This window comes from Leptopilina boulardi, unplaced genomic scaffold (assembly GCF_019393585.1).
Source record: "Leptopilina boulardi isolate dan_hultmark-lab unplaced genomic scaffold, ZJU_Lbou_2.1 LbouV2_144, whole genome shotgun sequence".
NCBI classification, from domain to species: domain Eukaryota; kingdom Metazoa; phylum Arthropoda; class Insecta; order Hymenoptera; family Figitidae; genus Leptopilina; species Leptopilina boulardi.
In genome coordinates this window covers 1,063,829-1,208,007 of record NW_026137690.1, presented here as the reverse complement: position 1 = coordinate 1,208,007, position 144,179 = coordinate 1,063,829, and the positions used below count along the sequence as shown (strand labels likewise).

At 28.5% G+C, this 144,179-nt stretch overlaps 1 protein-coding gene and 1 long non-coding RNA gene across 2 annotated transcripts in view; both read right to left on the bottom strand.

Annotated features, from left to right (window-relative positions):
• The window catches only part of LOC127291593 (pickpocket protein 19-like), a gene marked incomplete at its 5' end in the record, with an annotated part of 4,840 nt that extends 1,615 nt beyond the window's left edge, over nt 1-3,225 (bottom strand). Inside the window, 5 exons of the mRNA XM_051320792.1 lie at nt 89-145; nt 272-574; nt 712-978; nt 2,540-2,789; nt 3,076-3,225. Coding sequence (XP_051176749.1) covers nt 89-145; nt 272-574; nt 712-978; nt 2,540-2,789; nt 3,076-3,225 — 1,027 coding nt within the window. The remainder of the gene's footprint in view (nt 1-88; nt 146-271; nt 575-711; nt 979-2,539; nt 2,790-3,075) is intronic.
• Nucleotides 3,226-24,157: 20,932 nt separating this feature from the next.
• Nucleotides 24,158-123,605, bottom strand: LOC127291579 (uncharacterized). Its single transcript, XR_007844615.1, has 3 exons — nt 123,508-123,605; nt 80,246-80,340; nt 24,158-24,575 (listed from the first exon to the last, which is right to left on the bottom strand). It is a non-coding gene; the product is annotated as an uncharacterized LOC127291579 (long non-coding RNA).
• Between the last annotated feature and the right edge of the window lie 20,574 nt (nt 123,606-144,179).

The following is a 144,179-nucleotide window of genomic DNA, read 5'->3' as shown; positions in this document are numbered from 1 at the left end:
ATTATATCAAATAATTATTAAACTAATATATTCTTTAATTTTATGAATAATATTATTAAACTATTATTTTTTTATTTATTATTATTACCTCGCTTCTCGTAAAGACACTTTAAGTCTTTTACCCTACAAGATGAGATATTTTTCACTGGAACAAAAAAAAAGAATTTTTTTTATTATTTTTCCACAAGTCGTAGCGTCCCCTTATTCTGCTGCTTTTTGTATAGTAATAAAGGGACTACAAAAAAAAAAATTTTTTTTTTTTTATTTTTACCTGATGCAAAATAAAAAGATGGATTACACTGACAATGTTTAATAACATGTTCACGTCTACATTCGGATATACAAGTCTCTTGACTGTATCTCACATTTCTCTTGTGATCCATTAAACGACATGGTATTTTACTTGGTGATAAATTTAATACATCATCCGATGCATAACCCGATGTGCATTTTACATTAATATTTGCTATTGATCCGGCCTTAATTCTATTTATCACTTTTGGCCACACTAGAGGATCATTTATTGATATAAATATTCCCGATTCAATTTGCTGTTTTTTTTCACGATATTTATCTGTAAAATTTTTTTTTAAAATAAAATAGTTAAAAATTTAAGAAAAAAAATATTAAAAAATTTTTTTTTTTTAAATTCAAAATGAATAAAAAAATATAATTTATGGATTTTTTTAAACTTTATATATGTATAATTACTTGGTGGAACAGTGATATTGTTTAATTCAACAAAAACTTGTAGTCCTGATCGACTACCATAGCCGGTAACTTTTTTCATATTCAATTCATTGACGGCTGATGAATTTTCCGAAATTAATGAATTGAATGAATAACAAAATCCGTGTTCAGATTTTTGAACTTGAAAAATATTGCAACAATTTTGTGGAAAATTCCGCCATTGACATTTGACGAGTAAATCCTCACAATTGGGCATAATTTTAAACATTATGTCAGTTACGTTGAGATCTGGTAATAAAATTTATTTTTTTGGTTATTCTAATATTTAGAATTAAATAAACAAGTTAATTTATTTTTCGATCTTAATTTAATGTGGGAAAAAAATTTTATGTAAAATCTGAAAAAAATAATATTTTCCAAACTGTTCTATTTTGTTTCTTTTCAGAAATTTTCAAAGATTCTCATATTGAGACTGTTGAGACTTGAGACTATTGAGACTGTTGAGACTGCTGAGACTATTCAGACTATTCAACTGTTAAAACAGTTGAAACTGTTGAGACTTAAGACCGTTGAGAATATTGAGATTGTTGAGGCTTGAGACTGTTGAGACTATTCAGACTGGGGACTGTTAAAACAATTGAAACTGTTGAGACTTAAGACCCTTGATACTATTGAGATTGTTGAGGCTTGAGACTGTTGATATTTGAGACCTTTGAGATACAGGACGTTAAGATTATTGAGACTCGGGGCTGTTAAAATTTGATATGGTTGAGACTTAAGACCGTTGAGACTATTGAGATCGTTGAGGCTTGAGACTGTTTAGACTATTGATATTAGAGACATTTGAGAAACGGAACTTTAAGATTATTGAGACTGTTGGTATTGTTGAAACTTGGAACTGTTGTGACTATTCAAATTTGTGACCTTTGAGACATGAGACGTTAAGATTATTGAGACTTAAGATCATTAAGACTGGAGACTCTTGGGATTGTTAAGACTTAAATTCTCTGCGACTGTTGAGATTGTTGAGACTATTGAGAATTGAGACCTTAGAGACACGGGACCGTTAAGACTGTTGAGACTATTGAGATCGTTGAGACTTAGAACTGTTGAGACTATATTGAGATTTGAAACCTTTGAGACATCGGACGTTCAGATTATTGAGACTTGAGACTGTTTAGATTATTGAGACTTAAAGCCGATGAGACGGTTGATACTTGAGGTCATTGAGACAATTGAAACTTAAGACCATTAAAACTATTGAGACCATTGAAATTTAAAACCGTTAAAGATCATTGAGATTGTTGAGACTCATGACCATTCAGACTCGGGACTTTTGAGACCGTTGAGACTTGGAACTGTTAAAACTGTTGAGACTGTTGATACTTGAGACTGTTAAAATTATTGAGACTCAAAACTGTTGATATTTAAAGAAGTTGAGACTTGAAGTCCCTGCGCGACTGTTGAGACAGTTGAATTTGTTGAAACTATTGAGACTTAAGGCGTTTGAGACTCGGGTCTATTGAGACTGTTAAAATAGTTGAGACTTGGAACTGTTGAGACCTTTGCGACTGTTGAGACCATTGAGACTTAAATTCATTGAGACAGAGTAATCCGGTAGAAAAAATATTTATTTTCTTATAGATTTAATATAAAATTTCCCAAAAGAAACGTTTTTTATTTCTATTTATAATATTTTTTTTGCAAAATTTTAAGGGCATTAAAACACGGTTCAATATATTTTAATAAAAAAAAAAAGAAAGTATATTTTTTATCGCCTTTTTTTCAATAAAATATATTTTTAAATCACTCTAATTTATATAATATATATAGATAATATTATACTCACCTGACAATTCTTTATAGTATGATTGATTTAAAAAATTTAATTTATATAATCCTTCAAATGACATTTCAGATAAAGTGGCAACTAATTTTCTATAATTTTCAATGACATCAGAATTATTAGAAATCTTATCCTCCAATTTCATTGCTTTTTTCCAATCAACACGATTAATTGGACAAATAGTCACACTTGGAAATGGCAAAAACGATACTCGATAATTTGTCGATTCAATAATAACTTCCGTTGGCGCTGCCTAATATTTAAAAAAAAAAGTAATAAAAATGTTATTTAATTTAAAAAATTTTACACTATTTTATAAAAATTATTATGTTATTAAATTTATTATTTTATAATTTAAATAATAATAATAATAATAATAATAATAATAATAATAATAATAATAATAATAATAATAATAATAATAATAATAATAATAATAATAATAATAATAATAATAATAATAATAATAATAATAATAATAATAATAATAATAATAATGATAATAATTTATAAATTAACAATAATAATTATTTATTTACCTGGAAATCAGTTACCATTATAACAAAAACATTAGCAGTAAGACAAATGGAAATAATGACAAAAATAAGCCAAATAATTTTTTCAATTAAATGAAGTTCAGGATCTAAAATATATTTAACACCATGAATTGTACTTCGTGAAATGTAAAATTTTAATAAATTAAATGAACAATTTAATTGTTTGTTTTTTGTTAATTTTTTTCTTCCATTTTCCAATTCGGACAATTTTATTTTATCATTAGTTGTTATTATTATTGAATCAGATGAGGGACTCTGTGCTTGTTTTTTTCCACGAGTTTCTGTGATAATGAAAAATATAATTTTTTTTAATTGTTTAAAATTTCAAAAATATAAAAAAAAATAAATAATTATCTAATAAATAATTAATAATTAATAAATAATTTACAATATATTTCATGTAAAATGAAATTAATTTTTTTTTTTTTGCTTTAGTCACAAGTACGAAAGTAATTCATATACAAATATACGTATATTAATTAAAAAATATAAAACTTACTTTCTGTCAAATGGAAAATCCGCTTATTTCTTTGATACATTTTTCAAAAAAGAAAAAGAAATTTTATAATACATTTATTACTTAGTTTTTTTATAATAATAATTATTATTATTTACAATAATTATTATTTTAATTTATAAATTTAAATTTATAAATAATAATAATAATAATAATAATAATAATAATAATAATAATAATAATAATAATAATAATAATAATAGTAATAATAATAATAAATAATAAATATTATAATAATATTAAAATTAATCCAAAATATTTATAATAATTATTATTATTATTATTTGTAATATAATTTTATTCTTAAGTAAGGATCACACTTTATTAATAGAATGACAAAATTCTATTATTTCCCTAAATAGACTATGGAGAAATGACTAGATAAAAAGTAATCAAATGTTAACATAAAAATTTGATTGATTACATGAAACACATATTTAATTAGATTGAATAATGAAATATACTAATTTTATCTTGCAATAAATAAATATATTACATTTTATATTTATCATAATAAAAAAAAAATTTTATTTAACATTTTCCTTGAAAAAAAAAAATTTTTTTTATGAAAAATCGTTAAAAGTTGAAATAAAAAAAATTGTTAAATAAAATAAAATTTACTATCAATTAATTGATAAATTGAAAAAAAAAATTTATATTATTTTATATTTTAAAAATTTATATTTTTTTAATTTGTAATTTTTATAATATTTTATATTATTTCTTAATTAAAAAAAAGAAATTTAAATTTAAAAATTAATTATAAAACAAAAAAAGTTTAATAGAAATTTGTGGAAGTGTAATTAATTTAATTTAACAATAAAATTAATTAAATAACAATATTTTTTTTTAATGAAAAAATAAAAAAAGGGATTTTTAAAAAAATATTTAATCTGCGGTTGGTAAATGATTTAAGTGACACGCTCGGTTTTATCAATTTTTGTTTCCTACCGTCGGTAACCAATTCTGTTTTATCCGTAACGAACGCATGATAACTTGAAACTTATGGTAATTGATTCTCGTGAAGGTAGTTTCTTTACCATCGACAGTGCTTAAAATTTAAAAAACCATTTTCATCATGTGACACATAGATGGCACCACATACACGAAATTTGCTACAATTTTCTTAAATATTTAATATTAAAAATATATATTATTTTCATTATATTGACGAATTAATATCAAAAATCAATGCGAATTATTCATTTTTTTCAAAAAAAAAAACAAAAAAAATTTCTAAAATATAAAAGTAATTTAAAGTAGTAAAAAAATTTATTATTTTTAATAAAGTAAAATAATAAAATAATATATAAAATATTACGAAAAATCGTTAAAATTTCAATTTTTTCAAAAAATAAAAAAATTTAAGTGCAAAATATTTTTTTTTTACTTTTAATAAAACATAAATAATAATTTTAAATTTTCACACCGTTCAGAATAATTTATATTTAGAAAGTAAGAAACGTAAATAAAAAAATTAAACTAAAATTAATTCAAGTATTTATCGTAACAATTATTTTTAATTTTTTTAAAATTGTATTATACTAAAAGTTTGCAAAACATTTTTTGAAAAAGAAATATTTAGGTATACGCATTTAAAAAATAATAAATAAAAATTTAAATAATTGATTTCTAATTATAAATCTCTTTTTTTAATTTTACTAAACCTTTTTTTCAAAATATTTACAAATATTATTGTTGTTTACATAATTCTTAAATTGCACTGCAATAATTTTTTATTTCTCAAATAATAAAATAAAATTGTTATTATTATTATTATTTATTATTATTATTATTATTATTATTATTATTATTATTATTATTTTTATTGTTATTAAATTGTTATAAGCATTGTTTATATTGTTTTTTCAGAACTGCAAAAAAATTTTTTTTTTTGATTAGCAAATAATAAATTAAAATTCATATGAAATTAATTTAAAACAAAAAATTCTAATTTTGAATCCAAATTTTCATAAATTTTTCTTAACATTTACATTTGTTTATATTTTGTTTCCAAAACTGCAAAAAAAATTTTTTCCCAAATTACTTCCATAACAATTATTTTTTGGTAACTATATATATATATATATACACTATACAGGACAAATGTCCCACAATTAATTTTGTTTAATATACGCTACTGACAAAATTTATTAAATTTTAATTTACCGTCGTTTCGTACCTTAGGTAATTTTATTTTCTGGGTAAATTTTTTAAAATTACTGATTGGCCCGGGACAAAATAACGCCTGCTTTTTTGAAATAATAAAAATTATGCCAAAGGTATAAAAATTATTGATTCAAAAGCATATATTTTCTCAGTGTAATATAGTTATAACAATCAATACTAACAATAATAATAACAATAATAATAACAATAATAATAACAATAATAATATTAATAATAATAATAATAATAATAATAATAATAATAATAATAATAATAATAATAATAATAATAATAACAATAATAATAACAATAATAATAACAATAATAATATTAATAATAATAATAATAATAATAATAATAATAATAATAATATTAATAATAATGCTTTTTATATCATTTCTTATAATCAGTGCTGTGTATTTTTTACAAAAAGTGCCGTGTTTAATTTTAAGGTTATGTCAAATGTCAAAGACAACCCCAAGTAGCACGTAATATTAAAATGTCCGCCTCAAGGTAATATTACCGGTTAATTATTGTTAATTATGTTAATATTACACGTTTATTTAAAATACATAAAAATTTCAAAAGTTTTTTTTTAAAATAAAACACAAAAAGATTAGAATTCCCAGATAGCACGTCGTAAGCTTGCAGCAACCGTGCGGCAAGCTTGCCGCGCATTATTGCCAACCTTGCATGGCAAGTTTTTGCAGCAAAGCTTCAAATGTCCCACTTCACCCAAGCTTGCCGAAAGATTGCAATGTAAGGTTACTGCAAGATTGCACAGTAAGGTTATCGCAAGATTGCTTAGTAAGCTTGCCGCATGGTTGGTGCAAGGTTGCCAAATAACCTTGCCAATCAGCACAGAAGGTTGCAGCAAATTTGCATTATTTACTATAAGCAATCTTGCGATAACCTTACTGTGCAATCTTGCAGTAACCTTACACTGCAATTTTTCGTTAACCTTGCAATATGCAATCTTGTGTTAATCTTACTTTGCAATTTTGCAGTAATTTTACACTGCAATGTTTTGGCAAGCTTACTATACAAGCTTGTGTTAGATGGGACATTTAAAGCTTGCCGTGCAAGTTTGATAATATTGCGTGGCAAGTTTGCCGCAAGGTTGCTGCAAGCTTACGTGCTGTCTGGGAATATTAAAAAATTAAATATTTTTAAGTGTTTTTTAAAATTTTTGGTAATATTACTGTAATATATTACTATGGATAATATTACCATGAGGCGAAAATTTTAATATTATTTGTAATATTATGAGTACTACATGGGACGTTATTAATGCCATTAGTAACCTAAAAATTAAAACTAAATAAAAAAAAATTCATGTTTAGATTATAAACGTATAACCTAAAAACCGTGTGTTTTCTGTATATATATATATATATATATAAAAAATACATCACATACTTGCGCGACGTTATTTTGGAAGCAATGTAGCATTTGTTTTGAATAGACTCTCTCTCTCTCTCTCTCTCTCTCTCTCTCTCTGTGTTGAAAACTTATAATATTGGCCTCTGCACCTCCAGGGTAAATTGAAGTTTACGCTACGATCGCCTATCACAGCATGACGATATCTATGTTGATAAATATATATTCGTGAACATGTGTAGAGGCACGTCGACTACAATTTAGTGTGGACAAGGTGTGTGCAAGTGAACTGCATTTCGTAATGTATCTATACGCATTTGTGTGTGTGTGAAAATACACACATATATATATATAGGTGCGCAATACGTTAGGCAAGTTGGTTGGGCACTTGGAGCGTGTATGTGGGAAATGCCGCCTGTTGCGCCCATCCGCGTGGAATTGCAAAAATACTGAGTATCGGAGCTCCGGGCTTGACGTGAAGTAGTAGTAGCTTATTCGAAATTAACGAGGTATAAAGAAAACACCGACGCACACACATACAAAACTAAAACCGTTTTCTGTATATATATATATATATATATATATATATATATATACGTTCAATGTGCTACCAATAAAACTCACTTTACTCTCCATTTTGTGATATATTTACATTTTAATAAATTCAATAAAAATTCGTTAACACACAAGAGATGCCATTTTTTTTTTTTTGTTATTGTTATATTCGTCTCTAGTATTCGGGTCAAATTCGATTCTTCAATGATATTTTTAATTTTTATTTTTAATTGTAAATATTTTGTTGTTTGAAAAAAAAAGTTTCAATATTTTTTAAAAGTGTGTGATACAGAATTTTAAAAAAAAGTTTCAAAATGAAAATTTAGTGAATCTTGAAAAAAATTTGGCATTAATATTAAAAAAAAAAAAAAAAAGTTTTTTGCAGTTCTAAAAAGAAAAAAATAAAGAAAATTTTTTCAACATCTTATAATATATATATATAGAATGACAAAATTTAAATGAAAATTTGAAGAAGCTAACGAAACTTTGACTTTAAAAAAAAAAATTATTTGCAGTTCCAAAAAAAAGTAAAAATAAACGTATAAACTTTTTAATATTTTTTAATAATATGAGAGAATTCAAAAAAGGTTTCAAAAATAAAAATTTCAAGTTATACTAACAAAAATTTGGCACTAACACTACAAAAAAGGTTTTTTTGCAGTTCTAAAAATGACAATATAAACAATGGTAAAACACAATGGTGTTTTTGAAACAATTTAAAAAAGGTTTCAAAAAGAAAATTTATGAAGAAGCTAACAAAAAATTTGGCATTAACATTGTTTTTTGCAGTTCTAAAAAGACAATATATAAACAAATGGTAAACATTAGAAAGAATTCATAAAAATTGGGATTTAAAATTATAATTCTTTGATTTAAATTAGTTTAATACGAATTTTAGTTTATATTATTTGCTAAATAGAAAAAAATTTTTTTGTTACAGTTCTAAAAAGACAAAATAAACAAAAACTTTTCAATACTTTTTAATAGTATGACAGAATTTAAAGAACGTTTCAAAAAGAAATGTTCAAGAAGCTAACAAAAATTTAGCATTAACACTGTTTTTTGCAGTTCTAAAAAGACAATATAAACAAAATTTAATTACTTTTTTTTAAAAAAAAATTTCCATTTTTTTATAATAGTATATGACACAATTTAATAATATATATATAAACAATAATAGTTTAAAAATATATTATGGAAAGAACACTGAAAAAAAAAATTCTGGTTAGGCTATATTTAACATTACTTTCTAGTTATGTTAACCAGAATTCTCGTTAAAATAACGAGAATTCTGGTTAACCTAACCAGAATCAAAATGTTAAATATACCCTAACCAGAATTCTGGTTATTCTAACTAGAATTTTTTTTTAGTGAAGGTTAAGAAAAATTAAAGGGATTTATAATCAGAAATTCTTTATTTAAATTTTTGTTCATTATTCACTAAATGTACCAATTTATTTTGTATTCAAAAATTCAAATTTTTTCTAAACTTTTAGTGTAAAAATTTAAAAAATGAAAAATATTTGTTAGGATTATTTTGAATAATAAAAAATATTTGTTAGGATTATTTAGAATAATAATAAAAAAAAATAATAACCTTTCGATAAGAATAAGCAGTAACACTTGCTCGTCAAAATGTATATTTATTCTGAAATGAAACCGCACATCTTGTCTTCGATGTCACTTGGCGTGCACAATCTGCTTCTGACAAGCCCTCAAAACCAAATGTTTCATATATATATATATAGTTTCAATAACGAAATTGAACAGCAAGGGTAAATATATATATCACTTGACTAGTATATATATATATATATATATATATATATATATATATATATATATATATATATATATATATATATTAATATACAATGCAATAATATCGAATTTAAACAATTTCAAAATAAAAAAAGAAATTCCAAATACAATAACTAAAATTCTTTTGCGATTATTTGACAGTCAGTGAATGTTATTCGCCATATTCTTATGTCGTTCCTTTATTTGATATTTTTCTCCCCCACTGAGACTTAAATTTTTTTTTTTTTTTTGTACTGTTTCTTAAGCCCCGAAGACCGTACGGTGCGAGACTGAAAAAGGGTTTCTACTACGGATCTTATACTTTCGGGTAAGCCGATATGCATTTATTATAATAAGAAATAGAAGTGTCGAGTGAAAAGTTTTTGAGAGGAGTCTCCGGCTTATCAACTTTCTCCGACTTTTATATTATTTAAGAGACTAAAAGAGAGAAAGAGAGAGAGAGAAAATTCTCAGCCTGTGACTTTTGCTTTTTTCCATGGCACACTTCATTCCCAACCCCTCTTTTTCGTGTTTTCTTATCTTATTCTTTTTCTTGTGTCTTCCTTGATATTGTCCTCGGTTATTTGCCTTATTTCCTACCTTGAGTTTTGCGAACGCATATAAGAGAGGAAATGAGTCTCTCTGTCTTTTTTTTTCTCTTTTGGCTGAAAAAAGTTGAACAAAGTTTACTCACTTGCCAAGAGTGTATATATATATAAAGGCGACGAAGGTGCAAAGCATTTCAAGTTTTCGAAATGCCATTACCATATTTATTTGTCCCTCAAAGTAGTTTATTCACGCACTAAGGAACATTATATATAGTTGAAAATCGATTTTTGTGTTTGGAAGAGGGATTCATCCCCTGATCATCGTCATCATTAGCATCAACAGAAATAAAAAGAATTGATGATTTCCATTTCATTTGTTTTACAGATATTGCATTTATTCCCGGAATAAAATGAATAGTATTCGAATAAGTATACACAGTAATTGGAATATTCGAAATAGTATTCCGAACGGTATTAAAAGTATATATGAGTATACCAAATAGTATTCTAACTTGTATACATAATCTCCAATGTATACCTAAACGTCTTCCGTAATATTCGAAACGCATATTACAGTACACTGCGAGTAAACTAAGCTCGAATCTTTAAATGGATAATCTTAGTTTCCTAATTATACCAAAGTATTGATAGTATAATCTCGAAGGTCTTCAGAAGTCTGTTAAAAGTATGAACATCTTCCGGACACAGAAAATTAAAAGGCATTAAAATAAGCTGCAACGCTTCTTATTTTAATCCAATTTTGCTTATTTTAATCCATTTTGGTATTAAAATAAGCAAAATTGGATTAAAATAATAAGCGTTGCAGCTTATTTTAATGCCTTTTAATTTTCTGTCGAGTAAATAAAATGAATACTGCAGTCTTTGAATTTTTGGATACTTAATTGCTGATACAACACATAGATGGGAGAAGTAAAAAATTAGAATGGCACTAATAAATAAAATAATACATATAATAAACTGAGATTTACAGTATTTTATTTAAATTTTAGTATTATATTTTGAGTAAGGACTACTGAAAATAACTGATAACAAGAAGAAAAATTTTTTATTAATATTGCAAAATATTTTTACTCTAAAGCAAAGATTGCAGTATTTTTTCGTTTTTAAAGGTTTGCCACATCTGGTTTCATTAGGATGACAATTCAAGGGTTTCTCGATGCAAGATGTCCTATTTTATGAGTTTTTAGGTACCTGTTTTTTTCTTATAGATTTATTTAGATAGAAAATATGTGAATTTTAAAGATGCAAAGAGACGAAGGAAATGTTTTTAAATGTTTAGTATATTTATTCAAAAATTTTCCTAAGGTAGACCTTCAAGTTTTCAGTTGCTTTCTAGCATTTGCCAGGAACGAAGGGGAAACCTACAGTCTGTAGTTAATGCGTTAAAGTGAAGAATTTATTCAGAATTTATTTATTAATTATTATTTTAATGTAATATTTAATGTTTTTTATTAAACGAAATAATTTGAAGTGTATAAGATAATTCTTTAACTAAAAAAATCCTGCACTAAGTGACACAATTCATTAATGACAAATTACCCATCGAATGGTACGAAATCATATGCTTAAAAAATTATAAGCAAATCAAGTAAGTTTTTCATATATTTTTTATTTACTTAACCAGAAATTTATATTTTATTAAGTATTATAATATAATATTAATATTATAAATGTTAACCTTATATTCACTGCCAATTGTAATAGTTTATTTAATAAATTATTGTATAAAAAATTATGATAAAAAAATTTTTTTTAAAAATAAATTAATAACATTAAACTATTTAAATATATCATTGATTAGAATGCAACTTAAAGTTGACATTTTTTTCAGGTACGGAATTATGAGTTTTATAAAGGATATACCATATTACTTAACGCTTCAAATATTTAATTCAGATAGTTATTTTTCTTTATGTTTATCTATTTATTTATTTAGCTTGTATATTAATTAATTAAGTATTACAAATTATAGATAATTATGTTATTTAAGAAAAAAATTTTGTGTATATTTGATGTTTACATGTATCAAAAAATATTCAATGAATAAATTAATTATCATTTAATATTATTTATTTTTATTTACATTTATTATTAAGAAGAATTTTTGTCTTTATGACAATGCGACATCTATTAGACACCATTAGAACTCTATAGTTGGAGTTCATTACAAGATAATTTGGAAAAATTCATATAATATCCCAATGTATATGAACGGTATACTCTCATCTCTATGTGGTAGATCTTAGTATACCATCAGTTTACTTTAGTAACTTTTCTCAAAGTATTCCACAGTCTACCTTTTGGCACGAAGGAATACTTATTCGAATACTATGTGATTCAAGTTTAATTTTGGAATACCTACATTTTTCATTCCGGGTTTCAAATTTTTAATTCACGGAAACTGTTTTTAAATTCTTGTAATAATTTTCCTATAATAATTTCGTGATAGAGATTCTGATATAATTTTTTAATATTATAATACTTTTTTAATATTCATAGTCTAGGGATAATTCTGTATCAATAAATGAAGAACTATGATATGAACTCCTAGAGATAGAAGGAAAAATTATGCATATATATTCAGCAACAAAGTCGATTTAATGAGGAAACATATTGATTGACAAATTATTTGATGATTTTAGAAAGGTTCCCTGCATCTCTAGGAAGGAAAATATTCTGCAACATACAAGGAACATCAAAAACAAATGTCACCCAGAATTATTGAAAATATCAAAAATTGCATTGTTAGAGGAATTACAAGGAAATCTTCATACGAAGTCCTTTTGTTTGCGGTGAAAAAGAAAATAAAAATTCTGACGAAAATTGTTATTGGAAATCTTTAGAGAAATTGTTATACAGCGGATCCAAAGTTATCTTTAGAGGAATCTTCAATTTTCGATGGAAAAAGAAACAAAATTCCAACGGTATAATTATTATCAGAATCTTTAAGAAAGTTTTTCGTTTCAAACAAAAATTCCATAATAATTATAACGCTTTATTTTCACTGCAAAGGGAAACAGAATTTCGACTAATTCGAATGTTTTTGCGTTTTTGGAGTATATAATAAGGAATTTCGGGAGTAATTATATTATAGGAACGTTGACGGAATCTTTAAGGTAATTATTAGAGCAATGTCCGCGAAATCTCTAAATGATATTCATTAGTTTTTTCGGCGAAAAAGTATGCATTTCTTTGGAAATTTAATATCCATAAATCTTTAGGAAACTTTTTCGTTGCTGACACAATTTCCATAATGATAATTCCGTTACATTTCCATAAATTATATTGTGACAGAAAAAATAAATCCGATATGTTCTAGTGTCAAGAATACCTAATTTATCTAATCAAAAACAGTAATGCGCTTCTATTCAGTAGTTGCTAATAAAACTATTAAAATTCCGATATGTTCTAGTGGCAAGTGTAACAAAAATTAGATATTTAAAATATTTACTAAATTGTTTAGTATCCCAGTGGGCACAGAAAGTTCAATGTTCCAATAATGTTTTTAGAAATATAATATCTGCTCAAAAAACGTTATGAAAATTTTTCATGTTCTCCAAAAATTTTCTGAGAACCTGCAAAGTTTTTAGAATGCTGTTAGACATAATGTACGTTCTGAAAACGATTTGGAAAGGTCATTAGAATAGAAGATGATTTTTTGACCAATGGAATTTCTATGCCTTCCTTTTTATAGTTTCAATCCTGTAAAAACAAGTTTTAAAATTATAATAATAATTCCCTGGGGAAGTTTGGAGTGAAGCAAATGAGGAAATTTAGACATAGGATCAGTGCTAAATGGAGCTCCCGGGATAAAATGAATAGTACTCGAATAAGTATACGCAGTAATCGGAATATTCGAAATAGTATTCCAAACGGTATTGAAAGTATATAGAGTATAATAGTATAATCTTATATTTCGAGTAAGAACTACTAAACATAACTGATAACAAGAAGAAAGATTTTTTATTAATACTGCAAAATATTTTTACTCTAAAGCAGAGATTGGAGTATTTTTTCGTTTTTAAAGGTTTGACACATCTGGTTTGCATTAGAATGACAAGTCAAGGGTTTTTCGATGCAAGATGTCCTATTTTATGAGTTTTTCGATACCTGTTTTTTTCTTATAGATTTATTTAGATAGAAAATATGTGAATTTTAAAGATGCAAAGAGACGAAGGAAATGTTTTTAAATGTTTAGTATTTTTTCAAAAATTTTCCTAAGGCAGACCTTCAAGTTTTCAGTTGCTTTCTAGCATTTGCCAGGAACGAAGGGGAACATACAGTCGGTATAGTTATAGTGAGTTAAAGTGAAGAATTTATTGAGAATTTATTTATTATTATTTTAATGTAATATTTAAAGTTTTTTATTAAACGAAATAATTTGAAGTGTATAAGATAATTCTTTAACTAAAAAAATCCTGCACTAAGTGACACAATTCATTAATGACAAATTACCATTCCGGATGCTGCAGAAAAACGGAAGGCGAGTGATCAAATCTCATCGACGATACAATTATTCATGGATAATAATGGTTCATATTAACAACACCAAAAGTTCACGAATATGTCTGTAAAGCTCTCGAAGGTTATCATCAAAAATCATCGGAAGCAAGTGTTGTTCACATTTACACAAATTTATCCCAATTGCGTTTGAGTGAAGACGGTGATATGGAAAATAAGTTTAATAAAGTACAAAAAACAGTAAATAGATTAAATCCTCACTTTGAAGAGATAAGGGAAAAATTTATCCAAATATTTACAAAAATGCTTCTTATTGGTTATATTAATTTAATAGGTTGTGCGCGTTTACGCTACGATTAGCAAAATCAAATATAGATTTCTAATTCGACCATTTTGTACAACGTTACAATAAATTACATCAATACATTTTAGTCACTTATTCCTTGATTTAAATTAGTTTAATTCGAATTTAAGTTTATTATTTGCTAATTAAAAGAATAAAAAAAAATTTTTGCAGCTCTAAAAAGACAATTAAAAGTTTTTCAATACTTTTTAATAATATGATAAAATTTAAAAAAGGTTTCAAGAACAAAATTTAGAGAACAAAAATTTGGCATTAACACTAAAAAAAAATTGTTTTTGCAGTTCTAAAAAGACAATATAAACTAAATTTTTTCAACACCTTAATAGTATGACAGTATTTTATTGAGTACAAATTTTTGATTGACTTTGAAAAAAGTAGCGTATGCATTTAAACGGTATTAATAATATTACATATATATATAACTCTGAAAAAAAGAGGGAACTGCGGAGTGTATAGAATCGCGAAAAAAGAACGGTTGGAAAACGGCTCTATAAATGCATTTACTTTGAGCCATAAAAGCGTTGGCACCGTGACGTATAGCTAAACTTTTAGCTATATACCTATATATAAACACACCCATACAGGCAAATATATAGTGAAAAGGAGAGAAGGGGGGGGGCAACGTCGAAGCACCGCTTTATACCCGTAAAAGCCCTCTTTGAGGGATCCGTTTATTGGTTGCTAAACATCGATATATTGCTTTCAGAATCGCGCAAAGAGCCTGCTCTGGCACGTATCTATAACGACGCGCGCGAGCTTTTCCCAAAGCTTTTCACAAGTGCCCTTGTCACCCCCCATCCATGGCCTCGAAAAAAAACGACTTCTATTTTTTTTTTTGATCCAATAAAATAACCTTTTGTAAAATATAAAAAAATGTTTTTCCATTCCAAAATAATGGAAAATCATAATGAAAAAACTATTTTTATATTTAAATACATATATATATATATATATATATATATATATATATATATATATATATATATATATATATAAAATGGGGGCAATTATTGTCGAAGGAGAACATTTATGATATAACACGTCGGATGACAACGTGTCGTTGGCAAAAAGGATATGATGAGAGAAGGATGCCACATATGATGGATCGATCGACGATCCCTTGGGATAAGACGTCGTCACCATCATCCAAGGATCATGTCCTCTCCCCTTTCTTTCTCAAAAAGCCTCTCTCATCTTTCTTCGACATTTTTCCTCCTCTCCTTATATATATACCCCATCAACATTACTTAACTATCCTATCTTCTTTTTTTCGGTACATAAATCCAACAGACACACACACTGTATAGAATATTTTCCATCATAGAGACGCGCGTCAATCTTTTGCGGACCTTTGACTGTTCAATGACCTGATCTTTGCTCCCTCTCATATATATATGTCTAGAAATTACATCGTGTCTTATCGAAAACGTGATCTGTGTTTATTTGGCAAAATTCAAATTATCCAAAAGCATTTTTAGGTTGACAAATCGAATTAGATTTTTATGCATCAGAAATAGTAATGGGGGTATTTGTTTTTTGTCACCAGGTATGATGAAGACAAATTTTTTTTGGGATTTCTTTCGTTTTTATGTTATTTATTAGGAGACAATAAGAAAGTCATTGTGAATAGAGAGAGAGAGAGAGAGAGAGAGAAGTAGGGATGCGAAATATAGGGAAAAGCAATAAAATATGTCAAGTTCACCGAGATGCAAGCTTACTCGCTCTTCTTCCGGAAGAGTGAATCCCACCCTTCCGAGGCGTGGTTTACTTTGAGAAAAGCGCGTCTTCTCTCTCGATATATAAAACCCGCGCGCACTATATATACTTCTACTGTATATATATATATATATATATATATATATATATATATATATATATATATATATATATATATATATATATATATATATATATGCTTTCCTCTACACTCCGAAGCACCGTTTCTAATCTGCGAAGGCATGCATTATGCATTGAACCAACCAGTATGTTGTCCGTTGTGTGCACAACGGCAAGGGAGGCAAAACTGCAAAAAAAAAAATGAAAATTTTTCTTTTTACGCGAAAACTATATAATATATGAAGAAGGGTTTGTGTCAACTTAAAAAAAGTTGAAATATTAACTTCCTCTCTGCTTGAAAAAAAGAGAATAACAAGCTTCGTGAAAGTAGGGAAATTTTGTCGGTTTGGAACTGATAGAAATTTATAGTTAGTAAAACGCTTGTAAGAGAAATAGAAATTAATTCATTTAAAACAGTATTATTTTTCTAATCATTAAAGGGTTCAAAAGAGTTGGGGGTAATAATCAAATTCTCATGTACTTTCTAAAGATATTTCTCTTTTTCTTATATGTTGTTCCTTATTATTGTCTTTTTAGAACTGCAAAAAACTTTTTTTCTTTCCTGTTAATGCCAAATTTTTGTTAAGTTCTCCAAAATTTTCTTTTTAATATCTTTTTTAAATTCTGTCATATTATCAAAAATATCGATAAGTTTTTGTTTATTTTGTCTTTTAAGAACTGTAAATAATATTTTTTGTTAATGTCGAATTTTTGTTAGCATCTTCAAATTTACTTTTTTTTTTTTAACCATTTTTCAAATTCTGTCATACTATTAAGGTGTTGAAAAAATGTTGTTTATATTGTCTTTTTAGAACTGCAAAAACAATTTTTTTTTAGTGTTAATGCCAAATTTTTGTTTTTTAAATTTTGTTTTTGAAACCTTTTTTAAATTTTATCATATACTATTTAAAGTATAGTGAAAAAATTTTGTTTGTCTTTTTAGAACTGCAAAAATTTTTTTTATTCTTTTAATTAGCAAATAATAATCTTAAATTCGAATTAAACTAATTTAAATCAAGAAATAAGTGACTAAAATGTATTGATGTAATTTATTGTAACGTTGTACAAAATGGTCGAATTAGAAATCTATATTTGATTTTGCTAATCGTAGCGTAAACGCGCACAACCTATAAAATTAATATAACCAATAAGAAGCATTTTTATAAATATTTGGATAAATTTTTCCCTTATCTCTTCAAAATGGGGATTTAATCTATTTACTGTTTTTTGTACTTTATTAAACTTATATTTCATATCACCGTCTTCACTCAAACGCATTCGGGATAAATTTGGGTAAAGATGAACAACACTTGTTTCCGATGATTTTTGATGATAACCTTCAAGAGCTTTACAGCCATTTTCGTGAACTTTTGGTGTTGTTAATATGAACCATTATTATCCATGAATAATTGTATCGTCGATGAGATTTGATCACTCGCCTTCCGTTTTTCTGCAGCATCCGGAATGGTAATTTGTCATTAATGAATTGTGTCACTTAGTGCAGGATTTTTTTAGTTAAAGAATTATCTTATACACTTCAAATTATTTCGTTTAATAAAAAACTTTAAATATTACATTAAAATATAATAATTAATAAATAAATTCTCAATAAATTCTTCACTTTAACTCACTATAACTACCGACTGTAGGTTCCCCTTCGTTCCTGGCAAATGCTAGAAAGAAACTGAAAACTTGAAGGTCTACCTTAGGAAAATTTTTGAATAAATACTAAACATTTAAAAACATTTCCTTCGTCTCTTTGCATCTTTAAAATTCACATATTTTCTATCTAAATAAATCTATAAGAAAAAAACAGGTACAGAAAAACTCATAAAATAGGACATCTTGCATCGAGAAACCCTTGAATTGTCATCCTAATGAAACCAGATGTGGCAAACCTTTAAAAACGAAAAAATACTGCAATCTTTGCTTTAGAGTAAAAATATTTTGCAGCATTAATAAAAAATCTTTCTTCTTGTTATCAGTTATGTTTAGTAGTTCTTACTCGAAATATAAGATTATACTATTATACTCTATATACTTTCAATACCGTTTGGAATACTATTTCGAATATTCCGATTACTGCGTACATACTTATTCGAGTAATATTCATTTTATCCCGGGAGCTCCATTTAGCACTGATCCTATTTCTAAATTTCATCATTTGCTTTACTCCAAACTTCCCCAGGGAATTATTATTATAATTTTAAAACTTGTTTTTACAGGATTGAAACTATAAAAAGGAAGGCATAGAAATTCCATTAGTCAAAAAATCACCTTCTGTTCTAATGACCTTTTTAAATTGTTTTCAGAACGTACATATGTCTGACAGCATTCTAAAAACGTTCCAGGTTTTCAAAAAATTTTTGGAGAACATGAAACATTTTCAGAACGTTTTTTGAGCAGCTATTATATTTCTAAAAACCTTATTGGAACATAGAACTTTTTGTGCCCACTGGGATACTAAACAATTTAGTAAATATTTTGACGTGACAAATTAGATATTCTTGCCACTAGAACATATCGGATTAATGTATTTTTTCTGCTATACAAGAGCAATTTTTATTATTGTTAGTTTTAGATTAATTTTTTCAAAATGTGTATTCTCTTCTTTGTTTGTTCAAAAAATTTCTTTCACATGGAAATTTGATAATAATAATTATTAATAATAATAATTACCGAAAATTTTTTTGTTATCAATTTATGGTTTATAATAATTTTAAAGTTACAAAATTTTTTTAAATAAATAATTAAAAAAATCGAGTTCGAAAAATTTTGGTATTACAATACTTTCTCCATGAGAATAAGCAAAATTAATAGAGAATTTAGAAACATTGATATAAAAATCGACGAATTCGGAAATATTTGATTCTTTGAAAGAATATTAAACATTCAATTGTTTCTATTGTTTCCTTAAAGAAGGAAAATTCGATTTTCAATGTGTATTGCGATAAACTCACTTTATTCTCCATTTTGTATTTACAATTCAATAGATTCGATATAAAGTGTGCGCACAAGTTGCAGCTTACATGTTTATGCGTCTCCACGCGTATTCAGATCAAATTCATTCAGATACATTGTTTTTTTTTTTATTGAATTTCAATGTACATTTGGTAGTGGCAATTTCGATGGAATTTCGCTGATAAAGAAGAAGAGGAACGGGTGATATGTATAAGAATTTTGCTGTTTTTGAAAAGATACTTAACATATAAGAGTTTTTCTGATCGGAATAAGAAATTCCCTTTTCAAATATTGTTTAATTGTTAAAATAATTTTTTTTTTTGCATAAAATTTCGTAAATTCACTTAACAATATTTAATTTTACATTCACAAAGCAATGTTAAAAAAAATCCGAATGTTTCCAATTAAATATACATTTAGTAATTTTTAAATTTATGATACATAACCTTAAAATATATTTTATTTACATTTTTTCTTTAAATAAATTTTGAAATTAATGAAATAAACATTTCGTTTAATAAATTTAAACAAAAATATTGAATTTTCAACAATTACACTAAGTTTACCACATTTTTTTAGGTTACATTTTTATTGAATATTCAATCGTTGTACCGCTGATGCAATTTCGTTGTTCAATTGAAAATTCAATAAATACAGTAAAGTTACAAGTATTAACTAATTAAATTTCCTTAAATTTAGTAATATTCATGTTAGAATTTTAACTTAATACAGAGAATTTACGCACAAAGACTGGATTGAGAAATAAATAGTATAGGCTTTATTTGACAACGGGTAAACGAGGACTGACTTCAAATTATCTGAGTACAGACCATCACTATTTTTATATAGAAAATAAATATGTCGTAAATATATAGTTGTAGTTCCAACAATTCATATGTAGGTGATTTTCTATTAAAGTTTTTTACTTTGTTTGCAAATTTCAATAAAAACTTTTTAAAGAGAAAAAAGTCATGTCAGCAAGGTTGTGATACTTAAGGTAATTTGATAATAAAGGCGCTACCACCAGGGATGGGTAGAAAGCGCGCTCAGCTTTGAGGACCGTCTACAATGCACGATTTGTATCATTAGACTAACGTTACAATTCTGAGTTTCTATCATTGTTAACTACATTTTTTTATCACTACTAAAAATATTTAACGCCCGTTTTATCATTTATAGAGTTTAAATTTTTGTACTTTTCAATTTTATACTTGAAACTAAAAAACCTACATATAAAAATAAACCAAATTTTTTTTTTTTGAGGTTACGTTTTAAAAACCCACTATTAATGTTTATCTTTAAAAATTTTACTTCCTAAAGTTGATTTAATGAAAGAAATTTATTTCCACAGTAAAAAAAAATTATTTTTCTTGACAATTTCTTCGATATTTTGAAATCGTCTATATATATAAACGACAAGCGAGAGGAGAATGGAAGAGGAAAGTAAAGGTATATACGATTTAAAACGAATAGTGAATGATGTCGCTGGATAAAATTCCCACGATCGTGCAAGAAACTATAAAAGGTGCCTACTACTTCACTGTGGTTGCAACGTCACTTGCAGCCCTCCCATATTTTTCCTGATGCTTGAGCAAGGAAAAAGTTATGGCGCCTGAAGGAAAGAGTCTTCTAGGCCCGAGAAGGAGTTCTTTCTCTCTCTCTCTGTCTCGTTCAAGAGTCACTTGAAGTCAACCGTCAGAAGCTGATCCCCGATCTTTTCAAGATCGTTAATCGGTACAAGGAGGTCGTTTCGCGAGCATCTTATTCAACGAAATGTCTGCCACAGATTTTCCAAACTGTCCCTCAAAAAAAAAAAAAAAAATACTTTTTTTTTATTATCCCACCATTTTTTATCGCTTCATAAAAGTCCATAAAAATGTGTCCTTCCACATTTGCTTCATACATACAATTTTTCTTCAATTGAGTATTTTCTAAATGTCCCCACGATAAAATCTTTTGTGAATTTTAGAAGAAATAACAAAAATTCTAGTTAAATGAAAATTGACTATTTAATTATTTTTCAAAAATTTTATCAGAAAACATATTTTACCATCAAAATGGATTTATATATATATGTGTGGGTGGTCGTTCATCTTATCGATTTTGACATAAAAAGGGAGGAATAAAAAGAAAAAAAAACGAGAAAAAAATGAAATAAAAGTATATATAGTGAACCGACCGGAAATGGTTCCGTGGTCATTGAGCAGTGGGCAGTTTGGGTATATAAATGTTAGTGGAGGACACACAAATATATATATGTGAGGGTTGTAGTAACCAAGATTGTTCCCTGGCGCTCTTCAGTCTGCCTCATCGTTTTCTGGGAGAGATTCCAGAAAACTGGAGACCAGATTCTCATTGGTTGGCGCAGCACTCAACCTCGACCAATCCACTTTCGTTCTGATAACCGCGCCATTCGCCTCGTTCCGCCTCCTCAAGACGCGCTCTTATAACACACATATATATAGCACACTAGTTCGGGGTGGCTATCCCTGTAACCACCCACCCCTTGATGCTTTGGCCGTCCTCTATTACACCCCTATATTGGAACTTTCAGACTTGCTGGTCATCCCTTTTTCAATTCTAGACTCATCCCCAAACACCCCCTTTTCACCCCCCCCCTCTATCCGCCTTTTACCATTCAACCTATACCAATTTCTCGATAAATAAACCGATCGGGACAAAGAAACCTCTTTATTAAAGATTATCATATTTTTATTTTTAGCATTTTATCTTTCTTTATTTAGTAAATTTAGTTTTTTGTCATTTTTTGTTCTATTTTGACTGAAGGAATATTTTGGAATTTTTTTTTTAGGTGAAAAGATAAAATAGCTATGGTTATTTGTTTCTTAAGTTTGTAAAAATATTTTAGATCGATTAGGAGGTTAAAAATTGTTTAAGTGGTTAATTTTTGTGTAACTAATGGAAATTTTTTTGTAAACTAACAAAATAGATATGTATTATTAAAGAAAGTAGGAGCATAACCTCAAAAAGTCCCATTTTGATCCCAATTTGTCGAAAATATTCTAAAAGTAAGGAAATGGGAAAGCATTTGGATTGTTTTGATAAAATTACCTCAAAAACAAGTTGATTTTAGATTCTATAACACAATGTAAATATTAAAGTAAAAGAGGTGAAAAGCATAAGGAGGAATTTGATAAAATAACATAAAAGAAATTCATGGAAAATAGTTTTTAAAAAAATGTTTGATTGAAAGTTAAAAAAAATAGATTTTTAAAAACCAGAAAAGACATTTGCATTGAAAAATATCAGATGCACTTTCTGATGATAATGTTACCAAAATTTATTTTCAATTGAAAAAAAATTGTTTTTTGAAAACCAGAAAAGACATAATTTAAGTTTTAAAAATATCCTAATCACTTGCTAATGAATGCCAAACAAAATGTTCCGTTGTTCGTAAAGTGTGAGAGTGTAAATATTTTTTTGTTTTTCTAACAAGTAAGTTTTATTAATTATTATTTATATGTTATTATTACTATTAAATAAAATTATTTAAATTTTGAAAACTTAATGTAAATTTGAATTTAAGTAAAATTTGATAAAAAATAAAAAGTGGTTTTTTGAAAACCAGAAAAGACATTTTCATTTTAACTACTTGCTGATGATGCCAAACAAAATGTTCAGTTGTTCGTGAAGTATGACAGTGTAAATATTTCAGTTATTCTACCAAGTAAGTTTCATTTATTATTATTATTTAATTATTTAAATTTAAAAACTTAATGTAAATTTTAATTAAAATTAAAAAAAAGATTTTTTTGAAAACCAGAAAAGACATTTTTATTTAAGTTTCAAAAATATCATAATCACTTGCTGATGATGCCAAACAAAATGTTCAGTTGTTCGTGATGTGTGACAGTATAAATATTTTAGGGAGTCTAGAAGTAAGTTTTATTAATTACTTATATTTTATTATTATTATTACATTAAATTATTTAAATTTTCATTATTACATTATTTTCCATCCAAAAAAAAAATAAAAAAAAGGGTTTTTTGAAAACCAGAAAAGACATTTGTGATAGCATTCAGGAAATATCAGAAGTTCTTGCCAATGAAACCAAACTTTATGTTTGATTGAAAGTATAAAAATTATTTTAGAAAATCAGAAAAGACATCTCGTTAAAACAAATTTATATTTCTCGTATTCAAAGTAACAGTAGTAGTAGTAATAGTAGTAGAAGTAGTACTAGTAGTAATAGTAGTATAGTAGTAGTACTATAGTGGTAGTAGTAGTAATATTACTAGCAGTAACAGTAGTTGTCATTTTATAAAATGACCTCAAAAAAATATTGTTTTTTAATTCTAAATACAACTTAAAAATTAAAGTAAAACATCGAAAAAAAATAAAACGAATTTTATAAAATAACCTAACAAAATTTTCAAGAAAAACAGTTTTATAAAAAACGTAATGTAAAAAACTTAAAAAAAAGATCTCTTTTTTACACATTGTTAACTATTTTTATTTATGTATACAATCTTTTATTTTGAAGCTTTTTAAAATTTTTACAATAAGTATTTTATGATGGTACTACACTTTGGTTATATAACGATCGTTGGCATGTAGAAATGCAAGTAGTGTATAATTGATCGGAGAGGTTGACAAGATAAAGGACGCTGATAAGGTTCGCCTTCCTCTCTCTCTCTCTCTCTCTCTCTCTCACTCTTTTGAAGAAAATACAACGGTGATGTGTGCGTGACTCTTAAGTCACGTGACGCGTGTAATAACCGTAGCAAGGTTCTCGCACGCACCCCTCCAGGAAATACCACAGGGTTGGGCAAGTTAAAACTAGTGGCGTACGACAGGTGTCTCAAATTTCCCCTCCCTCTGTGATTGGTCCTTTCATAAAGCGTCAATCTGAAACATAAACTTCATTAAATTATTTTTTCATTTTGGTTGCAATTTTTTTTTCACTTTGATTTAAAAGCCCGCATCTTATATATATATATATATATATATAGGCGGTGGCCTACTTATGTCTGATTAAGAAATTAATTCAAATCTCGATTAAATCTGGAATATATTTCCGTCTTTCTTCAACAGTCCAACGTGCATCTAATATATGGACCCCTCGTGTCCCAGATTAACAAATTATTCCTTGCGAACAATTTGCAAACCCCTATCGCACGCACGCCTCACTTTTATAAATCAATCATATTTTCTTTTTAACCCTGCTGATATATATATTATTATCAAGTTACAATGTTTGATTGCTAATTATTATTTTTAATTTGTTTTATTAAATGTTTTTACTTTTTTTGTTGCAGGAATTATTCTTCGAGTAAAATCAGGTCGAACGGGTAATCATTTAATGGAGTTGGAGGATGATAATTGAAAAAATCTGGAGCGTCAGTGAGTCTAGCAAGTAAGTTTTAATAAATATTATTTAAATTTATATTTTATTAAAACTATTATTATTTTTATTTTTATGATTACATTAAATTATTTAAATTTAAAAACTTAATGTAAATTTCAAATTAAATAAAATTTGATAGAAAATAAAAAGAAAGGTTTTCTTTGAAAACCAGAAAAGACAATTTTCAATTAAATTTCAAAAATATCAATCACAAGCTGATGATACCAAAAATTTATGTTTGAATGAAAAGAAAAAAAGGGTTTCTTTGAAAACCAGAAAAGACATTTTCATTCAAAAATATCAGAAGCATTCGAAAAATATCAGAATCGCTATCTGATGATGCCAAACAAATTTATGTCTGATAGAAAATAAAAAAAAATGTTAAAATAATAATTCAGATAATACAAAAACATTACTTTCTTATCTATTAAGACTACTTTCATTTGAGAATAATTAGAAAATTTGGTGACAGCGGTGGGATCACCATATATGGACTTTATATTCAAATTGTTACTAGATATATAGAGGAATTATTTGGATGATTGAGTGGGAAATTTATAGCGCGGGATTGTCAGTAATCATACGTCGAATGGAGACGTTTTGTCGCACGGCAGCTTGTATAGATTACAGGTTTAATTAGCTGGGGATTACATAATTAATTACTTAGGGGATTATAATGCACCCGAGGCGGAACGTCTGCTCGATGAACCATTCGTCCCAAGCCTGTCCAAGCTGTTCAGTTATAATTACAATCGCGATAGTTTCGTTTATACTGTTGTTGGGAACATTCTGAGATAATTTCGTATTCCAACCGGAAAAGGGAAGTTTGTCCCTCTTGATTTGGTTGATGATTATTATCATTGGTCTGTTGAATTTCGATTAATAATTTACTAAGCTTGTCTATAACTTACATAATCAAGTTTGTCGATGTGACAAAATATAAATTAAATAACAAAAAGAAAAAAAAAGAAGTGAATTAAAAGAATGTGTTAATATTGTATGAAAGCTTGAGAGAAAGAAACTGATTTTCGTGGACATGGAGGCAATTGAATTATGTTGATTTTATTCTGCTTTATTCCACCCCACTTAGTTTTATTTCTGCTTTCCCTGAGTCTCGCTCGCTGGATTACCGTCATTGCGGTTTTTAAGCAGGCAATTTCCTAATTCGGTACCTCGTATTTCCTGATTTATTACCTCATGCTACTTCACTCTATCGTGATTTAAGGAAACGGATCTGTCACTATACAGGTTTTGCTCTTCTTTTCCTTTTTGTTTTCGAAGATTCAATCCAATTTTCTATTCTTAATGTTTTAGTATGTGTATCCAAAGGAAACGATTTATCTAATTTAAATTGTGAATAAAAATTTTGTTTTTCATGAATGATCAATTTAAAATCAAAAATAGCATAATGCCACCAAACATGGTCTTTATAACAATATCTCCTCGGTATGACAATATATACCTTAAACGCACCAAACATGAGGGGTCAGGCACCCTTCTCAAATGTGTTCCTTTCTTTTTCGTTTCCATCGATCATTGATATAAACTGCCTTTCATCTCTTGTCAGTGATTTTGTTCGTTTCATAAAAAAAAACCTCATTATGATAGATATTTTCCTTAAATACATTTTTATTATTAATTTTTTTCTAAATATCTTTATTTGTATATCCCTTTTTAACTGAGACTTTTTTTTTTGGTTCTCAAGAGCGCTTTTAATTTTAGAGGCAATTGCAATTTGAATTTTTAATATCGTGGTAAGTGAGATGATGGTGTGTTGGCCCTATGCAAATGAGAAAAGGGTACTTCCATTGGTCAACGTTGAGGGTAACTCAAGAATTTCAAGTACAACCTTTTGGAAATCCCTGAGGATTCTTGTTTTTTTTTTCTTTTTTTTTTGGGTCGTACCACAAACCCTAGGAACACTCATTATTGCGCTTTCCAGCTTTCATGGAAAACACTTATGGGATACTCCTGTTAGAGATAGAGGATACACACAGGATCCCTTCATTGATCCCGCATAAATCGACCTTCTCCGGGCGTTAATTGACCCTTTATAGTTGACACTACATCAATTTATTTGCGGGGCAATATATATCCCTTAGCACAAAAGGAATTACTTCATCATTAGGTGTTTGTGTGACTTCCGTGAAGAAAAAAAAATTTATTATTATTTTGTCGTGATTGTGGTGAAATATTAATTAAATTCAAATGGAATTATGATGAATACGAGAATATTTTTGGAATATTAGAAACACTTGCTGATGATGCCAAATAAATTTATCTTGTATAGAAAATTAAAAAAAAGGTTTTTTTGAAAACTAGAAAAGACACTTTTCTTTGAATTTAAAAAATATCCGAATTTGATGATGATGATGCCAAACAAAATGTTCAGTTTTTGGCGATTTGTGACAGTGTGAACATCTTAGTCAATTAAGTAGGTAAGTTATTAATTATAAATATTACTTTATTACTATTATTGTACAAATAATAATTATTGACAAACAAAATATTCGAAGTATGTCAGTGTAGATATTTTCGTGATTCTAGCAAGTACATTTTATTAGTTATTATTTATTTTTTTTATTATTTTTATAATTGCAGTAAATTATTTAAATGTAAAAACTTAATGTGAATTTCAATTTAAATAAAATTTGATAGAAAATAAGAAGAAAGGTTTTCTTTGAAAACCAGAAAAGACATTTTCATAGTAGTACTAGTAGTAGCCAATCTAAAAAAGAAATCATGAAAAATATCCTCAATCCAGAGAAAAGCTAACATCGTTATTATAATAACGTTCTTAATTTTCCAACAACGTCAACTCCACTATTATAATAATTGTTGTTATTAAATCCCCTAAACGTTCCAACGTTTTATCAGTGGGCTATCGTTATATGTTATACTGGCTTTATTATGCCATAGGCGTCAGCGCAAAAAGAGAAAAAAAAATCCTATGGGTTTATTCTTTAAAAGTGTGTACATTACACACATATGTGGATATAACATACTGCACGCGTGATGCATTTGCGTGTCGGAAGACGATTGCCGTCACAAAGTGACTATTATATCGAAATCAAGATCCCGATAACAATATACCGAACACACCTATACATATATAGTATTCTTATTTTCTTGAAAATTTTTTTTACCTTTTTTCATATATAGTACTAAAAAAGTTCCCGAAAAAAATAGTTTCACATTCATTTTTCAGTAGTAGAATAATTTTTATTTCTACTTCCTATAGTACGTAGAAAAGCAATTAGAGCCTCATTTGAAACACACATCAAAAACGATGTTAAAATCCAAAGATAAGGGTCTTTAAAGTCATTCCGGAACATTGGAGGTCGTGGTCGATGTTAGTCACTTTACATTTTCACCGTCAAACATTGAAGTTGGCCTTTTATTCCTTTGGCGTGAGGGCTGCTCTTTCCTTGACTTGCACATGTGCCCCTAACCCTAAATGATTAATTACCGACCTCCATATATACACTGCAATGCTACTATATACCATATCATGGTATCGTGGCCTTAAGACCGTGTGGTAGGCTCATTTCTAAAACGGATATTCCGTGTTGAATTTGATTCGTCGTCGTCGTCGACGTTCTTGTAATACAACCACTATTTGCCATTTTCAAATCTACTTTCGTCGCCGGTTTAAATCTCTTGTCTTTTTTGATAATAAATTACTCTAAAAAAAAAATTTTTTTTCAATTTTCAACACACCTCAAAAAATGGGATCGATGCCTCGTTAGCGATTCTGTGGAATCATATTTGAGCAAATAATTCGTTAGGACCTTCGTTTCAGTGCGGGTTGTTCGTTAGTATAATTAAAATAAATTCAAATGACTCCCTTGTCCTTCGCCTTTGCTCTCCGGTAGTAGTCGTCCGTTGTCGCTCACGATTTTCTTTTCCCTTTCGCTGTATCTTCTTCTTCTTCTTCTTATATATCTTGTCGCAAACCTTCTTAAATCCGTTGATTAGTGCAAAAATCCGCTTACAAATTAAATAAAGCTTTCTTAAACACCGTAACGCGAAGTCTGGGTTGAAGAAAATGCAGAGTAGCTCTACACTACGGCAGCGTTGTTCCAAAAAGAGAGGGGTGAGGAAAGAAAAGCGTAGACGGAAGAAAGAGGAGCTTTAATATCTTAAGTAAACCTCGTTGGAGTTGAAAAAAAGAGAGAAAGAAAAAAAAACCGCGAAGTAAAAAGAAATCGCGCCCAGTATAGAAGAGAGGATACACAAATGCCGAATTAAAATACTTTGGAAAACGAAAAACTCGGTAATTCTATATATAGAAGGGTCTCTTTGTATTTATTTAAAGAATTGTCTTTTTTTTTAAGCGAAGGAAAATATAATTCAAGATTTATATCTTATCAGAAGAAGTGGTTGTAGAGATAAGATTCTTTTTTTTTGGTTTAAAATTGCAAGAACAAAATTTTGTTTATATTTCAACGTTAATTGACGACAGGTGTTAATTTGTAGTTGTGGCTCGATCGGTATTTACCCTGGTCAGTAAATCTTGATGATATAAATACAAGAGATGGTTGGAGAGAGACGATACGATTTTGTTTGGTGGGAAAGAGTGAGATGGAAAAAGAATTTCTGGTTTCCTTAATGAGAGTACAGAGTAAAGCTTTTTCTTTGGCCGCGAGTTCAAAATCGGATTGCAGCCTCTTCTCTTGGTATTATATATATATATAGTATATAGGGTTGCGGTGCGTCGTGTATACTTTTTTCCGGTAGGGCGGTCTCGCTGAAATGCTTCCTGTGTAAGTAAAAATCTAAAGTGACTACCGAGATCTAAGTTTTAATTAGTTTATCTTGGCCGCGTGGCTATTGAATATTTATAAGCCATTGCCACAAGAGAGAAAGAGAGAGAGAGAAAGGGCTCTATGGACGACGGAGGGACACTCTTTCTTCGTTCGTGTATTTTGAGATGGTGTGGGTATTTGCGCGCACACGAGAAAGAGAAAGACAGTGAGAGGGTGCCCTACAAGAGAAAGGGGGAAAAGGGAACTCATTGAATATCGTGGTGGCAATCAAGGCACCGGCTGTTCTCGCTGCTTCTGTCATCTTGTCAAAAACCTTTGTCAAAAAAGATGCAATTGTCATATTTTTAACTTTAAATTGAAGACCTTAAAACAATTCCTTGGAGAATATTTTTTATTTCTTGCAATTTATTTTTCGGGGATGATACCAAAAAAAAAAAATTATCTTAAAGAGAAATTTAAAAAAGGGTTTTTTTGAAAACCAGAAAAGACATTTTTATTTATACTTAAAAAATATCAGAATCACTTGCTGATGATATCAAACAAAATGTTCAGTCAGTGAAGTGTAAATATTTTAGTGAGTCTAGCAAGTAAGTTTTAATAAATATTATTTAAATTTATCTTTTATTAAAACTATTATTATTTTTATTTTTATGATTACATTAAATTATTCAAATTTAAAAACATAATGTCAATTTAAATAAAATTTGATAGAAAATAAGAAGAAAGGTTTTCTTTGAAAACCAGAAAAGACAATTTTCAATTAAATTTCAAAAATATCAATCACAAGCAGATGATACCAAAAATTTATGTTTGAATGAAAAGAAAAAAAGGGTTTCTTTGAAAACCAGAAAAGACATTTTCATTCAAAAATATCAGAAGCATTCGAAAAATATCAGAATCGCTATCTGATGATGCCAAACAAATTTATGTCTGATAGAAAATAAAAAAAAATGTTAAAATAATAATTCAGATAATACAAAAACATTACTTTCTTATCTATTAAGACTACTTTCATTTGAGAATAATTAGAAAATTTGGTGACAGTGTAAATATTTTCAGGAGTCTAGAAAGCAAGTGTTATTAATCATTATTTATATTTTATTATTTTTACTAATTAAATTATTAAAATGTGGAAACTCAATTTAAATTTTAATTTAAATAAAAATTTGTTAGAAAATATAAAATGATTTCTGAAAACCAGAAAACACATTTTAAATGTAAGTTTAGTGTTCTTGTTAAAGAAAAAGAGGTTTTTAGAAACTGAGAAGACGAAAATGACTTTCTTCTATCAAAAACTTCCGTCCATTTTAATTTTCTTCTACTAATCATAAAACTGCTCTTTACTTTGATCTGTCATGATAAAAGAATGATAAATTTTTTGTCAAAAATTATTCAAATTCAAGTTCTTTGAAAACCAGAAAAGACATTTTAATTCAAAACAATCAGACGCTTTCGAAAAAAAACATAATCGCTTACTATAAATATCATACAAATTAATTTTTGAATGAAAATAAAGAAAGGCTTTTTTGAAAACCAGAAAAGACATTTTTATTTAAATTTCAAAAACATTACACTCACTTGCTGATAATACCAATCAAAACAATTGCCCTTTTTTTATTTTTTATCAAATTTTTAAATTTAAATAATTTAATAATAAAAATAAAATATAAATAATAATTTATAAAACTTACTTTCTAAAGTCGCTAAAATATTTATACTGGTATAATTCATGAACATCTGAAAATTAATTTTGTTTGACATCATCAGCAAGCGATTCTGATATTTTTGGAAATTGAATAAAAATGTCTTTTCTGGTTTTCTAAAAACCCTTTTTTACTTTCTATCAAACATACATTTGTTTTACATCATCAACAAGCGATTCTGATATTTTTCGAATGCTTCTGATATTTTTAAACGAAAATGTCTTTTCTAGTTTTCAAAAAACCATTTTTTAATATTCTATTAAATTCTATTTTATCAGTAGAAGGAAATTGAGGTTGCTAATAATTTTTCTTTTAAATGGTAAATTATTTCGTTAAATATTAATGTCATTATGAAAAGCCAAAACAACAGTTTTATAATCAATAGAAGAAAATTAATGTTTATAATTTCTAATAAATTATTTACTAGATTTTATTTTCTTGTTCATCTTACAATTCAAAGGTAATATAAATTAAAAAATATAATTTTCCGTTGATTTGCAAATTATTTATTTCAATAACAAAATGACAGATGAAAAAAAATGATATATATATATACAACATTTTCGCCATCATCTATGAAATAGTTTCAGGGTGTGCCATTTGTCACTCTTTTAGACGTAAAAGATCGACCGTGGAGATAAGTGCCTAAATACTAGCCATTATTTCACCGGTCCATTTACCTACAACGTGTACGTAGAAATGGTTGTACTTAGTGGCACGCTACCGACTACCGATATTATACCTCTTTTCTCTCTCTCTCTCTCTCTCTTTCACCAACCCGAACACGAAGGGCGAAAGTGCGAAGGAATTCTCACATCAGATTTCCAACAATCGATAACTTCAAATACAATGTAAAGTATGGAAGTTATTTCTTTTTTCCTTCTACGAAGAATGAAAAACAATTTGCACACTGTTAATTCACATCTATATAATAATTTGTAGAGAAATTGTTTTCCTGAAATTCGAGAATATGAATTTTACTTGCACACGCTTTTGATCTTTTGATAACATGGGGGTGATTTTTTTTTTATTTTTTTTTTTGCAACGTGACCTCGCGGAAAAAAGGAAAATAATTTCGCGCACAGTTTTGACGGTTTGCGTTTTCAAATGGCGGAAAACCAGTCGGCGCGTGAGAGCCACCTCACCTGAAACAACACAACGTTTTCAGATCGCTGATCCCATAAGCGTTCGCTCGTTTGATCCCTCTGTTGTTTTGCGCGCCTACATTTTGCGAAACCCAGTAATTCCTACGCTTCACGGGTCACAAAAAATCAACTCTCTCTCAAAAACCAATACATGAAAACAATATTTGCAGTGAAAATTGTAATTAAAGAAAAAAAAAAAATTTTTTTTTTGTCATTGAAGACGTGATTGGAATTAACGAAATTTTTCTCACTTTTTGCCAATTTACTACCAATTTGGGTTGTAGTTCTATCAAGTTTTTTTTTGTTCTGCTAATCACCCCACGAACTTGACTCTTTCCTCTTCAATTTTTTTTTCTTTCTCTCTCTCTCTCTATCCTCGCCCTATCGAATCCGTCCCCACAAAATTTGCATATTACCCACTGATAGATCTGCGCGTTCATTGTGGGTTCTCGTTTCTTTCTGGCGTAAAAATATTTTCAGTTCTCGAGTTCCAAGAAAGCCAAACAAATTGGAAAATAACGAGAAGGAAAAATATATCAGTAAAAAGTACTTGATAAAAAATTCTTTTTTCTTTCTTTGTTGGCAGAATCATTTGAAGACTAATGGAAGATATTTACAAATAATTGCTCTAGAATATAAAATAGGAAGAAAAAAAAATGAGGAGGCGAAAGTCAAAACAATTTTTCTCTTCGGACAAGAGTCGTTTTCTGCTTTTTATTATTATTATTATGATACGTTCTGTAAATTTATGCGAGTGGCCCTCCTTCCATTTTCCTTGCGTCACACACTCCCTTACCCATCTCTCAGATTTATGAGCTTATAGATACTTCTTCTGCTTCCCACACACACATATATAGAAACTACTTTCCCATTCCCTAACATTTGTCTTTCTAGTTTTTGGGTGTGCCTATCTCTCTTCTTCTTTCTCCTCTCTCGTTTTCTTTTTCATTTTCCAGTGCTTTACTTTTTTTCTCTACTCTTCGCAGGAGTACTCGTTTAATTTTGGTATAAAATTTTTCTATCCCTTTTGGTACTCCGCTGTTTTTCCGCGCGCGTCCATTTTATCTGTTTTGTTTCATATGATATCCAAGTGGAACGTCATCCAACGGAGTCTGCAGGTCTCGGGGTCCATGAGTTATATGAAGAGAAAGAGGTCCCAGGTTCTCATAAATTTGTCACCAGTGCGTCCTCTGCGACGGAACTGCGCTCGAGAAATTCACGAGAATCACTCGGAAGTAGGAGAGAGATAGAGAGAGAGATAATTTTTCCACGTTACTCTAGGTACACACGAAAAAAATCTTGAAATGAATTTACAAAAAAAAACATTAGTGCATACTGGGTATTTGTTAAGAAAGATTTTAATCAACAACTTAAATTGTTATTATTTTTGTCAAGATTTATGATTTTCTTATCGTTACAGATAAAAATAGAGAGCACTTTTATTATCAGTAGAAGAAAATTGATGATGATGCCAAATAAAATGTTCAGTTGGTTCGTGAAGTGTGATAATGTAAATATTTTAGCGATTCTAACAAGTTTTTTAAAATTATTATTTATATTCTATTATTATTTTTACTAATTAAATTATTTAAATTCAAAAACTCAATTTAAATTTAATTTTATATAAAATTTGATAGAAAATAAAAAAAAAGGTTTTATTGAAAACCAGAAAAGACATTTTCATTTAAATTTTAAAAATATAAGAATCACTTACTGATTATGCAAAACTTTATGTTTGATAGAAAAGAAAAAAAAGGGTTTTTAGAAAACCAGAAAAGACATTTTTATTTAATTTCCAAAAATATCAGAAATGCAAAACATAAAAATTTGCAAAAACAATTTAATAATTTGAACAGTAATTAAAAATTTTCGTTTAGTAAAAGCGGTGGGTTTAATAATGACAATCTAAAACGTTTAAAAAATTTCTTCTATTGATGATAAAACTGCTGTTTCAATTACAAATTACCATTAGAAAAATAAAAGGGTTTCTTGAAAACCAGAAAAGACATTTTCATTTCTTTTAAAATACCAGAATCACTTGCTGATGATGCCAAACAAAATATGTTCAGTTGTTCGTGAAGTGTGACAATGTAAATATTTTTGTGATTCTAGAAAGTAACTTTTATTTTTGTTATTAATTTATTTACACATAAGAACTTAATTTTCATTTCAGTTTAAATAAAATTTAATAAAAAAAAATTGTTTTTTCAAAACGTGAAAAGAGATTTTTGTTCAAAAATAGCAGAAGCATTTGAAAAATATCAGAAACGTTTGCTGATGTTGCCAAACAAATTTATGTTTAATACAGAGTAAAAAAAAGGATTTTTGAAAACTAGAAAAGACATTTTTATTTAATTTCCAAAAATATCAGAATCGCTTGTTGATGAAAACAAACTAATTTTTGTTTGATGGAGAATAAAAAAGGGTTTTTTTTTGAAAATCAGAAAAGACATAATGTAAATTTCAATTTAAATAAAATTTGATAGGAAATAAAAAAAGGGTTTTTTTGAAAACTAGGAAAGACATTTTCATTTCTTCACAAATATCAGAATCATTTGCTGATGATGCCAAACAAATTTATGTTTGATAAAAAAATAAATAAAAGAATTTTTAAAAACCAGAAAAGACATTTTGATTTAAATTCCAAAAATATCATTGCTATTTTTTAAAATAATTTACTATTCTAGACAAAAAATACTGGGAACATAAATTTTCTTCTACTAATCATAAAACTACTTTAATGGTTTGGGATAAAATAATTAAGCTTTATAAAAGTAATTTATCATTCAAAATGTAAATAGTGTTTTTTCAATCACAAAAGGGGTTTTTGATACTGAAAAAAGATAACTATAATATACATCAATTTTCTTCTACTGATCATAAAACTGCTCTTTTGGCTTTTCATGATAAAATCATAAATTTTTTCCAAAATAATTTCCCAGTTAAATAAAAAAAATACGAGCAACGTTAATTTTTCTTCTACTAATTACAAAACTGCGCTCCTTTAGATTCTATTAATAGAATCATAAAAATTTGCAAAGAATAATTTATCAATTAAGACACAAATTGCCAACAACATAAATTTTCTTCTATTCATCATAAATCAGCTTTTTTTGTCTTTTTATGATAAAATCATAGTTTTTTTTTGCAAAAAAAATTACCAGCAACGTCGATTTTCTTCTACTGTTCATAAAACTGCGTTTTAGTTTGTCAGAATAAAATAATTAAATCTTTAAAATAATAATTTACCATTCGTGTGTTTCTGTAAACAAAAAACAGGTGTTTGAACACTAAAAATAATAAACACCAATTTTATTTTAAATTTCAGTTCTTTTACACATAATATCTCTAATAAAACTTAATTCCAACAGATTTATCATCTTTCAAAAAGAAGAAAATTATTTTCCATTGAATTTGTTTGGGATTGTGAGATAAAAGCGTTAAGATGATGTATTTTAAAGAGGTGAAGAAAGAGGGTGCAACAGAACTTAAAAGAAAGGGAATACGACTTTTGTGTGGTGTGATCAAAAATTCTGCCGAGCTGTTGGCAATAAACAGTGTATCACTGTTTTCTCGGCACATTAAATGGGCGTCGGTCGAGAGTTCTTTCGACTCTATTCAACACAAGTATAACGTGCGTAAAGAGCAACAAAATCCGCGAATGGCTTCCAAGTCTAACGGGCAAGAAAAAAAAATAGTGACTCAAATTAATAACCATTAACCAAGACGCCGCGACGCCTCGGATTTATGTCCGCCTCGTAAAATCTTAACTTCCCCAAGAGATTATTATTTTTCTCCCATTCCATAACTTTTAACAACCATTTTTTTAAATCCTAATCCTTTTTTTTTCAATCGTTGACTGGTTATAATTGTTTAATTTTTGTGATTTATTTTGAAAAAAATAATTCTTTTTTTTAAATACAGCGATCATGTAACTAAAACACACAATGGTCTCTGCCAGTGTATATATATATATATATATATATATATATATAGTAGAATGTAGCAGCAGTAGTGGAGAGACAGAAACAGCGATGGACGGGAGAGACCGCCCGTAATGGGAAAGCCATGCACGCCTGGTCGTTTGCCACCCGCATAAAATTAACCCGTTCGTTCGTTTTAATTAACGAAACACCGAGAGACGAAACACCATCGAGCACTGTCGGCTGATCTGTCGCGACAGAGTGATTGCGAAACTCAACAACCAAGTTCTATTTGCCTTTCAAGTCCCGCCAATTGCTCTCAGCGATTCTGAAAGCAAGCGTCAATCACAGTATTACACCACTCGTTATTTCTTTCCAAACGCACCCGAGGGATTTTGAAAAATATTTCTGCTTGGTTTTTTAAGGTATCCATTAATGATTGATTTGTTGAGAAACATTATTTTTTCAAAAGAAACATCATTTAGGATGTGAAATGGTGTTGTTGAAAAAAATAGTTTTAGGTACAGAAAAGACAAAAATTACCATCAAGAAATTTTCTTCTACTGATCGTAAAACTGCTCTTTGGATGTTAACGGGAATATTTTTGGCAACTTCCGCTGGAAGATTTCGTTAAAGTTGCATTGTTTTTTTACTGATCATAAAACTGCTGTTTTAATTATACCATTGAGATTTTACCATTGATGATACAAATAGTATTGTTGAAAAAGGGGTTTTAGATATTGGAAAGAGAAAAGTTTGCTAGCAACATACATTTTTTTTCTACTGATTACAAAACTGCTCTTGTACTTTGCCATCTATAGAGCAAAGTATTGAAAATCTAAAGAGATTTCTAAAAATTCTGTCTTTTTAATACTGTAATAAAAAACGTATTTACGGTGACAGCGGTGGGATTAATAATGACATTAAAACATTGAAACTTTTTCTTCTACTAATCAAAAAATTGCTTTTTTAATTTGGTATGATAAAACACGAACATTTGCTGGAAATAATTTGAATATTAATCCCAAAAGTAATTTTTTTCATTGTTGAATAAAATTTTGTATTTTTAGAACTGCAATAAAAAACTTGTCAATAGAAAGAGCGGTGGGATTAATAATAATTTAAAACATTAAGTTTGAATTTTTTCTACTAATTGTAAAACTGCTTTTTGCTTTGTCATAATAAAAAACATAAAAATTTGCAAAAACAATTTAATAATTTGAACAGCAGTTAAAAATTTTCGTTTAGTGACAGCGGTGGGATAATAATGACAATCTAAAACGTTAAAAAATTTTCTTCTACTGATCATAAAACTGCTTTTTCAATTACAATTTACCATTAAAAACATAAAAGGGTTTCTTGAAAACCAGAAAAGACATTTTCATTTCTTTTAAAATACCAGAATCACTTGCTGATGATGCTAACAAAATATTCAGTAGTTCGTGAAGTGTGACAGTGTAAATATTTTTGTGATTCTAGTAAGTTTTATTAATATTTTATTATTATTATTATTATTATTCATTTATGTAAATAGAAGAACTTAATATTAATTTCAGTTTAAATGAAATTTTATAGAAAAATGGTTTTTGAAAACCAGAAAAGACATTTTCATTCAAAAATATCACAATCGCTTGCTGACGACGCCAAACAAATTTATCTTGAATCGAAAATATAAAAAGGAATTTTTGAAAACCAGAAAAGACATATTTATTTAAACTTTAAGCATATCAGAATCACTTGTTGATGAGGCAAAACAAATTTATGTTTGATAGAAAATAAAAAAAAGGATTTTTGAAAACTAGAAAAGACATTTTCATTAAAATTTTGAGAATATCAAAATCGTTTGCTGATGAAAACAAACAAATTTATGTTCGATGAAGAATAAAAAAGGGTTATTTGAAAATCAGAAAAGTCATAATGTAAATTTCAATTCAAATAAAATTTTATAGAAAAAAAAGGCATTTTAAAAACTAGAAAAGACATTTTTATTTCTTTAGAATCACTTGCTAATTATGCCAGAACAAATTAATTTAAAAATATTTCTACTTTACGAACGAAACTTCGAATATTTAAAGATGAAGGTGTAAGACGTAAATGGTGTTCTTAAAAATAGAAAATATGTTTTGGATACTAAAAAGTCAAAAATTACGATCAGCGTTAATTTTCTTCTACTGATCATAAAACTGCTCTTTAGGCTTTTCATGATAAATTTACTTTAAAATAATTTACGATTCAAGACAAAAAATTACCGGCAACATAAATTTTCTTCTACAGATCATAAAACTGCTATAATAATAATTTGCCATGATAAAATAATTTAGCTGTAAAAAAATAATCTATCATTAAAAATATAAATAGTGTTGTAGTAATCCAAAAAAGGGTTTTTAGATACTGAAAAGACGAAAACTATATAATAAGCATCAATTTTCTTCAACTGATCATAAAACTGCTCTTCTTTCTATGACCTGTCACACTAAAAAAAAATAATTTCTTTGTCGAGTGTTGAAAATTTTTTTTCATGAATTTTAATGTCAGGTCTAGAATGCAAGTCCAAGAACGATGTTTCGTCTTGCGATCCAGCGCGAGGAGAGTATTACTCACAGCAAAGAAGAGAGAAAGAGATTGATATCTGAGTCTCGTGCCACGTGAGCTTTCAGAGCACTCTAATTAACTCCGTGACTGGTTGACCTGGCTGAACCTCACCGTCGTTGCTCTCGGTCACATGGCGCCTGTATTCGCACACTTTCGAGACCACGATTGTTCATCTGTATGTGTTCCTTCACACGGTTATCTTTCTTTGTCCATACAAGAGAGTATCCAGCTACCTAACCTGTCTTTGATAAAGACATCATCATGTCTCCTATGTGTGTGTGTGTGTGTGTTGATCTTGCCTGCCTTTTTAGATGCAAGCTAAGAGATCGAACCAATCTTCCCAGGACTTCCGGTTTATCTTTCTCTCTCGACTCATTATCATTCTTTTTCTTCTTGTCACGTTTTCTCAACTGGTATTTATTTTTTCTACCATCACCATATACGGTAAGTTTTTTATTTTATCTTAAGAGAGTAAAAATACTCTTAAAAATGTTAAGTAATATAGAAAAGATAAAAAAAATAGTTGATTTTGATGATTTAAATTTGATGATTTAAATTCGTTTTTTGGTAGGATGGAAGTGTGAATTAGAAGATTGTTGAATCTGTGCTTGACGATATATGTGTACGAATTAGATGCTGAAAGGAGGAAATGAGAGAAGCAAGGGATGAGAAAGAGGAAAGAGAAGTGTGATAGAGAGGTTAGGCTCGGGGTCTGTCGTCCCTCGGATTGTTGGGAGATGGAAGCAATAGGGATCAACTAGTATGCAAATCGCATGTAAATATCGCTCACTCTCCATGGTTTTCTCTCCCTTCCCAATTTCTCTCTTTCCAGTTCACTCTTCGAGCTCGATCTCGAGAGAAGAAATCAAAGCCGAGGGCAAAGCACTACCCAAACGAGATCAGGACTTCCTTTTTTTAAAATCAAAAACAAAAAAACGTTGTTAGGAAAAATTGTTTTTTTTTTGCAAAATCTAAAAATTTATTAATGAAAATATTTTTTTCAAATGAGTTTTTGCTAACAGAATGTTTGCTTTTAAAAATGTATCAAAAATTATCACACGATAGGGATTAAAATGGGAATTTACAAATTCTTCGAAATCCTTGTTAATGAAAGCTTCTCCGCGTGGCTTGTGAGACGAGTATTACTTGTGGTATTATAATAAAGACTCCTTGTCTTATTTGCAGCCTCAGTTTCGAAGAAGGTGGAACGAGCTGTGGGATTTTCGAGTACGAACAAGAAAAGGGGGATGAGATTCGTTGAGAGGTCTCTAAGACCTCTCTCCTAACTCTGCAGGTATTTTCATCTCATTCCCGGTCTTTCGTGCCAGGATTACTTCGAAGAGAGAAACCCCTTTCTTGGAAGTTGGTATTTTCTTTACCCCCATTTCTTCATTTGTCTCTCTCTCTCTTTCTCTTGTCAATATAGCTCTTTCTCTTACTCTCATTTTCGAAATTCTTGATAACAAATAATTGCATCACTAATGAGTTTTCTTAACTTTTTATTTTTTCAACAATTCAATATATTATTATACGGAGAAAAATGATTTAGCTGTAGCAGCAAATATGCATTAGCTCAAATCAGTTAGCTGGTTGTGCTAACTATTTAGTAGATACAGCAAGTTATTTGCTATTGCAGCTAATAGATATTTGCTAAACTATCTATTATAATATTTATCTATATAAAAAGGGATTTTTGAAAACCAGAAAAGACATTTTTATTAAACTTCAAGAATATCAGAATCACTTGTTGATGATGCCAAACAAATTTATGTTTAATAGAAAACAAAAAAAAGGATTTTTCAAAACTAGAAAAGACATTTTCATTTGAATTTTAAAAATATCAGAATCACTTGCTGATGAAAACAAATTATTAATCATTAGATTAATATTAATTATATAATACATTAAGTATAAATTTCTTCTACTAATTATAAAACTGCATTTTTGCTTTGTCATAATAAAAAAAATATTAGAATTTGCAAAAACAATTTAATAATTGAAGATCAATTAAAAATTTTTCGTATAGTGACAGCGGTGGGATTAATAATGACAATCTAAAACATTAAAAATTTTTCTTCTACTGATCATAAAACTGCTATTTTGATTTACCATGTTAAGACAAAAAAAATTGTTTATGGTGACAGCGGCGGGATTTTGTTACATAAGCTAACTTTTTTTCTCCATGTAGAAAAAGTAAAGTCAGAACGAAAAAAATTTAATTATATGAAATTTTTAATTATCTTTTTGGTTAGAAAAAACTTTTGGAAGGACACAATTTCTTATACCAAAGTTGTAATTCGACGTGGTTCACATTTTCTATGCAAAAGAGTTGAAAACGTTGAGTTACCAATGGAGGAATGGGGTAGTTTCGACTCTTTTCGGTGGGGGGTGTAGTGGTTTGCAGCCGACGGCGCGTTTTAATAATGCCTTCTCTCAAACTAAAGAGAAGCCAAGAAGCAAGTAGAAGAAGAAGAAGTTTAAGGAAGATTGTGCCAGATACTTTTAATTGCTATTCCTTCCCTCCCTCTCTCATTCCAATTTCAACCCTAGTAGCAATAGAGGGCGCGCAGTCAGACAAAATTCACCGTCACATCCTTAAATATATATATATATATATATATATATATATAAACCCTCGTTTTTCTCTCATTCCAACAAAAAACCCACCCACTCGACCAAACCATCCCACCCGTGCCTAAAGTAACGTCCCTCGTGATTTTATCGTTCTTGTATCTTTCCAACGACTCTCACGTAGAGGAGAGGTTTGTTATTTTGGCAAAAGAAGAGAGAAAAGAAATAAAGAGAAAGAGTGAGAGAGAGAGAGAGTAGTCGGTTCATGGCTAAAGGAATTAATGGCGCACGGGGAGGACTTCGACGACGTACCTAACCGTTGATTAAATCGCAGGGAAGTAGGTGCTTTACGCGAGCGACACTCGCTAATTGCGACTCGAAGGACCCAACTGAAGTATAAACCGAAGGTTTTATATGGTCCTTGCTGTAAAAACCCTTTCTTTCTTTCTGTTTTTTTTATTTTTTTAAAAAGTGACTTCTTTCCAGTGTGCTGCTAATTTGCTTCTTCTTTTCTCATTCCAATAACAAGCATATATATATAGCTCATAGAGACGAAAATTCTTTGATGTTATGTTAATTCTGATATTTGACTTTTTAAAATTAAAAATTAAATTTTTTTTTGTAAACTTGAAAAACATCAGGAAAGATGTTATTTTTATCATGACAAAACGCAGTTTTATGATCAGTAGAAGATATTTTTTCTAAGTGTTTTAGTGGCATTATTAATCCCACCGCTGTCACCATATGAAAAATTGCAGTTCAATTATTAAATTGTCTTTACAAATCCTGTTTTTTTTATCAAAGAAGATAATTAATCAAATTATGTGCTTCAAAATTTTTGTGTTTTATCATTTCAAAATCGAAAAAGCAGTTTTATGATTAGTAGAAGAAAAATATTGAATGTTTTAATTATTAATTCCACCGATGTCACTGTACGGAAATTTTGAATTGCAGATCAATTATTAAATGATGTAAATGTTAAGTTGTTCTTTTGGTATCATCAGCAAGTAATTATGATATTTTTAAAAATGAAAATGTCTTTTCTGGTTTTCAAAAAAAAGTTTTTTATTTTCTATCAAATTTTGATTTGAATTTAAATAATTTAATATTAATAAATATAAATAATAATTTATAAAACTTACTTTTTATACTCCCTAAAATATTTACACTGTTCACGAACAACTGAACATCTTTTTAGCATCATAAGCTGTTGTTTATGAAATTTAAATAAAAATGTCTTTTCTGGTTTTTCTAAAAACCCTTTCTTTATTGTTTATCAAACATAATTTTATTTGCCATCATCATCAAAATGATTCTGATATTTTCAAATGTAATTACAAAAATGGCTTCTAATTGTAAAATACACCTTTTTATATTTTTAATTTACTTGGAGGATGAATCAACATTTTTTTGGGGGAATTTTCATGTTTTTATTATCTTAAATCAAAAAAGCAGTTTTATGACCAGTAGAAGAAAATTGTTCCTAATATTTTAAATTGTCATTATTAATCCCACCGCTGTCACTATATGTTGGAATTTTTTTTATAGCAGTTCTAAAAAGGCAAAATTTTATAAAATACATGCAAACAGATTTTTAATATCTTATGCTGTAATATGAATTACAGTTTAGAAAAGCAGTTTTATAATCAGTAGAAGAAAATTGTCGCACTAAACTCTTAAATTAGAATAAATATTTTTACTTTTATTAAAAACTGACGCTATTAAGTGAGATTAAAAATTACAATATACTTCCTGATGGACATTCCCACGTGCTCTTTTTTTTGGGCGAATTTGTTTTAATAACAGTAAACGAAGGACTAAGTGAGCGTCCTCGCTCTTATCTCACTGATCCGGGTTGTCTCGGGTGTATATTTTCTCTGCTGAATGGCTACTCGAGTAGGGGATTGCCAAATATAGGTACACACAATGTACGGAAGGCTTATGGGGCGCGGGTATAATGTGAAGTCTAAAAATCAAAACACATTAATCTTTGGCACGTGTCAGGGATCGCACGCTGGTTACACTATACACTCCCCATACCATACGTTTTCATCCCAAAAAGAAAAAAAAAACCTTCTGGAAATAAACCTATACACACACAAGTGTGATCCAAATGCTATTCCTTCGAGTTAGATATTATTTTTTAGTTTTATCCTTCACTGCTGTTAAAGCCCTTTATCGGTGGTGGTGGTGGTGGTTTTGCTCCTCTGTTTGTTTTATAGTCATAAAACCGCACGAGGATATAATATATGAAATTGAAAAGATAAATCCCCTGGGTCCAAGATGTTATTGGTTAATAAATTAATTCTCAAAACTGAAGAGAATCTAAAAAAAAAATTTGAAAATTGTAATTTAAATGACATGATGGAAAAAATGTGGGTGGGCAGCTGTGATTTGTCAATGTAATTAGAAAGTCATTCGTCAGGAAGGAAAATATGAAACTGTCAGAATTTGATGTTGAAGGTCTCATTTCATATATTATTATAAACGGTGAAAATATATCAGAGACAAAAAATCATGACAGGCTGTCGGTACACCTCTTTACCCCAAATCGAGGCGTCAAAGGGAGGTATTTAGTAACAGAGGGTCAATTTACCGGGGTGTGATTTTCAGACAACCGACCACGCTCGTCGATCTATTCATTCGTTCCCCATCCTCGGAATGGGGAATGATGACAAGGACAATTTTTCCTGTCTCACTGGTCATTGTATTCTCTCCTCATGACTCTTCAGTCAACTGCATATACGATTTATATACAAATCTATCCGTCAGATCATTTACAATGGAAAAATAATTTTACCCTTGCAGTATTTAAATGAAAATGTTTTTTCTAGTTTTCAAAAAATCTTTCATTCTTAATTTCTAACAAAAAGTAAATTTGTTTAACATCATTAACAAGTGATTCTGATATTCTTAAAGTTTAAATAAAAATGTTTTTTCTGGTTTTCAAAAAACCCTTTTATGTTTTCAATGGTAAATGGTAAGTGAAACAGCAGTTTTATGATCAGTAGAAGAATAATTTTGAATGTTTTGAAAAATTAGAAAAATTTTTAATTATCAATATAAATCCCGCCACTGTCACCATGAACAAGTTTTTTTTGTTTTAACATGATAAATAAAAGAAGCAGTTTTATGATTAATAGAAGAAAAATTATTTAATGTTTTAGAGTGTTATTATTCATCCCACCGCTGTCACTATAAACGAGGTCTTGTATTGCAGTTCTAAAAATAATAAATTTTATTTAAGAAATAAAAGGATTTGGTGATTAATAATAAAATTAGTTCCGGCAAATTCCAATGTTTTTATCATCACAATTCAAGAACGCAGTTTTTTTATCAGTAGAAGAAAAATTTGTATTATTTAACTATTAATTCCATTGTTGTGTCATTATTAATCTCAGTGCTCTGAAATTTTTTCATTCCAATTCTAAAATGACAAAATTTTATGCAACACAAGAAAGGAATTATTTTGGAGATAAATTATTTTTGAAAATTGTGATTTTATCATAAGATAACAAAACGCAGTTTTATGACAAGTAGAAGAAAATTTTTCCAATTTTAAAGCGTCATAATTCTCACCGCTGTCACAAAAAAATAATTTTTTTTATCGCACTTCAAAAAAAGCGAAATTTTATCCATAAAAAAATAATTATTTACAAAATTATAAAGATATTTTAAAAGTAAATGACTAAATTTTGAGATAATTTTTTAATTATGTAGAGATGATAAGTTGATTAATAACCAGTGTTTTTTTAGGTAACGGGTGAGTCCTCTCTGGAGAGTTTGACGATCCCTTCACGGTTGGATGGTCGCTCGCGTCACGACGTTATCGTGAATCTTCGATAACTGCCATAACGATATCGCCATTAAGTTTTGGGAGATAATTAATAATTAAGTGCCGGGACGAGGGCGTGACTGTGAAACCCCTCTTGCATCCCACCATCATGGGGGCCGCGTGGATGGCGTAATAGCAATTTACGCGTCCCGCGAGGCCAGATAACTTCGTATCTAGAAAGGTAATCATTTATTCTCACAATAGGGCGATGGATATTGCTAAATTGAATTAGATAACCATGAGTATTTACCGTACATGTATATTTCCAAATATTCATTGCTAAATTAAATTTTTGTTTTAAGAAAAAAAAAATAAACTACAAGTCTTTTTTTTAAATTTGTTAATACATTAAAGAAACTTTTTATTGCTATTTTTAGATCTGTAATTATTTTTCCGGAAATAGTTGCAAAGAAATTTTAATTTTTCAAAAAATAATAATATTCGTCAGCAAAAATTTTTTTTGTACGACGAAATGAAAAAACGCTGTTTTATAATTAGTAGAAGAAAAATATTATTTTAATTAATCCCACCGCTGTCACCTGACTTAATTTTTTTAAAATTCCATTAGGTGACAGCGGAGAGAATATTCAAATTGGGAGAAAATAATTAACGTGATAAAATTTTTTTCGCAAGGTGAAACACAAAAAAACGCAGTTTTATAATCAGTAGAAGAAAATTAATATTTTATTTTAATCCCTCCACTGTCATCTAAATCTTTTTTGAGAATTTTATTTAGTGACAGCGGTGAGAATATTCGAATTGAAAGGAAATTTTTAACATTCATAACGAAGTTTTTTTCGTGAATTGAAACTAAAAGAACGCAGTTTTATGATCAATAGAAGAAAATTATTACTTTAATTAATCCTACCGCTGTCACCTGTATATTTTATTGAGAATTTTATTTGGTGACAGTGGTGGGAATATTCGAATTGCAATGAAAAGTTCAACTGTTGTAATGAAATTTTAATCGCAAAATGAAACTAATCGAACGCAGTTATATGATCAATAAAAGAAAAATAATATTTTACTTAATCCCACCGCTTTAACCTTTTTTCGCAAATTTTATTAGATAACAGCGTTGGGAATATTTGTATTGCAAGAAATTTTTTAACGAAATTTAGTTTCGCAAGACGAAACGAAGAAAACGCAGTTTTGTGATCAGTAGAAGAAAATTATTATTTTTACTAATCCCACCGCTGTCACCTGCATTTTAAAAAAATTTCATTATATGATAGCGGAGGAAATATTCGAATTGCAAGGCAACTTTTAACATTTCTAATGGAATTTTTTTCCTATAGCGAAACGAAAAAACGCAGTTTTATGATAAGTAGAAGAAAATTATTATTTTTATCAATCCCACCGCTGACACCTACATTTTTCAAAAATTTCATTAGGTGACAGCGGTGGGAATATTTAAATAATTCCTATATCTTTTTGCATCTATAAAAGAGAAAATAATTTTTTATTTTAAAATAAATTCGCTAATTCAGAACCATTAATATTAAAAATCTCCTAATAATTTAAATCGCGCTTTATCATTCTCTCGATCATTTTCTTAATGGAGCTATCTACTGTAACTATATATATATACACACACAAACGCTTTCTTCCCTTTTCAAATGAAAATCATACGATTACAATGATGATCGTTCGACCACAAAAAATCAGATTCGTCATCCATATCCAAGAAATCCGTAAATCATTTCCCATATATATATATATATATTTAGTATGACGTTTGAAAATCCTCTTTATATTGAAAATGATCAGAACTTTATTAATTTCCATGTCCCAAGGGTGGTTTTCGAAAAATCATATTTTCCTTCTCTTATTCTTTTGTTCGTAATTCTCTTTACAATATAAAATTTCGTTTCACATTTTTCTCTCCATTTTACTTTTTTTCCTCCAAAAAATTGTACTTTTTTAATAATTGGAAAAAAAATTTTGTCTTTTTACAATTTTTGATTTTTTTTGTCGCTAGTTGAGAAAGGGGAAGCGAAAAAAAATCGTTCACACTGGAGATGAGAGGGGAATAAAAAAAAAAAAAGAAGGTGAAACGGGAACATTGCGGGTGGAATCGGAGGGATCGCAAATGGAAAATGAAGGATGAGAGGGGTGCGAACAATGCGTTGGAGATTTAGCGTGACGCTTTTGCTGTAAAACCATTCCTCCCCTATATATATCGACCAATCTCCCCCCGCCCGCCATTGTCATATAGCAAAGCGTCATTGCTTCTTCAATTCATCGTCGCTTGTCTCTAAATTGAACCTGTCTTTTATTATTGTATATAGATGTATATATTATAAATTATAATTTGCCTAATTCACTGCCTTTAAAGTAATGTTTAGCAAAAAAAAAGTAAATATTAACATTTTCTTTTATTCGAAAAAAATAATTCTAATTTTAACAAAAAAAATTTAATTTATTTTCTCAAAACAAATTTTAATGTTTACCAATATTTTTTTAAAAAATTAAAAATCTAATTTTGTTTTTTTACGATAATTTCAAATTTCTAATTTTTAAATATATTTTTTTTAAGGTTACAAAAAAATAATAATATTTTTAAAATAAAAATATCTTTTCTAGTTTTCAAAAATCATTGTTTTTTTGTATTCAATTATAAATTTGTTTGGCATCATCTGCAAGTGATTATAATATTTTTAAAATTTAAATGAAAATGTCTTTTCTGGTTTTCAAAAAATCCTTTTTTTTTTTTATTTTTATTCAAATATAAATTTGTTTGGTATCATCAGTAAGCGAATGCTTGTGATATTTTTGAATAAAAATGTCTTTTCTAGTTTTTTAAAAAAAACTCTTTTTATTTTCTATCAAATTTTAATTAGTTATTTTTTAAAGTTTTTTATTTTAATAAAAATTTTAATTAAATTTATAAATTTATATTATTTTATGTAATAATAATAATAATAATAATAATAATAATAATAATAATAATAATAATAATAATAATAATAAAAATAACAATGACAATAATTTTTACATGGGACAAAAAAAGAACATAGCAAAAAATGAATAACTGTGGTGCGAAGTGAGATTTATGTTCTTTGAATCGAGAGACATATTTGCGGAGACGATTTCTCAACTGTTAAAGTCTGTGAAAGTTTGAAACACGGGTTTTTTTCTTCTTCGTTTTCGAGAGAGAGAGATAGAGACTAAAGTCGCCAGGATTTTGTCTCGAGCAACCCCCATGCAAAAAACTGGCCCTCTTTTCAGCCCTCTCTCTATCTCTCTCTCTCTCTCTGTAACCTTACAACCATCTCCATTGAAAGAAGTTTGGCAATATATTCACTTTTTCCATGGAATCTTATACCCTCCACCTCACACTATTATTTCAATATGTTGAACAATCTTTCAAATATAAAGATTTTTCACAGCCAATGAAATTCCAAGAATCACTCTAAATCGCATCTCTATATATGTATATATATATATATATATATATATATATATATATACAATATCTAAATTGACCTTTTTATTCTTATCGAATCTATTTTTTTTCCTCCTTCATTCAGAAATATTGTGTTGTCAAAAAAATGATAGGGAAAAAATATTTTTTAAAATAATTTTTATAGTTTTTCTTTTAGAAATTTAGCAGAAAAATGAGTTATTAATAATAAAAATTTATAATTTTTAATAATTAAAAGTAGTTTTATAATAAAAATAAATGTAAGGTAAGGTTATTTTAGATTATTCTATTTTAGTTTAGTGTATGTTACTTTAAAATAGGTTAAGTAAGATTATATTACTTTAGGTTATGTTAAGTAGGGTTATGTTCTTTTAGATTAAGTTAAGTAAGGCTAAGTTACTTTAGGTTATGCTACTTTAGGTTAGATAAGATTATGTTACTTTAGGTTATGTTTAGAAAGGTTAAGTTACTTTAGGTGAGGTTAAGTGAGGCTAAGTTACTTTATGCTACTTTAGGTTAGGTTAGGTAAGGTTATGTTACTTTAAGTTATGTTTAGTAAAGTTATGTCAATTTAAGTTAGCTTATGTAAGGTTATTTTACTTAAGGTTAGCTTATGGTACTTTAGGTTGGGTTAAGTAAGGTTATGGTACTTTAGGTTAGGTTAAGTAAGGTTATGTTACTTTAGGTTAGGTTAAATAAGGTTATATTACTTTAGGTTCTATTACTTAAGGTTATGTTATTTTAGGTTATGTTACTTTAGGTTAGGTTAAGCAAGGTTATGTTACTTTAGGTTAGGTTAAGCAAGGTTATGTTACTTTAGGTTAGGTTAAATAAGGTTATATTACTTTAGATTATATTACTTAAGGTTATGTTACTTTAGGTTATATTACTTAAGATTATGTTACTTTAGGTTATGTTTCTTTAGGTTATGTTACTTTAGGTTATGTTACTTTAGGTTATGTTATTTTAGGTTATGTTACTTTAGGTTAGGTTAAGTAAGGTTATGTTACCTTAGGTTATGTTAAATAAGGTTATATTACTTTAGATTATATTACTTAAGGTTACGTTACTTTAGGTTATATTACTTAAGATTATGTTACTTTAGGTTACGTTTCTTTAGGTTATGTTACTTTAGGTTATGTTACTTTAGGTTATGTTACTTTAGGTTATGTTACTTTAGGTTAGGTTAAGTAAGGTTATGTTACTTTAGGATTGGTTAAATAAGGTTATATTACTTTAGATTATATTACTTAAGGTTATGTTACTTTAGGTTATATTACTTAAGATTATGTTACTTTAGTTTACGTTTCTTTAGATTATGTTACTTTAGGTTATGGTACTTTGGGTTAGGTTAAAAAAGTTTATGTTATTTTAGGTTATGTTACTTTAGGTTGGGATAAGTAAGGTTAGGTAAAATTAGATTTGGCTATGTTAATTAGTATAAGTCAGATTAATTAAAATTATGTTCGTTTAAATCAGAGTCGGCCGCCGTGGGTTCGGTTAAGTCAGATTAGGTTACTTTAATCAAAATTAGGTTTAATTACGTTTAGTTAGATTAAATTGGATTAGGTTAAGTAAAGTTAGTGGAAGGTGGGTTAGGTTAGTTAAATTTAAGTTAGGTTAGGTTAAGTAGAATTAAATTCTGTTGAGTTCGGTTTAGTTAGGTTAACTTTGGTTAGATTACGTTTAGTTAATTTTCGATTAGACTAAGTTAGGTTAGTTTCAGTTTGATTAGTATGAGTAAGTTAGGTTTTGTTGGGATAGGTTAAGTCAGATTAGGTAAGGTTAAGTTAGATGAAGTTTAGTTAGGTCAGGTTAAGTTTGATTAAATTAAACTAAGTTAATTTAGGTCAGGTTAAGTATAAGTTTAGAAAAATTACCAAAAATCAAAGTTCAAAATAGTATATAAATAAAAGAAAAAAGCAAATTTCAAAATTAGAATTGGCAGATGTAAAAATATTTCTATTATTCTATTATTTTCCCTGATGTTATAAGCTCTCTTTTTTTGCATTCCATTATATCAATTTCGTAGAATTTTCCTTGAATCGCCACAACTGGCACCAAATATACAACAACAATTCATAACTGATGGTCCAGCACAAATCGATCCTCGGGCTTTTGAGGTTATGAATTAAGCTTTCGTGCAGAATATCACAAGGGATTATAATAATACTTGATCAGGCTTTTTCACTTTCGGCAAGAGAGAGAGAGAGAGAGAGAGAGAGCCGGTACCGTTTCTGAAAGATGAAAGAAGAGGCAAACAAGAAAAAGTGGAGCAAAACAAAGTTAGGGTCATCCGGGGGAGTGTGAGGAAGGAGGAGGGGGGTGGGGTAGGCGGAATGGGATAGGTGGTAGTTGTTCTTTTAGGGCAGCTTTAGGGGGTCCTTTATGCTGACATAAATATCGCTTATGTTGGCATCGCGTCGCTGTTTTGGTAACCCGTCGAGAGCATTGTGCTACTGAAAACCTGTGTGTACCAAACATTGATAGAGAGAGTGAGAGAGAGAACACGAGTTTGTGTACCCTATGAAACACGTGGGCCACGTGCCATTGCTGATCCAAAACTTTTCATCCCCCCCGTGACTTCTGTCTGACCCTTTTCTTTTTTGCCGTATTGCGCAACCACGTCATTCCAGTCTCGTCATCGATATGTGTACTATATATACATAGAACTATATATATATATATATATATATTTAGTATAAATGTGCCTATATACAAGAGGAACGGAACTTTCTTCTATCTCGAGAGGATGTCCAAAAGGGGAAAAAGCAAGATCGTAAACACGCACGTGCAATTGCTATTATTACATAAGAGACGTTTGCCTTACGATAAAGGGCGGCGGGACACTTTCAAATAATGGGAAGTGTCATTTTGTAGTTGTATTTTCTTCCATTTGAATTGTTTCATGTGTATTTTAATTATTTCAATCGGTTTTTATTTGTTTAGGGGAGGTTAGAAACAACTGCTTTTTTCTCAATCCTACATTTGATGGATTACCATTTTCGAAACATTAATTTGATATTTTTTTAAATTTTGATCAAAGATTAGAATTCAGCGTACTCGAAAACCCCTGAGTAAACAGTTTCAGCCAGATTCAATGAATTAAAAATTTTGCCCGCTATTTTGAATTTTTTTTTTTTAATTTTGACTAAAAATTTGGATTCAGCGACCACGAAAACCCCCGAGTAGGCATTTTTAGCTCAATTTGATGGAATTGTATTTTTATATATACGGGCAGTATTTTGACTCAGTGCCAGTATCTTGATTCAATGACAGTATTTTGACTCACTGATAATATTCACAAGAATTTACCGTATTTTAACTCAGGGACAGTACTTTGACTCGCTGATAAGATTGACAAGCATTGACAGTATTTTGACTCATGGACAGTATTTTGACTCACTGACAGCACTTTGACTAATCGACAGTATTTTGGCTCAGTAATAGTATTTTAAATCACTATTAGTATTTTGCACAACAGAGAGTTATACGCTGACTAGCCAGTATTTTGACTCACTGACATTAGTATGACTAATCGACAGTATTTTGACTCACTGACAGTATATTGACTCAGTAACAGTATTTGGACTCACTGTCAGTATATTGACTAAGAAACAGTATTTTGCCTCACTATTAGTATTTTGCACTGCAGAGAGTTTTACGCTGAGTAGCCAGTATTTTGACTCACTGACAGTATTAAAAATTTTTTTGCCTCACTATTAGTATTTTGCACTGCAGAGAGTTTTACGCTGAGTAGCCAGTATTTTGACTCACTGACAGTATTAAAAATTCATTGACAGTATTTTGACTTACTGGAGGTTTTTTTAATCACCAACAGTATTTATCTTGAATTGATAGTATTTTGACAAACAAAGAAATGAGTAATTAATTGGCAGTATTTTGACTCAGTGACAGTACTAAAACTCATGGACAGTATTTTGACTCAATGATACTAATTTTACTAATAAATAATATTTTTAATCCCTGACTATTATATCGTTTTGATAGTATTTTAAAAAATGGACAATGTTTTGTCTCACTGACAGTTGTTTGAGTACTGGACAGTATTTTGACTCAATGACAGTAATTTGACTCACTATTGGCTTTGATATAATGGGAAAATTTTCAATCTGTTCAAATTCACTTGAAATTTGTTACTCAGGGGTTTTCGGTGTCGCTGAACACGAATTTGATATTGATTTTTCAAAATTCAAAATGGCGGATCTAATATGGCGGACAAATTTTTATAATTCATTCAATTCGCTTAAAATTTGTTACTCGGGGGTTTTTAGGGTCGCTTATTTCGAATCTGGTATTTATTTTTTAAAATTCAAAATACTGGATTCAGTATGAAAGAATTTTTTTTTCAAAAAATATACAAATCATGAAAATAAATCAACTCAAAAGAGGTTTATTTTGAGAAAAATATCAATTACAAATTTTGTCACCCCTTTTTGATGAATAGTACAATATAATTTTGACAACAATCGAAATTCACATATATTGAAAAATATTTTCAATGGAAATTGAGAAGTGTTCTTAATATGGGCATCCCCCTGCACTATTTTCATCTTCTTTTTTTTGCAACCAAAAAAGATGTTTACGTGTATCATGATCCAAAAGGCTTGTGTATATATATATATATATAGCTTTATATATGTTGGTTTTGGTATTTCGCCTGTCAGAGTTGTTATTGATGATCCGTTTCGTTGACGGGCATTGAAAGACGCGCTGACCGCTCTGTGGTCTCGATTCTAAGGGGCCAACCAGCGAAATTCTCTTCTCCCCCCCCTCTACCTACCCTCATTCTCTTCAGCGCTTAACGTGAATATAATGCCTTCGTAAGCATCCCCCTTTTATATTGAGGTACAAAATCCAAGAATAATACATTATTTTTCATTTTCCAAAAAAGGATAGGGTAGATTTTGTAACTAGGATCCTAGTCTGATCCTTATTACTAAAATCCCCCCCACACATCACCCCTTTTTAACCCCTCAGTACTCTTTTACACTATATATATATATATATATATATATATATATATATATATATATATATATATATATATGTCCATGTGAACGACACTTTAACCCCTCATCTATAATATCATCACTTTTCAACTCCCAACTGGGTTTCTCTTATGGTGACTTGAAACTTTACAAATATCGTCAAGAGAGGTAATGGACTGTGCTTGTCACGGACAATTTCTAACGCTTTTATTATGATAATAAAATTTTTTTAGTTTACATTCTCTAGAATCAGTTCTCAACTCCTTTTATATAAAGTAAAAAATTTTTTTTTTCAAATTATAATTTTTCATTTTGATTATAATTTTTTTAAATTAATTTTTGCAAAAAAAGTGTAACGTGACTGTAAGTAACGTTACGGTAACGTGTTACCTGATACATGTCAGATGGATTAGAGAGGAAATTAAAAATTGATAGCATTTTGAATATTAGGGGAAAAAATTCATTTTTGTAAAAATTGAATGTTACGTTACGTTACGATAACGCGTTAGCCATTTTTTGTTATATGGATTGTAGAATAAACTTCAATTTGAAAGAATTTTAAATTTTAGAGAATAAAATTAATTTTTTTTACAAATTTAATATTACGTTACGTTACATTACGGTAACGCGTTACCTAATTTTTGCTACGTAGAAGACAAAAGAAATTAAAAATGGAAAGCTTTTTGAATTTTGTTAAAAAAAAAAATTAATTTTCGATAATATTTAATGTAACGTTACGTTACGGTAACGCGTTACCTAATACTTGTCATATGGACAAAAAAAAATTAAAAATTAAAAGCATTTTGAATTTTAGAAAAAGAAATTAAATTTTGAACAAATTAAATGTTAGAATACGTTATATTACGTTACGTTACGGTAAAGCGTTACCTAATTCGTGACAAAAGGATTGGAGAAGAAATTTAAAAAAAAAATTGATAGCATTTTGAATTTTATGGGAAAAAATCAATGTTTGCAAAAATTTAGAGTAACGTTACGTTACGGTAACGCGTTACCTCATTTTTGTCATATGGATTGTTAAAGGAATTTAAAATTAAAAGCATTTTGAATTTTATAGACAAAATTAATTTTTTTTACAAATTTAACGTTACGTTACGTTACGTTACTGTAACGCGTTACCTAATTTTTGCCATATGAAATGTAGAAGAAGTTGAAAGTGAAAAGCTTTTTGAATTTTAGAGAAAAAATTAATTTTTGTTAATATTTAGTGTAACATTACGTTACGGTAACGCGTTACCTAAATTTTGTATTATTAGTTGGAAAAGAAATTAAAAATTAAAAGCATTTTTATTCGAATATTAAGGAAAAAAATTAATTTTTGTAAAAATATATTGTAACGTTACGGTAACGCGTTACCTAATTTTTGTCATATAGATTAGCGAAGCAATTTTTAAAATTGATAACATTTTTGAATTTTAGGGGGAAAAATAATAAATTTTCATCGAAATTTAAGCGTCGAAAAATTTTTTTTTTCTAGCTTTGCGTAAATAGCGGTGAAAGGTATTTTTGATGTCAGAATTGTAACAATATCGAAAGGTGATGGTGGGGAGTTGGGAGGAGGGCAACGAATGAAAGGTTGGAACAAAATGACGGGAAAAGGATGAGACATCGATCTTCATCCATCAGGCCACTGCCTCTGGACCCCCCAAGGAACCCTTTTGCGGCGTCGAAAGCGCCAGATGGACCATGCGATTCTGTCCCGACTGTTGCGAGAGAGATCGATTCGCGGTTTATTCCCCGTGAAATCGGCCAACCTATTATACTCAACGATCAACCGGTATATATTTTTTTTCGAAACACAATCTTTAAAGGGGGTTGCGGCTTTTTTCATATTTAAATTTTTCTTATAAAAAATAATTTCTTTAAGGAAACTGTTATTTCTTTAAATATTGCAAAACGATATTCAATTACAAAAAAAGTATTTTTTAATAAGTCTTTGATTTTATTTATTTAAGTATTTTTTAGTCGAAAATTTTTTTTTCCAAAAATAATTGGGTAAAAATAATTGAAAATATATTTATTTTTTATTATGTTGATGTATTATAATAACAGTATTTTAATTCTCTGATGGTCTTTTGACTTAATGACAGTATTTTAACTCACTGACAGTAGTTTGACTCAAAGGCAATATTTTGACTCAGTGACAGTATCCTGAATCAGTGACAATATTTTGAATTACTGCTAGTATTTTTTCTACAAACATTTATAAACTTAGACTCACAGACAGTATTTTAATTCACTAACAGTATTTTGACTCACTGGCAGTATTTTGACACATGACAGTATTTTGAAGTAATAGTAGTATTTTTTTCCTACCGAAAATTATAGGCTAAATAGTCAGTACTTTAACTCACAGATAGTATTTTGACTCACTGACAGTATTTCAATACACAGACAGTATTTTGACTAAGAGACAGTATTTCGACTAAGAGACAGTATTTTGACTCAGTGATAGTATTCTGAACAAAGTGAAAGTATTATAAATTAATAATAGTAATTTTTATACAGACAATTATAAGATGGATGGCCAGTATTGTGACTCACTGACAGTTGTTTGACAAATCGACAGTATTTTGACACATTGACAGTATTTTGAGTAACTGACAATGTTACTATCAATATTTTGACTTCCTGTTAATATTTGTAAATATTTGGTGGTCATTGTTTTAATGGCATCATTTCAACTTCACGGCAGTATTTATTAATATTGCCACTATTTTGACGCAATGCCAGTATTTGAAATCATTAATAGTATTTTGACTCTTTAGTAGTTATTTACCTAATTTTCAATTCTTGACAGTATTTTTACTTAATCACATCAATTTCTAAGACAGTATATTGACTTACTAACATTACTTTGACTTACTGACAGTATTTCGTCTCAGTGACAGTACTTTGCCTCTTTAGCAAATAATTTATCCAATTTTAAATACTTGACAGTATTTTTTCTTAATCACAGCAATTTGTCAAAGAGTATTTTGACTTTTTGACAGTATTTTGACTCAATGACAGTTTTTGACTCACATTATTCTGACTCTTTAGCAGTCATTTATCTTATTTATGGTTCTATTGGGACAAAATAAAGAAATTCTACTTTTAATTCTAATTACAGCAATTTGTAAGACAGTATTTTGACTCGCTGACAGTATTCTGACTTGCTGAGAGTATTTTGACTTACTGACAGTATTTTGACTCACTGACAATTTTTTAAACCAATGACAGTATTTTGATTCACTGATAGTTTTTTGACTTAACCAACAGTTTTTTGACTCACTGACAGTACTTTGACTCACTGACAGTATTTTGATTCACTTGTAGTTTTTTGACTCAACCAACAGTTTTTTGACTCACTGACAGTACTTTGACTCACTGATACTATTTCGACCATTTGGTAGTTATTTTTCTAATCGACGCTAATATTTTATGTTAAATAATATTAAATTTGTTTACTATTTGCCATTTTTTCCTTTTTTACGAATAAATCTCACTTTATTGTACATTACGCCTCGTTATATTGCCATACACCTTTTCTATTGTCATTTCCTGTAAGTTTACACAACGACAATAATATCTGTTCTCAATTGAAAATTCCCTATCGCTTGTAAATTCATCTCAAAGACAATATTTATCCAAGTACGCGACCCTTATAGGTACACACACATATATATATATATCAGAGAGAGAGTCATTAAAATGAGAATCGACTCTTTGCACACGATCAACAAATTCGTGAATCGTGATGATAGGTTCGCGCCTTGGATTCATGTTCAGCGATGCGTTAAGAGAATCGTCTAAATAAACGCTTTGTACCAATAAAGAGAAAGAGAGAGAGCCACGTTTCCACGCTGCTTAAATCTCAGTTACCTCGCTCCGTTAACGACAATCGTAGCGCGCAATTTAATTTTATATATATAACCCTTGCAATGCCAGATCACGCATGATCAATTAATTTGACTCTATCGCGAGAACCGAGACAAAGTCTTTTTCATTGTCAAAAACTGGTCGCGATCGTTTTTGTCGAAGCCAATGATATGGCCAGATTCATTTTTTTTCTCTCTTTTTTTTTTTTTTTTTTGATCGTAACCGCCACGTGCCATTGGACAATAGAACCAAGTGACTCCCGTGCCCAGGGCATCATCAATTGCCATGCTCTCTCGCCCTTCTTGTACTCACGCCCCCCTCTTGCCCCCCTTCTGCTATCCCGTAAAATACCAAAGGCAAACACGAGTCACTGCCAAAAAGCATTTATTTCTAGGTGGAGGCGTGTCTCTCTCACGCGCTGGACCTTTGGCTGCGTTTTATTGTCCGGAAATTAATGATCCCAAACACCGCTAGATACTACGGCGATTAATTTTTTTTTTATTCTCTTTCTCGTTTGTTCGTTCCACCAACTATTATAATATGTATATATATATATACCCGAGCAGGGATTTTACCTCGGTCAAAATTAAATTATTGGGCTCTTAACGCTTTTATTGTGAGATTATTATTGTCGTATTGTATACATTAAATTTGGTGTTTACTATACCATTTTACATTAATGTGAATAATTATCAATTTTCTTCTATTTTCTTTTTATTTCAGCGATTATCTAAAGAGATTTTTTGAAAAAAACAATATAAAAATTGAGATTTCTAAATGATTTGAATAGAAATAAAATTTTTTTGTTTTACTGTAAAGATATATTAATGTTTCGTTAATGTTACGTTACGAAATTAATTCTCCTACTATTGTTATACTACTGTACTGTCTGTTGATAAAACTTGTGCTAGTGAGTCAAAAAAAAAACAGTAATTAATGTCGACGAGTAAAATTATTGCCAGTGAGTCAAAATACTGGCTCTTAAAAAATCTACTGTCAGTGAGTCAAAAAAAAAACTATCAATTACTGAAATTCATTTCAGCGAGTTCAAATATTGCCAGTGAGTCAAAATACTGGCTCTTAAAAAATGTATAGTCTGTGAGTCCACAATTATTAATAATATCAATGAGTCGAAATCCTGTCTGTGAGTCAGAATACTGTCCATAAGTAAGCATACAGTAAATTATTGATAATAATATCAGTTTTACAAATAACTTTCAGTGAGTTAAAGAAATTTCAATAAGTATTATTAATACTGTCAGTGAGTCAAAATACTGTCTTCTAAAAAATCTACTGTCAGTGACTCAGAAAAAACTGTCAATTACTGTGATTAATTTCGTCAGGACTAAATATTTGCCGGTGAGTCAAAATACTGGCTCTTAAAAAATCTATAATCAGTGAGTCAAAAAAACTGTCAATTACTGTAATTAATTTCGACAAGTCAAAATATTGCCAGTAAGTCAAAATATTGTCAACAATTATTAATAATATCAATGAGTCAAACTACTGTCAGTGAGTAAAAATACCGTATGTGAGTCAAAGTACTGTCCATAAATAAGCATACAGTAAATTATTGATAATAATATCAGTTTTATAAATAACTTACAGTGAGTCAAAGAATTTTCAATAAGTATTATTAATACTGTCAGTGAGTCAAAATACTGTCTTCTAAAAAATCTTTTGTCAGTGAGTCAAAAGAAACTGTCAATTACTGTGATGAATTTCGGCAAGACAAAAATATTTGCCGATGAGTCAAAATACTGTCTCTTAAACAAATTACTGTCAGTGATATAGAACACTGCTAATGATTATAAATTCTATTGGAATTGCAAAATACTGTCATTCAAAATAATGGAAGTAAAAATACTACCAGTAAGTGAAACTATTTTCTGTAAGTGAAAATACTGTCTGACAAATTATTGTCATTTAGTAAAAATACTTTCCAGTACTATAAATAAGGTATAAATAACTGCTAAAGAGAGAAAATACTGACAGTGAGTCAAAATACTGTCTGTTAAGTTACACTACTGTCAGTAAGTGATTATACTGTCATTTACTAAAAATACTTTAATTAATTTAAAATACTGTCAGTGTGTCAAAATACTGTATATGATATTTAACTGTCGACAAGTTAAACCACTGTCGTTGAAGCAAAATACTGTCGATTATTTATCATATTGTCACTGCGTCAAAATACTGGTTGATTAGAATATAATTGTCGGTAGGTTAAAATATTATCAGTCATTCAAAATATTGTCAGTGAGTCAAAATATTGTCAACTTTTATAATTACCGTTAATGAGTCAAATTACTGGCAATGAGTCAAAATACTGTCTGTGTGTCAAAATTCTGTGCATAAGTAAACATACAGAAAATTATTGATAATATTGTCAGTTTTATAAATTACTTTTATTGAGTCAAAGAACTGTCAATAAGTATTATTAGTATTGTCAGTGAGTCAAAATACTGTCCACAGTTGAATCAATAAACTACTGTCTACATTTGAGTCAAAATTCTGCTTTATGCAATATAAGTTTTTACTGAAGAAAAATACAAAACAAACTGTCTAATTGAGTTACAATTTTAAATTGATGTAATTGAGTCAAAGTACTGTCCACACTTGAGTCAAAATACTATCTACTTTACTCTTTGTATCTTTTTGCAGTTATTTAAAAAAAATACAACAATAAACTGTCTAATAAAGTTACAAATTGGTTTTGACATATAATTGAGTCAAAATACTGTTTACAGTTGAATAAAACTACTGTCCACTTTTGAGTCACAATACTGTCTTTTTTTAAATCTAAATACAGTATAAAATTATTACTAGTATCTATTAAATTATACAAGTGGTTGATTAAAAAAATTATTATGAACACAAAATTGACTCAAAGTACTGTCCACAATTAACTCAAAGTACTGTCCACATTTGAGTCAAAAGACTGTCTACTTTTGAGTCAAATTACTGTCTATAGTGTCATCTAAATTCTTACTGTTTTTATTCAGAAAAATAAATAAAATACTGTCTAATTGAGTTACAATTTGGCATTATCGTAACTGAGTCAAAATACTGTCCACAGTTAAATCAAACTACTGTCCAATTTTTCAGTCAAAATACTGTCTTACAACTTAAATTAAAACACCTTAGAATATTTATACTAATATTTCCTAAAAAATAAATTACAATTTCTTTTCTACGTCTAGTCTCCCTATAAAAAAAATTGAAAAAAAAAAAATATTAAAATAAAATACGATTAGAATAAAAAAATTTCAACGTTATCAAAATCGCTTACACATATCTAAACTATATTCAGTCTAGTAAAAAAAAAAAAAATGTTAAAAATACGTTGCCTCAGATTCGCAGAGAGAAAAAGAGGTCCAAAGCAAAAAGCAAAAGAAAAAAAAAAAAAGTGTATACACTTGGAGTAGCAGCTTGTCTGTAGAGGGATGAAAGTTATTAGAAAAATAATCAAAGTTTTCCCGGACGTTGTAGAAAAGTTGTCAGGTTCTAAAGAGGGAAAGCGGACACGGTGCTAGGTAAGATAACATCCGAGAGTTTTTCTTGAGCTCTTTCTTTTCCTCTCCTCAATTCCCCCATTCCCTTTACCCCTCTACTTTCTATCTTTCTCATGGCCTACCCCCCCCCCCTTCACCCAATCCTTCATACCAGCGAGGTTCATTACGTTTGACAATTATGCGTTAATTTGCACCTAGCGATACTTCAAACGTTTTTATTCATTGCGCGTCGAAGCGAGTTACGAGAACCAAGTGCGACGTCCTTGCCAGTGAAGTAGTTCTCCAAAAACCCCCTGTCCCCCTCTTCACCCCAACATCATTTCATCACTGCCCCTCAACCATCACCTCACCCTCCCAATGGTCCGCCTAACATTTTCTCATGGGACTTGAGAAAACGAGTAGATATATATATATATATATATATATGTCTATGTGTAGAAAATGGCGTTTGAAAAAAAAAATCTCGTCTATCTGTCCATCTTTTGCACACCTCGACTATATATATAGAGCAGGCGCATGAGACGATGATAAGCAAAAAAAAGGAGAAAAAAAATTGCTCTATTAATTTCTAAGTTTCATATTTCTGAGTTGCGCGAAACCCTCTCAAAGGTTTCGATATTATGATAATCCGGACGATTCACTGAATATGTAATGAAAGAGAAAGAGAGAGAGAGAGAGAGAGAGAAAAGTTGGCAGTGATTAGTTTTGCCCCCTTTTTTTACGTTCTTTCACTTACTTTACAATTTGCAATGTATAGCGTCAGGATTTTTGTTTTATACAAGAAAAAAATAACTTATAATTTTTTTTTTTTTTTTTTGAATTACTAAGAAAATTTTTTACCAAAAATTTTTTTTAAATGACGATTTTAATATTTGGAATCATTTTCCCATATAGAGTAGTGACGATAAGAGGAAAATATTGAAGGTAAATCAAAATACTGTCAACTTTGTGTAAAATACTGTCAGTGAGTCAAAATACTGTCAATAAAGTGTAAATACTGTCAGTGAATCCAAATAATGCCAGTAGGACAAAAAATACTGTAAAAAAATAGAAAATTCTCAATTTAAAATTAAATTTTGACTAAAAATATCACACTCGATTATGCAAATAACTTCCAAATAGACGAAATACTGTCAGTGAGTCTAAATACTGTCTGTTATCAAACTACTGTCAATGAGTCAATATACTGTCATTCATTTTATTAACATAAATCAATTGAAAATACTGTCAGTGAGTCAAAATACGGGCAATAATTTATAAGTACTGTCAATGAGTCAAAATACTGGCAACAGAGGGTAAATACTATCAATGACTCAAAAATACTGGCAACTTTCTGTAAAATACTGTCAGTGAGTCTAAATACTGGCGATGAAGTGTAAATACTGTCAGTGAGTCCAAATAATGCCAGTGGGACAAAAAAAAACTGTCAAAAGATAGTAAATGATCAATTTAAAATAATATTTTGACTAAAAATATCACACCCGATTAGGCGAATAACTTCCAAAGAGTCGGAATACTGTCAGTGAGTCTAAATACTGTCTGTTATCAAACTACTGTCAATGAGTGAATATACTGTCATTCATTTTATTAACATAAATCAATTGAAAATACTGTCAGTGAGTCAAAATACTGGCAACAAAGGGTAAATACTATCAATGACTTAAAATACTGGCAACTTTCTGTAAAATACTGTCAGTGAGTCAAAATACTGGCGATAAAGTGTAAATACTGTCAGTGAGTCCAAATAATGCCAGTGGGACAAAAAAAACTGTCAAAAGATAGTAAATGCTCAATCTAAAATAATATTTTGACTAAAAATATCACACTCAATTAGGCGAATAACTTCCAAAGAGTCGAAATACTGTCAGTGAGTCTAAATACTGTCTGTTATCAAACTACTGTCAATGAGTCAATATACTGTCATTCATTTTATTAACATAAATCAATTGAAAATACTGTCAGTGAGTCAAAATACGGGCAATAATTTATAAGTACTGTCAATGAGTCAAAATACTGGCAACAGAGGGTAAATACTATCAATGACTCAAAAATACTGGCAACTTTCTGTAAAATACTGTCATTGAGTCAAAATACTGGCGATGAAGTGTAAATACTGTCAGTGAGTCCAAATAATGCCAGTGGGACAAAAAAAACTGTCAAAAGATAGTAAATGCTCAATTTAAAATAATATTTTGACTAAAAATATCACACTCAATTAGGCGAAAAACTTCCAAAGAGTCGGAATACTGTCAGTGAGTCTAAATACTGTCTGTTATAATACTACCATCAGTGAGTCAATTTACTGTCATTCATTTAAAAAAACATAAATCAATTGAAAATACTGTCAGGGAGTCAAAATACTGGCAATAAAGTATAAATACTGTCAGTGAGTCAAATCGGTCAAAATACTGTCAACTTCGTGTAAATACCGTTAGTGAGTCAATTACTGGTAACGGAGTGTGACTACTGCCAGTGAGTCAAAATACCGGCAATCGAAGGTAAATAAGTCATATAGTACTGTATAAAATTGACTCAAACTTTTGTCATATTATTGTTTAATTGTACGGTCTGCACTTGAGTGTATTGTACTGTCTGTAAACAAGTCAAAGTACTGTTTGGAATTGAAATAAGTGTACTGTACAAAAATAAATCAAAGTATTGTTTCAAATTGGTTTAAATCGTGAATTGAGAATTATGTCAAAATACTGTCTTGTTATTTATTAATTGTACTAACTGCATTTTGAGTCACAGTACTGTCTGAAATTGAGTCAAATGACAGTCTGCCATTAATTTAATGTACTGTCTACAACTGAGGCAAAGTACTGTCAGGAAATATGTCAAAGTACTGTCTGTCAAAAAACTAATATACTGTCTTAAATTTGGCATGAATTTTGAATTGACAATTGAGTCAAAGTACTGTATGGAATTGAGTCAAAGTACTGTATGAAATTGAGTCAAAGTACTGTATGAAATTGAGTCAAAGTACTGTCTTCTGTTGAGTCAACGTACTGTCTTCAACTAAGTAAATATATTTTCCACTGAGTCAAAAATACTGTCTACTGTAAATACAAAGTACCATTATGCATAATACCAAAAAAAAATTAATTTTTTTCCAGTATTATACAAAAAACAGTACAAAATCTCCTGTTATTATTATTTAATATTTTCAAAAAACGCTTTACGTTTTTTTCATCTTTCAAATGAATAAAAATACAAGTGTATAATAATAATAATAATAATAAATGACGGACAGGATGAACGGTCCATTGACCATTATCTTGTACATATTGACGAGAAAAGTTGGTGAGATGATGAGCAAAAAGCCTCGTAGGTTTGCGTTAGAGGGTTTTTTGTTGGGTGAGGGGGTAAAAAAAAAGTGAGGCTTAATCTTGTAGATTTAGAGAGAGATGGCCCTTATAATAATATAAAAACGTAACAGATTGGAAACCGCATTCGGTTAGACGTTGAAGTCTGGATGGTTTTGGCGTTTCCACTAGGTGTAGCGTATTAACATCCTGCTAGGGCGGTCGATGCTATTAACTAATGCCACCCCTGGTAGTACGCAATGCCATACGCGTACTATGGTTCCTAAATATATATATATATATATATTTGGCATGGGTGTAGGACATGTCTGCAGGACGGGACAGTTTAAGCCTTGATATATCGTTTGACGACACTCCCAACTTCTGTCGTTGTTTCGTAGCACTTTTTTGTCCCAACCTCGGCTGACCATATGTCCATATATATATATATATATATATATATATATGTATATATGTACAAGTCGCCACGAAAAAGAACCCGCAATCTAACCCAAAAGTATAGCGATTTCACGATAATCATATGCTTCTCCTTTTTACATGACTGTTAAAGAAAAATTTATCACTTTTTTTTGGGAACAGTATAAAAGATTTTTCTAATTGTTTCGAATTTAGAGAAAAAAAATTTTTTTTTTTTATAATTTAATATTATAAGTGATAAAAATTAATTACAAACTGATAGAAATAGATTTTAAATCACATTATTTTAATTTAGAAAAACAGTAATTGTGAATTAATTGCAAGACAGTATTTTGATTTGCATAATGTGGACAGTAAATGGAATTTTAATTAGCTAGTATTTTAGAATCTACAAAACTGTCACTGGCACTTTAACTATTCTTTAGAGAGTAAAACTATATACTATTTTTGATGGTATTTTGACTATCTAACAGTATTTACGATAAAATGACAGTTATTTGATTGATAGACAGTACTTTGACTGACAGACAGTATTTTTAACTAATATATCATTTTGACTGACAGTAATTTTATTAATTAGTAGTTTGAATTTATCTGGAGAAATTATACTGACAGTATAGTTTTACTTGTCGTCAGTATTTATATTAATTGCCAGTATTTTGACTCGATGACAGTAATTCGATAAACTGACAATATTTTCAATAATTGACTATATTCTGACTTTCCGACGTATTTAGGCTAAATTAAAAGTATTTTGACACATTGACAGTAATTTAAAAAATGGACACGATTTTTGACTCACTTCGAATAGATTAAATTTTAATTAGCCAGTATTTCAAAGTTATTAAAATCATCACTGTACTTTAACTAGTCTTTGAATAGTAAAAATATATAATTTTTGGAAATATATTGACTCACTGACAGTATTTATATTCATTGCCAGTACTTTGACTCGATGAACACATTTTTTATCACAGTATTTTGTCACAGAGTCGTTATTTCGACTCACTAATAGTGGATCTATTTACTGGTTCTATTGTTATTGAATCATAAATAATTTTTACGGATGGAAAGTATTTTGACTCACTGACAGTATATTGACTAAATGGCAGTATTAAAAAAAAATATTTTGTCTCAACTGCAGGCAGTAGTTTGTCTAAAATAAAGACAGTACTTTGACTCAACTGTAGATAGTAGTTTGTTAAAAGTAGAGACAGTATTTTGACTGAACAGCGGACAGAATTTTGACTCAATTGTAAACAGTGTTTTATTAAAAATAGAGACAGTAATTGACTCAACAGCGAACAGTATTTTGTGTCAATTATGGACAGTAGTTTGTCTAAAATAAAGACAGTACTTTGACTCAACTGCAGATAATAGTTTGTTAATAGCAGAGACAGTATTTTGACTGAACAGCAGACAGTATTTGGCTCAACAGCGGACAGTATTTTGACTCAACTGTAAACAGTGTTTTGTTAAAAATAGAGACAGTTATTTGACACATCAGCGAACAGTATTTTGAGTAAACTATAGGCAGTAGTTTGTCTAAAATAAAGACAGTAATTTGACTCAACTGTAGACAGTAGTTTGTTAAAAGTAGAGACAGTATTTTGACTCAACAGCGTATTGTATTTTCTTTAACATAGAGACAGTATTTTGACTTAACTATAAACAGTGATTCATTCAAATTAGAGACAGTATCTTGACTCAACAGGAGACAGTATTTTGACTCAACTGCAGACAGTACTTTGACTTTAATATTATAAAATATACTTGTGGACAGTACTTTCGCTTAACTTTAAACAAAATTTTCGGCTCTCAACAGAAGACAGTATTATTAAATAACAAATTATTTGGAGTAAAAAAAATAATTATTACTTCTTTTTCAAAAAAAAAAAAAAAATTCAAAAAACTAGCATATTTTTTAAATAAATTGTCGATTTCACAAGAAAGTACAAAGAAAAAGATATCTAGGTGTAGTAAATATAGAAATTAAATATCTATCTATTATTTATAAATAAATAAATAAAATAAGATTAAGGGGTTAGAATTTATTCTATGGTTATGTTAATAGAACCGATTAACTTTTTATTTATGACCAAGGGTGTTTCAAGTGTCACCACATTTTATGCAGGTGGTAACAGATGGCATTCAGAAAAGTAGAGCGTTGAAGAACAATTCCTTTCACGGTAAAGTTCTTCTCCTTTTTTTTAAAAAAAAAAAAAAATAAATGAGAAAAAAAACATGTTCTACAGTGAGTGATCATCCAAGTTTGGAAAGATTAATGTCAACTGCAACATCAAAAAATTTGTATACATTAGAGTTTTCCTATTAAATTATTGTTGTTTGTCTCATACAATTATTGTTAAATTCGAATCAATTTTTTAAGAAAAACTTCTCCAGTATTCTGTAGCATATTTTTTATAATATTTAATTATTTTTTTGTTAATTTTCTTATTTTCTTTGAAGAGAAAGTGTTTTCATTAATTTAGTACTGTTACTATTGTAATTGTTGGTACTGTTATTATTATTATTGTTGTTATTGTTATTATTGTTACTGCTATTATTATTGTTGTTGATACTGTTACTATTACTTTCTTTGTTATTATTATTACTGTTATTCTTGTTATAGTTGTTATTACTATTACTATTGTTATTATTGTTATTGTTATTTTTGTTAATATTACTATTATTATTGTTATTTGTGTTACTTTTACTATTAGTTTTTTTGTTATTATTGTTATTTTTGTTGATATTACTATTATTATTGTTACTGTTACTGTTATTATTTTTATTGCGTTACTATTGTTATTGTTACTGTTATTACTGTTACTGTTATTTTTGATAATGTTACTATTATTGTTGTTACTGTTATAATTGTTACTGTTACTGTTATTATTGTTGTTACTGTTACTAATACTGTTACTGTTATTCTTGTTATAGTTGTTATTACTATTACTATTGTTATTATTGTTATTGTTATTTTTGTTAATATTACTATTATTATTGTTATTTGTGTTACTTTTACTATTAGTTTTTTTTGTTATTATTGTTATTTTTGTTAATACTACTATTATTATTGTTACTGTTACTATTATTATTTTTATTGCGTTACTATTATTATTGTTACTGTTATTACTGTTACTGTTATTTTTGATAATGTTACTATTATTGTTGTTACTGTTATAATTGTTACTGTTACTGTTATTATTGTTGTTACTGTTACTAATACTGTTACTGTTATTCTTGTTATAGTTGTTATTACTATTACTATTGTTATTATTGTTATTGTTATTTTTGTTAATATTACTATTATTATTGTTATTTGTGTTACTTTTACTATTAGTTTTTTTGTTATTATTGTTATTTTTGTTAATACTACTATTAATATTGTTACTGTTACTATTATTATTTTTATTGCGTTACTATTATTATTGTTACTGTCATTACTGTTACTGTTATTTTTGATAATGTTACTATTATTGTTGTTACTGTTATAATTGTTACTGTTATTATTTTTATTGTTGTAACTGTTACTATTACTTTTTGGTTATTATTGTTATAGTTGTTACAACTATTAATATTGTTATTTTTGTTATTTTTCTTCTTGTTATTTTTGTTAATATTACTATTATTATTGTTATTTTTATTTTTGATAATGTTACTATTATTGTTGTTACTGTTACTATTATTATTGTTGTTACTGTTATCATTGTTACTGTTACTGTCATTGTTATTTCTATTACTATTAAATTTTTTGTTATTATTTTTACTGTTATTATTGTTATAGTTGTTATTTCTATTACTATTGTTATTATTGTTATTTTTGTTAATATTACTATTATTGTCGATACTGTTACCATTATTATTGTTGTTACTGTTATAATTGTTACTATTATTGTTGTTATTAATTTTATTATTTTTACTGTTATTATTATTATTATTATTATTATTATTATTATTATTATTATTATTATTATTATTATTATTTATTTTTATTACTATTATTATCGTTACTTTTAATATTTTACTTATTTTGGCAAAATCATTTTTTTTTTCAATCGTTTATCAAATTTTACGTTGCATTCTTTTATGCAATTGTAATTTAAATATTTTCATTTTCTTCATACAATGGCAATTTTGACAATATATTTATAGGTTGCCTTCAATTTGAAAATGTGTCATTTTGTATACGCATATAGAAAGAACCCCCGCATGGTTAGTGTGGGGAAGCACCATATATAACAAATGATTTGCCAAATGCTCGCATCTTGACTCGAGACCGTAACTTAAGGGGGTAATTTTAACACGGCTTAATACAAGAGAGTCTCCTCTCCCCCCCTCCCTCCCTCTTCCCCTTAACCTCGTTCCGTTTAGGTTCGCAATTCGTCAATGAAAAATTACAGAAGGGACTAACTGGCGCTTAGGGACTATTTTCAACTTACGAGTGTCTAGAGTGGCCCCCGCTTACTTAACTATCTAAATGGCACCTTATGTCACTTGACGCCAGGGGCTATTTAACGAAGTACTTGATTCATTTCATCTTGGAACTGATACATAAAATATTTTTTCAATTGAATTTTTATTTCAGAGTATTTTAATAAAAAAAAAAAAAAATTTTTTTTCATGAATTTTTTTTTCATTAATATTTTTTAGTTAAAAAATTTTTTTACAGACACACACTTATTTGCTTGCTATATAAATTTTTAAACAGCTCTATACATGATGCTTCATGTACTTACATGATACTCTTCATGTACTTAACATAATAATTTAAAAAAAAAGAAACAGTAAACAATACTTTGACTCAAATACAGACAGTATTGTGCTTTAAATATTTTTGACTCAATTATAGAAAGTACTTTTAATTTAAAAATAGACAGTATTTTGACTCAAGTATTGACATGATTTTGAATCAAGTATTGACAGTATTCTTTGACTGAAGTATAGACAGTATTTTGACTCAAATACAGACAGTATTTTGACTCAAATACAGACAGTATTTTGACTCAAATATAGACAGTATGTTGAATCAAATACAGACAGTATGTTGAGTCAAGTATGGACAGTATTTTTAGTCAAGCCAGACAGTGCTTTGAGTCAAAAGAAGACAGTATTTTGATATAAATTTATACAGCAGTTTGACTCATGTGTAGACAGTATTTTGACTAAAGTACGTGCAGTATTTTGAGTCAAGCCAGACAGTACTTTGAATAAAAAGAAGGCAGTATTTTGATATAAATTTATACAGTAGTTTGACTCATGTGTAGACAGTATTTTGAGTCAAATACATACAGTATTTAGACTAAAATATGGACAGTATTTTGAGTCAAGCCAGACAGTACTTTGAGTCAAAAGAAGACTGTATTTTGATATTTTATACAGTAGTTCGACTCATGTGTAGACAGTATTTTGAGTCAAATACAGACAGTATTTTGACTAAAGTATGGACAGTATTTTGAGTTAAGACAGACAGTACTTTGAGTCAAAAGAAGACAGTATTTTGATGTAAATTTATACAGTAGTTTGACTCATATGTAGACAGTATTTTGAGTCAAATACATACAGTATTTTGACTAAAGTATAGACAATATTTTGAGTCAAATACAGACAGAATTTTGAGTCAAATAAAGACAGTATTTTGAGTTTAATTCAGTCAATATTTTGAGTCAAATACATACAGTATTTTGACTAAAGTAAAGAAAGGATTTTCAGTCAAGACTCAACCATAGACAGTAAATTGACTTAATTACAGTGTAACGTTTGTAATTTAAAGAATCAATGTTTTAGCTCGCCGAGCCAGGGTTCGTTTTGATTCCAAAAAAAAACAATAACAATAATAACGGGTTAATTACAAACTGATAACAAATTATTTATTTACAAAGGTATTTACAATGTCCAAGTTGTACGAAGATTAAAGTAAATCGCGAAAGTCGGTTTTGAGTAACGATTTTTCGGCGTCTATCAAAATAAATGTTGAGCCGCGGAAATCGAAAATCGGCATCAATCGGGAACGTCGTATATTTGAGCCGCGCATTAACAAAATCGGCTTCAACTCGCTATGATGAGCCATAAATCAGTTACTTTACTGCCTAAAAATTCGCGATACACCGGTGAACCACGAGTAAAACTCGTGTTCCATTATACAAAGAGTAACACTCTAAGTATATCTAAGAACGGAGATTAAAACGGTAATAAAACAAAAGATCTACTTAAAACTTCGAGATTCAAATTTACGTTACTATACATTTCATTATTTTCCTATACATTTCATTATTTTACTATACATTTTGTTACGTTATATTACAAATCGTTACTATACACTATATACATTAAAACCGATATATGTTCGACAGGTAAAACCCGACGAACGAGAGTAAAACTCTCCACAAAGATTCTCGGAGTAAAACTCCTAGTCAGGTGGGTAAGACCCACCCGGACTCCGTGTAGCACGAGAGTGACGGTCCTCGCCGAGAGCGCAGCTTATATAGCCGCTGGGTGGGCTGAGCGCACGCGAGTGAGCTTTGGCGATGCGGCCCGCGCGGCGAAATCGGGTACTACGTCTTTAAGCTCTGCGGTCGGTAACTTGTTTATCGACGCGCGATAATATTTAGTACAAATATTTACCGGCCGATTTCTAACTATCATTACACCCCCCTTTCTTTAAAGGAAGAAAACTTTCGGTGTAGTTTTCTTCATACACTCGTCCGATTTTACTTACAAGATACAATACAAAATAATGGCAGAAAATACGTTACAAAACAAAGTTTAGACATACGATATAAAACGGTATTCATGACATCTTTGTTGAACTGGAACTGACTGGACTGGATGTAGCTTCTCTGGATTCTTCTTCGTTTTTTTCTTTTTACGATTTACAACGACGGTACTTATTTACAACTAAACGAATTATGTACAAAACTTTCGAACGATACGACGATACTAAGAAAAGACAGATAATGAACCAGTGTTGTTCATTCGGTTAAACGGTTACTGTGGACTATATATTTACAAATAAAAACGGTGATAATTACATAAGACGACGTACTTATGGAATTTTCTTGACGGCGACAGGGTTTCCATTTCATGAGCGACGAACAATGTCAGTGAGTATGTAATTCAAACGGAATGTTGCAAGTTTCTTAACAAAATGGTCAGAACTAGGACCAAATGTTTCTTGATACAATTCAACAAACTCAGATGTATGTTTAGGCTTCATGAAACGAAACGAAACAAAACGTTGAAGACGTGTTAAAGGAAATGTCTGTAACGACGACCAGACATTCCTTTTTCGTAACGTGCAAACAACTTCGGTGGTGCACTATGGCACCCGGGATGTACTAATTATTTCAAGCACTTCTGATAACAAATTTGATAGACTCGTTCGGTATGTGTTCGATTATTTCGAGTTTAGACACACAGGTTATCACAGGATACGGAACTGATCATTCTAAGATGCACGCATAGTTCTCCTTATGCACTACATTGCATTTCTCGAGTAACAAGAAGGCTATCTTAGAATCGACGGTATGGGTTAACGAAATTTCTATCGTAACAAAAAAAATTATATAACGGGGTCTATTTACATGAATGTATGAAAACGAAAAACGTATATTACGGTGCGCGTGACAATTTCTCGGATAGTCGACCGGTTTACAAATTTACATAGACGTTACACGGATACAATAAATCAAAAGCGAAAAATGACGTTAATATTACGATATGCTAATATACTATGGAATTTACAATTTTTAAATTAACGGTTGTAACAATTTCAAATGAATTTAACATTAAAGGTACGAGGAAACATTTCTAAAACGCGATCGGATAAACGGAGGTGACAATTAATCGAAAGAAAACGCGATACATCGGTAAAAATGAAATTACTACGATCGTTTTTTGACTAACAGGTCCCTGTTCGGGCGCCAAAATCTGTAACGTTTGTAATTTAAAGAATCAATGTTTTAGCTCGCCGAGCCAGGGTTCGTTTTGATTCCAAAAAAAAACAATAACAATAATAACGGGTTAATTACAAACTGATAACAAATTATTTATTTACAAAGGTATTTACAATGTCCAAGTTGTACGAAGATTAAAGTAAATCGCGAAAGTCGGTTTTGAGTAACGATTTTTCGGCGTCTATCAAAATAAATGTTGAGCCGCGGAAATCGAAAATCGGCATCAATCGGGAACGTCGTATATTTGAGCCGCGCATTAACAAAATCGGCTTCAACTCGCTATGATGAGCCATAAATCAGTTACTTTACTGCCTAAAAATTCGCGATACACCGGTGAACCACGAGTAAAACTCGTGTTCCATTATACAAAGAGTAACACTCTAAGTATATCTAAGAACGGAGATTAAAACGGTAATAAAACAAAAGATCTACTTAAAACTTCGAGATTCAAATTTACGTTACTATACATTTCATTATTTTCCTATACATTTCATTATTTTACTATACATTTTGTTACGTTATATTACAAATCGTTACTATACACTATATACATTAAAACCGATATATGTTCGACAGGTAAAACCCGACGAACGAGAGTAAAACTCTCCACAAAGATTCTCGGAGTAAAACTCCTAGTCAGGTGGGTAAGACCCACCCGGACTCCGTGTAGCACGAGAGTGACGGTCCTCGCCGAGAGCGCAGCTTATATAGCCGCTGGGTGGGCTGAGCGCACGCGAGTGAGCTTTGGCGATGCGGCCCGCGCGGCGAAATCGGGTACTACGTCTTTAAGCTCTGCGGTCGGTAACTTGTTTATCGACGCGCGATAATATTTAGTACAAATATTTACCGGCCGATTTCTAACTATCATTACAACAGATAGTATTTGAAGTAAGACAGTATTTTGAGTCAAGTTTAGGCAGTACTTTGAGTCAAATATATTTTTTATTTTTTGTTGCTGTTATTGTTGAATTACCTTTAATTCTATTATTGTTACTATTATTATTGTTTTTGTTAGTATTATTGCTGTTACTGTTATTATTATTTTATTATTATTATTATTATCATTATTATTATTATTATTATTATTATTATTATTATTATTATTATTATTATTATTATTATTATTATTATTATTATTATTATTATTATTATTATTATTATTATTATTATTATTATTATTATTATTATTATTATTATTATTATTATTATTATTATTATTATTATTATTATATTATTATTATTGTTATTATAATTTCTATCATTACGAAAATGGAAAAAAATTTGTATGACTTTTTTTTAGAAAAATTTACTCTTAATAATGAAAAAAATAATGATAGAAGGGAGAGCAGATAAAAATTGATTGTAATCGTAATTTTGTTTGCGGTCACTTATTATTGTAAACGGTAACCATTGAAGAAAAAGAAAAAATTTTTGTAAAAAAAAAAAAAAAAGAAATTCAAAAGCAACCGAGTTAAATTGAGTGCAAATGACCGTAACTGATCGCGACAAATGTCGATGAGAACTATTCACATGAAGAGAGTATATAGATATATTCTTCTTTTTATTCTTTAAATATTTCTCGTTATATTTTGTTCAGTATTATATTGCTTAGAACACGTTAAAACTACATATATATAAGAAACGGTTTTTTTTTTTTTTTTTTTTTTTTTTGAAAAAAGAGTTTCTTTAGAGTTTAACTGATTACCCATAACATTTTATCATGAATGACAAACATGATGATGATGATGATGATGATGAGACGAGGAGAGAGGGGGCAAAAACCGATCGCACACGATGTTATATTATATATATATATATGTGTTCTATATTTTTTTTTTCTAAGCCACCTGTTTGCTCCTCAATATATAAATGTATACTGCATCAGACATTGTCCAAGGTAATTCTGACATATGTCCATACGCATTTCCCAAAGGATGCCGATAGCATTCAATGCGAGAGTTTGCCTTTCTCCTTGAAAATCACGACAATACACTGAAAAATCACCTTGCTGAAAGATCGTGTCAAAGATCTTTTACTTTCTGTGCACGATTTTCAAAATGTCTCTCTCTATATATATATACGTTCACTTCAATGCCTAAGAGTATTATTATTATTATTATTATTATTATTAATGTAAGAGGAAATTACCGGCAATTTTTTATATAAATAACCGTGAGAGAGGGGATTTGAATTTTTTTTTTTTTTAATAAAAATTTTAGTTTTGGGGAAAAAAAGAATAAAAGAGAGAGTAAAAAAGATAAATTTAATATTTGCTTTTCAAAATTGGAATTTTTCCCCAAATTATGATGTAAATGTCACCAAAAAAAAAAAAAAAAAAAAAAAATAAGAAAAGTAAGAATTTAATAAGAAATCTTCAATGTCATATGACAATTAAGATGAAAAACAAAAATTTGAAAATCAAAAATTCAAGAATATCAAAATTTAGTAAAAAATACTGTCAATAAATATAAGTGGAAATATTATTTATTATTAATATTGAGTCAAAATACTGTCTATAGTAGAGTCAAAGTATTTTTTATTTTTATTAAATTTTTATTAAATTTTATTAAATTAAAATACTGTCCATAGATCAGTCAAATAGTTTTAAACGTAAAATTAAAAAATGTATTTAATGTTTTGTTTATTATTAAGTTTATTTATTTGATTAAGTCAAAATACTGTCCGTAGTTTAGTCAAAATATTGTCTGTATTTGACTCAAATTACTGTCAATACTTGAGTCAAAATACTGTCTATACTGTATGTATTTGACTCAAAGTATTGTCTATAATTAAGTCAAAATACTGTCTGTATTTGACTCAAAATAGTGTCTCTACTGTATGTATTTGACTCTATGTTCTTTCTATAATTGAGTTGAAATACTGTCTATAGTAGAGTCAAAGTATTTTTTATTTTTATTAAATTTGAATACTGTCCATAGATCAGTCAAATAGTTTTAAAAGTAAAATTAAAAAAATTTATTGAATGTTTTGTTTATCATTAAGTTCATTTACTCGAATGAGTCAAAATACTGTCCGTAGTTAAGTAAAAATATTGTTTGTATTTGACTCAGATTACTGTCAATACTTGAGTCAAAATACTGTCTATACTGTATGTATTTGATTCAAAGTACTGTCTATAATTGAGTCAAAATACTGTCTGCATTTGACTCAAACGACTGTCCAGAGTAAAGTCAAAGTGTTTTATACTTCTAATAAAATTAAAATATTAAATAATAAAATATTGTCAAACGTTCAATCAAAAAATTTATTTAATGCTTATTTATTAATAAGTTTATTCATCCCAATGAGTCAAAATACTATCCATAGTTAAGTCAAAATACTGTCGTTAGTACAGTCAAATTGAAATTGACTTTTATTAAATTAAAATACTGTCCAATGTTAAGTCAAAATACTGTCTAGATAAAGTCAAAATTCAGTTCTTTTATATATTCCATTAAATTATTGTCCATATAGATCTGTAAAACCATTATCATCAGTTTTTTCTAAACTTTATTTTTATTGTGTCAAAATACTGTCCATAATTGAGACAAAATATTATTTATTATTATTGAGTCAAAATACTGTCCATAATTGAGTCAAAATATTATTTATTATTATTGAGTCAAAATACTGTCCATAATTGAGACAAAATATTATTTATTATTATTGAGTCAAAATACTGTCCATAATTGAGTCAAAATATTATTTATTATTATTGAGTCAAAATACTGTCCATAGTTTAGTAAAAGTACTGTCTACAGTACATTTTAATTTTACTTAATTTTTATTCAATTAAAATATTGTCTAAAGATTAGTAAAAATATTGTAAATAGTTTAGTACAAAAAACCATTTTAGTCATAAATAAAAATAAAAATAATTTTAAACCAAAATATTGTCTATAATACAGTCAGAAAATTTAGTTCTTTTTTATTCAATTGAAATACTGTCCATAGATCAATAAAAATATTCTCAACAGTTTATTTTAAAAAAAATTGTTTATTCTTTATTTTTATTGAGTCAAAATACTGTCCACTGTGGAGTGCAAATTATTATTGAGTCAAAATACTGTCCATGGTACTGTCTAAATGCAGTTTTATTATTTTTTAATAAAATCTAAGGATCAGTAAAAATTCAATATTTAAAATTAATGCATTTTTTGTTATATTCTGCGTCAGAAAAATATGGTAAATCTGATTAAAATGTTTCATTTTAAAAAAAAAAACAAAAAAATATTCTTTAAAAATTTTTTTAAATATCATTTATTGTTTCCAATGTAATTTCTCATTTTCCAATGGTTAAAACAAATTTTTTTCTTCTACAATTATTAATTGTACCAAATTATTATACTACTAAGAATTATTATTATTATATGAAAAAAAGTTTAATCTTTTTTTTATTTTTTATTTAATTTAATTAAAACTAAATTTTCTAAATTAAATTTTAGTCTATAAATTAAGAAAAAATTTATATTAAAAGAAAATTAATTTGAATAGCGCAAAAAACAGAATACAAAATGTGAATAGAAAAAATACTTTTAATACACAACTCACTTTATTGAAATATGTGAATAGTTCTCATATTGACATTTTGTCGTCATATTGGTTACGCTTTTTGGCACTCTATTTATCTCGAGTTGCTTTTGAATTTTTTTTTCCCACATTCATTGATTTTAAACTGAAAAAAAAGAGAAAAGAAAAAAAATATTTTTTTTTTTTTGAGTAAAGTAATAGCACCAGAGATTTTTTCAAAAAAAAAAAAAAAAAAAAAAAACGATTTTTTAGATACATTTTAACACTAAAGAAAAAAGATGAGAAAGTGAAAAAGTTGATCGCGGTTGTAAATGATGGAGAAAGCATTCATTCAATTCCATTTTACCTTCACGGTGCATTTCACGCACAACTTTTCTTGATAGCGCGCTTCATACATATTTAATTTCAACTCGTAAATCTTGTTAATTTCATCTAAGCTGATAATACTTTATTTACACTTTGATTATCTAATGGACATGATTTTTTTTTCTCAACAGTAATTTTTTTTGTTTTGTTTTTTTTTTGTTAGAAAATTTATCTCGTTTAATAATTTGCATTTAATTGAAAATTATGTTTAGACATATAGAATCATTTAGTATTTGGATAAGATATACAAATATATAATATATATATATATATATATATATATATATATATATATATATATTTATGTAGAAACAGATGAAAAATTAAAATAAAAATGCAAAAAAAAAATTCAAAACAATATATTTAAATTAGAATATTAATAAAATTTGAGATAAATATGACAGATTTTTTTTGTATTTTATTATTATTTTATTTATTATTTTATTATTAATCATTAGTTTTTATAGTATTTATTAAAATTTATATTATCAATTTTTTTTTATTTTTTATACCTTTAGTACGATTAACAATAGTAGGGACACTATTCCTGACTATAGTGTTAACAGTACTTTTAAAGACAGTATTTTTTTACTACAAAAAAAACAATACTTTTCACTATACAGTATAGACAGTTTTTATTACTAAAATTCGAACAGTATTTCTGACTTCATCACAGACAGTATTTTTAGCTATAGTACGGAAAGTACTTCTTACTATAGTTCAGATAGTATTTTGAAAAAGTACAGACAGTATTTTTTTGACTAAAGTTGGTACAGTAATTTAGTAAGTAAGCATCGACAGTATTTTTTACTACAAATTGGACAGTATTTTTACTACAGTACAGACAGTTCAATAACTGCAGTATGGACAGTACTTTGACAATAATACGGACAGTATACTTTGACTATAATATAGACAGTACTTTCGAGTATAATACTGCCAGTATTTTTAACTACAATACTGACAGTATTTTTAACTATAGTACTGGTAGTACTATAAACTATAGTACTGCTAGTACTATGAAATAGTACTGCTAGTACTGTAAACTATAGTACTGGTAGTACTATAAACTATAGTACTGGTAATATTTTAAACTATAGTACTGGTAGTATTATTGACTATAGTACTGACAGTACTTTGAACTAGGATATGGATATTTCTTTTACTACAGTATTTGTAGTATTTCTAGTATTTTTAGTTTAGTACTGGCCGTAATTTTAACGACAGTATAGATAATACTTTTGCCTACAGTGTGGACAGTATTTTAACTACAGTATTGGCAGTAGTTTTAAGTAAAGTTTTGACAGTACATTTACTATAGTACTGGCAGTATTTTTTTCCATACTGTCCAAACTGCTTTTTAGTAGAGCAGACAGTATTTTTGACTAAACAGCAGACTGTTTTTTAAAAATCATTTTTACTATAGTGGAGACAGTACCTTTACTAAAGTACTTGTAGTATTTTTTTGTATATTACTGGCAGTCATTTTGACTATAGTACTCGTAGTAATTTTTTCTGTAGTACTGGTAGTACTTTTTTCTGTAGTACTGGTAGTACTTGTTTGCTATAGTACTGACAATACTTTCAACTGTAGTACTGAAAATACTTTGTGCTACAGTACTAACAGTACTTTTAACTTTAGTACTGAAAATACTTTATGCTATAGTACTAACAGTACTTTTAACTCTAGTACTGAAAATACTTTGTGCTATAGTACTAACAGTACTTTTAACTGTAGTACTGAAAGTACTTTGTGCTATAGTACTGACAGTATTTTGTGCTATAGTACTGACAGTATTTTGTGTTATAGTACTGACAGTATTTTGTGCTGTAGTACTGACAGTACTTTTAAATACAGTATAGATAGTACTTTTAAGTAAAGTATGGACAGTATTTTTAAGTACAGTTTAGACAGTACATTTACAATAGTAATGACAGTATTTTTCAATACAGTGTCGGACAGTATTTTTTTTACTACAGTCCAGATTGCTTTTAGTAGTGCGGACAGTATTTTTGACCAAACTGGAGACAGTTTTTTTTACTTTATTGTGGACAGTAATTTTGATACAGAAAGTAAAAAAATATATTTTTCCGAAATCAAGAATATTTATATTTATTAATAATGTAATAAGAAAAAAATGAAATATTATTTAATTTTCGTTTTGAAATTTATATAATTAATGAATTATCAAAACATATTTACCTAAAAGTCAATTATCTCTCTTTCCTCTCTCTTCTCATTGTAATCCGTGCTTAAAGCTTGATCCACAAATTGTTGCCAAATAATATATTGGTATCCTGGAACAAAAGAAACAGAAAACGATAAATAATACCGTCATTATTCTTTCTCTGCATTTTATTTTTCTTACTATATATATATATATATATATATATATATATATATATATATATATATATATATACTTAGTATACATTTATGTAGAGAGATAGAGTGAGAGAGAAAACAGCGGAAAAACGAGCTTCGAATCATGAAATAAACATCAGGACCTATTACTTCCCCTATCAAGTGTCTTCCTTCTCTCTTCTCTGAGAAGTGTTTCTTGGGAAAATAATCTCTGACAGAAAGATGTTAATTTTTCACACTCCCCATTTGATTTTGTGAAGGAAACCTCAACGATGAATGCGATCAAAATAGGTCAAATGTTACTGAATGAAAAAAAAGTAGATATCGAAAATTGAATTGAATTTTTTTTCAACTGTTAACAGTATTTTGAAACAAATATAAAAATGAATTTTAATAATAACATTGTAGACAGTAATTTGACTAATTTTGTACTTTGAGTCAATTTCAAACAGTACTTTGACAGTATTTTCATTTAGTTGCAAACAGCAATTTGACTTAAGTGTGGATAGTATTTGGACTTACTATCGGACAGTATTTTAACTTAAATGTGAAAAGTAATATGACTCTGCTTTAGACAGTATTTTCTATAGAATTATTTATAGTACTTTGACAAAATTGCGGACAGTATTTTAATTTTCTATCAGACAGTATTTTAAATTAAAAGTGGACAGTAATTTAATTCTGCTTTAGACAGTACTTTTCACATAATTATTTATAGTTATTTGACTCAATTTAGTTTTAAACACTAATTTCACTTAAGTGTGGACAGTACTTGGACTCAATTGTGGACAGTATTTTGAATTAGTTTTAAACAGTAATTTGACTCAACTGATGACAGTATTTTGACTTAATTGCAGACAGTAAATTGACTTAACTGAGGATAGTATTTTGACTTAATTGCAGACAGTAAATTGACTTAACTGAGGATAGTATATTGCCTCAACATCAGACAGTATTTTGGTTCAACAGAAGGTAATAATTTAACTTGTATTTAAAAAATATTTTTAATTAACATTGGACAGTATTTTCATTTTTATCTTTCGACAATATTTTGACTTAACATTGAACATTATTTGGATTTACATTTGGAAAGTATTTTGACTTTAAATTAGACAGTATTTTTACCTTTTTTTAGACACTATTTTTTATTTATCTTTGGACATTTTTTTGACTTAACATTGGACAGTATTTTAACTTAATATTGGACAGTATCTTGATTTATCTTTGGACAGTATTTAGAATTTAAATTAGACTATATTTTGATTTATACTTTGTCAATATTTTTATTTACATTGGGGCAGTATTTTGTCTTAACATTGGACAGTATATTAATCTACCTTTGGACAGTATTTTAACTTAACATTGAACAATATTTTGATTTATTTTTAGACATTATTTTGACTTAACATTGGACAGTATCTTGACTTACCCTTAGACAGTATTTGGCTTAACATTAGACAGTAATTTGGTTTAACAGAAGGTAGTAATTTAACTTGTATTTAAACAATATTTTTCCTTAACATTGGACAGTATTTTGATTACACTATGGACAGTATTTTGACTTACCATTGAAAAAATTTGGATTTACCTTTAGAAAGTATTTTGACTTTACATTAGACAGTATTTTGACCTTTTTTTAGGCACTATTTTTTATTTATTTTTGGACAGTTTTTTGACTTATCATTGGACAGTATTTTAACTTAATATTGGACAGTATTTTGAATTAAAAGTGGATAAAATTTTGATTTATATTTCGTCAATACTTTTATTTACATTGGGGCAGTATTTTGTCTTAAAATTGGACAGTATATTAATCTACCTTTGAACAGTATTTTAACTTGACATTGAACAGTATTCTAATTTATTTTTAGACAGTATATTCACTTAACATTGGACAGTATTTTAACTTTAATTTAGAAAATATTTTTATTTATATCTTGCCAGTATGTTTATCAATCTTAGGACAGTATATTTACTTAACATTGGACAGTATTTTGACTAAACCTTAGTCAGTATTTTGACTTAACATTAGACAGTATTTACGTTCAACAGAAGGTAGAAATTTAACTTGTATTTAAACAATATTTTGCCTTAACATTGGACAGTATTTTGATTACACTATGGACAGTGTTTTGACTTACCATTGAAAAAATTTGGATTTACCTTTGGAAAGTATTTTGACCTTTTTTTAGACACTATTTTCTATTTATCTTTGAACAGTTTTTTGACTTAACATTTGACAGTATTTTAACTTAATATTGGACAGTATCTTGATTTATCTTTGGACAGTATTTTGAATTAAAAGTGGATAATATTTTGATTTATATTTTTTGGGAATATTTTTATCTACATTGGGACAGTATTTTGTCTTAACATTGGACATTATATTAATCTACCTTTGAACAGTATTTTAACTTAACATTGGACAATAGTTTAATTAACTTTGGACAGTATTTTAATCCATTTTAAGTCGGATTTTTTTTTTTTTTTTTACTTAAAATTGGACAATATTTTTTAACTATCTTTGGACAGTATTTTAACATAACATTGAAGAGTATTTTGACTTAATATTGGACAGTATTTTTGATTTATTTTTAGACAGTATTTTGACTTAACATTAGATAGTATTTTGTCTTGACATTGGACATAGTATTTTAATATTCTTTCGAAGAGTATTTTGACTTTTTTCAGCATTTATTTTTTTGTAAATTATAAAATATTTCAATTTTTTCTAAATTATTTTTGATATTTATTTTGTAATTAAATTTTGTGTTTCAATATTACGAAAACATTTTGAATTCCAATTTATTTTTTCCAAAAATAATATTGTTAACTTTACAAATTGAAAAAAAAAATTTTTTATTGACTATATATTTGTGCAGCGCAATGACGTACATAAACAATTCCATTATATTTATCAGATAATGAAAAGACAACGATAAAACCGCAATGGCCTGTAAGCAGAACTTGGATTCCAAGAGCGGGGTGGATAAAAGAACTCACATTGGACTTGTTTCTCTCCCACCCACCACCCCTTCTCTCTCTCTCTCTCTCTCTCTCTCTCTCTCTCTCTCTCTCTCTCTCTCTCTGTCATTAATACCAGGCGACTGTTACATATGGATGAGAGTGTTGCAGGGCTAGGCCACATTGAAACAGTTGAGGAGAGGATAAAACGAAAACTGAACCTAACGGAATACTACAGGAATAGGGAACCAAACTCATCGACTAAAAGCATTCGCAAAGACCAAAGTCATTTCGCTTTATATATACGCGACAAGTCTTAAAAGTATATATATATATATATATATATATATATATATATATACTATATAAGGTCTCTCGTGACATAACATTACGATCTCAATGGAAGAGAACACAATTTTCCTTCGCGGGAAGTACAATATATATATATATATATATATATATATATATAGCTTCGACAGTATATGATTCATGAAATTAAGTATTTTCCTGATGATTTTTGTCATTTTTATGGAGTCTTATATTTTTTTTTTTTTGTTAAAAAAAGGAATTAATGACTGAAAAGTAATTATTTTCTCAATAAATATAAAATAAGTATTCAATATTGAAAAATAGAAAAATTATTATAACATGTATTTGTCAATATAAGACAATATTTTGACTAAAAAAATTTAGACAGAAATTTTTTATTGTACTTATAACAAATAAATATATTAAAGTAAAATAAAAACAGCAAAAAAAAGGGAACACTAGTTTGGCTTAATAGGAAAAAGAAAATATTTTCATTAATAATTAAAAATAGTTACTTCAATCAATATTGCACAATCGATTGACTCAATAGTGGACAGTATTTTTACTCAATATTGAGAAGTGCTTCGGCTTAATAGTAGATAGTATTTTGACTCATTAATAGACTGTACTTTAACCTGAATGGCAGACAGTATTTAGACTCAATTTTGAGAAGTTCTTTAACTCAATATTGACAATTTATTCGGCTTAATAGTAGACAGTATTTTGACTCATTAATAGACAGTAATTTAACTCAATAGCAGACAGTACTTTGACTGAATATTGAGAAGTTCTTCGTCTTAATAGTAGACAGTATTTTGACTCAATATAATAGACTGTATTGTGACTCAATAATAGACAGTACTTTGACTCAATAGCTGACAGTATTTTGACTCAATTATAAACCGAACTGTAACTAAATATTAAAAAATATTTTTTACTTCAATAATAATGGACAGTACTTTCAATCAATTTTGAGAAGTTCTTGAATTCAATGGCAGACAGTATTTTAACTCAATAATAGACAGTATTTAGACTCAATTTTGAGAAGTTCTTTAACTCTATATTGACAATTTCTTTAGCTTAATAGTAGACAGTATTTTACCTTAATATAATAGACTGTATTGTGACTCAATAATAGACTGTATTGTGACTCAATAATAGACAGTACTTTGACTCAATAATAGACAGTACTTTGACTCAATATTGAGAAGTTCTTCGACTTAATAGTAGACAGTATTTTAACTCAATAATAGACAGTACTTTGACTCAATAATAGACAGTACTCTGATTCAATATTGAGAAGTTCTTCGACTTAATAGTAGACAGTATTTTGACTCAATAATAGACAGTATTTTGACTCAATAATAGACAGTACTTTAATTCAATATTAAGAAGTTCATTAATTCAATAGTAGACAGTATTTTGACTCAACTAAAAAAAGTACTGTAACTAAATATTAAAAATATTTTTACTTTAATAATGGACAATACCTTAACTTAATAGCAGACAGTACTTTGACTTAATATTAAAAAGTTCTTCGACTTAATAGTAGACAATATTTTGAGTTAACTATATAACGAGTGCATAAAATACAATAAATAAATACAACAATTTTAGTTGAGTATACTTCAATATAATAAAATTAAACTAAAAACATTATTTAATGTTAAGTAAAAACACTGTTTAACGGTAAGTCAAAATACTGTCCAAAAAAATTATTAAAATACTGTCCTATGTCGAGTGAAAAAACTGTCCAGAAAAAAAGTCAAAATACTGTTCAAACTTTAGTCGAAAAATTTGTTTGAAAAATTATTTTCTATATTATTGCATAAAAGCAGAAAAGTCATGTAAATTTAAATGGCTAAGAGAGAGAAATAAATAAATAATAGGGAGAGAGAGAGAGAGAGATTTTTGGTATCAAACCAAAAATTGAGAAATTGTGTACAGATCAAAGGGCATCTCGGAAGCTTCCTTTTTCCGCATGTATGTTCATTTTACCCCATCAGCTTATAGGTTTGGAGGGTATAACATTGTTTGTTTACCTCGAAATATCACATGCGAACGAATCGCATTAAGAAAAACCCTCTCCTTGTCTTTCTATCTCTCCCCACACATTCAAAGGGATTACAAAATTCATTTTCTCCTCTCTCCCTCTCTCATCTGTACACTACATATACTATATATATAAATGTATATAGAAATCTTTGGACAACATATGCGACCTACCACCGTTTAATCGAATCATTTCCACTTCATCACCTAACTATCTTGGGGACATTTTTGTGAATCTTTAAGCCACATGGATTTTCCAAACAGGAATTATTGCATTTTTCAATTTGTCAAATGAATTGGTTTTTTTTTTGTCATTTCATATTGACATATTGAAATATGAATTAGAAAGCTAATCTATGTTATATAGAGAAAAAAAAAATGTTATTCAATTAATTTAAGAATAAAAATTTCTGTATCGAAATTTATTTTTACCGATTCACTGCGTGTAGTTATTTATTAATTAAAAATTTTTTTTTATCTTTTTAATTAAAATTTCATTAAATAAAGAAAATAAAAAAAAATTTTATTATAAAAAAACATCGATTAGATGTTAAGACAATGTCTAAGTGTTAAGTCAAAATACTGTCCAAAATGTTCAAACACTGTCCAAAGTCAATTCAATGTTAATACTATTAAGCAAAAGAATTTCTTAATATTGAGTGAAAGTACTGTCTATTATTGAGTCAAAATACTGTCTATTATTGAGTCAAAATACTGTTTATAGTTGAGTCAAAGTACTGTCTGTAGTTGAGTCATAATACTCCCTCTACTTTAGACAAACTACTGTCTACAGTTGAGTCAAAAACTGTCTCTACTTTAGTTTAGACAAACTATACTGTCTAGTTAATCAAAGCACTGCATTCACTTGAGTCAAAGTACTGTCTGTAGTTGAGTCAAAATACTGTCTATACTTTAAACTAATTTCGATCTACAGTTAAGTCAAAATAACGTCTGTATTGCAGTCTAAATAGTGTATATTATTGAGTAAAAGTACTGTCTATAGTTGAGTCAAAATACTGTTAATAGTTGAGTCAAAATACTATCTACTGTTGAGTCAGAATACTATCAGTCGTTGAGACATAGTACTTTCTGTATTTGAGTCAATGTACTGTCTATATTTGAGTCAAAGTACTGTCTATATTTAAGTCAAAATACTGTTTGTATTTAAGTCATAATACTGTCTTTACTTTAGACAAACTACTGTGTACACTTTAGTCAAAAACTGTCTCTACTTTAGACAAACGACTGTTTGGTTGAATCAAAGCACTGCATTCACTTAAATTAAAGTACTGTCTAATTGTGAGTCAATATACTGTCTCTACTTTAAACGAACTTTGGTTTACTGTTGGGTCAAAATACTGTCTATTATTTAGTCGAAATACTGTTTGCCATTAAATTAAAATACTGTCTATTGTTAAGTCAAAATACTGTCTGTCATTGAATATCAAATTGTATTGAGTATATACTAGACAGTATTTTGATTTATAATTGGACAGTATATTCGCTTAATCATTGAAAGTTTGTTTTACTTTCATATGGACAGTATTATGAATAAACTGTAGAAATTTTTCTGAGTTAATATTAGACAATATTATTGACTTAATATTGGATGCTATTTTGACTTTTTTGTAGATTGTATTTTAACTTAAAATTGCGGATAAAAAATTTCACTTCTTCTTTGGACTATATTTTTACTTTCTTTTGGATAGTATATTGACTCATTTATGGACTGTATATTGACTCAATGGTAAATGTCGTTTTATCTAAAACATTACACAGTTTATTGACTGAAGACCAGACAGTATTTTTATTTATAATAAGATACTATATTACTTTAATCATTGACAGTATTATCACTTTCATATATAGACAGTATTTTGACTTTAATATTGATTCTATTTTCAGTTAATATTGCTTAGTATTTTAAGTTAACATTAGACAGTATCGTGACTCTGTGGTAGACAGTATTTTTACTTTCTTTTGGACAGTATATTGACTTAATGGTAAGAAGGGTTTTATCTAACGTTACATTATTGTGACTCCCTGGTGGACAGTATTTTAACTCAATGTAGGACAGTATTTAAACTTTTTTATTGATAATATTTTTACTTTCTTTAGGACAGTATATTGACTCATTTACGGACAGTATATTGACTTATTTACGGACAGTATATTGACTCATTTACGGACAGTATATTGATTCAATTACGGACAGTATATTGACTCATTAACAGCCAGTATATTGACTTAATTACGGACAGTATATTAACTCATTTATGGACAGTATATTGACTCATTTACGGACAGTATATTGACTCCTTTATGGACAGTGTATTGACTCATTAACAGCCAGTATATTGACTTAATTACGGACAGTATATTAACTCATTTATAGACAGTATATTGACTCATTTACGGACAGTATATTGACTCATTTACGGACAGTATATTGACTTATTTACGGACAGTATATTGACTCACTTACGGGCAGTATATTGAATCAATTACGGACAGTTTATTGACTCATTTATGGACAGTATATTGACTCATTTACGGACAGTATATTGACTCCTTTATGGACAGTGTATTGACTCATTAACAGCCAGTATATTGACTTAATTACGGACAGTATATTAACTCATTTATAGACAGTATATTGACTCATTTACGGACAGTATATTGACTCATTTACGGACAGTATATTGACTCATTTATGGACAGTATATTAAATCAATTACGGACAGTATATTAACTCAAGTACGGACAGTATATTGGCTCTATTACGGACAGTATTTCAAATTTTTTTGGAATGTTTTTGGATGTAGGTAATAATAAATGTTTTGTTGAAAAAGAATTGTTTTATTTGTTTTAATTTCTCTCTCTCTTTCTCGGCTTTATTTGTGGTTAAATTTTCCTGAAAGTAAACGAACAAGCGAATTTGCCATGATTTGTCTAACATTGAATCACGGGAGGGTTTTTCCTAGTTATACCATCAACTGGACATATGGGAACAACATGTGGCCAACGAGAGAGAGTAGAACTATCAGCACACAGCCTCAAAATAGCAAACGACCCCAAAAAAGAAAGGGGGAAATAAAAGAGGGGGTTATAGCAAGAGAGAAAGACAAGGGAAAAAAGGGGGCGGTCAAACTTTTACTATATATACAAGAAGAGACTAAATGCTCACCACAATTTGTAGCAATTTGTTAAGTAGCCAAGCAGAACATTACCTATATTGCCTCCTGCCTTGACTCTCACCCCCTTTAACGCTTCTCTCTCTCTCTCTCACTCTTTATATACATTCTAGTTGGGACGCGACCCAGAGATATATATATGGGGGTCTAACAACACGCGTTTACTTGGAGATTTATCGTTTCAAGAGCCACCGGGTTCTGCCCCTCTGACCACCTACTTCCCATATACTATGTGTCTGTGTTGGGTTAGAAATTAAGGAAGGTTTTATTTTATTACATTTTATATATCCTTTCTTTCACTCGCTCTCTTTCTCTCTCTATCTCTCATTTCATTGTGTGACATTTCATTAGGTTGAATCAAGTGGAAGAACAAGATAGTCAATATTTTCTTTCTCGTGTGATTCTATCTTATATGTATGCGGTTAAAAGAATTTAGTCAACTGTTATTTACAACGCATTTGGAATGGGGAGGGAAAAACAATGTAATTTGAGAATAAATTTTTTTTTTTTTGGTAGAAGATAAGAAGTTTAAATTAATGTAACAAATGTTGTTTTTAATTCTTTTTTTTAGCAAATTTTATGTTTGTTTATTTGTAATTTATTATTTTTGATTTGATTAACTGAATTTTATTGTAAAAAATGGTAATTAAAGTGTAGACAGTACTTTGACTCAAGACCTTTAAAAAGTACGTAATTTTAACTGTGGACAGTACTTTGACTCAATTGTAGACAGTTTTCTTTAATAAACAATCACAAGTATATTAAAGAAATTATTTTTTTTTTAATTTTATATATTTTTAATTTCATTTGAATTTAATTAAAATAACGCAACTATAAACAGTACTTATTTTTAACTGTGGACAGTACTTTGACTCAATTGTAGACAGTTTTTTTGTACTCAACTGGGTAAAGTTACTTTGAATTCCATTTTTATTTTTCATTTTCGAGTAATTAATACTTTTTTTTATTTCAATTAACTCAACCTAACTCTAAACAGTACTTATTTTTAACTTAGAACAGTACTTAGACTCTAAATAGTACGTACTGTTAACTGTAGACAGTACAGAGTTTTAATAAACAAAAAGCAGTACTTTATGTCGATTATTTTTTCACTTTCATGAATTTGTTATTTTTATTTATTTATTTAACTCAACTCAACTTTAAACTGTCATAACTATAGCCAGTATTTTGACTCAATTGTAGACAGTAGACAGTATTTTGACTCAATTATAGACAGTAGACAGTATTTTGACTTAATTACAGACAGTAGACAGTACTTTGACTCAATTGCAGACAGTAGACAGTACTTTGACTTAATTGCAGACAGTAGACAGTATTTTGACTCAATTGTAGACAGTAGACAGTATTTTGACTCAATTGTAGCCAGTAGACAGTATTTTGACTCAATTGTAGACAGTAGACAGTATTTTGACTCAATTGTGGACAGTAGACAGTATTTTTAATTTAATATTAAAAAGTATTGTGACTTTCTGGTAGACAGTATTTTGACTTAATATTAGACAGTATTAAGTACAGACAGAATCAAATTAAATACTAAGTAGTATTTTCATTTAAAGTAAAAATATAATTAAAAAAAATATAGTTTAATACATAAAAATAATTTTTTTTTTGCCAAAAAAAGAATTTCAATGCAAAAACATTCTCTCCTCCCTCCTTTTCTTTTTTTTGCAAAGAAGACCCTACAATTTTTGAACCCTAAGCATAGAATTAAGTCGTTACTATTAATTCCCGTCAAAATCGGTTTAAAGTCATCATCCTCGAATTTACGGCTGATATTCCCTAGTCAGTATAATTGGTGGGTTGTTGATGACAGCTCACTGACGATACTTTAAAGCTAATGATGAAGCCGATCGCGTGCCAAGTCCCGATATACCCGGTTAATTTCACGGGTATTTAACGATTTCGCTTAACAATGATTCAATCAATTCGGATTTATTTAGATGATGAGGGGGCAAATTCACACAATTCTCACGCACACAAATTTTAAATCTATTGAACAATCCTTTTTTTAAATTTAAATTTTTTTACAATTCAAAAATTATATTCTTAAATTATTATTTTTGTAATTTTTTTTTAAAATTATTTTACTAAAGAGAATATCACCCCTACGAAAAAAAGGAAAAATTTTTTCAATTTTATTAAAATTTTTAGAAATAAAACAATGAAATGATTTTTATAAATAATTATTATTACCATTGTAAAAAAATTTTCGAATCTAAAGAAAAAATGGTATGTATGATTCACGAAAAACGTCAGTAGAATGGGTTCCACCGATTTAAAATATTACTTAAGTCAAAATACTGTCCTCAATTAAGTCAATATGCGGTTATTATCAAAGTAAAAATACTGTCCTCATGTGAGTCAATATACTGTCCTTACATAAGTCAAAAACTGTTCTAATATGAGTCACAAAATACTGTATTTAAATGAGTCAAAAACTGTCCTAATATAAGTTAAAATACTGTCCTTACATTAGTCAAAATACTGCCTTTATATGAGTCAAAATACTGTCCTTATCTGAGTAAAAATCTGTCTTTATATGAGTCAAAATACTGTTGTAATATTAATCAAAATACTGTCCTAATATAAGTCAAAATACTGGCAATATATGATTCAATGTACTATTCAAATATTATTCGAAATACTGGTCATAAGTAAGTCAATACACTGTCAAATTCTGTATTTAAATGAGTCAAAAACTGTCCTAATATGAGTCAAAATACTGTTTTTACATAAGTCAATATACTTTCCTTATATGAATAAAAATACTGTCCTTATATGAGTAAAAAACTGTCTTTATATGAGTCTAAATACTGTCCTAATATGAGTCAAAATACTGTTCTTACATAAGTCAAAATACTTTCCTTATATGAATAAAAATACTGTCCTTATATGAGTAAAATACTGTCTTTTTATGAGTAAAAAACTGTCCTTATCTGAGTAAAAAAACTGTCTTTATATGAGTCGAAATACTGTTGTAATATTAATCAAAATACTGTCCTAATATAAGTCAAAATACTGGCAATATATGATTCAATGTACTATTCAAATATTATTCGAAATACTGGTCATAAGTAAGTCAATACACTGTCAAATTCTGTATTTAAATGAGTCAAAAACTGTCCTAATATGAGTGAAAATACTGTTTTTACATAAGTCAAAATACTTTCCTTATATGAATAAAAATACTGTCCTTATATGAGTAAAAAACTGTCTTTATATGAGTCAAAATACTGTCCTAATGTAAGTCAAAATACTGTTCTTACATAAGTCAAAATATTTTCCTTATATGAATAAAAATACTGTCCTTATATGAGTAAAATACTGTCTTTTTATGAGTAAAAAACTGTCTTTATATGAGTCAAAATACTGTCCTAATGTGAGTCAAAATACTGTTGTAATATAAATCAATATACTGTCCTAATATAAGTCAAAATACTGGCAATATATGTTTCAATGTACTACTCTAATATTATTCGAAATACTGGTCATAAGTGAGTTAATATACTGTCCTAATATGAGTTAAAATACTGACTTAATAAAAGTCAAAATTCTGACCTTTCGTGAGTCAAAATACAGTCAATATACTGTCGATACACCAGTTAAATTACTTTCCTAAAATTATTGACAAAAACAATGTAATCTAGTGAAAACATGTTTTTGTGTCAATATACTGTCCTAATGAATTGAAATACTGTCTATACCATAGTCAAAATATTGTTCCCTTCTGGTTATCTGGTCGCAACACAAATTAATAAACTTTTCCTATTTGAGTCAATATACTGTCCTTACTTGATTTAAAATACAGTACTAATATAGAAGTCAAAATACTGTCTTTATTTGAGTCATTGTACTGTCCTTATAAGAGTCAAAGTATAATTGTTCTAATGTGATTCAAAATACTGTCTTTATTCGAATCAAAATACTGTCCTTTGATTCAATTACTGTCTTTACAAAAATTAAAATACTTTCTATATTCTTATCAAAATACTGTCCTTTGATTTAATTACTGTTTTTACAAAAATTAAAATACTTTCTATACTCATATCAAAATACTGTCCTAATAACATAATTCTATCAGTTTGTACATTAAAATAATATCCTATTGTAAGTTAGAATAGCGCTTTTTTAGATAAAATTAAATTTATATTTTGAGTCAAAATACTGTCTCATTTAAATTATAAATTATTTTAGATTAATACTGTAAGAATCGTTATTTATTATTATTATTATTATTATTATTATTTTTTTTTTTTTTTTTATTATTATTTTTATTATTATTGAATTAAAAAGACATGGAGTGAAAGGGGGTTTTGGGGGGTATGAATAGAGGGAACGGAAACGACAGGATTTGTACGCGGTCGATTGCGATCACTGTGACAGTCGACGATGGGCGATATATATATATATAGAGAGAGAGAGAGAGACAGTGAAAGAGAGTGAGAGAGAGAGAGATGACGTTGGCGATAGAGAATGAAAACGATGTCGTTTGAGGCCCAAGCACACTGGTCCGCACAACAATTTTGGATCCCGGTGCAAATGTTGTCAGCCAATTTTCTTGGCCAGTGCTTCTGAATGCCACAGATTTCCATCTACCCCGCGGCGGCATGCTGTCCTCTATCTCTCTCTCTCTTCTCTCTATTCCGGATGTGTAGTGCGGTGTGACGGCGTCAACTATGCCTGGGTAAATATACCCTTCGGCCCCAACGACGACAACGACGACTACGACGACTAACCACCCCCAATCCCTCCCCCCCTCACTTCCAACACACTATACTGCTGGGCTAACCACAACTGTGATTATAATTCGTACGTGGTTGGAGAGAGAACAGGCCGCTATGTAAAGGATTATGCACGCGGATTTAACTGATGAATCACATTGTCGTCTTGATTCACCCTGGCGTTAATTTTCAGGGCTGCATGTCTGCATCTTTCGTCCTCTATCTCTCTCTCTCTCTCTCTCTCTCTCTCTCTCTCTCTCTCTCTCTCTCTCTCTCTCTCTCTCTCTCTCTCTCTCTCTCTCTCTCTCTCTCTCTCTCTCTCTCTCTCTCTCTCTCTCTCTCTCTCTCTCTCTCTCTCTCTCTCTCTCTCTCTATCTCTCTCTATAGCAGTCCATTTCACTCTAATTTACTAACAAATTTTTTTATTTTTTGTTGAAAAATTTTCTGTCACGTTTGACAATGATGCGAATTTGAGGTAAAAAAATAAAATATTTGTCTCGATTTAATTTTTTTGGAAAATTATTAAAGTATTATGGTTTTAATAATTTTATATTATAAATAAAAATAATAATAATAATAATAATAATAATAATAATAAAAAAAATTAATATTTCATATCAAGACAGTATTTTGACTTCAATAAAGCCAACATTATTGACTAATTTTAATAAAATAATTTAATTTTTTGAATTACAGTGGAGTGATAAAAAAAACTTTAGCTTTTTGATTTAAAAAAATAATAATAAAGTACTTTGATTTAAATGTGGACAGTACTTTGACTTAAATAAGGACAATGTTTTGACTCACATAAGGACAGTATATTGAGTTTGATAAAACATGTATATATTTAGTCCAGAAAGAACAGTAATTTGACTGAAATATAATCAAATTTTTTTATTTTCAACAAGGACAGTATTTTGACTCATATTAGGACAGTATTTTAAATTATATTAGGACAGTATTTTGAATTATATAAGGACAGTGTTTTGATTCATATTAGGACAAAATTTTAATTTAGTTTAAGACAGTATTTTGACTCATATATAAGGACAGTATTTAAATTTAAATTAAGACAGTATTTTGAATTATATAAAGACAATCTTTTCACTCGTATAAGAATAATATTTTGATTTAGTTTAAGACAGTATTTTGACTGATATAAGAACAGTATTTATATTTAGTTCAAGATAGTCTTTCAACTAATAATAGGACAGTATTATGAATTATATGAGGACAGTTTTTTTAATCATATTACTCCAGTATTTTGACTCATATTACGACAGTTATTTGAATCATATTAGGACAGTATTTTGTCTCATATTACGACAGTTATTTCACTCATATTAGGACAGTATTTTGACTCAGATAAGAACAGTACTTAAATTTCGTTGAAGACAGTATTTCGACTCATATAAGGACAGTATTTATATTCAGTTTAAGACAGTATTTCGACTCATATTAGGACAGTATTTTAATTTAGTTTAAGACAGTATTTCGACTCATATTAGGACAGTATTTTGATTAAGTTTAAGCCAGTATTTCGACTCATATAAGGACAGTATTTATATTTAAATTAAGACAGTATTTTGATTAAGTTTAAGACAGTATTTCGACTCCTATAAGAACAGTATTTATATTTAATTTAAGACAGTATTTTGAATTATATAAAGACAATCTTTTCACTCGTATAAGAATAATATTTTGATTTAGTTTAAGACAGTATTTTGACTGACATAAGGACAGTATTTATATTCAGTTTAAGACAGTATTTCGACTCATATTAGGACAGTATTTTAATTTAGTTTAAGACAGTATTTCGACTCATATTAGGACAGTATTTTGATTAAGTTTAAGACAGTATTTCGACTCATATAAGGACAGTATTTATATTTAAATTAAGACAGTATTTTGATTAAGTTTAAGACAGTATTTCGACTCATATAAGGACAGTATTTATATTTAATTTAAGACAGTATTTTGAATTATATAAAGACAATCTTTTCACTCGTATAAGAATAATATTTTGATTTAGTTTAAGACAGTATTTTGACTGACATAAGGACAGTATTTATATTCAGTTTAAGACAGTATTTCGACTCATATTAGGACAGTATTTTAATTTAGTTTAAGACAGTATTTCGACTCATATTAGGACAGTATTTTGATTAAGTTTAAGACAGTATTTCGACTCATATAAGGACAGTATTTATATTTAAATTAAGACAGTATTTTGATTAAGTTTAAGACAGTATTTCGACTCATATAAGGACAGTATTTATATTTAAATTAAGACAGTATTTCGACTCACATTATGACAGTATTTTAAATTATATGAGACAGTATTTAAACTCATATTAGGACAAAATTTTAAATCATATTACGATACTATTTGGACTTATATTAGGGCTATTTTGACTCATATTAGAACAGAATTTTGACTCATATGAGAACAGTATTTTGATTTATATTAAGAAAGTATTTTGAATTATATAAAGACAGTATTTTGACTCATATCAGAATAATATTTTGATTTATATTACTTCAGAATTTTGACTCATATGATGATAGTTATTTTAGTCATATTAGGAAAGTATTTTGTTTGATATTACGCCATTATTTTGACTCATTTTACGACAGTTATTTGACTCATATTAGGACAGTATTTTGACTCATTTTACGACAGTTATTTGACTCATATTAAGACAGTATTTTGATTTAGTTTAAGACAGTATTTTGACTCATATAAGAACAGTATTTCAAATTAGTTTAAGACAGTATTTCGACTGATATAAGGACAGTATTTACATTCAGTTTAACACAGTATTTCGACTCTCATTAGGACAGTATTTTGATTTATATGAGGACAGTATTTTGACTCATATTAGGACAGTATTTTGCCTTTTTGTAAATGAAGTAATTTTTTTTTGAAGAGGGACAGTATTTCATTGGTATATAATCAGTTTATTGGCACAAATTAAGAGAGTTTTTTTTTACTGGCGTGTAAGCAGTGTATTGACTCAGAAAATGCCAGTATTTTGATTCATATTAAGACAGTATTTAAGGTTATATAAATAAAGTAGATTAATTTATATAATTACAGTATTTTGACTCAGATAAGGACAGTATTTTGACTTAGATAAGGACAATATTTTGACTCTGATGAAGACAGTATTTTGTCTTAAATTAAAGTAAATATATAGACCAATATAAGGACATTATTTTGAGTCATATAAGGACAGCATTTTAATTTGTATTTAAAAAGTATCTATAAATTTTTCAGTACAATGAACCATTTTTTTTTTCTTAACACGAAAAGTGAATGAACCCTCAAAGTAAAGTGTATAATTGAGAAAAGTATATAGATGAAAAAGAAAAGAATAATATGCTGTAATGATTTGCTCATTTTTGTTTCTTGTCTTAATTTAAGAACAGCAAAAAAAAAAAAAAAAAAAAAAAATGCACATCTTGTATTTAATGAATTCGAGTGGTTCTTGGAGAAAACTCTTTGGAAGAGAAGATAAAATCTAAAGTGAGTTGTCGAGAGTTGAAGATCTTGAGAATTGGTAAGATTAAGAGAATCCTTGACGAGGACGCGCGAGAGAGTTGGGGATAAATATATTTCAAAAGTAAATGAAACTTTCGGTTAAACAGTACTTTGTTCGTTATAATACTCTGAAAGTAATACTGGGCTCTCTCTCTCTCTCTCTTTCTTTCTTTCTCTCTTTTTCTTTATCTTAATTTCTTCTCTCTCTCTCTCTCTCTTTTTGTCTTATTATCTTTTTTCTCTTTCTATCCCTCTTTTCCTCATTCCATTCTTCCTCCTCTGATTTCCCTAATGAGGAACTTTATTGACTGCAATACAACGCGATCATCTCACTGATTTTGCGGCTTTAATGCTATTGGCCACGTTATTTTGTAGGCACCCTCAAAACTTATTCTCATTCCAACAAAAACCGCGTGTCGGTTATTAATTTCAAGCAAACGCACAGATGGTGTATCAGAAAGAGTCAATAGCGACGAACTCCTGCAAAATATATATATATATATATATAAAGCCATCCTTCATTATTTTCTCGCCTTTTCCCCTCGCCCTTCGTTTATAGATATACAGTTATATATTTTGCGGTGAAAATTAAATTTACTAATCAGAAATTACAGTATTAGAGGCGCGGACGCTTTCAATATTATGATGATGGGGCACCAACACATTTACAGTAATAGAGACAAATTTATACGATATAACCTTGAAAAAAAATTGGCTTCTATATATTAAAAGTATTTTTACCCTACATTGAATCTATTTTGATTCTACTTTGACCCAACCTTAAACCTATTTTAGCCCTAGGTTGACCCAACCTTTAAACTATGTTTACCCTACGTTGACCCTACGTTGACCCTACCTTAAAATTTACTTTGACCTTTCATTGATCCTATTTTAAACTTATTTTGATAATTTTGTATTCTACCTTCAGCCTATTTTAATTCTACTTTGACCCAACCTTAAACCTATTTTAGCCCTAGGTTGACCGAACCTTAAAACTATATTGACCCTACGTTGACTCAACTTTAAAATCTACCTTGAAAAAAAATTGGCTTCTATATATTAAAAGTATTTTTACCCTACATTGAATCTATTTTGATTCTACTTTGACCCAACCTTAAACCTATTTTAGCCCTAGGTTGACCCAACCTTTAAACTATGTTTACCCTACGTTGACCCTACGTTGACCCTACCTTAAAATTTACTTTGACCTTTCATTGATCCTATTTTAAACTTATTTTGATAATTTTGTATTCTACCTTCAGCCTATTTTGATTCTACTTTGACCCAACCTTAAACCTATTTTAGCCCTAGGTTGACCCAACCTTTAAACTATGTTTACCCTACGTTGACCCTACGTTGACCCTACCTTAAAATTTACTTTGACCTTTCATTGATCCTATTTTAAACTTATTTTGATAATTTTGTATTCTACCTTCAGCCTATTTTGATTCTACTTTGACCCAACCTTAAACCTATTTTAGCCCTAGGTTGACCGAACCTTAAAACTATATTGACCCTACGTTGACTCAACTTTAAAATCTACTTTCACCTTTCATTGACCCTATTTTAAACTTATTTTGACAAATTTTTGATTCTACCTTCAACCTCTATTATGATACTACGTTAACCCTATTTGGATTTTTCTTAATTCTATCTTAAACCTATTTTAACCTTACATTGAACCTTATATAACTTTAATTTTACCTTAACCATATTTGAATCTTTATAAATTCTACTTTAACACTATTTTGACCTTACTTTGACCAAACCTTAAACCTATTTTGGCCCTAGGTTAACTCAACCTCAAAATTATGTTGACACTACGTTAACCCAACGTTGACTCTATACCTTAAAACCTACTTTGACCTTTCATTGACTCTATTTTATACTAATTTTTATAATATTTGATTCTACCTTCAACCTATTTTGACCCTACTTTGACCCAACCGTAAACCTATTTTGGCCCTAGATTGACCGAACCTTAAAACTATATTGACCCTACGTTGACTCAACTTTAAAATCTACCTTGAAAAAAATTGGCTTCTATATATTAAAAGTATTTTTACCCTACATTGAATCTATTTTGATTCTACTTTGACCCAACCTTAAACCTATTTTAGCCCTAGGTTGACCCAACCTTTAAACTATGTTTACCCTACGTTGACCCTACGTTGACCCTACCTTAAAATTTACTTTGACCTTTCATTGATCCTATTTTAAACTTATTTTGATAATTTTGTATTCTACCTTCAGCCTATTTTGATTCTACTTTGACCCAACCTTAAACCTATTTTAGCCCTAGGTTGACCCAACCTTTAAACTATGTTTACCCTACGTTGACCCTACGTTGACCCTACCTTAAAATTTACTTTGACCTTTCATTGATCCTATTTTAAACTTATTTTGATAATTTTGTATTCTACCTTCAGCCTATTTTGATTCTACTTTGACCCAACCTTAAACCTATTTTAGCCCTAGGTTGACCGAACCTTAAAACTATATTGACCCTACGTTGACTCAACTTTAAAATCTACTTTCACCTTTCATTGACCCTATTTTAAACTTATTTTGACAAATTTTTGATTCTACCTTCAACCTCTATTATGATACTACGTTAACCCTATTTGGATTTTTCTTAATTCTATCTTAAACCTATTTTAACCTTACATTGAACCTTATATAACTTTAATTTTACCTTAACCATATTTGAATCTTTATAAATTCTACTTTAACACTATTTTGACCTTACTTTGACCAAACCTTAAACCTATTTTGGCCCTAGGTTAACTCAACCTCAAAATTATGTTGACACTACGTTAACCCAACGTTGACTCTATACCTTAAAACCTACTTTGACCTTTCATTGACTCTATTTTATACTAATTTTTATAATATTTGATTCTACCTTCAACCTATTTTGACCCTACTTTGACCCAACCGTAAACCTATTTTGGCCCTAGATTGACCGAACCTTAAAACTATATTGACTCTACGTTGACTCAACCTTAAAACCTACTTTCACTTTTCATTGACCCTATTTTAAACTTATTTTGACAATTTTTGATTCTACCTTTAACCTCTATTATGATACTACGTTAACCCTGTTTGGATTTTTCTTAATTCTAACTTAAATCTTCTTTGACCTTACATTGAACCTTATATATCTTTAATTTTACCTTAAACATATTTGAACCTTTATAAATTCTACCTTAACACTATTTTGACCATACTTTGACCCTACCTTAAAACCTACTTTCACCTTTCATTGACCCTATTTTAAACTTATTTTCATATTTTTTTATTCTACCTTCAACCTATTTTGACCCTACTTTGACCCAACCTTAAACCTATTTTGGTCCTAGGTTGCCCGAACCTTAAAACTATATTGACCCTACGCGTTGACTCAACCTTAAAATCTACTTTGACCTTTCATTGACCCTATTTTAAACTTATTTTCATAATTTTTTATTCTGTCTTCAACCTTTTTTTTGCCCCTACTTTGACCCACCCTAAAACCTATTTTGGCTCTAGGTTGACCGAACCTTAAAACTATGTTGACCCTACGTTGACTCAACCTTAAAACCTACTTTGACCTTTCATTGACTCTATTTTAAACTTATTTTAATAATTTTGTATTCTACCTTCAGCCTATTTTGACACTACCCTGATTCCACCTTAAACCTATTTTGATACTACGTTAATACTAATTTCCAATATTCGCAACATATTAGTAACCATGGTTACTATAATATGTTAACATAAGTCTGTGGACTCTTGTTAGGACAGAATTTTGATTCAATTAAGAACAGTATAATGACTCAATTAATGATAGTATAATGAGTCAAATAAGGACAGTATATTGATTCATACAAGGACAGTATTTTGACTCATATAAATACATAGGACTTTAACTTAAGTGAAGACAGTATATATTGACTCAAATAAGAATAGGACAGTATTCTTCCCTGTTTTTGATAAGAGTATTTTAACTCATCTTAAGACAGTACTTTGACTCATTTTCAGATAATATTTTGACTCATGTTACGACAGTATTTTAACTGAGATAAGGGCAGTATTTTGACTTATATTAGGACAGTATTTTGACTCATTTTGGGGCAGTATTTTGACTTATAGTAGGGCAGTATTTTGTCTCATTTTAGGACAGTATTTTGACTTATATTAGGGCAGTATTTTGACTCATTTTGGGGACAGTATTTTGACTCATTTTGGGATAGTATATTAACCGTGATAAAGAGACAGTATTTCGACTCATATTAACACAGTATTTTGACTTATTTTGGGACAGTATACATTATTTTGCAATTTATCTTGTACGCCAGTACATATTGCGATTTATTACAATCAGTACTGTCTAATTAGAAGTAGATCCATTATTGTTCGCCAGTACTACGATATTACTGTCTAATTAATCATGGCCAACAAAATATAAAACAAATTTTTTTAGCCTATACTGGCTAATTAGTATTAGAGATTATTGATTACCAGTACTAAGAAATAACTATTTTTAATTAACCGTTTTTTTTTTTTTTTTTGACAGTACTACTTAAAAATTCAATTTTTAATTGGATTTTCAATCTGATTTATAAAAGTGACTTTAACATTTTTCTTTTTTTTATTTTGGTCCACTTGGCATTTCTTCTTGTTGAAAATACCTTCTTTCACCACAAATAAAATGACGTGCAGGTGGTCCATCAAGTAAATTCATTTCATCATTCGTGAATTTTTATATCCGCGAGAGAGAGAGAGAAAGAGAGAGAGAACAAAGTTACGCCCAAGAGTTAGTAGCCCGGCCACTTATGGTGAGTAGTTTGTTGAGAAGAATAAGGCACTCTCTTTCCTTCTCTTGGAAAAAAAAATCTGCGAGAGAAGGAAAAAGACAGAATGAAAGAAAAGCAGAGATGATAAGGAATGAAGGATGAGAGAGAAAGAGAGAGAGAGAGAGAGAGAGAGAGAGAGAGAGAGAGAGAGAGAGAGAGAGAGAGAGAGAGAGAGAGAGAGAGAAACACATATGAAGATGAGAGAGAGAGAGAGAGTAAAACACATACAAAGATGAAAAAGCAAGAGAGAGAGAGAGAGAGAGAGATCTGGCGGAGTCAGGACACGATCTCATGGACCTTGAGAATACGCGAAGAAGAAAAGGATAAAGGATAAGGTTGGTCCACATGTGTGTGTGTGTGTGTGTGGATACATGAAGTGAGATGGAAAAGAAGAGAGCGACGTTTGTGGTGACAGCAAGATCGAAGGACGTACAGGGGGGGGGGAGAAAGGGTGGTGAGATGGGTGGCTCAAGTGGAAGAGGTAACCACGAGGCTGGGAGGATGGATCCAGATATAGAGAAAGAGAGAGAGAGAGAGAGAGTGAGTGAGTGAGTGAGAGAAAGAGGGACGAGAGGACAAACCCCCTCTTTCATCTCACGTTGACTCGAACGCCCGCGATATCTCGACCAATCAAATCACGCTGCCGGCTCCGCCTTTTATCATTATTTTACTTGTTTTCCCGGTTTACTTTATCCTCATTGGATGACATTCTCGGGTCCGTTTCTCAAAAAAGGAGAAAAAAAAAGTTTTGGAAAAAAAACGGAAGAATAAAAAAAAAATACTCTCGAAGGACTCCATACTTTTCTCTCTCTCTCTCTTGCTCTCTCTTGCTCTTCGTTCAAGTATCAAGTACTCAGAGTGAGTACTTGATAGTTTTATAAAACCCCACGCCTTCTCAGGTCGGCCTACAGAATGTTCTCCAAGATTTTCTCTCTCTCTCTCTCTCTCTCTCTCTCTCTGTCGTTCAACTGCTGGATGCTGTGTGGCTCCATTCCAAAGATGAGCCGCGGTGATTTTATATATATATATATATATATTATGATTGAAAGAGAGATTTTGCAAGAAGTACTTGCGTATATTTTATTATACAAAAGATGTATATATAAATGTATCGTTAACTATATTGATAACGAGAATTGACTGTTTTTGTATGTGGAGAAAAATAAATTGAGACGATGAAAAAAATGAAGAGTATATAAAAAAATGAATTTACATTGAAGAAATTTTAATAAAATAATTTCTTTATTATTAATTTAATTTTTAAATTTGAATTTTCTGTGTAATTTTTTTTTTTTTGAAAATTGATGATAAACATTCTAGACAGTATTTTTTACACAACTATATATAGACAGTATTTTTTATTGAACTGAAGACAGTACTTTTTTTAAACAGTAAACAGGAATAGTATATTTATATAATAACGCAGACAGTATTTTTCACTCGACTATAAAGACAGTATTTTTTATTAAACTGTAGACAGTATTTTTTATTAAAATGTAGAGAGAATTTTTGTTTTAATATTGGACAGTATTTTAATTAAATAATGGGCAGTATTTTGATTAAATAATGGACAGTATTTTGATTAAATAATGGACAGTATTTTGGCTTAAAAATAAAAAGTATTCTGAGTAACTAATTTTTATATATAGCTTTAACTATATTGCACAGACAGTATTGAAAATTGTAAACAGTATTTTGAATCAATATTGGACAGTATTTTTAGTAAAAGGTATTTTAACTAAACAGTGGATAGAATATTTATAAATATTTGACAGTACTTTTGACTAAATAATGGACAGTATTTTGAGTAACTATAATTTTTTGTGCAGTGCTTTGACTATATACTACAGACAGTATTAAAAAACAGTAAATAGTATGTTGACTAAATAAGAGACAGTGTTTTTTGTAAAAAGTATTTTAACTCAGTAGTGAATAGTATTTTGACTCAATATTGGACAATATTTTGACTAAATAGTGGATAGATTATTGTTATACAAGGGACAGTATTTTTACTAAATAATAGACAGTATTTTTGACTAAAAAGTATTTTAACTAAATAGAGATTAGTATTTTGATTCAATATTAGACAGTATTTTGACTGATTAATGTACAGTATTTTGATTAAATAATGGACAGTATTTTGAGTAACTAATTTTTATGCAGTGCTTTGACTATACTACAGACAGTATTAAAAATAGTAAATATTGTGTTGACTATAAATAACAGACAATATTTATTGTAAAAAGTATTTTGACTCAGTATAGTGAATAGTATTTTTACTCAATATTGGACGGTATTTTAAATAAATAGTAGACAGTATTTTGACTAAATACACTGAAAGAAATGTTTGGCTGGGTCAACGCGTAAAATGGTTGTGCTACCCAATTTTGTTGGTTACTGGGGCGCCGTCCAATTTCTTGCTTGTGACACCCATTTTTAATAGCTGACTTGGAGATGGCTGTAGCAGCCAGCTCAGTAGGCAAAAGACCTTTAAGCTTGAGGTGCCTCAAGAGACTATGTTAGTGTACATAACTACAATGATGGCTATAGTGCCTTCGAGTTGGCTGCAGCGGCCAGCTCAGTAGGCAAAAGACTTTTAAGCTTCGGTGCCTCAAGCGACTATGTTAGTGTATATAACTACAATAATGGTTATAGTACCTTCGAGTTGGCTGCACTGGCCATCTCAGTAGGCAGAAGACCTTTAAGCTTAGGTGCCTTAAGCAACTACATTAGAATATACAACTAGCATAATAGTTACAGTGTCTAATGAAATTGATCGTATACCAAAATAATTAGTTAATTCAACACTTTTTAATTGGCAATGTACCTTATCTATTTGGTAACGAGAATAATTTAATTTGGTAAAATTATATATTACTTTCTAAATTTGAATTAAAAATAATGTTTACTAATTTGAATTAGTGACTCACTGTTTGCCTTTAAATTAATAAAATTTTGTTAATTGTTAGTAAACGTTACTAATAATTAGTAAAATTTGACCAATTCTAAAGCAAAAGGTGAGTCACAAATTCTAATTTGTAAACATTTTTAATAATTCAGATTTAGAGTACGAAATTGGGTATCTGGGTGAAAAAAATTATTACAAACAATATTCAATTAATATTTTATTTAATTATAATAAAGAGGATATCAGTAATATAATACAAATTTTTCATATTTATCGCATTATTTTATACACTAATTATTTACACAGCATGCCTAAATGACACATACACTTTTTCTGACAATCGAACATTCATAACAGGACGGAACGACATTAAGTCCCCTATTAAAATAGTCTTTGAGCGTCCATTTAATATAACTTCATAAGCATAACTAAATAGGTGATTAGTATTTTGATTCTATATTGGACGCAGTGTTTTAACTAAATAATGGACAGTATTTTGACTTATTAGTAGACAGTATTCTGAGTAAGTGTTTTTTTTTACAAAGTTTAAACTATACTACCGACAGTATTTAAAAATATTAAACAGTATTTAGACTCAATATTGGACAGTTTTTTTGCTCAACAATGGACAGTATTTTACTAAATAGTAGACAGTATTTTGAGTAAAAAGTATTTTGGACTACATAATGCATAGTATTTTTACTCACTAAAGAACAGTATTTTGACTATAAATAGTAGACAGTATTTTGACTCAAAAAATGGACAGTACATTGACTAAATAATAAACAGTTTTTTTTTTGACTAAATAGTGGACAGTACTTTGACTCAATTATAGAAAATATTTGACTCAACTTTAGACAATATTTTTAAAAATTTTTCCTTAATAACAATATTTTGTCTTTATTATGAAGAGTATAATATTTAGATATATAATTATGGACAGCATTTTTAATTAATTATGGACAGTATTTTAAATTAGCTATGAACAGTATTTTAAATTATTTATGGACAGTATTTTTTATACTGACCTGAAAAGTCTATCTATTTTCTTATATTTGAAAATAAAAAAATTAAATTATATATGTTATAATTAAATTATATTAAAAATTACAATAAATAATTATAAATTTCAAAAAATTGGTGTTATAATAAATAATTATTAATTAATCATTTGACGTTGACAGTTTTTATAAGACATATGAAACAAAAAAACATAAAATACAATACATATACACAGATATAATATATGCCCATTGATCAAGATGAAAATGATATTCCACCTGTAATAAAATTATGGAAAATTATTCGAAATTATAATAATGAAAAATGGGTTCTCTCATTATCGATTATACTCACAGAGTTCATCTATATATATATACACATACACGTATATATAGTTTAGTATATAGCAAAGATCAAGTGTTGATGGCACACGATTCTGGTACGATGGTGATTGTTAGATTTAATATACGAGTTGAATGTGTATATATGCGTAATGCGGGCAACTAGCTGCATAACTATTTCGGATAACCAGTGGCCAGAAACTGTTCCCATATATATATAGAAACCTAACGTTTCCCGAATCATGAAACCCAAAAGCGCCTACGGCCTTCCAGTATTCACGCGTCGACGATTCTTACCAGTTGATTCGTCGATGACCGATGCTGTCGTCCGTTAATAGAATGCAAATTTCACATAGCTAAATTTCAAACTTCAGAATATCCATGGGTCGCAACAAATTACAATTTCCACATCAGCATCTCAAATTGTTTCATATATATATATATATATATATATATATATGCATTTTCGAGGGAAAATTTTCAAACGTATCTTTAAACTGTACATCACGATCCCACAGACAGACAGACATGACTAAAGATTTTAACACTATTTAAATTAAACAAATATTGTATTTTTAAAAGGTATTTTTACTATTTTTAATGAATTATCCCTATGATTTTAATTTAATTTGTAGACAATATTTTGATTCAATTTAAAGACAGTACTTTGACTCAAGTGAAGACAGTAATTTGATTCATAATTTAAAAAGTACTTTGACTCAAATTCAGACAGTATTTTGATTAAATTTCTAGACAGTACTTTGATTTAAAACATAAAGTATTTTGATTCAATTTCTAGACAGTACTTTGACTCAAATGGTAACAGAATTTTTTTAGTCAATTACTAGACAGTACTTTGATTCAATCTCTAGACAGTACTTTGACTCAAAGCAGGCAGAAATCTGATTTAATTTTTCGACAGTACTTTGACTCAAGTGCAGACAGTAATTTGATTCATAATTTAAAAAGTACTTTGACTCAAATTCAGACAGTATTTTGATTAAATTTCTTGACAGTACTTTGATTAAAAACATAAAGTATTTTCATTCAATTTCTAGACAGTACTTTGACTCAATTTGTAGCCAGTAATTTGACTCAAATGCAGAAAGTATTTTGATACAATTTCTAATCAGTAATTTAATTCACAACAGACAGTATTTTGATTCAATTTCTAGAAAGTACTTTGACTTAATTTGTAGCCAGTACTTTGACTTAAATGGTAACAGAATTTTTTTAGTCAATTACTAGACAGTACTTTGATTCAATCTCTAGACAGTACTTTGACTCAAAGCAGGCAGAAATCTGATTTAATTTTCCAACAGTACTTTGACTCAAGTGCAGACAGTAATTTGATTCATAATTTAAAAAGTACTTTGACTCAAATTCAGACAGTATTTTGATTAAATTTATAGACAGTACTTTGATTTAAAACAGAAAGTATTTTGATTCAATTTCTAGACAGTACTTTGATTCAATTTGTAGCCAGTAATTTGACTCAAATGCAGAAAGTATTTTGATATAAATTCTAATCAGTAATTTAATTCACAACAGACAGTATTTTGATTCAATTTCTAGACAGTACTTTGACTTAATTTGTAGCCAGTACTTTGACTCAAATGCAGAAAGTATTTTGAGTCAATTACTAGACAGTACTTTTGTTTAAAACAGACAGTATTTTGAGTCAATTACTAGACAGCACTTTTATTCAAAACAGACAGTATTCTGTTTCTAATTTCAGACAGTAGTAATAACTTTGACTCAGTTACAGACAGTACTCTGACTCAAATGCCGACAGTACATTTAGTAAATTGCACACAATATTCTAATTTATTTACTAGCAGGAAATTTAACTCAAGTTTAGATAGTACTTTCATTTCATTTGTAGACAGTATTTAGATTCTATTTATGGACAATATTTTAACTCAATACAGTGACAGTATTTCGATTAATTTGCAAGTTCTATTTTGACTTTATTTGTATAAATGTATTTTAATTTAATTTGCCAACAGTATGTTATAAAAAAATTTAGACGCCAACGTATTTCTTTTATTGGAAGGTACTTTGCATCCAGTGAATTAATAACTGACAGTATTACAATTCAGTATGTGTTTTGAATTAAATTTAAAAAATATTTTACATTTACTCACAGAACAGTATTTGTAACCAATAGTGGACAATATTTTTACTGAATAGTCGAAACTATTTTAATTCAATAATGGACAGTATTTTGAATGTATCAGTATTGAATGTATTATTTAATTTAATAATGGACAGTATATTGATTAAATTACAGGTAGTATTTTGACTCAATAAGTAGCACTATTCTGACTTAATAATGGACATTATTTGAAATCAATAGTTTACTGTATTTTGACACTCAATTCTAGGCAGTATTATAATTTCATAGTTTGGAAAGTATTTTGACTCCCATACTGGCAGTACTTTAACTCAAATACTGGCAGTATTTAGACTCAAATACAGACAGTATTTTGATTCAATTTCCAGCCAGTAATTTGACTCAAATGCAGGCAGTATTTTGATTCAACTTGTAGATAATACTTTAACACAAATGCAGACATTATTTTTATTCAAAATCTAGACAGTACTTTGACTCAAAGCAGACAGTACTTTTCAGTATTTTTTCAATTTCTAGACAGTACTTTACCTCAAAGCAGACACTATTTTGTTTCAATTTCTAGACAGTACTTTGACTCAAGTTTAGACAGTACATTAACTGAAATTCAAAATTTTTTTTTATTTTAAAATCTAGACAGTACTTTGACTCAAAATTTAAACAGTACTTTGACTCAAATTCAGACAGTATTTTAATATAATTTCAGTCATTATTCAGATAGTATTTTAATATAATTTCAGTCATTATTTTGACTCAGTTGTGTGTAGTATTTACACTAAGTAAAGGACAGTATTTTGACTGAATTGTAGACAGTATTCTGACATCATAAAAGACAGTCTTTCGGACTAAATTACATTGCGTATTATAACTCCATAATGGACAGTATTTTGACTAAGTAAAAGCCAGTATTTCCTCTTAATAATGGACAGTATTTTGACTGGACAGTTGCAATCATATTGATTTAATAATCACCAGTATTTTAACTAAGCAGTCGGAATTACTTTGATTTAATAGTAGACAGTACTTTGAATAATCAAAAGTATTTTGACTTAATTTTGGACGCAGTAAACAAAACTTAACAGTAGACAGTATTTTAATTTAATTCCGGACAGTATTTTTAATTTCATACATTATATTTCTTCATTTACAAAGAAATATTTAATGTTGAAAATTTCAAATCATCTGCTTCAGATAAAAATTAAAAAAAAAACTTTAAATAATAATGAAAGGAAAATTATATCTCTAATAATGTTTATTTGATCTTTAACGGAGGAAAAAAAGAATAATTTTTTTTGGCAAAGGGGTCAAATACTTAAGAATCAGGAAATTGAACGAAGAAAAGAGTGAAAAAGAAAGATGAAAATGTATATATATATATATATATATATATATATATATATATATATATATATATATATATATATATATATATATATATATATATATATATATAGGGACACGCGTTACAAACGTAGAACGTGTTAAAAGAGCGTGTCGGATGTGTTGACATCGTCGGTGCGATCTTTTATATATATGTGTGTGGAAGGGACCCGGACCTCGTGTGTCCTTTCGTGTTCCCCAATGGTATTCCCATAGGAACCCCCTACAACCCCTCCTTGTCCTCTGATTCACATTACATTGTCTTATGCCCACTTGTACACCAGTTCTTGGCTCAAAACTCTTCGTCTACCTTAACTCCCCCTTTCCCCCTCAACCAAATATACATACAATGCATTGCTAGATCTTCAGTTCACGCAGAATATTTATAAATTCAACTTAAACAACACCTAAATCAATAAATAACACGAATTTATTTACTGTCTCACATTTCACATTCTTTATTATGTTTGATTTCAATTTTATTTAAGGCATATTATTTTCTTGGACGTTCAAGATTGAATAGGCATTATATTTTATTATCAAATAAATCCATCAGTTTTATTTCAATTTGAGAATAAATTTTTTTTCCATTAATTTTCACTTTCAGTATTGTCTGCGAGGTGAAAAATGAAAAATTTGTTTTCAAATTGAGTCAAAATACTGTCTGGAAATACTGTCCATACATCGATCAACATACTACTTGTCCAAAAAAGTACTGGCAATAGTTGAGTCAAAATACTGTCTATAAGCAGAATTATAGTTTGTAGTATTAATAAAGTCAAACTACTGTCCGCTTGAAAAGTAAAAGTACTGTCCATATCTAAGTCAAAATACTGCCTTTGAGTACTGTACATGTTTCAATAAATTATTTCAAAAGAGTACTGTCCATAATTCAGTGAAAATACTGTCTATAAGTAATATGGTAGTATTTTTAATAGATGAGTCAAAATACTGTCTCTGTATAAAAAAGAACATCTATCAAAATACTCTCTGTACGTATTGTCCAAACATATCAGTCAAGATACTTCCTGTCAGAAACTTACAGTACTGTCCATACTTGAGTCAAATACTAGCTGCCAGTAAATTTATAGTACCAAAGCTATGAGTCAAAATACTCTATATACATTAATTAAAATTTATTGTATATAGTTGAGTCAAAATACTGTCTGTAAGTAGAATTATAGTTTTTAGTATTACAGAGTCAAAATACTGTCTGTAAGTAGAATTATAGTTTTTAGAATTATCGAGTCAAAATACTGTGTGCCTGTAAAATAAAAGTACTGTCAATATCTAAGTCAAAATACTGTCTAAATGTACTGTCTACACATCAATAGAAACTACTAGTCCAGAAAGTACTGTCTATGCTTATGTCAAAATACTGTCTGTATGTAAAATAATAGTATTTCTTAATTCATAAGTCAAACTACTGTCCATATATCATTGTAGATACTCCTGTTTAAAAATTGCTGCCCATAATTAAGTCAAAATAGTGTTTGCAAGTAGAATTATATCTTTCAGTATTATTGGAGTCAAAATACTGTTTGTATGTTAAATTAAAAGTACTATCCATATTTAAGTCAAAATACTGTCTGTAAGTATTGTCTATGGATCAATAAAGCAACAACTTGGTAAAAAGTACTTTCCATCGTTAGGTCAAAATACTGTCTGTAAGTAAACGAGTAATATTTTTATTAGGTGAGTCAAAATACTGTCTCTGTATAAAATAAAAGTACTGTCGATATCTAAGTCAAAATACTGGTTGTAAGTACTGTCTACATAACAGTAGAGATGAACCCTGTCAAATATCATTACTGTCCAAGGTTTAGTCGAAATACTGTCTGTAAGTAAAATTACCATACTTCCTTTATAGATGAGTCAAAATACTGTCTGTATGTAAAATGAAAGTACTGTCTATGTCTAAGTTTAACTTAATTTTTGTAAATATTTAAACTTACTGTTAGGCAATATTTTGATTCAGCTGTTATTATTATTATTATTTTAACTTACTTTTAGACAGTATTTTGACTTAGCTGATGGTAATGTTTGTCCTTACTGTTAGCCAGTATTTTGACTCAAAACAAAATTATAAAATAACTTTAAAAAGTCTTCTTTCGTTAAATTTCAAAGTAGGAGGAAATTAATTTTCCACATTTCCTAATTATTTTCCCTTTTTTTTTACTTGAAATAATATATGTATATAAGAATTGAAATATTATATCCATGGCAATTTTATGAATTTGAATAACAATTGCGACAAATAGCCGATCGTCAAAGGACACAGCGACACGCATTTGAAAATCCATTACTCACAACTTTTCCCTCAGCCTTTATATATATAAAACTGGTGTGTTGAAAAAACTTTTCATGGATTCCAAACACATCCGTTGCAATAAAAACTTTTATCCCCCTTTCAACTTTGGTTATCAAACAAAAGAGTTTTATGCATAACTGCTTAGCGTGTTTAAAAGCTGTTCTCGCTTTTGTTGGAAATTCTCCTTTTTTCATAGAACGATGAAGAAAAAGGAGATGAAAAAGGGCACGAGAAGAAGAAGAAGAAGAAGAAGAAGAATATGAAGAAGAAAAAAGTAGTACAAGAATAAAAAAGAAAAACGAAAACCTATCAAAAAAAATTTTACTCTTTCTTCATAGTAAATACATATATATGTAATTGGCTGAAAAAAGAAGTTTTCTATCACCCTTTGACAACTAACGCACAAAATTAACAGTTTTATTTTTTTTATTGTATTGTATTAACTTTTATTGTACATTATTTTACTTCAATTTCATCGCTATTTAAATTTTGATTTGGACAGTATTTTAATTTAAATTTGGACAGTATTTCGAGTTAGATTTGGTTTTTACTTTACTCACTTTTGGACAGTATATTGACTCAATTTGTAGCCAGTACTTTGACTCAAATTCAGGTAGTACTTTGACTCACTTGTAGATAGTATTTTGATTTAATTACCAGATAATATTATGACTCAAATTCAGACAGTATTTTGACTCAATTTGTAGACAGTATTTGACTCAAATTTGGACAGTATTTGGATTCAATTTCTAACCAGTATTTTGACCTAAATGCAGACAGTACTTTCACTCAATATTTTTAAAAAAAGTACTTTGACTCAAATTTAGACAGTATTTTAATCATTACATTTCTAGACAGTACTTTGACTTCAATGCAGACAGTAGTTTGTTTTAATTTGTAGGCAGTACTTTGACTGCAAAAGACAGACAATATTTTAATTCGATTTGTAGACAGTACTTTGACTCATATTATGACAGTATTTTGACTCATATTATGGCAGTATAATATTTTAATTCACTTGTGAACAGCATTTTGACTTAGGTTATGAAAACATTTTTGTTTAGTTTGAGAAAATGATTTAATTCTTTATTATACTTTTTGACAATATATTAACTTAATTTTGGACAGTATTTTTGACTCAGATGTTGAAAAAATTTTAATTTGCTTTTTGGACAGTATTTTGACGCAGATGTTGACAATACTTTAATTTACTTTTGGACAGTATTTCGAGTTAGATTTGGTTGTTACTGGACCCACTTTTGGACAGTATATTGACTCAATTTGTAGCCAGTTCATTGACTCAAATTCAGGTAGTACTTTAACTCACTTGTAGACAGTATTATGATTCAATTACCAGACAGTATTATGATTCAAATACAGACAGTATTTTGACTCAATTTGTAGACAGTATTTGACTCAAATTTGGACAGTATTTGGATTCAATTTCTAACCAGTATTTTGACCTGAATGCAGACAGTACTTTCACTCAATATTTTGAAAAAAAGTACTTTGACTCAAATTTAGACAGTATTTTGATCATTAAATTTCTAGACAGTACTTTGACTTTAATGCAGACAGTAGTTTGATTTAATTTATAGGCAGTAATTTGACTGCAAAAGACAGACAATATTTTAATTCGATTTGTAGACAGTACTTTGACTCATATTATGACAGTATTTTGACTCATATTATGACAGTATTTTGACTCATATTATGGCAGTATTTTATTATTTTAATTCACTTGTGTACAGCATTTTGACTTAGGTTTTGAAAACATTTTTGTTTAGTTTGAGAAAATAATTTAATTTCTTATTATACTTTTTGACAATAGATTAACTTAAATTTGGACAGTATTTTTGACTCAGATGTTGACAAAATTTTAATATGCTTTTTGAACTGTATTTTGACGCAGATGTTGACAATACTTTAATTTACCTTTGGACAGTATTTTGACTTAACTTTTGACAAAATTTAAAGTTTTTTTTAAACAGTATTTTGTCTCCATTTTGTTGTTATTATTTTGGCTTACAGTTAGCCAGTACTTTGACTCAGCTATTGTTAATATTTTGACTCAGCTGTTGATAATGTTTTTATTTATTTTTTAGTCAGTACATTGACTCAGCTGTTGTTAATATTTTAACTTTACTTTTGGCCAGTACTTTTGACTTACATTTTGAAAATATTTTTCCTTATATTTGAAATTATTATTAAATATTATATTAAATATTTTAATTAGGCTTCTCAAAATTATTTTAGATTAATTTCGGACAGTATTTTGTTTTTTATGTTGAAAATATTTTAATTTAATTTTGGAGACAGTATAGTTTGATTCAACTATTGAGAAAATTTTAATTTATCTTCAGACAGTATTTTAGACTCAGATATTAATAATGTTTCAGCTTATTTTTGGACAGTATTTTACCTTTATTTTTGGGACAATATTTAAACTTAGATTTACTTGTTACCAATATTCGCCTTTAGCCTGTGATTTTTAATTTAAAAAAAAAACATGAGTTTTCTATACTAAAAAATAATGGAAAAATTGAATTGTCAAAAAGGGAGATAAAAATTTAAAAAAAAAAAAAAAAAAAAAAACGAGAGACAGAACGAAGTCGTTGAGTCAATGTGAAAACTTTGTCGAATGCGTGTTGTGAATTTCGACTTGGAATGATTCACGAGGTGCGTAAAGATGTCTATAACGCGTTCTCGAAACTCCAAACCGCATTTCGTGCAAGGTATCGCCATACCATATAGCATTTTGTCTGGACGGCGCGCATGGTTATCATTTCTGATGGCAGGACTCTCAAAAGTTTAAAGGGGGGTTTACTCGAGTCTCTCTCTCTCTCTCTCTCTCTCTCTCTCTCTCTCTCTCTCTCAGTAGTGAGTTGCTAAAAGTTTAGTCGAGCGATGCGAATGAGGACGCGAAAAAGGAGGGGAGGGGACGAAATGTTGGTTTTGAAGAAGGGGAATGCAAAAAGCTTGGCCACAAAACCGAATGAGCGAGTGTGCGAGCAAAAGATAGACAGGAGGAGAAAAGGAGAGCCCTCTCGCGCGTTTTACAAATTATTCAATTAGTCCCGCGAATTAAGGTATACATATTCATCGTGCCTGATACGCGTATGTACGCTTTCCTGCAATATATACGGCGCCTCGCCGCATAAACAATCCACAACATACACACGCACACATACCCACATTTCTATATAGAGCCATATAAAAGGATCTTTAAATTTCGCCTAACGAACTGCAATTATCTGACTTCAAAAAAAAAAAAAAAAAAAAAAAAAAAAAAAATTATCTATAAACGCTCTCATTTTAGTTATAAAGGAATAAAATTTTCTTCCGGTTACCAATATATAAGTTATAAGAATACTGTCTAAATTTTATTCTCAATACTGTTCGATTCTTAATTTTAATACTGTCCATAATATATATAAAAATACTGTCCAAAAATAACTTTAAAAACTACATAAATATTACTTTAAATAGAGTTAAAATACTGTCCAATTTTCAAACACAAAAGAAACTTCATGTACTGTCCAAAAACTAAGTCAAAATACTGTCACAAGTAAATTAAGACATTGTGAATAGCTAATTTAAATTACTGTCTAAAAGTATATAGAAACATTGTCCCAGAGTAAAGTGAAATATTAAAAGTTGAGTCAAAATACTGTCCAAAGATAAATTTTGAATTTTCTTACAATCTGAGTCAAAATATTGTCCAAAAGTGAGTTTGAATTTTTGTTAAAATCTGAGTTAAAATACTGTCTAAACGTTAGTACAAACATTTTCAAAAATTAAGTACTGTCCAAATTTTAATTAAAAAATAAAGTTAATGTACTGTCCAAATTTTAGTCAAAATACTGTCTCAACTAAATTAAGACTTTGTCAACAGTTAAGTTAAAATACTGTCTACAATTTACACAATATACTGTCCAAAAGTATCGAGAAATATTGTCCAAAGGTAAAGTAAAATATTTTTAAGAGTTGAGTCAAAATACTGTCCGAAGGTAAGTTTGAATTTGGTTAAAATCTGATTCAAAATACTGTCCAAAGGTGAGTTTGAATTTTTGTTAAAATTAGAGTCAAAATACTGTCCAAACGTTAGTACAAACATTTTCAAAAATTAAGTACTGTCCAAATTTTAATTAAAAAAGAAAGTTAATGTACTGTCCAAATTTTAGTCAAAATACTGTCTGAAGTAAGTTAAGACATTGTCAACAGCTAAGTTAAAATACTGTGTACAATTTAGTCAATATACTGTCGAAAAGTATCGAGAAATATTGTCCAAATGTAAAGTAAAATATTTTTAATAGTTGAGTCAAAATACTGTCCGAAGGTAAGTTTAAATTTGATTAACATCTGAGTCAAAAAACTGTCCAAACTTTAATCAAAATACCATCCTACATGTGGTCGAAAAAACTGTCTAGTATTGAAAAAATAATTTTGTAAAAATACTCTTTATTATTGAGTCAAAATACTGTCCATTGTTGAGTCAATATTCAAATCATTATTTAGTTAAAATACTGTCTTGTATTGAGTTAATATACTAAGTACGTTTCATTTAAATAAATATGTTTACTATAATGTTGGAATTCGGCGCCTTATTTAGTTGAAATACTGTCTGAACATTAGTCATAATACAGTATATTATTGAGTTAAAATACTGTTCACTGTTGAGTCAATATTCTGATGTGTGGACAGTACTTACAGACAATATTTTAAGTCAGCTACAAAAAGAGCTTTTATTTTACGCAGAGACAGTATTTTGAATTAAGTATTAAGGAAGTACTATAATTTTACTTGCTGCCAGTATTTTATGCAAGCAGGGACAGTACTGTAGGTTTTTGACATAAAGTATCTTTACTGATCCGTGGACAGTACAATACAGACAGTATTCTTTCTCAACTATGGGGAGAACTTTTATTTTACATTCAGTCAGTACTTTGACTCACCAATTTGGAAATACTCTTATTTTACTTTTAGACAGTATTTTGACTCACCTATTAAAAAATAGTGTTATTTTATTTACAGACAGTATTTTGACTCACCTATTAAAAAAGACTAATATAGTAGTTTCCTATACTACCTAGTAAAAAACTTAAAATACACTTTTATTTTACATTTAGACAGTACTTTGACTCACCAATTAGGAAATACTGTTATTTTATTTACAGACAGTATTTTGACTCACCTATTAAAAAATACTGATATAGTAGTTTCCCAAACTACCTAGTAAAATACTTAAAATACACTTTCTATTTTACATGCAGATAGTATTTTGACTCACCTACTAAGAAATACTGTTATTTTATTTACAGATAGTATTTTGACTCACTTATTAAGTAATACTTTTATGGGGAGAACTTTCATTTTACATTTATTTTGAGTTAACGGTGGACAGTACTTTTTTGACAAGTAGTTTCTGAATTAACGTATAGACAGTACTCACAGGCAGTATTTTGATTTATTTATTAAGTACTATAATTTTACTGGCAGCTAGTATTTGACATGAACAGTACTGAAAGTTTCTGAAAGGAAGTATCTTGACTGATGCGTGAACAGTACGTACAGACAATATTTTGATAGTAGTACTTTTTTTATACAGAGACAGTATTTTGACTCATCTATTAAAAATACTACTATTTTACTTGTAGACAGTAATTTGACTTAACTATGTAAGTACTTTATTGAAATAGTTTATTTATGCATAAACAGTACTCATAGACAGTATTTTGACTTAGATATGGACAGTACTATTACTTTAAATGCAGACAGTATTCTGACTCGCGTACTAAAAAATACTGATATTTTAGTTATGCTTAGTATTTTAACTTACTTTTTAAAGAGTACTTTTATTTGACTTATAGACAGTATTTGGACTTAACCATAGACAGTACCATTTTTTGCGAAAAGTTGTATCTTGCCTGTTGTATTGGACAGTACTCATAGACAGTATTTTGACTCAACTATAAACAGTAATTTTAATTTAAAACAGACAGTATTTTGACTCATTTAAAAAAAATATTGTAAATCAACTTTTTTAAAAAAAAAAAAAAAAGAAAAAAACAATTTCAAAACAAAATTTCTTTTTCTATTTCGGTAAAATTTTTGATCATCCTGTATTTAATGTCTTTCAAAACGGTTTAACGACGACAAAAGCAAAATGAAGATCCAAGGTTCGTTGTCATTTCTCTGGTTCCTCTCTGGTTGTGTGTGATGAAGGCTTTCTACATAAGGATCTCAACGATTTCTGACGACGACAACGACTACGACGACGACCCGCTTATATTTCAAATGGGATGAGAGATACGAGGAATGAAGAGATGGAATAAGAGGAAAGGGGAAGGTTGGAGATGGTCCTTTGATCCTCGACAGTCGCTGTCGGCAAACAGGAACTCCGCTCACTGGCAAACCCCGCAGCCACCGCGCTTTAATACCTCATGCAAATTTCAGGAAAAGCACCATACCCTATCTGTGAAACCCAACCCCCCCCCAACCCCTTTCCCTGCCCCCCTTTCCTCTAAAAACCTCACCCTCTCGCGAAACGGTAGCCGGGCTATATTGCTTTCCGAACAAATCGCTATATCCGATTCGCCTGGTTCGCTCTCATCCACTCTCTCTCTCTCTCTATCTCTCTCTCTCTCTCTCTATATATATATATATATATATATATATATATATATATATATATATATATCTCACTTTGGGATCCTTTTATCGAAGGAGGCAAAAATATCGTTGAAAGTCTTAAAAAAAGCTTGTTTGAATCTTTTTTTTCTAGGTGCTAATGCAGTAGAATTGTAAAAATTAGGAAACATAAAATAAAAATTTTTCTGGTCAAATTTTATTTATATTAATTTCTTACTTAAATAGATTCAATGGGTAAAAAAATTTTGACTGTGAAATGAAAGTTAAAATAGTAGTTTTATTATTATTTTGCATAAAATGGACAGTATTTTTATTCAATAATAGACATAGTAATTTCAATTAGTAACGGACAGTATTTTCAATTAGTAGTAGATATTATTTTGACTAAATACTAAACGGTATTTTTACTAAATAATAGACAGTATTATGAGTAAATTGTAGACAGTATTTTGAATCAATAATAAATACTATTTTGATTTAATAGTGGACAGTTTTTTGACAGAATTATTATCAGTATTTTAAATTAATAATAGACAGTATTTTGAGTAAAAAGTATTTGTACTAAATAGTTTATATTACTTTGACTCAATACTGGACAGTATTTTGACTGAATAATGGACAATATTTTTATTCAATAAAAGACAGTAATTTCAAACAGTAATGGATAGTATTTTGAATTAGTAGTAGACATTACTTTGACTAAATACTGAACAATATTTTTACTTAATAGTAAACAGTATTTTGACTAAATTATAGACAGTATTTTGACACAGTAAAAAGAAGTATTTGTATTTAATAGTGGACAGTTTTATGACAGAATTATTATTAGTATTTTAAATTAATAATAGACAGTATTTTGAGTAAAAAGTACTTTTACTAAACAGTTGATATTACTTTGTCTCAATACTTGTCAGTATTTTGACTCACAATCAGTAGTAGACAGTATTTGAGTAAAAAGTATTTTTACTAAATAGTTAATAGTACTTTGACTCAATACTGGACAGTATTTTGACTCAATAATTAGCAGTATTTTCACTTCATATTAGACAGTATTTGAGTAAAAAGTATTTTGACTAAATAGTTGATAGTACTTTGACTCAATATTGGACAGTATTTTAAGTCAATAATGGAAAGTATTTTGATTCAATAATCGACAATATTTTGAATAAATTGTCAGTAATTCTTTTTCTCAATACTGGACAGTTTCTTGACTCAATAATGGACAGTATTTTTAATAAATAGCAGACAGTATTTTCACTAAAAAGTATTTTAGGTAAATAGTGAAATGTATTTTGACTCTATATTGGCCAGTATTTTGTGTCAATATTGGTCAGTTTTGTGACTAAATAATGGACAGTATTTAGACTTAATAGTAGACAATAATTCAACTAAATACTAGAGTATTTTGAGTAATTAATTTTTATACAGACCTTAAAATATACTACACACAGTAATGGAAAATAATAAACAGTATTTTTACTCAATATTGGACAGTATTTTGTTAAAAATTTACAGTATGCTTTAATAAATAGAAGACAGTATTTTGCTAAATAGTAGACAGTATTTTGAGTAAATATTAATTTAAGTAAATAGTGGATCGTATTTTGACATAATATTAGTTAGTATTTTAACCAAATGTTGGACAATATTTTGATTGAATAATGGACAGTATTTTAACTTAATAGTAGACAGTATTTCAAGTAATTGTTATACAGTATTTTGAGTAACTAATTTTTATACAAATCTTTAACAATACTGCAGACAATATTAAAATAATAGTAAATAGTATTTTGACTAAATAGTGGATAGAATCTTGACACAATAAATGATAGTATTTTGAATAAATAGTCAATAATATTTTATCACAATACCGGACAGTTTATTGATATAGTAATGGACAGTATTTTGATTAAATAGACAGCAGTATTTTTTTTCAATACTGGACAGTATTTTGACTAAATAGTCAGAAGTATTTGAACTCAATTAAAAACAGTATTTTAAATTAATTATGAAAAGTATTTTGACTTAACACTGGGGAATTTTTTGACTCAACGAAGGACAGTATTTTGACTAAATAATCAAATGTATGTTGAATCAATATTGAGCAGCTCTTTGACTCAACAGTGAGTTTTATTTCGACTCACAAATACGCTAATTTTAATATTTTCAAAATTATTTACTTTAAACATTTTGTTTGACATCCTATAATTTTCCCATTATTAATAAAATATATAATAATAAAATAATTTATTAATAAAAAAAATCATTTTTTAAAATTGAAATAATCCTTTTTCTTTTAATTTGCATAACTTTTAAAAACGATATTTTGATAAAAAAAAGGGGTAAAAAAAATTTGTTTGCAGCATATACCTATTTTTAACGTTGAAGTTAACAATTATATATTAAAACATATTTATCATTCTTCTTTTCAAGACTCGCTGGCTATATTATTAAATGTCATATATGTATATATATATATATATATATATATACTAAATGTCTGTGTATATTTCAAGTTTTTCGTAACAATCTAAATGTAAATATGTCCAGCAATTTGTAGTTTAATAATACCTTTAAGAATGTCGGTTGTCGCGTAAAGAAGAGAGTTGAAAAATGAATATGTCTTACTACTTTTACCGACGACGCGAACAGGTTGTAAAACTGCGTTCTCAAGCGATGAGATTCTTTGCAAAATAAAAATTCTTTCCTTTTTCCAAAACTTTTCTTCTTTATTTTCCATTAAATTTGAAAAAAAAAATATTTTGTTCAAAGAAATTTTATTAACATAAAAATTATATTTAATAGAGAAAAAAAAATTCGACTTAATTAACAAAAAAAAAAAAAAATTATAATTGAAATAAGAATATTATTTAAATTAGAATCTGCAACAAATTTTTTCACTTACTGTTAGACAGTGTTTTGACTCAGTTTTTTTTTTTGAAAATATTTAGAATTATTTTTTGGTTAAAATTTTTAATTACATTTTAATAGTAAATTTACTAAAATTTGGAAACTATTTTAATAGGTGAGTCAAAATACTGTCTGTATGGATTTAAAAGTATTTCTTAATAGATGAGTCAAAATACTGTCTGTATGTAAAATAAAATTTCTCATCTATGGCTGGCTCAAAATATTGTCTGTAAGTACTGCCCACCCATCAGTCATGATACTTCCTGACAGAAACTTACAGTACTGTCCATGTCAAATACCAGCTGCCAGTAAAATTATAGTACTTAATAGATGAATCAAAATACTGCCTGTGAGTACTGTCTATACAATAATTCAGAAACTACTTGTCAAAAAAGTACTGTCAATCGTTAACTCAAAATACTGTCTACAAGAAAAAATAATAGTATTTCTAAATTGGTGAGTCAAAGTACTGTCTGAATGTAAAATGACAGTTCTCCCCATAAAAGTATTCCTTAATAAATGAGTCAAAATACTGTCTGTAAATGAAATAACAGTATTTTTTAGTAGGTGAGTCAAAATACTGTCTGCATGTAAAATAAAAGTGTATTTTAAGTATTTTATTAGGTAGTATAGGAAACTACTATATCTGTATTTTTTAATAGGTGAGTCAAAATACTGTCTGTAAATAAAATAACACTATTTTTTAATAGGTGAGTCAAAATACTGTCTAAAAGTAAAATAAGAGTATTTCCAAATTGGTGAGTCAAAGTACTGACTGAATGTAAAATAAAAGTTCTCCCCATAGTTGAGAAAGAATACTGTCTGTATTGTACTGTCCACGGATCAGTAAAGATACTTTATGTCAAAAACCTACAGTACTGTCCCTGCTTGCATAAAATACTGGCAGCAAGTAAAATTATACTACTTCCTTAATACTTAATTGTTCAAAATACTGTCTCTGCGTAAAATAAAAGCTCTTTTTGTAGCTGACTTAAAATATTGTCTGTAAGTACTGTCCCCACATCAGAATATTGACTCAACAATGGACAGTATTTTAACTCAATAATATGCTGTATTATGACTAATGTTCAGACAGTATTTCAACTAAATAAGGCGCCGAATTCCAACATTATAGTAAACATATTTATTTAAATGAAACGTACTTAGTATATTAACTCAATACAAGACAGTATTTTAACTGAATAATGATTTGAATATTGACTCAACAATGGACAGTATTTTGACTCAATAATAAAGAGTATTTTTACAAAATTGTTTTTTCAATACTAGACAGTTTTTTCGGCCACATGTAGGATGGTATTTTGATTAAAGTTTGGACAGTATTTTGACTCAGCTGTTAATCAAATTTAAACTTACCTTCGGACAGTATTTTGACTCAACTATTAAAAATATTTTACTTTACATTTGGACAATATTTCTCGATACTTTTCGACAGTATATTGACTAAATTGTACACAGTATTTTAACTTAGCTGTTGACAATGTCTTAACTTACTTCAGACAGTATTTTGACTAAAATTTGGACAGTACATTAACTTTCTTTTTTAATTAAAATTTGGACAGTACTTAATTTTTGAAAATGTTTGTACTAACGTTTGGACAGTATTTTGACTCAAATTTTAACAAAAATTCAAACTCACCTTTGGACAGTATTTTGAATCAGATTTTAACCAAATTCAAACTTACCTTTGGACAGTATTTTGACTCAACTTTTAATATTTTACTTTACCCTAGGATAATGTTTCTATATACTTTTGGACAGTATATTGACTCAGTTTTTATAGGAATATTTTAACTTACCTTTAGACAGTATTTCCCCTTACTTTTGGATATATTGATTGAAATTGAACAGTTTTTTTTAAATATACCATAGACAGTATTTTTTAACAGTATAGTAGACAGTATTTTTTATTCTTACAAAAAGAATACTTCGATTATATTATAGACAGTATTTTTTTAATTGAAAAGCAGACAGAATTTTCCAAATATTATTTTTGTTATTATTATTTTCGTTTTTCTTTTTCAGTTTTTTATTTCTTGTCTTTTTTTTGTGAAAATTGTGTAATAATTCATAGAATCATTTTATTAATTACCAAACCACATACTAAATGCTTGTTAGATATCAGTTAATTTGCAGTTATGTTGTCTATCATGTAATTAAACACAAATAGAAGGGTCAGTGTTCGCATAGCTTCAACATTCTTGTAAATCAAACGTTACGAACATAACTCACGATTAGGTAATCATTTAATGACACACGACTATATCGTTTCATTGAGAGTTCAATATATATATTTAACCAATATGAAGAAGCCAAAGAAAAACTGGTTGAGTTTTCATTATTGTATATATATATATTTATCTTAAAAAAAAGTATTGTCAATACATTTACAATAAATATATATATATATGACAATATTTATTATTTTTCTATTTTAGAATAAAAGAAAATAATATAATTGATAAAACTCAGACAAATACACAAAGAGTGAATTATTATTATTTTCATTATTTTTATTATTTTTATTATTTTTATTATTATTATCATTATATAAAAGTATAAAAGGGACAAGAACGTTTGCTTGGTATCTCGTCAATAATGATTTTTTGTTTAATCCATAAATAGAGTGATCAGTCCTGGAGTTTCTCAGTGAGAAACTTGCGACTTCATGATACTGTGTGTTTATTGACAGGAAAACGCGTCGCGAATCAACTTAAAAGTCTTCAATAACTTCACATTATACGCTGCTTCTCAATTAAAACTGTCACATATCAGTTTTTCATATTTCTAATTGTGTCTCCTTTTTCTCCGTGTATTGAATAATAATTGAAAGAATCTTGTTTTTTTTTTCTTTTTCAAGTCTAATAACGAAAAAAAAAAAATATTTTGACATTGAAAAATGTAATACTAAATTAATTGCAATTAAAGTTTAAATCAAAACACTGCTAAAGAAAATGATAAAAATACTGTGTCAATATTTACTAGCTAAATACTGTCCGAAATTGATACAAAATACTGTCTTGCTTCGGTTTAGAAATTATTTTCACAAAAAACGCAGACAATATTCGAATTTAGATTAGGATATTATTTTGATTTGAATCTAGACAGTATCTACGACTCAAATTAGGACAGTATTTTGAGTTGAATGTGGACAGTATTTTCGACTCAATTTAATACTGTATTTTGCTAAGAATATAGACAGTATTTTCGACTCAAATTAGGTCAGTATTTTGCTTTGGAATGTGAACAGTATTTTCAACTCAAACTAGACAGTATTTTGATTTGAATATAGACAGTATTTTCGACATAATTTAAAACAGTATTTTGCTAAAAATATAGACAGTATTTTTGACTCAAATTAGGACAGTATTTTGCTTTAGAATGAGGACAATATTTTTTGACTAAAATTCAGACAGTATTCTGTTTGCAATATAGACAGTATTTTTTGACTCAGATTGGAAGATTATTTTGATTTGATTTAAGACAGTATTAGAGACTCAAAAATTGGACAGTATTTTGATTTTATCGTAGACAGTATTTTTGACTTAATTTAATACTGTATTTTGCTAAGAATATAGACAGTATTTTCGACTTAAATTAGGTCAGTATTTTGCTTTGGAATGTGGACAGTATTTTCGACTCAAACTAGACAGTATTTTGATCTGAATATAGACAGTATTTTCGACTCAATTTAATACTGTATTTTGCTAAGAATATAGATAGTATTTTTGACTTAAATTAGGACAGTATTTTGCTTTGGAATGAGGACAGTATTTTTTGACTAAAATTGAGACAGTATTCTGTTTGCAATATAGACAGTATTTTTGACACAGATTGGAAGATTATTTTGATTTGTTTTAAGACTCAAAGAGACTCAAAAATAGGACAGTATTTTGATTTGATCGTAGACAGTTTTGCTAAGAATATAGACAGTATTTTTGACTCAAATTAGGACAGTATTTTGCTTTAGAATGAGGACAATATTTTTTGACTAAAATTCAGACAGTATTCTGTTTGCAATATAGACAGTATTTTTTGACTCAGATTGGAAGATTATTTTGATTTGATTTAAGACAGTATTAGAGACTCAAAAATTGGACAGTATTTTGATTTGATCGTAGACAGTATTTTTGACTCAAATTAAGACAGTACTAGGACAGTATTTTGACATAATTAATTAATTTATTCTTAATTACTTTATTATAATTAATAATAATTAATATTGTACAAAATACTCTAACTCATCAATTTTTTCTATACAAGCAAAAAAAAAAAAATATTTTTTCTTTCTCTAATCTATGAATATAAGAGAAAGTAAGAAAAAAAGTGAATGTGAGACATGAATTTGTAAAATATCTCCGCGATGCGTCTCTATGCCATACTGCTGCTGCTGCTACTGCTGCCGTTGGTGTTTAATCTTGGAAAATTTCTAGTTTGGAAAGTATATATACGAGATGGTACTCAATTTCGAGGTCCACGTTGGTTGGGAGATCTCCTCGTAATTCTTGGTAACGTTTAATATGGGAAGCGCCCTATAAGTGGGGGCTTACATAAAACGGCAAATATCAGAAGCCGTTACGGCCATATTATGCGACTTGGGTCTTTATTGCGCGATATTCTTTTTTTTACCAAAAAAAAAAATAGAGAAAAAAATGAACGCAAAATATAAAGAAGAAAACGTAGGAGAGAGATAGAGAGACTCTTTCCAACAGATGTCCAGGATGTCATTGGACGTTAAAAACTTAAATATCTATATATATATATAACCTGCATCTAGACATCAAGGTGAAAAGGTCACAAACGAAGCTATACGACGACCCTCAGGTTCAACGCTTTTTCTGTCTTCATTAAATATTTTAATTTATCTTTTTTTTATAGTGAACGATTGAATAAAATAAACATTTTTTCCTGTTGAAAATGTTTACGTATTAAATTCAAAGGAATCAAAAATAAAAATTTGATTTCTAAAGAGAAAAAAAATAAAAATGTAGAATTGTAAAGAAATAGAGACAGTATTTTGATTAGAGTCAAAGTACTGTCCTCATTTTACTTACAATACTGTCCTAATTTGATTACAAAATATTGTTAAGAATCAAGTCAAAGAACTGTCTTTAACTTAGTCAAAATAATGTTCTAAATTAAATCAAATTACTGTCCTAATTTGATTAGAAATACTGTCCCAATTTAACTCAATGTACTATTTTTTGGTGCAGTCACAATAAACTTAAATTGAGTTAAAATACAATTCAAAATACTGTTAATATTTAAAATAATATAATATTCCGATTTGAGTCAAAATACTGTCTTTATGTGAGTCAATACACTGTCTTTATTTGACTCAATAGACTGGCTTTACCAGAGTCAAAATACTGTCCTTAGATGAGTAAATTTATTCGTAATAAAATACTGTTTTCATTTGAGTCAATATACTGGCATTAACTGAGTCAATATACTGGCTTTGTTCGGGTCCAAGTACTGTTCTCAAAGAGTCACTATTCTATTTAACTGAGTCAAAATACTGTCTTTAGTTAAGTCTTACCAAAGTTAAAATACTGTCCTCAGATGAGTCAAAATACTGTCCTCAAGTGAGTCACTATACTGTCTTTAACTATGACAAATTACTGTCCTCATCTGAGTCAATATACTGGCTTTACTCGTATTAAACTACTGTCTATATTTTAGTCAAAATCCTGTCTACCAGAGTCAAAATACTGTCCACAGATGAGTAAATAATATTGAATTTATCAGAGTCAAAGTACTGCCTTTATTTGAGTCAATATACTGGCTTAACCCGAGTCAAAATACTGTCTTTATTTAAGTCAACACACTGTCTTTATTTGACTCAATAGACTGGCTTTTCCCGAGTCAAAATACTTTCCTCAGAAAATGAATTTATTCGAGTCAAAATACTTTTTTTATTTAAATCAATATACTGTCATTACCCGTATCAAAATACTGCCAACTTTTGACTAAAAATACTGTCCTAATTTCAATAAAAATTCTATCATACATTATATTAATATATTGTCACAAAATGAGTCAAAATACTGTCTTTTTTTGAGTCAAAATACTGTCTGTTTTTGGGTCAAAATACTGTCTACTAATTCAAATAAAAATATCGTCTATATTTTTGTAAAAAATACTGGTCAAAATATTATCTCTATTTAAATAAATTTCTCACTTAAATTGCAACAAAATACTGTCTTTATTTCATTTTAAAAAAAATCTATTTTTAAAATACTTTTTAAAATGTTCTTATTTAAATTAATATCGTCATTAAAATCGAAATCTAATTATAATTACCATATGAAAATTGAAATGAAAACTTTAATTGCACTAACAGTATTACAAACGAAAATAACAGTTAATTCACGTAAGTGAATATTAAATATATACACATATATACACGATAAAATCAAAAGTACAAGCTAACAATGATTTTATTTCACGGGTTATTAATAATCAGCAAAATGTGTAATAATAATTTGCTAAAATGATTGCAGAGTGAGTATTATATATAGAAAAAGTGTCGATTATCAAGACCATTAGAGAGAAAAAAAAATTAAAAAAAAAAAAGAAAATTATACTAGAGCCTATTACTTGAATTTGTATGCGTGACTGAACATAAAAGTATATTAAATGCAGTTATCGTATAATTTTAATAATCACGATCGACACAAAAGCAAAACAATAATCCCGCATAGTATATATATATATATATATATATATATATATATATATATATATCTGTACAATATTATATAGTAAACGCGCGAACAAGCTTTCAAGTCAATTCTTTCGTTTTTATGGGAAACTATGCGCGCGAATACCATTGCCGCACCGCTGCCGTCGGGACCCATTACGAATGAGAGTATATATATACCTTTTCGTTATTGAAAAAAAAGCCAAGTGAAAAATTCTCGTTCCACGCTTATAAAACATACAAACCACGATAATATATACTTCCGAGAGAGAGAGAATCTCATAGCGATAAAACTATGTTTATAATGTATCAAAAGAAATAAAACAGGTGTTATGAAAAAAAAAATCCATTATTAAATCACAATTTTGCATCTTGTTTCAATTATATCTCGTGTGTAACAAAATTTGTCATGATTTAAACAGAAAAAAGAAGTATTTATGTGTAAAAGAGTAAAAGAGTAAAGAGTAAAATAAAAGAGTTGTGAGTCAAAATACTGTCTATACTGTAGTCAAAATACTGTTTATACTGTAGTCAAAATACTGTCTATACTTTTCCCAAAATACTATCTACCTTGTAGTTAAAATACTGTCCATACTTTTGTCAAAAATTCTGTCTATACTGTAGTCAAAATACTGTTTATACTATAGTCAAAATACTGTCTATACTTTTCTCAAAATACTATCTACCTTGTAGTCAAAATACTGTCCATAGTTTTGTCAGAATACTGTCTATACTGTTCTCAAAATACTGTTTATATTGTAGTCAAAATACTGTTTATACTGTAATCAAAAATACTGTCTATACAGTTGAACAAATACTGTTTTTATGTGAGTTAATATACTCTTTATATTTGACTCAAAATACTGTCTATACTGTAGTCAAAATACTGTTGTCAAAATACTGTCTTTATGTGAGTTAAAATACTTGTTGTATTTGACTCAAAATACTGTCTCTATTTAAGTCAAAATTCTGTACTTGTGTAAATCAATATACTTGTTGCATACGGGTCAACATACTGTCCTCAGATGAGTAAATATATTGTAAAATACTGTCTTTATTTATGTCAACGTACTGTCTGTATTAGAATCATTATGCTACTTTTATTTAAGTCAATGGACTGTCTCTATTTGAGATAATATAATGGCTTTACAGGGGTTCAAAGTACTGTCTGTACTAGAATCAAAGTACTGTCTTTATCTGAGTCAATATACTGGCATTACATGCGTCAAACTACTGTCTTTATTTAAGTCTTACCAGAGTCAAAATACCTCCCTTAAATGAGTCAAAAACTAGCTTTACGCGGGCCAAAGTACTGTCTTTAATTGAGTCAAAATACTGTCCTCAGATTAGTCAATATACTGGCTTTACTAGGGTCAAAGTACTGTCCTTATCTAAGTCAAAATACAGTCTTTACTTGATTCAACATATTATCTTTATTTAAGTCATTATACTGTCGTTATCTAAGGCAAAATACTGGTTTATTTTGAGAGAAATACTGTCCTTATCTGGGTCAATATACTGGCTTTGATTGGGTCAAAGTACGGTCTTTTTTAGAATCAATATACTATCCTTATCTGTGACAACATACTGGCCTTACATGGGTCAAAGTATTGCCTTTATTTGAGTCTTACCAGAGTCAAAATACTGTCCTTATACGAGTCATTATACTGTCTTTATCTAACTCAATATACTGGCTTTGCTCTAGTCAAAATACTAATCTTATCTGAGTCAATATACTGGCTTTATTCGGATCAAAGTACTAATTTTATTTGAGTCTTACCAGAGTCAAAATACTGTCCTTAGATGAATCATTATACTGTCTTTACTTGCATCAAAGTACTGTCGTTTTCCGAGTCAAAATACTGTCGTTATTTAAGTCAATATACTGTCTTCATTTGAGTCAATATGCTGTCCTATCTAAGACGCTAAATGCTGTTTCTATCTGAGTCAAGGTACTGGCCTTATCTAAGTCAATATACTGTCTGTATTTGAGTCAATATACTATCCTATCTAAGGTTCTAAATACTGTCTCTCTCTCTCTCTCTCTGAGTCAAAATACTGTCCTTTTATGAGTCAATATACTGTCATCATTTGAATTAAAATACTGTCCTTACTTAAAACCAAATAAAGTATTATTTTCTACATTAAAATAATCTCTTATTCTAAAATTACAATTTTTCATCTAATCAAAAATATTTTCATATATTTTAAATTAAAATAATGTTATTAAATTTAGTAATTTAAACACAATATTTAGTGAAGAATATAAAATTCCAATTGAAAATCAAGCACACAACTGATATAATACTAACGTGTGTAAATTTAATTATTATTAATATGAACACAAGTAGTTGAGACTAATTTAGAAACAAAAGGCCCGTTGGGAAAAAAATGTGGAACAGAAGAGTCTTGATTATTTACGATCTTTTAGCGGAGCAAGAAAAAAAAAAAAAAAAAAAAAAAAAAACTTCAGCGCAAGTTCATTTATACCAATCTTCTCTTGTGTGTTTGCGAACACACAAGTTACCATATAGACGTGGGATAATAACTTGATTACGGCCGTGTGCTTTATCGGAAAATCATAAAGCAATTAATAACGTTCATTAGAGACACTATATGGCGTGTAATAATAATAATTCCATTTGTTAGATAATTAGGTGAGGGAGCGAGTAATTGCGTTAATTTGAAGGTGAGATTGAGTTCGCGTTGCACAAGGGCCCGCGCAAGAGAGTATTACGTTGTTGATGATGATCATGATGATGTTGATGATGATGATGATGATGATGATGAAAAAAAAACCCCTCTTTACGCCCCTCACGCAATCGTAATTTACCGTTTGTCCTATAATAGCAATCCTTTTTTTTCCCTCTCTTCTTAGGTATTCAATAAATCTTGACTACTCGATTTCGTAAGTCACGAGCCAATTAGGATTTCTTTCACTAAAAATAAGTGACTTTATGTGCTTTGAAAAAAAAAAAAAATATTTCTTAAACGATAATATTTCACCGAGCCGCAGGTATAGGTAATAAAATTTTATTCGCAATTGTCAAAAGAATAGATTTTACAAATAAAAAAAATTTATTTTGATATTATGAAAAAAATATTCTTATTGAAAAATTATTTTAATACTGTCCTAGTTTAATAAAAAACATACTGTATTCATTAAGTCAAAATACAAATTTTTTTAGTCACATTAGACTGTTTAAAATTAAATTAAAATACTGACAGAATTTGAGTCAAAAAATACTGTCCCAATTTAGATAAAATACTGTCTTAATTCAAATGAAAATGCTGTTCGAATTTGAGTAAAAGTACTGTACAGTATTTTGATTCGAAATAAACAATTACATTTACTTACAGAAGGACAGTACTCTGATTCGGAATGAGACAGTATTTTTGACTTTAATGTAACAAGTATATTCATTTACTCAAGGACAGTATTTTAATTCCAATAGAGACAGTATTTTGACTCATACAAAGACAGTATTTTGATTTAGACCAAAGCAGTATAATGACTCATCAGAGGACAGTATTTTGACTCTGGTAAAGCCAGGATATTGACTCATATAAAGACATTATTTTGATTTAGATAAAAGACTCATCAGTGGACAGTATTATGACTTTGGTAAGATTCCAATGAAGACAGTACTTTGCCAGGATGAAGCCAGTTTATAGACTCAAATAAGGACAGTATTTTGACTTAGATAAAGACAGTATAATGACTCATCAGAGGACAGTATTTTGACTTTGGTAAGATGTTAATAAAGACAGTATTTTGACTCAAATAAAGATAGTATTTTGACCCGAATAAAGATAGTATATTTACTTAGATAGAAAATATTGTGACCTGAGTAAAGCCAGTATACTGACTCATATAAGGACAGTTTATTGACTCAGATAATGGTAGTACTTTGACCCAAGTAAAGCCAGTATATTGATTCATATAAGGGCATTATTTTGACCCAGATGAAGACTGTATATTGACTCATCTTTGGTCACCACTTTGACTTTAATAAGTCTCAAATAAAGACAGTACTTTGAGCCGAGTAAAGCCAGTATATTGACTCAGATAAGATTAGTATTTTAGCTCAGATAAAGACAGTATAATGACTCATCAGAGGACAGTATTTTGACTCTGGTAAGAATTAAATAAAGACAGTACTTTGACTCAGATAAAGAAGGTACTTTGACCCGAGTAAAGACAGTATATTGACTCATATATGGACAGTTTATTGACTCAAATAATGGTAGTACTTTGACCCGTGTAAAGCCAGTATATTGACTCATGTAAGGCATTATTTTGACCCAGATGAAGACAGTATATTGACTCATCTTTGGTCACTACTTTGACTTTAATAAGACTCAAATAAAGACAGTACTTTGAGCCGAGTAAAACCAGTATATTGACTCAGATAAAGTTAGTATTTCAGCTCAGATAAAGACAGTATAATGACTCATCAGAGAACAGTATTTTGACTCTGGTAAGATGTTAATAATTACAGTAGTTTGACTTAGATATGCATAGTGTTTTGATTCAGATAAAGACAGTATAATGACTCAAATAAAGACAGTACATTAACTTATCTAAAGACAGTATTTTGACTCTGATAAAGCCAGTATTTTGACAGTATTTTTCATTAGGACATTATATTTTGACTAAAAATTAAAAAAATAAATAAATACTATATTTTTTTTATTAATAATGCATCAAATAAAAATAATTTTTAATCATGTATCCTCGTAAAATTTTTTATTTCGATGACTAAATATACAAAATCTTACCCTTTTTTATCGAATATCCACAATATTGAACAGTAGTAATAGTTGCTCTATATCTGCAAAATAAAAATAAAATTTTTTTTTATTAAATTATTAGTTAAAGTTATAATTTTCATCTATAAATTAACAAGACATTGCTTTAATTTTTTTATTTGAATTTTTTTTGCAGTTACAAACATTTTTTTTATGTATGAAATTGGAACTTGAACAAAGTTGGAAAAAATGATGATACACTATTATAGTAAGAAGTTTTTTTGAAAAATGTTTTTGAACATTTGTCTCTCATTGGTATATTCAGCCGGCACGATAAATTACACTACTTGGAATGACCAAAGGGAGCTCTTGTGTCTTGTGGTCATGAAAGAAAGAAGAAGAAGAAGAAGAAAAAAAAAGATCGACGTTGTTGATAAGCGTATCTTTACGAAAGTGTTACGGGTAAGCCATATCGTATAGGCAGGTGAGATTTCGAGGACGAAAGTCCGAGCGAGCGTGTAACAGAGTCATTTTAAAATCGCCGTTTTATATTTCTGTTTTTTTTTCTCTTTTCATGGACAAACTTCAAACTGTTACTAATACTTCATATATATGTGCGTAATTTTTTTTTTCATGTAACTAACGTTGATTGATGAATGATGATGTAGTCGAACGAGAAGGTCACAATAATGAGATCTATATATATATATATATATATATTGAAGTGTATAGAATCCTCTTGTGAATTGAGACAAAAATTGAAGCTGGTAACAATTTTTTTTCTATTTAAAATATTTTTTTTATCTAGAATATTGCCAATTTTAAATAAAAACAAAAATTAGATCTGCTTAAATTTATTTTCGAAAATATTTTTTAAAAATTTACCCTTGAAATACTGCCAGTATTTTGACTATGTTTCGTAAATGACTATATACTGTACTTGTAAACAGTATTTTCACATTGATCAGTAAGTATTTCAATTTAAAAACGGACAGTATATTGTTCACTTTGAGTCAGACAGTACTTTGACTCAAAATACTGTCTTTCTTTTGACTCGAATTAGTCAAATATTATACTATACTTTCAAACACTATTTTGTTAAAAAATTATTTTAGTTTAAAATAAGACATTATTTAAACGGATAGTGAGACAGTATATTGACTCAAAATACTGTCCGTATTTTGACTCTAAATCATAGCTAATTAGTATATAATTTTAAGCACTATTCTCATTTTTTTTTCAGTAAATATTTTAGTTTTTTAAAGGACAGTATATTGTTCAGTTTAAGTAAGACAGTACTTTGACTCAAAATACTGTCAGTATTTTGACACTTATTCGTAATTGACTCGACTATACTATTTTTACTGTAATTCCTCGATGATAACACGAATGTTAATACTACTTTCATACTATCAAAAAATTCTTTTAAACAGACAGTATTTTGTTATTTTTAAGTGAGACAGTACTTTGACTCACAATGCCGCCAGTAATTTTACAATAATATTTTTTATCATTAGACTAAACTTTTAAATACTATTTTTACATTATTGTGGAAGTATTTTAGCAAAAAACTGGACAGTATCTTGTTTATATTGAGTCAGACAGTACTTTAAATTAAAAGAAAACACAGCCAGTATTTTGACTCAAATTCGTTGGTGACAACAGTTTACTCCTAACAGTATTTTCATACTCAAAAAATTGTAATTTATATTTAAAAAACGGACGAAATTTCGTTTACTAAATACAGACAGTACTTTGACTCAAAATACTGCCAGTATTTTGACTGTAATTCGTATATGATTGGAAAATACTGCACAAGCACCAATTTAACATTATTCAAGAAGTATTTCAGATATAAACAAAACAGTATTTTATTACTTTGAATCAGACAGTACTTTGACTCAAAATACTGACTCTAATTCGTAATTCATAAGGCTATTTCTATTTTTACTGTAATTCGTCGATGATATAATTTTTTGATACTACTAAAAAATTATTTCAACAAAATGTGAACCTTATTTTGTCCACATTGAGGCAGACAGTACGTTGACTCAAAAGAAAACACGGACAGTATTTTGACTCTAATTACATGATGATAACAGTATACTTCTAATTGTAATTTTATACTATCAAAAAAGTAATTTATGTTTAAGAAACGGACAGAATGTTGTTTACTGAATACAGACAGTACTTTGACTCAAAATACAGACAGTACATTAATTTAAAATACCGCCAGTATTTTACTGTAATTTGTATTATGATTGGAAAATATTGCCAAACGCTATTTTAATATTATTCAAAAAAGTATTTTTGTTATAAACTGACAGTATGTTTTTACCTTTGAGTCAGACAGTACTTTGACTAAAAAAAGAGCCAGTATTTTGACTCAAAACAACTTTTATACTTTTATTACGTTAAAATCATAGTATTACCTAAAATTTAAGAACCATTTTTCTCACAATGCATGATAAAATATATGGACAGTATATTAATAGTAGACAGTATTTAAATACAAATACAATAATAATTCTAATCAAAATAATATTTTTCCTCTTTTAGCCAGTATTTTGATTTAATTCATTTTTTACAAACATTAAAACTAATAAATTTAAAAAAATAATTATATATTTGATTTAAATTTAAAATCAACGAGTCGTTGAAAAAAAACGGACTGATATTTAATTTCTCACTCGACACTTTGACAGATGTTTGTCAAAATAAAAAAAAAAATATCAAAGTATTTTTTTTGTTGTTGTTTATACCGCAATAATCCCTCTAGTTTTACAAGTGTGTTATTTTTTTTATTTATTTTTTTGGTTACGGATGCTTTTACGGGTAGTCAATTCCCCTAATTTCTTAAGTACAAGCCAATTTGGATAGCTCATCTTTTTAAAACGAAATTGTTGCCTTTTTCCTTGACAGGTGCATCTTGGTGTGTCTATCGCGCTGAGCGCATGAGATTCCATCTTTCGACGTTTGCACCTGGGCGAGAACTACTTTTCAGAAGTCAAGTTTCAAATAACCGTTATTAGCGTGTTCACGGTATTTTGACCTTTTAAATTGAATTATTTTTCACCACAAAACTCTTAACAAAAAAAAAACAAAAAAAAAAAAAACAAAGAAAAGAAAAAAAACTTCATTCTTTTGTTCATTAATTGTGTGCAACATAGAACAGTTTTTTTTTAATGTCATAATTTTGTTTTGTTATATTTAAAATTTTTTTATTTCATTTTTTATTTAAGAATAATTTTGTAAAAATTTGCATTGTTTTAATTAAATAAAAAAAATAATAATAATTACTAGTATTACTGTAATTGTAACTATAAGTAATAGTATTACTATTGTTATTAAGCTCTGATTTCTAAATTTATTGAGACAGTATTTTGATAAAAAAAATTTAATAAAATTTTTCGATGAGATAAAAAGTCTATTTCAATTTAGAACGAGGCATTATTTTACTGTATAAAAGACAGTATTTTGACAAAAATAAGGACAGAATTTTTACTAAAATAAGAACAGTATTTTAAATCAAATGAAAATATTATATTTTCAAACGGGGACAGTATATTGACTGAAAAAGACAGTACTTTGACCCGAGCAGAACCAGTATATTGACTCAGATAATGACAGTAATTTAAGTAAGTTAAAGACAGTATAGTGACTCATTTGAGGACAGTATTTTGAATAAGATATAGACAGTAATTTGACTCAAATAAAGATAATATTTTGACACGAGTAAAGCCAGTATATTGACTCAGATAAGGACAGTATTTTGTCTTACATAAGGACAGTATATTGACTCATATTAATCCCTCAATTAGGACAGTTTATTAACTCGCATAAGGACAGTATTTTTAACTTGAGTACAGACAGTATATTGACTCAGATAAGGACAGTATTTAGTCTTATATGAGGAAAGTATTTTGACTCATATTAGGCAATATATTGACTCATATTAATCCCTCAATTAGAACAGTCTCTTGACTCACATAAGGACAGTATTATTTACTCGAGTACAGGCAGTATATTGACTCAGATAAGGACAGTATTTTAAACCAGATATAGACAGTAATTTGACTCAAATAAAGATAATATTTTGACACAAATAAAGCCAGTATATTGACTCAAATAATGGCGGTACTTTTACCACAGTAAAGCCAGTATATTGTTCTGAGGACAGTATTTTGACTCAAGAAAAGACAGTGTTTTGACTCACGAAAAGACAGTACTTTGACTCACGAAAAGACAATATTTTGACCAGAGTGAAGCCAATATATTGCCTCAGATAAGGACAGTAATTTGAGTCAGTTAAGTTCAGTGTATCAAATACTCATTTCAGGAGAGTATTTTCACTCAAAAAGAAGAAAGTAATTTTACTCAAATTAAAAAATAACGATAGTATTTTGACTTTGGCGAGAATAAAATAAGGATTGTACTTTTGCCCGAGTAAGGCCAGTATATGGAATCAAATAAAGACAGAATTTCGACACCGATTACGACAGTATATTGCCTCAGATAAGGACAGTATATTGACTCAAATAAAGACAGTATTTTAGCCATAGTAAAATCATTAAATTGACTCAGATAATTTTAGTACTTTGACTCATTTAAGGACAGTATTTTGACTCAGGTAAGGACAGTATATTGACTCAAATAAAAACAGTATCTTTGCCCAAGTAAATCCATTAAATTGACTCAGCTAATTTTAGTTTTTTTGACTCATTTGAGGACAGTATTTTGACTCTTGTAAGACTCAAATAAAGACAGTACTTTAACCCGAGTATAGACAGTACATTAATTTAGTTAAAGACTTTTTTGACTCACATAAAGACAGTATAATTACCTTTCTGGGGACAGTATTTTGACTCAGATAAAGACAGTATAATGACTTATTTGGTGACAGTATTTTGACTCTGATGAAGACAGTATAATGACTCATCTAGGTACAATATTTTGACTCAGATAAAGACAGTATTTTGACTCATCTAGGTATAGTATTTTGACTCAGATAAAGACTGTATAATGACTTATTTGGTGACAGTATTTTGACTCCCGATGAAGACAGTATAATGACTCATCTAGGTACAATATTTTGACTCAGATAAAGACAGTATTTTGACTCATCTAGGTACAGTATTTTGACTCAGATAAAGACTGTATAATGACTTATTTGGGGAGAGTATTTTGACTCGGATGAAGACAGTATAATGACTCATCTAGAAACAGTATTTTGACTCAGATAAAGACAGTATTTTGACTCATCTAGGTACAGTATTTTGACTTAGATAAAGACAGTATTTTGACTCGAATGAAAACTGTGAAATAACATAGACAAGGACTGAACTTTGACTCATTTTGAGTCTGTTTATGAATCAAAATACTGTCTGTAATCCTTATCAATAATATTCTTATTTTAATACAAAAATTAGTAATGCAAAAAATAATAATTTTGACCAAAAAAAAAATTAAAATTAAATTTAATAAATATATATTTGTGGATTTGAAAATACTGTCAAAAAATGTATTGTCTTATTATAAATAATAATTTAGATATCAGTCTTTATATTTTACATACTATGTCTCAACAAAAATTTGATAAATGTCAAACATGATAATGTCTTACTTTAAACATCCCTGTTCACGATGAAATACAGTCATTCCATTAATTAGAAATTCGAATTTTTTTTCCACGATTACTGAATCCCTTTAATTTGTGACTTGCTCCATCGTAACTTGAAAATGAGTGTTTCCACGAAACAGAGAGATGTTTTTAGTTTTAAGTTGAATTTTTGTGTTTTTTTTTTGTTTTTTTTTTTTAATGAAATGTTTGTTCGAATTTAAGAGACGAATGAAGTTTAGAAACCGGTATATAAAACTCAGGTACCATTTTGTTGCTGGGCCCCCATTGTAATTCAGGACTTCTCCTTGTCCAGGACAATGCATAGTTTCGCGTGTCGCTTTGTTTTTTACGCAGTATGGAGTCGTGGGCGAGTGTCTCGTCCGCAACAGTCCATAACGGTCCAACTATATAGGTATATATATATATATATATATGTTCACTGCAATCTCCTGCTCCTGTCGCATCACGTTCACATTCGCGTTTCTCTTTGCGTATACGGGAGAGACATTTTCTTATGTTCGTTTCAGAAAAATGATGAGTCGCATCTTTTTCTTTTGCCCCATCAGATTGCAATTTAATAAAATTTCAGATTTAAATTAAATGGTATTTTTACTTGTTTCAATTCCATCAAAGAATATAATTTACATTAAATGAAATGATTAAATGAAGTAGAAAAAAAATTATAAATATTATTGACAGTTTTTTTTTTAGAAAAATAAGGTCTTCATTAATGTCTTAATATAATTAAAATACTGGCTTAAAAATAAAATTAAAATACTGGCTTTATTTTATTAATTTGTGTCAAAATACTGTATTTGTTCAATACAGTATACTGGCTTCACTTGAGTTAAAATTATTTTCTTATTTAATCCATATACTGTCCTTATTTGAGTCAAAATACTGTCCTAATATGAGTCAATATACTTTCTTAATATGAATCAAAATACTGTCCTAATATGAGTCAATATACTGTCTAATATGAGTAAAAATACTGTCCTTATATAAGAAAAATACTGTCCTCATAAGAGTCAATGTAGTTTCTTAATATGAGTCAAAATACTGTCCTTATTTGAGTCAAAATACTGTCCTAATTGAGGGATTAATATGAGTCAATATACTGCCGAATATGAGTCAAAATACTGTCATTATATAAGACAAAATACTGTCCTTATCTGAGTCAATATACTTTCTTAATATGAGTCAATATACTGCCTGTACTCGAGTAAAAAGTACTGTCCTTATAAGAGTCAATAAACTGTCCTAATTGAGTGGTTAATATGAGTCAATATACTGTCTAATATGAGTCAAAATACTGTCCTCAGATGAGTCAAAATACTGTCCTTATTTGAGTCAAAATACTGTCCTAATTGAGGGATTAATATGAGTCAATATACTGCCGAATATGAGTCAAAATACTGTCATTATATAAGACAAAATACTGTCCTTATCTGAGTCAATATACTTTTTTAATATGAGTCAAAATACTGTTCTAATATGAGTCAATATACTTTCTTAATAAGAGTCAAAATACCGTCTTTATGTGAGTCCATATACTGTCTTTACTAAAGTTACAATACTGTCTTTTTATATGTGTCAATGTACTGGCATTATTCTGTTTAAAATATTGTACTGATAAGTCAATACATTGTCTTTAACCAAATATATATATATTGGCCATTCGTAACTTAAAATACTGTCTTTAATCCAGTAAAAATACTGTCCATAGCTAATCTTTAGATACGAGCAATATTTTAGCAAATGTTAATATAGTATACTGACTCACTAGAATAATATTTTAACTATCGTTAGGACAGTACATTGACTCAGATAATGACAATATTTTTTATTTAAATTTGAAAATTATGTTGGCTTAGAATCAGATTAGGACAGTATATTGACTTATATTAATCTCTCAATTAGGACAGTATATTGACTCAGATAAGAACAGTATTTTGTCTCATAAAGGACAGTATTTTGACTCATATTAGGACTCATGAATTCCTCAATTAGGACAGTTTATTGACTCAGATAAGGACACTATTTTTTATCAAGTGCAAAATGTATATTGCCTTATATAAGTAAACTTATTTACTTAAATATAAATAGTATTTTTATTATCAAAGTAGCTTTAAAAAAGTATAAAAAATTATATGAAAAAAATTCCAAAAAAAGTATTTAAAATTTTGCGTGACAAAAAAAAGGAGAATCCAACTTTGAAAAGTACAACACAATTAGAAAAATGTTTATTACAAATATATCAATATATATATATATATATATATATATATCTGATGCAAGAGAATATTTTGTAACTGAGAGAGCGCAGGTATCGAAATCGAATTCCAGTAAATCGATTTCGTAAAATGAAAACCAGATTGACAGCACACGGGAAACTTTTTCGCGATGAGAAGGAACTTCTCTCATTCTCTCTCTTTCTCAAGTTACAAAATTTTTTCAACTTATTCACTGGTAGTCCATCTCACCGGTTTGACCCGAGGGATAAAGAAACTCCCACGGGATTTATTTACTCTTCTTCGGAGAAAGGAATACGATCTGTTAATTAATTAATTGCCCGGTAAGATAGCATCGTAGGCTCTATATACTTCTGCAAAGGTAAAATGCGACCGGCCCTTGAAACTGGTTTGTCGTTAAGCCTCACCATACTCGTTACATGTGCGCAACTACGTATAAGGTGTTCACATTAATTTTTTTCTTTTTTACGTTTGTCTTGCCCTATACCCGGTCGAAATATATATATATATATATATATATATATATATATATATATATATATATATGTTGCCGCAATTACGATTTCCATTTTATTGTTGACGATGTTTATCGTTATGCTTGTTATATACGAAAAGTAATCTAATGGTATTTGAAGCTCCAAGTTAATTTTGTTCTCGGTCATATTTACGAGATGTCATTCATTACAATTTCTTTTTCGTTCCTTGCTTTTTTTTTATTATTTGTTTTTCTCGATTAAATGCAAAAGGGGTTTTTGGTTTTAATTAAAATTTAAGACATTTTAGATTCAAGACATTCCATTATATAAACTCGACATGGTGAATCTTCCAAGACAGTGAATGTTAATGATTTCAAATGTTTATTTAATTTTGAGATATTAAAAACGATGGAAAATCAGAAATTCATTATTGTTTAATTTATTATTTCCCACAATAGTGGGAAAATTTATTTTTTTTTTGTTTAAAAAATGTTTTTAATATATTAATATAAAAAAGTAGTAAAGTAGAATTAAATATTGACTTAAAATTTACTGACATTGTAAATTAAAGAAAATTTAAAATTACAATGATTCAATATTGACAGTGTTTTTGATTTAAATTAGCTAATACCGTGATTTAATATTGCCAGTACTTTCATTTAGAATTACCTCTGATTAGAAAATTATTGACAGTATTTTGAATTAACTTTAATGATATTTTGATTACATTGTAGACAGTAATTTAACTCAAACTAGCCAGTATTTTTGACTTTACTGTAGACAGTACTTTGAATCAAACTTGCCAGTATTGCCAGTTTGTCTTATTGTAGACAGTACTTTGACTCCAATTTGACAGTATATTGACTTTATTATAGACAGTACTTTGACTCAAACTAGCCAGTATTTTTGACATTACTACAGACAGTACTTTGACTCAAACTAGCCAGTATTTTAACATTACTACAGACAGTACTTTGAATTAAACCTGCCTATATTCTTGCCTTCATTGTAGTCAGTACTTTGACTCTAATTTAACAGTATATTGACTTCATTATAGACAGTACTTTGACTCAAACTAGCCAGTATTATTGACATTACTATAGACAGTACTTTGACTAAAACTTGAAAGTATTTTGACTTTATTGAAGACAGTACTTTGACTCAAAGCGGACAGTATTTTGACATTACTGTAGACAGTACTTTAACTTAAATTTGACAGTATATTGTCACATTGTGCCAGTATTTAGAATCATGTGGAAAGATTTTTTTCAACATAGCCAGTATATTTACCCAACATTGACAGTAAATTGATTTAACATTGCCAGTATATTATATCATATTACTAATATATTGAGCAGCATATTAGATTATATTGTTTTAACTATATTGCACAACGTAGCCAGTAATTTGACTCAATTCTGTCAGTATTTTTGCTTTCAAAGTGGACAGTACTTTGACTCCAACTAGCCAGTATTTTTGACTTTACTGTAGACAGTACATTGACTCAAACTTGATAGTACTTTTTCTTTTCTTGTAGACAGTACTTTGACTCAAACTAGCCAGTATTTTTGAGTTTACTGTAGACAGTACTTTAACTCAAACTTGACAGTATATTGACACATTGTGCCAGTATTTAAAATCATGTGGGAAGATTTTTTTCAACATAGCCAGTATATTGACCAAACATTGACAGTAAATTGATTTAACATTGCCAGTATATTATATCATATTTTACCAATATATTGAGCAGCATATTAGATTATATTGTTTTAACTATATTGCACCACGTAGCCAGTAATTTGACTCAACTTTGCCGATATATTGATTCTCTTTCTGAGTTCATTGACTCAATACGCCAGTATATTGATTCAATTTTGCCAGTATATTGTCCCCACTATATTGTATCACTTAGCCAGTAATTTGACTCATCTTTGTCGGTATATTGATTCACTTTGCCAGTACATTGACTCAATATGCCAGTATATTGACTCAACTTTGCAATTAATTTGACTCATAATTGAAAAATCTTTTAAAATCTAAAGCAACTTTAAAAAAAATACATTTGAATGTCACTGTGAAGTTAGTTCAAGTGTAGAAAATAATAAAAATCAAACATTTTCTTTTTTATTCGCTAAGTTTATGAGAATTTCTAAAATGAGTTGTTGATCCAGTGATTTGAAACGAAGACAAAAACTTTGCGACTCAAATTGTATGGTTTTCAATGCGCGTGACGACGAACCACGTTCCCACGGGACGTGAGTTTCTCTTGAGTTTTGTCTCGCGAGAAAGGAAGCAGAAAAGGTACGTGCTGGCAAAACCCTTTTGCATCATTTCTATAATATACAACATATATATATATATACATAGAACTAAAGACGTTGATGCTTAGCTCAAGGAGTAACTATACTCTTATATATATATACTTTAAAGACCGGTGTGTCCGTTAGATGGAAACGCTGGAATTGATAATTAGTACCACTTAATAAGAGTCGACAGTAGAAGAGAGGACCTGAAAGAGAGCGCAAGAAAGAGAGAGAAAAACGAGGCAAGTAGCTTTACCTCTCTTATCGCATTGCTACGAAAAACGATCTCGATCCGGCTACTAACCGATGCTCAAGATCTTATCGACATGATGGAATTAGATCAGAAAACGTCAGTCTCGAAACAT